The sequence below is a fragment of the Gasterosteus aculeatus genome, chromosome 15 (genome assembly GCF_964276395.1).
Source record: "Gasterosteus aculeatus chromosome 15, fGasAcu3.hap1.1, whole genome shotgun sequence".
Lineage (NCBI taxonomy): Eukaryota > Metazoa > Chordata > Actinopteri > Perciformes > Gasterosteidae > Gasterosteus > Gasterosteus aculeatus.
In genome coordinates, this window is record NC_135703.1 from 2922943 (window position 1) to 3030102 (window position 107160).

The 107160-nt window shown below is 45.3% G+C and overlaps 7 protein-coding genes across 8 annotated transcripts; 4 read left to right on the forward strand and 3 right to left on the reverse strand.

Annotated features, from left to right (window-relative positions):
* Positions 1-4526: 4526 nt before the first annotated feature.
* Positions 4527-43898, forward strand: sntg2 (syntrophin, gamma 2). Its single transcript, XM_040198908.2, has 17 exons — positions 4527-4931; positions 16188-16325; positions 16445-16501; positions 16623-16680; positions 17394-17437; positions 18720-18761; positions 19542-19629; positions 20638-20726; positions 28293-28417; positions 31615-31744; positions 33368-33406; positions 33918-34034; positions 36282-36353; positions 36501-36710; positions 42684-42776; positions 42892-43002; positions 43139-43898. The coding sequence occupies exons 1-17, from the start codon at positions 4863-4865 to the stop codon at positions 43256-43258; spliced, it is 1602 nt and encodes a 533-aa protein (XP_040054842.2). The 5' UTR covers positions 4527-4862; the 3' UTR covers positions 43259-43898.
* Positions 43899-44726: 828 nt separating this feature from the next.
* On the forward strand, positions 44727-53616 carry tpo (thyroid peroxidase). Its single transcript, XM_078089379.1, has 13 exons — positions 44727-44951; positions 45520-45607; positions 45694-45839; positions 46066-46195; positions 46422-46551; positions 47265-47465; positions 48079-48570; positions 50746-51004; positions 51627-51797; positions 51986-52223; positions 52300-52508; positions 52615-52788; positions 53307-53616. Exons 1-13 carry the CDS (start codon positions 44861-44863, stop codon positions 53318-53320), a joined length of 2343 nt encoding a protein of 780 aa, XP_077945505.1. The 5' UTR covers positions 44727-44860; the 3' UTR covers positions 53321-53616.
* Positions 53617-54243: 627 nt separating this feature from the next.
* On the reverse strand, positions 54244-62330 carry LOC120832531 (calpain-1 catalytic subunit). 2 transcript variants are annotated; one of them, XM_078089380.1, is made up of 22 exons: positions 62197-62330; positions 61586-61844; positions 61418-61487; positions 61092-61210; positions 60872-61005; positions 60607-60781; positions 60281-60355; positions 60084-60169; positions 58816-58890; positions 58231-58391; positions 57269-57435; positions 57124-57135; positions 56836-57044; positions 56560-56605; positions 56415-56483; positions 56271-56328; positions 56121-56182; positions 55877-55945; positions 55620-55698; positions 55306-55422; positions 55124-55176; positions 54244-54995 (listed from the first exon to the last, which is right to left on the reverse strand). In XM_078089380.1, exons 2-22 carry the CDS (start codon positions 61820-61822, stop codon positions 54969-54971), a joined length of 2100 nt encoding a protein of 699 aa, XP_077945506.1. In that variant the 5' UTR covers positions 61823-61844; positions 62197-62330; the 3' UTR covers positions 54244-54968. The 2 variants fall into 2 exon arrangements, with proteins under 2 accessions (XP_077945506.1, XP_077945507.1); XM_078089381.1 differs by lacking the exon at positions 57124-57135.
* A 1823-nt stretch (positions 62331-64153) lies between these two features.
* LOC120832532 (calpain-1 catalytic subunit) lies at positions 64154-73716 on the reverse strand. Its single transcript, XM_040198888.2, has 22 exons — positions 73595-73716; positions 72698-72953; positions 72533-72602; positions 72275-72393; positions 72055-72188; positions 71790-71964; positions 71463-71537; positions 71266-71351; positions 70896-70970; positions 70595-70752; positions 68019-68176; positions 67822-67833; positions 67534-67742; positions 67262-67307; positions 67116-67169; positions 66972-67029; positions 66830-66891; positions 66586-66654; positions 66329-66407; positions 65990-66106; positions 64559-64611; positions 64154-64365 (listed from the first exon to the last, which is right to left on the reverse strand). Exons 2-22 carry the CDS (start codon positions 72932-72934, stop codon positions 64339-64341), a joined length of 2073 nt encoding a protein of 690 aa, XP_040054822.2. The 5' UTR covers positions 72935-72953; positions 73595-73716; the 3' UTR covers positions 64154-64338.
* A 321-nt stretch (positions 73717-74037) lies between these two features.
* LOC120832612 (calpain-1 catalytic subunit-like) lies at positions 74038-81040 on the reverse strand. The gene is made up of 19 exons (XM_078089522.1): positions 80804-81040; positions 80569-80638; positions 80367-80485; positions 79626-79759; positions 79370-79544; positions 79205-79279; positions 78859-78944; positions 78131-78247; positions 77653-77706; positions 76505-76729; positions 76371-76410; positions 76191-76259; positions 75987-76044; positions 75822-75883; positions 75656-75724; positions 75461-75539; positions 75117-75233; positions 74967-75019; positions 74038-74881 (listed from the first exon to the last, which is right to left on the reverse strand). Exons 1-19 carry the CDS (start codon positions 81038-81040, stop codon positions 74855-74857), a joined length of 1866 nt encoding a protein of 621 aa, XP_077945648.1. The 3' UTR covers positions 74038-74854.
* Positions 81041-84447: 3407 nt separating this feature from the next.
* cd93 (CD93 molecule) lies at positions 84448-89793 on the forward strand. The gene has a single exon (XM_040198946.2). The coding sequence runs from the start codon at positions 85575-85577 to the stop codon at positions 87207-87209; it is 1635 nt and encodes a 544-aa protein (XP_040054880.2). The 5' UTR covers positions 84448-85574; the 3' UTR covers positions 87210-89793.
* A 2059-nt stretch (positions 89794-91852) lies between these two features.
* On the forward strand, positions 91853-96531 carry gnmt (glycine N-methyltransferase). Its single transcript, XM_040198974.2, has 6 exons — positions 91853-92238; positions 94330-94457; positions 94588-94701; positions 95161-95303; positions 95956-96077; positions 96160-96531. Exons 1-6 carry the CDS (start codon positions 92030-92032, stop codon positions 96329-96331), a joined length of 888 nt encoding a protein of 295 aa, XP_040054908.1. The 5' UTR covers positions 91853-92029; the 3' UTR covers positions 96332-96531.
* Positions 96532-107160: the final 10629 nt, after the last annotated feature.

Genomic DNA, 107160 nt, shown 5'->3' on the forward strand with positions numbered 1-107160 from the left:
CTGCCAAACGATGGGGGCCAGCAGGTGAACAGAACTCTGTCCTGCGCCGCCGAGGGAAGGACGGCTGACGCGCGGCTTCATTAATCACAACGTGGGAGGAGTTCAAACCGCAGGCCGCGATGGAGAAGAGGAATATTTTATCTCCGGCATGCAGAACTTTTCCACCTGAAGGGTTTCTGGGCTTTGAAGTGAACACCAGACAGGTTCTGGCGGAGCTTTCTGACAGTTTTCTCTGTGCAGTTTTCAGCGCGTCTCTCTCTTCGTTAGTGTGACGTTCAGACCGCTGAAATCATTTGTTAACCTGATAGAAAGCGGCGGCTTACTAACCCGTCACAGAGGCTCTCAATTAAATGAAATTCTGCTTTATATTGAATGGCGATGAAAGCTTAATTAGAAGATGAAGGTGACCAATTGAGAAAAACGAATGCAGTATTTGCAAAGGAGAACTAAGTGTGTAAAGGAATTTACGATTCATTCCAAACATAGTTGTGATTTCCTTGGTAACTGTTGTCTATTCAATTTATACATGATGACATTTTTTCAGCTTGTTCATGTGAAGATTCTCCCACGCAGGAACCCGTGTTTTCTACTCCGAACCTGTGATTTCATGCAGCTTTCGTTCACTTTCATTGCAGAAAATGGCCTTTTAGGGAGGATTCTTTCATATCTTTCCCAAATGCTTTGGGACTCCTCATCAGCCTAATGATGGATAAGAGGAGCCACGGCATGACATCGCAAAGAGGGTTTGAAACCTCTTCAAAGGCGTCTTCTAGGCCTTTGCCCCCTCGGAACAATGTGCCCATCTGGGACAATAAAGACTCCGCTGCTTCAAACGCTCGCTCCATGCAAATGAGAACAGATCGAGATGCGAGCTGTTCTTTGATTGAACTTCTAATCGCTTCTTCCACTTTGTCAGCTTTACCTTGATTTAATAACTCCGGTGGAACCGCACGGCGCGAGCCGCGTGGAACGCCGCCGCCGCCGCCCCCAGAGTTGTCCTCCCGCTCGGCGGCGACCCCCCCCCCCCCCCCGACCTCCGTGTTGTCTGAAACCACCTCGCCGTTGGCCGCTGCTCTATCCTGCGGAACGTAGCGGATTCAAGCGGCTTCTCTCGCCCACCACAAAGCCCCGCGAGTCATTTCCCAGAGAGGGAGTTCGTCAACAACCACGAAAGTTTCTCGGCCTGTTGTTTTGATTCACACGAGCTGTGATGCGTTGTCACCGCTTGACACGAATGTGGATTCCGCCGTCAAAGGATCAAATCGAAAAATGAAGTGACTGGCAGAACGGCGGAGGGGGACGTTTAGCGGCTGAAAAGCGAGGCGTGTCCTCCCTCCCCCCCAGCCGGGAGTTGGTGGAGACCAAAAGCGGAGCTAACGGGAGAAGCGCGGCGCCGCGTTAACAGGCCGCTGCGTCTGCGCGATGACATCTGACCGCTTTATTGCTCCCAAGTGGCCAATAAAGGAAAGGAATGCAGCCTGGCGTGTTCTTACAAAAACTGCTTCATTCAGCGATCTGATTTCCACCACATCGATATCGGGAATTCTCAGTGGACGCGGCGAGCCGCCGAGAACAGCCCCCCCCCCCCAAAAAAAAAGACCGCCGGCCCATCTAGTTTAGACAAACCACGTCTCGCCGCCCTTCAGAAACACACAACAACAATTATCTTTGCATTATATCATGCAAGAGGCAATTTGCTCTGCTGAGGTGGTCAGTGCAGTGTATTATTTCATGTGCATCAGCAATAAAACGAGGAGGAAAACACAATAATAACTTCAATAACAGGATCTTTGCACATCGTATTCAGGTCAAACCTCCCACGAGCCTTATTTTTGGTTGATTAATTCAATTTAGAGTGTTGCTTTAGTTAAACATGAACTCTACGCCTGCTGTCCCACAATTTAATTGAACCCTCTTAGGCCTCTAGGCGTTAAATACCTTATGGGCTGATGACCACGTTTAGAAGTACAGCTCGATTCAGACTGAAGAGACGCAGGTCCCTCTTTCATTTTCCTTTTTTGGGTCATTTCACGCAAGCAATTCCGACTAAAGACCTCCGTCAGCAGAGTCCACATTTTCACCGGCTCTTTCGCCGAGGATCCGGTTGAGAACTAATATGACGGCAACGAGGGAGCAGGTCAACAAGACAGCACATTAATTCAGAGAAAATTCCTCTTAGATTTTCCATTACCGGAGATCACGACGACCCCCTCCTGGCCCGAGGACGGCTAAATGGAAGCCGCCCGTCTTACCTCTTTTTGACCTAATAGTGCAGCATTTGAGATTTGGTCATGAAATTTTAATTGACTCACTTAACCTCTGAGGCGGGTACCTGTCGTCCCAGGTCCCATCCTTCTAATGGACCTTTGTCTGTAAGGCGATTCATCTCCCGGAGGCACGAGGCTCTTAAAAAAAAGTCCCGCAGAGCTCTATTCCGGGTCTCCTCCGTTTGTTCCCGCGTGGAAGCGGCCTTCGATAAAACCACACAAAACTTCCTTGTGGAGGACGTGGACGTGGGACGAGTGAGCCACGTCTGTCTTCGTGTTTTTAAAACATAAAATAATAAAGTATAACACTTTGAGTGTGTCGGGTCCACTGTGAGGTTTGACTGGTGTGACCCGGTGAGCACAGTATAAAACACGAGGCAAAGACGAGAGAAAGGCAGAAATAAAAGGCCGTACAGTGAACTTTTGGGGAACCCTGCCCCCCCGTTACCGTCTGCAGAGGATTACGGGCGTGATGAGTTTTCAATTTGATCTGAGGAGGTTGTACAGGAGGCCACAGGAAAGAGAGGAGCTGAAGCAAATTACAGCGATGCACTTAATGCCAAGAAGAGAATTCTAAGGCACAAAGGCCGCGAAGACGCGAAAGGATTAAAACTGAGAAATGCAACGTTCTCTTCTCCTGCTTTTCCTCCAGGGCGGAGATTTAGTTTTAGTGGCATCTGCAAGATGATCCCAGTTCACCTTGAACGAGACTTTATCCAGAAGCGAGAACAACACCAGGGGAATGAGCGCGACAAGGAAGGGTCAGAAATATTAGCAAAGGTCAGCAGAGACTAACTCAGATTTATTCTGGAATGCAAAATACAACCGCAGAAAAGTGAGCATTTAAAAAATATATAATAGCAGGGAGAGAAAAGTCACTTTGAAGCTCGCGCACAAGCTTTTCAAAGCCTCGGACGAGTTAAAGATGCAGGAGAGAGATGGAGCGCCGCGATCACAAGCCCAGAGACGGGCTGGAGAACATCTGATTGATGGGCGGACGTTTGGAGGTCTATTTCATTCAACGTGGCGCAGATACCAGACGCTAGAACATCACTCGGAACATCATCTGTCCAGATAAAGGGGATCCCGAAAGAGCCGTTCGTGTTAAAACAAGTTTCAGTTGCTGAAATTTTGCCACCGATCTCAAACTGGGAAACATTTAATACAAATCCAGTGTCACAAGGGTGTAAGATGATATGTTCCCTGTGACTGGTCAGTCACGTTACTATGGTAACCATCGAGGGAATACAGATCCAAAGAGGTCCTTCTTTTGCTTTCACTGTCAAAATGAATTATATATATATAGATTCATTGCATTAGACCACTGGGTAGTTTGAGGGCTATTCGAGCTGTTGTAATGTTCCTTAGGCATCAACAGACAGTGAGTTAATAAGTGAACATTAATAGACACATGCGTTATTTAATCAATCCCTTAAGTTTTGCTCCACATATCGACGTTTCTCTTCCCTTTTGTACCTTTGTGGCTTTGCTCTGCCTTCTTGAAAGTGTTTCTTCGACTAAAACTCTGCTGCGTGGCTGAATTCCACAGGGAATCACATATTTCCCGATAATAAACTGGGTCTCAGTTTAGCCTGAAATCCATAACCGCGTCCACGCGCCACCTCATCAGATTCTTGCACAGTAGCATCGAGTTGGACGCCTGTCACTGAAGTTCGATGCGAGGAGCTTATGTAGCTGAAAATCGCACCTTCTCCAATCCTCCAATGACACCTTTTCACACGCCGCGAAGTCGGCGCCGTGGTCTAACAGCAGGCCCAGGCTGGGGGTCGTCCATCGCTGTTACCCTCCCAGATGCACGTGGCGCTCCAACCCCCTCCGATCATTTAAAAGAGAAAAAGCAGAAGTCTGTCACAGATTACAGAGTCGCAATCACACAAATAAAAACCACCTCTCAGGTGCCGGGTGCACTTGAGCGATGGAGAGGGTCTATTTATAGAACCCAGTCGGTACCACTAACAGCTAGTGTGATTCTGCCATTGGAAGGGGATGTGTGTGTGTGTGTGTGTGGGGGGGTGAGACAGCGCCCCAAACCCCCCAGGCCAAATCATCCCTCCCCTCCTTCAGGGAACTCAGACCTCCATGGAGGTTAATTGGTGCCGTGGAGGCTCGCTGGCTTTAAAACTGATTTTACATGTTGTACCGAATCAAAGACCAATCACACTGATTGTGAAACCCCCCTCCACCCCCCCCCCCCCCCCCCCCCCCCCCCCCGAACACCCGCCATGGTTTCTGCACTGAGGAGTCCAGGGCGGGAGCGCCGCTGAACGGGTTAAAGTCCCGCGCGTTGGCCGCGCGTCTGACGCAGGAACCGTGCAGAGGTGGACGGGCAGCAGGTGGAGAGAAGAAGCAGCGGCTGCCCCCCCTCCACCCCCACCCACCCCCCGTCACTTGTTTGCCCCGTGCAGCAGGCAGCGTTGCTCTACCTGCGGGATTTCAGGCAGCTTAATAAAGAGATTCGAATCGACGACGTCCTCCGCGCGCCTCCGTCGGGGACGCACGTGAGTAGCACCTCGCGGCGGCGCGCAGGCGACTTGGGGGAACTCTCGTCCAAGTGCAGCGGCGTCTCCATGGGAAATGAATGTGACCGGGAAGCAGCAACCCGAGCTGATCGAGCGACCCGCCAGCCTCCCGGTTCCAACTTCGGCAAGTAGACCCCCTTCGTGTGGACGCGACGGAACGAACTCTGGTCCCGGGGAGAGACGCAGGGAAGCGCGCACGCCGCGGTGTCCCCCGTTAAGCGGGAGGGACAACCAGACTAGCTTAAAAAAAACATGCGTTTTAGTGTTTCGTTGCTTATAAATACGTGTTGGGGGTTAGAGAGCTTTGGTTTTAAAGCCCTCCGCACTCACGTTGCAGCGTCTGCGCATTTCGGCGATCGTTTCACCGACTAAGGTGCTTCGTGCTCGTAGGAACGCTCAACTTTTGCCGTTAACGTGTCGCGGTTCCGTTGCTCCTCCACGCAAAGACCGTCCAGCGCGGGAGCGGCTTGTGCGCGCGTTAATAACGCGTTTGAAACGCAATTCGTTGAAATACGACGGCGCTTGCTTTATTATTAATATAATATCACATGCCGAATTCTCAGGAGGACTGCGCTCATTTCGCAGAGTCCATTTGTCCTCCTGTACGATACGTCTAATCCGAATGATGAGCAAGACCGCATTAAACTACATATACGTAAGCGCGGGCTGGTGTGACGTTCCTCGCGATCAATTAAGGCTCCGTAGGTTACAGCAGGCGGGCTTTACAAACACACAAACGCCGCAGGAGCTTTACTAGTAGGACTTTAGTCCTACTTTGGCCATTTAGTTGACGTTTCTTTGACGTCAATTGTGCGATATGTTTGATGACCATGGAGCCTTGTTCTCTACACGCCGGTAATCAACAGCCAGTGAATGCAGACTAATGCAGCCTGGCTGCTTCAGCATTAATTATATCACAACTGGTACCATTATGTTCTTTTGTGACCCAGAGGCGTGAATCGAGCTGAGCTTCTCTGTCTCCAGGGCTTCATATTTAATTGGGCATTGTGGTTAAGGCTACTTGAACAGGAAAACAAACTAAATTTTTTTAAACAGCTGTTCATGATTCTCTGAGTGGGGATTAAAACACTACAGCAATTTAAATATAATAATTTCTTTTTATTTCTGAACCAGTCACATGTTGTTGTTTTTTTTCTTCCATCCTCTTGTGGTTAAACATGACGCAGCGTTTTATTCGTCCAGCCGCCGGCCTGTTTGACGCCCCGTCTGCACACATGGCACCTTTCATTCCCTCCTCTCCGCGGGCGCTTTCCGGTCACCAAGCATTGGCTTTAAAAACCGGATACCTGCGTCTCGGGGGGGGGGGGGGAAGTCTGGCGGCTTAATTCTGCCGTGTGGAGCGTTCTCAATTTCCCTCACATTTCCCACTCTCCACTGACCGGTGGCTAAAACCACACAGCGAGTGGCGCTTCCCTGTCCAAACAGGCTCCTCACACACACGCTCCCCTTCTCTCTTGAATATTTCTTATCACCTGCAGTTCAGGGTGTTTTTCGTGAACTCAAGAATCTTCGAATCAAATCCAAACGTCGAATCAAATCCAGCAAAACTTAAAGCAGCTCCTTCGAAAAAAATCTGGCATTTGGCTTTTTGAAACACGCCGATGAATCCGAGGCCGATCGTCGAGCATCCGTTTGGCGTCGGCCGGCTCTCCTGATCCAAAACCAACGGGCCCGGTTGTGTGCTTGCATTGTCGGGTTGCATTAGTGCTGTGACTGACGGGGAGGGATTGCAGGATGTTTACCTGCGTCCTCGTGTGAGCTGTGTGTGCTAAAATGATGCCACTCAGTGATGATCAGCAGGGTTTCACCAGAGGCTTTTAGTTCTGCCTCCTACTGTCAGTTCAACCCGGCAACGAGCCCTTTGTTTCTCGTGCGTCTTGCATGAGCAAGTTTGCTTTTTGAAGATTAGCAGTAACCTCGGACAGGAAGTGTGCGCCGCGCTCGGCATCTCGACAACAAGCCAGCGGGACAAACGGCGCGTTTGTTTGACCTTTGCAAATGGACACGACCGGTGTTATTTTCTGTGAGAGAAATAATGAGCTGACGTTTGAGACTAAAGTACGAGCTTAAGAAAAAGGGCATCTATTGACCTATTTTGGATCATAGAACAAATCCTTAAAAGACTTTAAACCTCAGACCTGTAAACCAAAAACCCATTGAAGAGGGAACTGGACTTGCTGGCTCATTACCGGGTTTTGATGCTCATTCCCGCAGCATTTAAAAAAATGTCCAACATCCGCTTCAGAAGTAACCGTGGCAACGTCCGATGAGCAAATGTGCCAAACCACGCTGCCCCTAAAGTGCGGCGTGGTGCGGCTTTGCTATCAGGGGATCAAACCCACGTCCCTTCACTACAGGCAGGGTGAAACGAAGTGACATGCGTGTCACACAGGATTTCCTCCCCCCTTTGGTCACACGCCACACGTCTCTTGGCACACGAGGCGCGGCGGCATAATTACGCCCCAGCGGAGTGTGAAAGTCGCCGCTTTTGTGTTGGGGAAGTCAATCATATTTTAACCCAAATCACTTGGAGCACGGACACGAATTCCCTTCACAACTTTTCATTTTTTCCGCAGCGACTCAGGTAATTGGAAGTGACACACGACAATCAGACTGTATTATTGTCTAATATGTAAAGAATTCAGTTGCTTTTAAAGGTCATATTCAGTCTCTTTCAGCTCCTGAACGATATTCAATTTTCGCCCTGATCATTGGCAGGCGGCCCCTTCAAAAATGAACGGCGCGATTTAATGACGCCCGATTAAAAACACGCGATCGAATCCTCAAACGCTTTCTTCCTTTGGCTTTATTCGATGTCTGTGCACCAACCATTTGGACCTATACATGCATGTGCGTAGCTCATTCCCTCACAGCTGGCTGCACATGAAGGAACGACAGCAACTGGAGGAACCCTGGAGAGCTGTGGAACGGGCCAAAGGGCAGTTACATCATAAATTAGGCTTTGTTAAAGCTTTAAATTAGTCCCTGTGGGCGGTGCAGAGTTACATGTATAATACGGTGTCACGCACTGTCATAATCTGTAATTCAGACCGCTGCAAACACAGCCTATGATTAAAGCCGTTTTAAATTTTTAAAAGTGTCGAGCGGACGCGTCGTCGCAAATCCTGATGCATCCAAACAAGCCGCCGCCGTCACCGCTTGAAACCTTCCTTCAAATGTTTCCCCAGTAAATAAAAGGAAAGTCGTCCGCTGCATTATTAATACCCACAGCGTTTCATTAGCATTCTTATTTGGATTCAAAGCAGGGAATTTATGCATTTTAATGTCCCCATTCATTTCCAAGTGAGATTGAGAGGAATCTACCTGCCCCCGTTACCAGCCGGCCGTGGGTTTCTCACCGCTTATGATCACTGAGCCTGGGCGATGAAAGACAAACAAAGGCACACACGCTTTATTTTTCCTCCTTGAAATGGGAATACACGAATGTGGGAGATATTCACATTTCTAGATTGTTTCTTCAAAAACCAACATTCACCCCAAATAATGTGTGAAAGAAGGAGGAAAGGTTCGGCTTCAGGACTAATTTCCTCCGCCTCGCCCCTCGCGCTCACACGTGCAAACAATCTCGGATTTGGGGAATTCGCGGCTGTCATCGGGTCTGCAGAGACGAGCCTCTTCAAACGGCGAGTGCGCGGCGGAGAGGAAACGCGCCGAGTGTCTTTGATTTCCCTCAGAGACACTCGGATGGGGCGGGGAGGCACAAGCAGGATGATTCCGGGGAGCTCTGTGCACACGAGTCCCTTCTGGGCCACTGACACGCGCCGGCGATGCATTGACTAATGGGTGGGGACGTGATCCGCGGGGCAGGTGTGTAACCTGCACAGCGGGTTGATGACATTGAAGCATATGAAGGAATGAAGCAGGAGAAGGCGGATGCGTGTCGGGGGCCCGTGGGAGCGGAAGAGAGCAGATGCTCCAAAAGTGTGTTGAGCGACAAGCCGACTTCAGCGATAACTTCAGATTACCATCGGAGAGGTACGACTAAACGGACAGCTTAGTGCCGTTTAAGCTGCGTGTGCCCTTGCAGAGGAAAACCTCTGTGGCATGTTTTTAATACTTCTAGTCGATCGCCGTTTTTACCTAAACGATTAGATCTATTTTTGGTTTATGGGTGTACTTTTTAAAATGGACTTTGATTCCCAGCTTCTGATTAGGTTTTTAAATGCAGCCGTGGAAGTCTAATGATGTCATCACCCTAAGAGAAGTCCGGATTATTACTTTCTATTAAGTATTTAACCGCATGGAGCAGCGCTCTCCGTGGTGCTGAAAGGTGGATTCGGTCCTGGCGTGTCAACTCAAACGGTCTTATCATGTTCATCAACAGCCATTCGGTAAAATAAAAAGTCAATTCTGTTCCACAAATAACAAAATAACAAACACATATTTAGTTTATCCAACATTCTGCCAAAGGTGCAGGAGTTTTCTGATGGAACTTGATCAGTGAGGAGTCGCGAACCAGCGTCTGCTGCAGGTTCACCCAGCATGCCTCACTCAGAAGCTCCCGCTGGTTTACACATTAAAAACAGCTTAAATGCAGACATGCTGACGCATTGATGACTATAATCAATCACTGTCAATTTGATAACGGTTTACTTTCTCCTCATCCAACAAAAGACAAAGACAACTTCATAAGAAGCCCTGCAGGTATCTGAAGATGCAGTCAGTTTTTCACAGTTTTTCACGTTTAATTTGCCCCGTTGCTGCTTCCACTCTTCTGTAAGCGTGTGTCCTGATGGAAAGGTGCAATAAAATCCCCCCCATGTGGGTATTAGCATTGTGGTAAAGCTATATTGGCCAACTGATGGATTATGTCTATTTGTGCCGCGACATCTCTGATTTCAAAAAGTGTTTTAACCCATTTTCCAAAAATCCTTTAACCTTTTGAACTTTGAAAGCTGCCAGGCAACATCGAGCATTGGTGCACACAAGAGCTAACGGACACACACGCTTTCTGAAACATGCATATTTGTACATTTGGAAAAAACGCAGGTTGGCAAAATAAATGCAAGCTCAGTTTGCAAAATACATGTGCATGCACTTTTTTTTTGCCGTAAAGGCCGGACCTGTCTGCATATTTACTATTAGAAGTGAGAAAATGCTCCTTGTCCATCTGTTTCTAATAGTTGTGACCAACAAAGCAAATGGTTTGTGACTTAATGCGCAGTTCTAGCTCTCTGCTTGCAGTTTTAAGAAAAGAACCCTAAACCTTCTGAAAATAAATCCCTGGCTTGTTTCACCGTAAAACTGAAAACCCACAGCTGCACCACTGCTGACGCAACACTTTGCTGGTCTTTTGAATTGACTTGAAGTTCTGGGTTTTGCTTCTCGTCCGCTTCTTCGTTCTTCGTCTTAAGGACACTTAAGTTATGCCTCCAGATTTCTGATGACGATCTCCATTTAACTGAGAGTTTAAAATGAATTCAATTGATTCGGACTGTTCATACTCATTAACCTCCTCCAGCTTGACATGAATGTGCTTTTATTACACTGGGGGCCCTCTGCCAGGGACAGAAGATTGGGAGTGATGTCTTGCAATGGCCCAGAGACGGTTTCACACTGATGTAACTGATGAATCATGCCTCAAAGTTAATGCAATCCACACACGAGGGGTTCGTTAAATGGAAGCTGAACTGATGGCATCAAAGTGTGATTCTTCACTGAGGGCGGTATCAGCGATGCGACTGGCCTGCGTTTGCTGCTGTGGTCTACTCCTCAGCGGTTATGACGTTATTCCATTGATCTGGACAGGAAGGAGTGTGTGTGTGTGTGTGTGTGTGTGTGTGTGTGTGTGTGTGTGTGTGTGTGTGTGTGTGTGTGTGTGTGTGTGTGTGTGTGAGAACACTGGCTGCTGGCCATATTCGTGTAACTTGTGTGTCTTTAACTTGAGAGTTGAAGGTTATCTGGGTCCAAAAAGTTTCTCTTTCTCTGCAGTTCAGGGAGGAGGGGACAGGGAGGAGGGGACAGGGATGGAGGGACAGGGAGGAGGGGACAGGGAGGAGGGGACAGGGAGGGAGGGACAGGGAGGGAGGGACAGGGAGGAGGGGACAGGGAGGGAGGGACAGGGAGGGAGGGACAGGGAGGAGGGGACAGGGAGGAGGGGACAGGGAGGGAGGGACAGGGAGGAGGGGACAGGGAGGGAGGGACAGGGAGGAGGGAAGCAGGAATCCCCCCCCCCTCCCAACACGCTCGCTCAGCGGCCCTCGTTGGTTTTCAACACGTCATCATCGTAGTGTCCTTTCAAAATAAAAGGGTTAAGTTTAGGCGACAGGCTCAACCCTTATTCTGTAACGGTGTCGCGTGGTGAAGGACTTTAAAAGGAGCCGTTATGGTACTTTAGCGAGGCAGCTGCTCTACGTACGAGCGTGAATAATATCTTATAAAGATCTTATGTAATCAGCACTCAAAAAGTAGATGCGCGAAGTGCGAAGCAGTTAAAATAAAGAGTAACTGGCGACTCTGGTTCTTCTTGGGGGATCAGTGTGGTTATCCATCCTGAACTGGGAGGACGTGGTGTTGACAGAGTGTCGAACACGTTTAATGAACATTTAATGCTCTTTGCTGCTCATCTCATTTACAGATTGTAGCTTCACGTTGTGAACATAAATTAGACGGCCTCTAAAAAACAGCCCCCGCCTCCAAAAGCTCATTAGAGATCTAAATAAACAGTTCTACGTTTAGTTATTCATCAGCTAGCAGATGATTAATCAGATTATATAACGGATTGAGACTGAGAACAAATCTCAACTTTTATTTTTGCAAATTAGGTCATTTATCCTGGTATTAGTTATTTATATGAAATATGAATAATCCTAATTGGTAGACAATTATTGGGTAGGGCACACAATGGGTCATATCTACGAGACCAATCACTTAAATGTTTTAAAGGTTTTCAGCATAACCTCTGTGCGTTTTTTATTGTATGATAAATCAATCTAACTCTTAAACCCTTTTATGTTTTACCGTTGTAGGGTAAAAAACGGCTGAGGTTGTGCTGAAAGTAGTGCTTCATTTCCAGTGGATTTAGAAACTAACCCCCCCAACAGCATTTCTTAGCAGAATAAAACCCTGGCAAGAAGCGAACGCCGTGATTTTCTTCCTGTTCACATGCGGCAGGCGGAGTGAAATCTTCTCTGAGGCCGTTCTTTCCACCGTGCAAAGTGTTCTCCGCCGTCTCCCGGCGGAGCTTCAGACGCGGCGAGCAGTCGAGAAGACGCTCGGAGACACTTTGCAGCCGGCGTCTCGCGCGGCGCCGAGGTGTGAGCTTCTTCGTTGCAACCCGACTGAATAAAAAAAAACCCCCGAACCCAGCGATGTTCGCTCAGGCAGAGAAGCGGAGAAATGCCACGACGCGTGGTCAGCCGCACGCGATGTAAATTACACCGCGGAGGCCAGCGGCCCGTGTTTAATTACACATGGCAGACAATCTACCTGACGGGCGACCGGTCAACCTGCAGATTGCCGCAAAACAAGTTGAGCCGTAACGCGCCGTTCCGCCGCCCCGGATCGAAATGTCCTGTTTTGAAGTTACAATATTGAGAACTCATAAAAGATGCATGCGAGCACAAATCGATGCAACGGACAGCAGGGACCGAGTGAACACACGGCTGGACGGGCCTCCTGCACGGGCAGCTGATGGAAAAACACTGGACATGGTCAGAATTATTCGGCTATTTTTGAACTAAACTATTAGATTTCCTTTTTTGATCGGGGAAAAAGGATCGGTACATGAACACTGGTTTCTGCAACAATTGGAAGGCTTGTCCGTGACTGGTTTGGAAGTGACTTCCTGTCTACTTTATGACACCGGGCGGTAGAAGAAGCATCTAGGTGTCTCCTCGTTCCCCTTGAGCGGCTGGCTAGTTAGCGAGCTAACATTAGCTTGCTGATATCGCCACGTTTTCTGGCTGACTGGTTGCAGAAAAACCAGCAGAAGAGCTTTTCCCAGCGATCTGTCTACTTTGAGGCTGTTTTCCTCTGCTCTGGTAATTTGGTATGGGTAATTTTCCAGGTCTTTCGGTGGTTAATAAAGAGATGAGGCCTAACGGGTCGACCTTGATATTTGATCCGATGCATCTTCTTAACTGTATGCGCACTCTGCATGGTCATTAATCAATTAGCAACGCGAATCAAATTGCCAAATGGAAATAAGCCTCTGGTCTCCTTGACGCTGATGCGTTATTAGACCCCCTCTGGCCGGTGTGACGAATCGGCCTCATCACGGACCGTCAGGTCAAATTTGCACTCACAGAGTAAATAGAGATTTAAAAAGTGAACAAAACAGCCTGCGACCTTCTCTTGTCTTTGAGGGGAGAGCTCCGCTCAGCAGGTGAGCTACAAGTTATGTAGTTATTCAAATGACCCAGTAGCCTCTGCTGACATTTATAAGTCTTAGTATACTTCAGAAAAACACTACAATAAAGAAGAAACCTTCCAGTGATTAGTTGAACAACGCTTTTAACCTTTTTAAAAATAGATTTTCTTCCCTTGAGGGGGGGTTGTTCACCCAAAACGCAGATTTTGGGGCAGTTTCGATTGAATTAATTATTCAAAAAATACTAATTTGTTGATGGAGGAAGCTACTTGCCAAATGGATTAATGACGCTTTTGGCCGTTGTCTGTTAAAACACTTCCTGCCAGCTGGTTTCTGTGTTCAGCCAAAGATAATTCTGTCCGTGAAACTACTTTTATTTTTTTATCGGCTAACTGGTGGCGACTTTCTATCTGTACGGATCCTTCCAGTTTAAATTTCCATTATGTCATATTAATATTCAAAGCCCAACAGTTTTGAATCAGGGCCTCTAGTATTGAGAGGAACTTGTCCGTGAGCTACAGCTGTTATTTCCTGGCAATATTAAACCCTCATTCTGTGTCTTCTGTGCTCATCTGGTATTCAAGCCTCATATCAGTAATAACACAAATAAATTATAGTGCCACTCAAAACTAAAGTGCTTCTGCATCCTCCGCCAACAAAGAGATCAGATCTGAAGGACGTCTTTGGGTTTTTATTTTAAACTTTTGATACAGACGGAAGACAAATGGATTTGATAAGATAAGACAAACACGGCACAAAAACTCATGATTAAGCTTTTCAATGCAATAAAATGCATTCAGATATTCATTTTAAAAAGCATTAAACTCTATAAGACGCTGTCTATACGAGGTACTTGACTGTGAATAAGATGAGACTCACGTAGCGCTGTTGATAAATACAATATAATGTCTCGCCATGACGCTCCCGGTCTGTCGAGATCACCTGACCGTGTTTTAAATGATCGGTTATGGCAGCTGTGAAAGGTCACTGCATCACTGTTTCATAAAAGTAACAGCTCGACTTTAGCAGAAATTGTCCATCCGCATCTTACGGTCCCACATCCATCGCTCGCCAGCGGTGCCGCCAAAACTACAGACACACGTTACGTGGTTGCGTTTGGTCGTCGGCTGCTCGGTGCGTCTGTGGCGGTTTCAAGGGGAAAGAGGATGACGACGAATAAGATCTCCACCTACTTCAGCTCGGATCTTGCAAACAAGATGTGCTCCTGCAGCGGCTGTGTGATTTAAATGTTAACTGCGTGTTTGTTTGTTTTGTCATTGGATTAGAGAATACGTGACAGACTGCCTGAGCAGAACATGCACCAGCAGCGCCGCGCGTCTTAACAAGATCGCATTAGGTGCACGTGCGCCTCCTGTTTTCAATCTGCACGGACGAGATGAGGTTGCACGAAAGCACCGCCGAACGCGCTGCTGGATCCCACGTGGCCGCACGCAGTCACCCGCGAGGGGGGGGCCGGCCTGAGAAGCCCAACGGGTTCATAGAGGACGTCAGCTTGCCCGCATATTTCCATCGCTGTAGCAACCATCGCTAAATGCTACGTTCAACATATGTAACCGTCCACGGTCTCCATGGCGATCAACAACGCCTCGTGCTGCATTTAAAAGCCGGCTCTCCCCGTCCATCGCATGTGGGTTTTTGTTCCACGAGGCGGCCAGAAAAAGAAAGGTGTCTTTGTGCCGGGCTGCCGGGTGAAGATAAGGAAGTAAAAGATACGACACAAAAGACTATTGTGCATGTTTTTCTTATTAGCAGCAGCGTCTGTGTGTCACCCCCATTGGGGAGGGTTTATTCTCCACGGCAGCTGTGGCGATGTCACTGTCGAGCCCCCCCCCGCCTGAACCCGGGACCCTCTCCTGGCCCCCCCGAGTCCAGCAGCAGGAAGAGAGCCCGACCTTCATTGCAGAGTCTCTTAAAAAGAGAATTGCTTGACCTCACTCACGTACGGATTGTCACCCTTTTCCCACCAACTCGCATCATCGACGAAAAGGTCGATCTTCTGCTACACAGATCTGCAGGACAACACGCTGCTCACATTTTATTTTTCTGCCCCTGGGCTCCGTCTTATTACCGTCAGGGTTCTCTTACAACCTTACAGCTCCCCACTGGGACGCTCCGGGCAGTCGCACAATTATTCAAAGCACACAGAAAATGTATTTGTAAAGGAAGACAAGACGAGCGCGTTCAAAATAAGCCTCTTCTTGTCCAGCAGCCGTTGTTTCCTCTTCCCATGCTTATTTTTAAAGGCTTTTTTTTTTTCTCCGAATAGTCAATGATGAAAGAATAACGTTGAAGGCCCAGCAGTCTCTGAGGACGCGTGTCCACAAGTTATCTTCAGAGACAGAAAGCCCTCATTGTTCCCGTCTTCGAATGGCGAGCATTGGATTAAAGCATCGAATGAATGCTCTGAATGGTCGTTTATCCTCTTTTACAACATTTACAGGTAGCCGATGTCCTTCCTCGGGTTCCTTTTGCTTCTGTGCTCCCGCTGCATACTGAGGGACGCTTGCTCCGACTCAGAGTCAAGTCACTTCACTTCCACTGGCAATTGTTTTTCCCATCAAACATGAGCTGTTGTGCTTTTCATTTTTTCTATGCGTCACACCATCCATCAGCGGCATTGACTCCGCTGGCAGGATTGTGATGAAGCTCCGGAAAAATAATGGCGTTTCCAAAACATGAGGGAATTGAGCCTCTTCTGCCATTCTTAAAATGATGTACTGTCTTTTTCAATAACAATACTGGGGCTATTTATTATGCCCCAGAAAAATATTACAAATATCTAAATCCTTCGCGTTTGGCAAAATGTTCTTTACCGACAATCATCAAAGGAGGAAATCACATTTATCAGAATGTAGTAGTTAACTTAATAAAATCCGAGGAGCTTTTTTTACAGAACCCGGACAAAGGTAGAGCAGAAAAACGAGGGGGAACATGCGTGACGCTAACATGTTCATTGTCTACATGACTGCTCTGCAAAATGTCACTTCCTCTCCTCATTTCCAACAGACAAAATCCGGAATTGCTTTGCTGTACAACGAGGAGACCAACAACACCTACGACGTCTGCCTGAAACTGACCAAAGAGCTGCTGACCATCCAGAAGCTGGACGTGGTTTGCACGAGTGGAAGCGAGTCCCCGGCAAATGTAAGTGCGCCCGAGGGCTCCGCTCTTCGCAGTCACCATTCATGACGCACAACCCCGGGATGCTGTTTTCGGCGTTCGCGACACCTTATTGCCAATAAGAAACTCCCCCCTTTCTAAAGCACAGAACGGTTGTACTGCGAAGACAGGCGGCTGGCGGTCTGGGCCTCAGCATCAAAGTAAGCGTTTTTATTTGTTGGACCGCGGAGAGAGACGGGAGGAGAGAGACGTTTTAGCGGCAACATTTGTGCACCGGAAGTCAACAGCAGGCGAATGAATTTGTTCTCTCCTGCGTTCCAGGGCGGTGCAGAGCACAACGTGCCCGTGGTCATTTCAAAGATCTTTAAAGATCAAGTAGGTAAGAAAGTGTCTTGTTTCTCTACTTCAATGTGGATTCGGACCTGTGTTGAACAGCATTGATCGAGTGGGGGGGGATTTATACCCAAAGAGAAAGCTCAAGTGTTAAAAAGCTTTTACTCCTCTACCACTTCTGAAGCATCTTCCATTTTACTCCAGCATGAAGACTGGAAACGTGGGGAAACAATTAGCTTGGTTCTCCCCCTAAACACTCCACCAAAGGGTCTCAACCCGCACACACACACACACACAGTAATGCTTCTGATGACCAGCGAGGTGCACCAAAGATGTACGAGTCACCTGTTATCCTTCGAGATAAACCGAGCTCGTCACAACATTATCGATCCTCCCTCCGTTCTCTCAAGTTAATTTACTGTTAGACAGAAATGAGAATAAAGATTGTATGTTAAAGTGCGGAAGGGAACCGTAAAAGCAAAGAGCCACCAGCTTGGCCTGTCGGGCTGCGATATCACAGCCTCATGCGAGTGAATCCTTTCCCTGTAATTTGTCTTTTTGCGGCTGTCGCAAATGAGTTTACAGCCCGCTTAGCTTTAAATTTCACGCTTCCCCCCCCCCCCGTGTTCTTTCCCCCAGCTGACGTTGCCAGAGATTAGTCGGGCCGGGACACCGCTCGCCGTCCCCCTCCCTACGTCACCGTGTATGAAATGAGCAATTACTTGTTAATGTTTTCATTAACCTCTGACCCGCCTGCAGCGGACCGGACGGGGAAGCTGTTCGTCGGGGACGCCGTGCTGCAGGTCGGTACATCCGTCCCGCTCCATTCGCCTCGAGGTCGATCCGGGGCGACAACTTGTCGCGTCTCCATTTCAACCCCTCTTCTCCTTTGACAGAGTGTAATTTCATCTCCGAAATGGGGGGGAAGACTGTTTATTTATTTATTTGATCAAATGAGTCTTGTGATGAATCTCTGCTCTTTTGACTTCTATTTCTTTCATTCTGTGGTTTAGATTAATCACAAGCTCTAAACTCATCTGAAGCCCAAAGTATCCCGTCTTCAGTAATGCCGTTCATTTAATCTTTTAAAAAGTTCATTTGAATCTGTCCGGCATGTCGATTTGTCGAGCTGTTTATCTAGAAAACACCGATTCATCGGACAGCCGAGCAACAGCAACACTCATATTGGAAGTTATTAGGAATCGTATAAATTGAATTGCTATTGCTTCAACCTTCTCGGGTGTCATATTTATTTTGCAAAGACTTTGCATTGTCACACTGCAGACTATTGCATCTATTTGCATAAGCCTTGGCAGGGAGGAATAGAGTAGAATAAACGAAGAGAAAATAGACTTTCTATTCTAATATTATAGTATTAATAATCTTGATGCATAGCTGCTATCAGACATGTAAAGATCCCTGTGGGAAAGTCGGTTTGTGCGTCTTGGTGATTCTATGAGTGTTTGCGGTGTGGTTTTGTTCCCTCTTTGCGGCCATTGTGTTCCTCTTTGTGCTTGTTTTTGTGTCACTCCATGGTTTGATCTTGAAGCCTTTCCTCGGTTCCGTTTAGGTCACGGAATCGGTCCAAGGTCACTTCAGCCAAAAAGACCTGTGGACTGTAAGCGGGTTAACGCCACGGCCGAAACATTGAAAGTGAGCCGCGTAGCAAAGGCCGAGACGCAGTTAGCCAAAGCAAACACACACACACACACACAACCCAGCTGTTATCCCCTCACCAGATGCACCCAGCTGCTTTATTGCCTGTGAGGAGAGAGTCGGCGGGCGGTCGATGGAGGTCGATGGCGGGTCGCGGGGCGGGTAGCGGACGGTGTTTTGAGAGAAAAGCGCAGGTCACCTGAACGAGGAGAGGTCCTCCGGCCCGCATCCAGACCAAAGTAGTCTGCCGCGGGCTGCAGGTGGGGGACGGACGGGGGTTGGTAATCGCATTCCACCCCTGCCCCCCCTCCCCCCCTCCTCGCCTGGACCCGTCGCCGCGCTAAATGAGCTTAGCTTTGCTTAATTACACGCGCTCGCCACTGTGTAATTACTTGTGTGCTTTCCCACTCTCCCTGTTGGTTTCTCCAGGTCAACGGCATAAACGTGGAGCCCTGCACGCACAAGGAAGTTGTGAGTACATCTGTGATTGACCGTTGAAGGAGTTGCCCTCCTCCCCCACCGTCATCACCAACCTGCAGCGACCCGCGTTCTGCTAAAATAGAAAACGAGGCTCATTATCCAAAGCTGCTCAGGGGCTGAGGGTGCTGATATTTGGCAGCGTTTATGTACGTGGGACCTTTTTCGTTCAAACTTCTCTTTTTGTTAAACATTTCATTTCATTATGTGCCAACATGCGCACACACACACACACACACACACACACACACGTCTCTCGTCACACACACGTCTCTCGTCACACACCCGCACAGCTGTTCACTATATTCACCTGCGCAGCGTCAAAACGCGTAATGAGCAGTTTCTCCCCAGAAGAAGATCCACGGCGCTTTAACGGCGGGCCGCCTCTACTTGCAGCGCTGACAGCTGCTCGGGCTCGAGCGGCCGTGCAGTGTGAGAGAGGATAGTCGGCGATGTGATGGCGGGTGTGCGTTTTTTTTAGGGCGAGGAGCAATGACGGCGGCGGCGCTCAAGTGTCGCTTCCGCTTTTTCCCCCCGAGATGCGCGACAAAGACAGACGGCTTAAATATTTCGATCCTCCAACCGAAGCTTCTCTGAACGCCTCAAATAATCAGACCGACGCGCGGCGTCCCGCCTCTTGATGATTGACAATAACTTAACCTATGACCTCATATTCGCTGCACGTCCTGACGTGAACGTGGCTTGTTGTCACTTATTGGAGATGAAATTCGTTCCCGTCTGTCTCTCTCTCTCTCTCCGCCTCGCTCCTCTCAGGTTCACCTCCTGCGCACCGCCGGCGACGAGGTCACCGTCACCGTGCGCTACCTGCGGGAAGTTCCGTCGTTCCTGAAACTGCCTCTAGGTGAGAGGAAGCTCACCGTAAACTCCACGCCGCCGTCGGTGGGAAAAGGGAGTGTGACGCCTCGATGGGAGATTGTCTTTTTAGCGCTTCGCCGCTTAATAGCGGCTCGATAAAACGAGCGTTTATTGCAAAGCGGTGAGTCGTCCCGCTTTGCAATAAACACCCAGAATGCATGTCAGAAACACCCAGAATCCCTTGCTCCTGTGCTCACCCGCGGGCCGCTTGGAGAGTTGAGGGCGCCGGGCTGTAGAAATCCTCCGGTAGAAAGGTGGAGAGCAGCTCGGCGGCTGAGAGGTGAGAGAAGCAGCTCTGAGAACAAAACGCAAATTGGAAAGTTTGGCGATTTAATGGGCTGTTTTAAAGATAGATGGGACTGCTTTGCCCTTTTTTTAATATCACGTAGGAGATGGATGAAGATATTGCGTCCTAGTTCATCATGTATTATAACGCATAATGGAAACGACGGATAGGATCAGTGTGGCCGCCGACCCAGTCACTCATTCGTCTCTATGGCAACTGAGTGACAGGTGCAGTTTAATTGATTGTTTTTTGGTCACTCAAAATTGATTAACTAGATTTTTAGCCAGTCTTAAATTCACTTATTCACGTTTGATCTGAAGCTCTGAATCCTACATATGGATGAATATGTAAACATAAATGTGGAGATACGGCTCAATGTAAAGAATGAAATGATCAGCAATTCATGACAGAAAAGAGGATCAACACTAACAGACATGAATATTTATAGCGTACTTAGTGACCACACGTCACTCTCTCCCGCGTTGAGCGTCGTGCTAAGCTAACGTCCCGTCAGCAGAGATGCCCGTGAGACGCTCCTCTTTCCACACCGTGACGTTTGAGGTTTAGGGGCGATCCTGGACTCATCTTTTGTCTTCCGACTATATTGGATAATAAAGCGGATGTGAAGATGGATTAAATGCTTTGCGGGGGGATTGTCCATTAGCCTGTTTTGCAGAGAAGATAAATCCTCGTCTTTTTGCTTCTCAGGCTCTCCGGGGCCGTCCACCGATCACAGCCGAGTGTCCTCGCCGCTCTTCGACAGCGGCGTACATCTCAATGGAAACGGAAACAACACAGTAAGAAAAGTCTTTTTGATGCCTCGGGTACTTGACTCTGTCTCAGCGGCGTGTCGTTAAAAAGAATTAAGAATCCACTCCGCCTTTGCAGTGCATCACTCAAATGCAAGACTGAGTCCATTAGGAGTCCATTAAGGCTGCCTGTGCCTTTCATTTGACCAACCGTCCTTTGTAGCAGAATGCATCGCGTGTGTGTGTGTGTGTGTGTGTGTGTGTGAGGCGTCCGCCGGTGGAGCCCTCAGGCCTACATGTATGACCACGTCACGTGTGGTTTGAAAGAGCTCAAGTGAGACCAGTGTCCCCGTTTGGCCGGGGAGCAGCTGCACACGCAGGTCAGCCGAGGCTGCACAGTCGTGTGAATCCCACCTGGAGTGTTTCATCTGCAGCTGGACACACACGCACACGCACACACACACACACAGCAGTCATCCAGGCTCATTAGACAGCCAGTGTGGGTGGAGCAGCACTGGGACTCAAGTCAAAGTCACAATATATCAATATTGTGATATGAGACTAGATGACTTGTTAGATTTTGGATATTGGGATTTCATCTTATCGGGTAAATGTTGGCTTTCCCCCATTTCCTTTAGCGACTCTGTTGTTTGCCTCCAGAGTCTTTTAGGCATATTTATGTTCACATTACTGATGATTATTTATGAAAATGCAATTGGCTTTTTGTGAGGAAAACCAGTGGGCGGCTATATTCTGTTCCAAGTAATACAGGTAATTACTTTATAATCAGATTAATTAGCAAAATAATGCAATTGATTTCTCACCGGGAAAATATTTGCATGAGTCCACCTTTTATCTGGTAACTTTCCACAATGAAGGAAGGATGTTCGTGGCCTCTTAAGGACAGGAAACTGTCGCCAGCAGTCCTCTTGTTCATTAAACATTCATGGTTTCTATTTTGGTTTATCCGTGAAGAAAGTTTGAAAGGATAAAAACCATCCGCCTACAACGAGCATCACGGCGTCACTGACGACCACTTAACATCGGGGGGGGGCAGCAGGATGAAGAGATACAACCAATCAACCGTGTCTGGCTACAGAGACTCGGTTTCAATCGTTGCAGCTCGGCAGGGCTAACCGCTAGCGGCGCTACCTGCTGCAGCCGGAGTCTTTATGGACTGCGGCTGCTACAAATCAGCTTTGTCTTTGACATGTTATTATATATGAAAGTAATCCACAACGCCCTCTGCGCACATGCGCCAAGGAAGAGTGGCCCCAAAAGCCGACTGCTGTGGACCTGATCTCTGCTCAGAGGACATTAAACTTATCTCAGTCGAACTGTCTGTGTTGATAAGTCAGGGTTTATCTTGTTTCCCCCCCCAGCATTGATTCTGTGAGAGCTGCGGCTACAAAGCGGCCCCTTCTTTTTATAGCGTTTTATAAGCTAACAGAAAGTGACAAAGTGAATGAATTTGCTTTGATCATTACAAGCTGAATGTGGGGAATTCCACCTCGTTGTTCATTCTCCCGTCATGTCCGCAGCCTCGCGGTCGATGCGCCACAGAAAAACGCTGCACAGTCCAATCGGCGGGCTGGGATTAAAAGCGAGGAGTCCAAAGGGTTCATTTTGTTCCGCGTTCTCCTGCAAACATGTCATTAGCTCCCTGACCTTGGTGCGATGGCGGAGGGGTCAGTGATTACGCCGCGTGCTGCTGTGACGACGAGGCGGTCTGATTCCACAGAGGGATGTTTCCATCTTCACTGAACACGCACGCGGCAGCTCGTTATCCAAATAGCCAAACGCTCGTGACGTCTGCATGGGTACGAATACCCGGCGGTGGAGAATTAAAAGGTAAACGTTAGCCTTCTTTCCCGCGAGCACATTTTTTTGCAGTTTTAATTGTCTTGAGAAGACTGCACATTATAACGGTTATCTATAATGAAAAGAGTAGCCAGCATCTCTCCGCTGTCATTTCCCATGAATAATTCAGAAAAGGCGTGTAGGACAGCAGGGGGCCACTTTAACCTTTTATGGATAATCTAGATTTCAAGTGTTTCTATTTAAAGTCCTTTGCAGGAGCCCGGAGGGCAGCTGTCACGGTGCACCACGGGCCTTTCTGCACATGCACATGCTTTAGCACATGCTAAAAATAAAAAAAAAGTAACAAAATAGGCCGTGACACATGCCTTGCTATGCGAAAAAAAAGCAAGCGATGACTCAGCGCGACATTTCGGGTCAGCAGGCAGCAGGGATCTTTACAATTAATTCTCCGGTTGAAGTCGGAGACTCGGTGGCTGACAAAAACAATTAACCAGGCGGTTTCCTCTCAACAGAAATAGGATTCAAGCAGCGAGAAAGCAGAAAATAGCAAGAGCCGGCCTCCAGTTAAAGTCAAGCGAGATTCTCCTTGCCTCATAAATAAGGCCGTTATGTCAGTGGTTGTTTTTGTTCTTAGAGTAATTGCTTGTTGTGTCATTTCTTTTTCTCCCCAGTGCACTATGAGCCCTGAATCCACTTTAATGTTTAGACTATAATGATAGGAAGCCTCCAGACTCTCACAAAAGTAGGGCAACCTCTTTTCTTTTTCCCCAGCAAAAGAAGAAAATTGCATACTATTAAAAATTCCTACAAACAGTCATGTTATAGAAAGGGTCACGGAGCCGGAGGTTGACCAATGGTTGGACGGTAAATGACCCGAAACGCACATTCTGCATCGTGAAAGAGACGGACGCGGCGCTCCTAATTATTTCCCCGGCTGCTGACTCTTGCTTTAAGCAACGGCTATAATTTCCTCATTTGAGAATTTTCCTCATGAAAGGTTTGAAAATTTGTCGGACTAATTTAAAGTTGCGCTACTAACAACTGTGCAAAGCGGTGCATTATGGGAAAGGTTTCTCCGGCTCTAATGAGCCCGCTCAGAGCTCACACCAAAACCGAGCTCCATGTGGCGCTTTCAGCTGGTGCCACGATTCTAAGGCCTGGAACTCTCCCCAACGCTTCGCGCTCACACGGGATACGTAGCGTGACGATTCACACACGTGGAAACAAAGTTAACGAGCACGAGATCCGCCTGCAAAACCTTCAGCCGGTTGCTGAATATTTGCTGAGGCCAGCGAGACGCGTTTGTCATAGAGCACTGAGACAATATTGAGATATTTTTGCTCAGCACCACGCCGAGATTATTTTAAATCTCCACACGCAATGCGTGCTGTTTCAATGCCAAACGTCACCACTATTTATTCGTTTTCTCAACTCAGTAAATGCATTTAGTTTGATGTCCTTCGGGAGGACAGACTCCTCATAGACGCACTATTTTTTCATTAAGACTCGACAATCACACGGAGAGAGAGAGACAGCGATTTCTCCACCGGCAGCTGGCCCAATAAACACAGATTGGGCGCAGCCGCTGGGGGGGTGGGGGGGCAGCGGGGGGGTGTGATGCCCCCATTTTCCTAACAGAAAAATTAATTTATTTTGGGAGGTTCATATCGCTCTCTGTGCCTGTGCATTAAACCGCTGGATGCTGCAAGGCCAGCTGAGTTTATCCATGGGGAGGGGGGGGGGGGGGGGGGGGGGGGTATTGAAGGTCAACAAAGAAACGTTGACATTAACAATCATTTTAAAATGCTGTGAATCGTGCAAATCTGAGACCAAACAAAACCAAATGTACTTTTCTTAATAATTTGTCCTAACGAGGCTCAGAGGAACGTTAAGTAAAAGTGCATATCCATGGTTTACCCGTGCTGCAAACATCACGTCGTCTTAAAGGGCTTCTTTTCATTCCCACCTGCAGCTCACAGCGGCCCGTCTGCTGTGGTTGAAGAGCGTTTTCTGTAAATCGCCTCGGAGGTCCGACCTTGACAGATAACAGAGAGATGGTGGTTGGTTGGAGGGCTCAAGGGTTTGCACATTAAGTAACTCTCCATCATATAATTCACTACAACTCGGCGGAATTTGTTTGTACGTCACATGGTTGCTTTTCACACACTAGCGGAATGATCAATAATGTTCAATTATCACCTGAGAATCTTTGTCCAGCCATTTGGCTTTTGAATAAACATAAATATCAACTTTTACCATCCACCTCGTTTGTTTTTAGGGCCAACTAGCAAATATTAGCAGGCTAATGCGCTAAAAAAAAGACTCCCTGAGGACAATGTGTCGTGGTTGTTGTTACAATACGAGAACACGTCGTGGTTGATTTTTTTTCTTCACTCATGAGATTGAAGCATCTTCCTCCTCTGCAGGTGATTAGAATCCACTCCGCTTTGTCCTCCGCAGGCTCTCGACACCGAAATAACTGATGCGATGCTCCTATCTCTGTGATTCATTTACATGCGTTTTCAGATAACGACGCTTCACCGATGAAGTATCGGTATTCGCGGTGGACTGTTTGAATGACGTGAAGAGCAGCACTCTGTCCTCCTCAGGAGGAGCACGTGTTTTGTCGGTGTAATCCACTCAAACAGCCCGATGGTTTTCAATTTCCTGCCCCCTCGCCGGCTCCACTTGAGGCTCAACTGAAGAGTTTTGTTCTGGCTTGACACAAACGGGACAAAGGGTGATCATTTCTTCAGAAATGTAATAATTAGGAGTTGACGGGAGTCGCGTGCCGCGCGTTGTACTTCAGATATGATGTGCAATTCATTTCAGGAAGGTCGGCTGTTTTCCTCTTTTCAGTATTCCACTCGAGGCTTTTTTATGTGGCGTCCTTGTGAAGTGGAGGGAGGTGATTGGGTCGTTCCCGCGTGAACACACCTACCTGTGTACATTGCTGCTGAGGCTGCGTCAGTTGTTTGGACACGGTTTGGGATTTTGTGACATCTTTAGCTGCAGGAATGATTCACTGTTTGATGCTGCTTAAGCTCCACTGATTTGATTCCGTAAGCTCGTAACTCATTAGATAATATTCTACAATGCATCCATTCTTCATTTAAATGTGACACACTCCCGGCTTTCAAAGCTTTTGGCAACGCGTTCTGCTTCGGGATCTTTGGAAAGGAAGCTTTTAGATGCACTGCCCAAAGTCTTTATTAAACTTGACTATTTAGAACCATTTTAAAGAGGCCTCTGAAATATAATGTGTTGTTTCTTGCTATAAAGCCACAATTCCGACTTTGATACAAGTAGTAATACCAATTGCCCAAGATTAAAAGATTGCTCAATGGGTATTGCAAACTTCAGGAAGTAGCCATGGCCGGGCATTAACACATTTGTGATTGCTTTAAGCCAGGTACATTTACGCTGTGATTATAGATTTTTTTAATGCTCATTTATTGCAGATGAAAAGCCTAAATGCACCTGTGAGTTCGCCAGGGTCGGACGCTCGTACTGCAGGCCCACGGTTTTCAAAAATCCATTAACGCTCGCAGGGACAAAATTCTGGCAAGATTAATGTAATCCATCAATTTACAAAAACAGTATATTTTTCCCTGTTAATGAGCAAATGGCGTGAGGAGACATTGGGCCTCGTTCTCACGATGCTTAAACCGCGCAGCATTCGTCGCTATTTCCTTATCTGAATTTGTTCTCACTTTGTTGCCTCTACACACACACACACACACACTTTTTAAACGAGCCGTATTCACTGTTCCACACTCTGTATAAAATAACACTGTATTTAACATTCTTGAACAGAAATATAGCAACAAAGGATTGTTACCTATGCAAAGATACCCAGAGTAAAGCTCTACCCGAACAGCGAATGAAGTCTGCGTCTCTTCACATGTTATCTCGGGCTGCGCACGACGTGAGTGCATGTGGGTGCATGTGGGTGCATGTGGGTGCATGTGGGTGCATGTTGGTGCATGTTAGTGCACGTGGATGCCTGTGGGTGTATGTTAGTCCATGTGGGTGCATGTCTGTGCATGTTAGTGCACGTGGCTGCATGTTAGTGCACGTGGCTGCATGTTAGTGCATGTGGGTGCATGTTGGTGCATGTTAGTGCATGTGGGTGCATGTAAGTGCATGTTGGTACACGTGGGTGCATGTTGGTGCATCTTAGTCTATGTGGGTGCATGTTAGTCCATGTTGGTGCATGTGGGTGCATGTTAGTCCATGTGGGTGCTGTTGGTGCATGTTAGTGTACGTGGCTGCCTGTTAGTGCATGTTGGTACACGTGGGTGCACGTGGGTGCATATTGGTACACGTGGGTGCATGTTAGTGCATGTTGGTACACGTGGGTGCATGTTAGTGCACGTGGATGCCTGTGGGTGTATGTTAGTCCATGTGGGTGCATGTCTGTGCATGTTAGTGCACGTGGCTGCATGTTAGTGCATGTGGGTGCATGTTGGTGCATGTTAGTGCATGTGGGTGCATGTAAGTGCATGTTGGTACACGTGGGTGCATGTTGGTGCATCTTAGTCTATGTGGGTGCATGTTAGTCCATGTTGGTGCATGTGGGTGCATGTTAGTCCATGTGGGTGCTGTTGGTGCATGTTAGTGTACGTGGCTGCCTGTTAGTGCATGTTGGTACACGTGGGTGCACGTGGGTGCATATTGGTACACGTGGGTGCATGTTAGTGCATGTTGGTACACGTGGGTGCATGTTAGTGCATGTTGGTAGACGTGGGTGCATGTTAGTGCATGTGGGTGCATGTTGGTACACGTGGGTGCATGTGGGTGCATGTTGGTACACGTGGGTGCATGTGGGTGCATGTTGGTACACGTGGGTGCATGTTAGTGCATGTGGTTGTGCACACTCACAGCTGCTGCTCTGAAGGTGGCAGAGTAACAGATGTTGGATTGTCTCCCAGCATCCATTTCCCTCTCAGACAAACAAGTTAACTCCCTCTGTACTTATTTGTATTTATTTATACTTATTTAGTCTTTGCCAAAGTCTTTCTACTTCCCACCTCAAAGACAATATACATTTCTTCAATTTTCTTTTTCCTCTTTACTACTTTATTTACGATAAACTTTGAGTCCAGCTCATTTCCAGAGTAATCGGAACGTGGCTGATTGTAAAAAAACAGCATGTGATTGTAAGCAAACGTAGTAATTCTGATTTGACAATCACGTATACTGTTAGTATTACTAACAACTATGGTAAATTGGTCTTCATGATTGTATTTTTACTTGATTGATTGTTGTTTGAAAAATTACTTAATCCCTTATAGCTCAACATAGTTTGTCACTTTGATGTGTTTGGGGACAATAGTACACATGGTGGGAAAGCATGCAGCAGCATATCAAAACCCTTCACGCTTTGCTCTTAAATGGAGAATATCAGAAGCATTCATGTGTATCATTTTATTACAGGATGGTGAGATACACAGCATCTCCTATGCTGGGGGGGATTCCTCGTTTACTCTTGATGGTTTTTAACAATATTCCCTCCCAAAAACGGCTGCTTTATAAAGGCTTCCTTAGCGGTCAAAACATAAGTGAGGGACATTGAACATAACGGACAAATATCTGCAAACAATGTGGTGAATTCTAAGTTGATTCTTTAACCTCAGATGAGACGAGCGCAAAGTGAAAACAACGGCCAAAAGGTGCCGGTTTGACCCTCGCCGTAATTCTCTGCATGTCGTCTGCGTGCTGCTGCGTGACTACTGATGAGCAGACCCGATCGCCGGGAGCTCATCGGCATTGTCGGTGTGTCCCACGCAGGCTCCGTCGCCCCCTCCGCCGCCGGCCGATAAGCCCAGGTACGAGAAGCGCTGGCTGGATGCCGTCCCGCTGCCCTTGCTGATGGCCAGAGTCTCCAGATGCAAAGCTGCCACAGATCAATTAAGGTGAGGGTAATCCAGCATGATATAATTCACCTCCGAGCCGCTCGGCTCCGCCGGGCGCAGCTGTTGGCTTAGCGAGCACTTTTCATTTAAGCGAAGGGACGTTAATGCCAATATCTATGCGCAGGCATAAACAGCTTAAAAGGTCACCGCAGCTGTGAGGCCGGCGCTCGGGAGGTGTGACGGCGAGAACACCGGGCGAGCTCGCATTGGATTATCACGCCTGTCCTCTTTTGTATTGATTTCCACGTGTACAGTAGTTTCACTGTGCTCTTTTTTTCTTTTCTTTCGGAGCTTTTTCCATCAGCGCGTTCTCTTTCTTTCTAATGCGAGGGACAACGAGGTGGTTTTACACGAATGACAAATCTGCGCAAAGTAGAAAATAATGGTTAAATATCTTCTTGACCTGAAAGGTTGCAGCAGATAGCGGAGCAGCGCTGTCGTTAGCTTTGAATAACAACACAAGTCCGGTCTTCCTGCAGATCATTGATGATTATAGTAGTTATTGCAGTGGCTGTACTGGAACTTATCATCATGAACAACGAGGCAGACAATCATTACAAGCAACAATAAACTCACTCCACTGGCCGCTGAAACCAGGTTCTTATAAGAAACACGCTGGGCAAACTCCCAGCGCAGAGGCGAGGAGAAGAAAAAGGAAGGAGCCTTCTGAAGGACACAGGAACAACACCCGACCAAGGTCGCCCGGTTGACAGAACTGCCTCTGGCGATGAGAACGGATGAAATGGAGCAGCTTTCCATCTGTAATGTTGTCCACATGGCCGAGGAGTTGCTCCGATACCTCGGGGCTTATTTGGATAAAGCAACAATCCTGTAATGCTAAATCCTCCAAATGTGACGTCCAATCAACAGTTCAACGACTCAGTGGAATATTGAAGGACTGTATTGATGAGATTCGGAGCTTAAGTCGCTCTAAAGCCTGACAAACCCCAGTGCTGAATCCGGAATAGCACAAGTTGAGTCAATAAAAAGCCCTGGAGGCAGTGAGCGTGTCCGTTTTTAAGAGTTTGCTCCACGGGTCAATCAGAATGCGCCAATACAGATCACATCGGGGTCGATGTTGCTTTGTCAAGATGATGTCAGAGCAACGTCATGTCACTTGCTCACACTTACTTGTTTGCATGTTCAGCTTCTTCCGAATCATTGAGACTTTTTCCCCTTCCCGGCGTGTCCAAACGGGCTTCAGGTTTCCTTAAAGTGCCTCAAAGCCACCAATCATCAGCCCCCCTCCTCCACGCCCCCCCCCCACCGCAGTGTGGATGCAATCGCGTTTGTTGATGTGGACCCTGCAGACCGTTTCACCTCATGCAACGGTCTGCTGGTGCTCGCTCGTACCAATGCAGCCTTTCCCAACTCTTTTACCCCCCCCCCCACCCACCCCGTCTTAACTGGGGAACCGCCTCGTGAGTCAGAACTCAAAGCCGCGTGACCGGCTGGACGCCAAGAGGGCGGCGCTTCGTTTCCTTCGCTCGCACCGCCGAGACGTCAGCGCGGCCCGCCGACGGAGATGTAATCTCGGCTTTTTGTTTCAGCCGTCCAAAGCGATTCGTCTAAAAGGTTACAGAAGCACAGAATAACAGCACGCAGCGATTGGCAAATGTTAACCAGTTACTATCAGGGGAGGGAGCGATGCTGGACTTGTGTCTTGTTATCACTTCAGCTGTGTGTGTGTGTGTGTGTGTGTGTGTGTGTGTGTGTGTTCCCTCCGTCACAAATCGGTAAACGTGGCGCATCTCCACTCTGGTTACCGTTACAACCCAAACCCCCACCAGCCCCCATTATATTTTTCAGCCGCGTTGACCGCGGTCCATCTCAATGGGTTTATTACGGCCTCGCTGTGTCACCGGGGACGCAATGTAAAAAAAAAAAATCCCAGTGCCACCAGATCCCATCTCAAAAGGGAGGATTTTGGCGGCGTGCCCCCGTGACATTGATCCGCCAGCTGTCTGTCACTTTGATTCATTTCAGCCCGGCGGAGCCGCTCGCCGCGCGTCCGCTCGCCCTCGAAGGGGCTCGTGTTATTTGATACGCTGTAAGATTCTGTTTAAGTGCCGTTCATCACTCGCCCGCTTCGTCATCGGCGCCGCGGTTCTCGCCTCGCAAGACACATCGCAGAAAAGGAGAAGCTTAAAGCTAATTTGGGTCGCAGAGAGAATTTGCGGCCGTGTTTAATCGAAAAAAAAAAAACACACAAAAAAAACTCGATTTTGAAGTCCAGTGGAAAACGCCCCCGGAGAGCCGCCGGCTCAGAACACACGATTTTAACAAGCCGACCGCTGCATACGGAATGAAACTGGTGCTCGCAGGAGGATTTAAAATGCTGACTTTGTGACATCCAATGTGAGGAGAGTGTGTGCGCGCGTCCTTTTCAAACTTCTGTTTTATCAGCTCTTCACCTCCTGCGCTTTCAATCGTCATCTCCCCTCTTCTCGTGTGCACAAGCCGACGTTCCTGTCGGCCTTTACGCAAGCGGCCCAATGTGTCAGCCCGTCCAATGGGATCGCTTACCGCTCACACAAAGAGCCCGGAAATGAAATGTCACAAACGATCCCATTTTGCCGATGAGTGAGATTTCTCTCTCCTCCGCTGTCCTCATCAACGCCGCATCTGCTGAAGAATACAGAGGAGGACACGCGCATAACCTTGAGATGGAGACGACGGAAGACTTTTCCCCCAATGAATGCCGAATAACAGAATATTATACACAGTGAAAGATTAAAATCTGTGGAGGGTCGCTTTCTCTACCGCTGCTCCCAGGTTTATTCTTTTGATCGAATGCTCTCGAGTGTATTTCCCCGATATGCTGAACTATTTCTTTAAGCTTTCCACTTTAGCTGCAACTTCACGGCACATTCATGGTCTCTCGTTTACCGTTAAACTGTTATTTTACCTTTTTCAATTGGAGCCAGTAGCATTGGATCCTAAAAACAGTGACAGAAAGGAAGTGGTCAGACGAGTACTATCTCCCGTATACAAACGTATATATATATATATATATATATATATATATATATATATATATATATATAAAGGACTCGTGGAGTCATGGAGGCCCCGTGGAGGCGTTTCCATAACCAGCTCCTATCCGACGCTTTTCGGCGCGTCGAGCTGCACTTTTTGCGCGCGTGTCTTTCAATCTTCGCCGCGCCCGTCTAATCTTGACCTCTCGCCTCCTCCAGGTCCAACTGTTTAGACGTCTTCGCCTTGGACGGAGCCTCCACCAATATTCTCCAATTTTGCACGGCTGCAGAGAGCACCGACTGGCTCCAAGCAATATCGACCAACATCAACGAGTTGACACAGGAGAACGTAAGTGCACTGAACATTAGACACTCGCCTCGATCTTCCCGCAGGTCTTCATTGAGAGTGGGGGGGTGAAAAGGAAATGGGAGAAAAAAACAAATTTTTCCATATTTCTGAGCAATTTAGATATATACGAGAAGCGGATTCAACTTTTATAACTTGACAACACTCACTGCTATAACATTGTATAGTGCATTCTTTCATTTGTGCTTAATAAGAAAAGTAAGAAGCTGGTATAATATATTATTTGATTGGGTTTATGCAATAAAAACCATTAAAATAGTACAATTTATAGTATAATCCACTTCTTAATAAAAGGAAAAATGAAATATGTTTCGCACACATTTGCTGCATGTATTTAAGCTCTTTTGGTTTCCCTCCGGCGCGGCAGCGGCAGCGGCTTGCACAGACCCTTCCTGCACTCGTGGAGTCACAGTGGCATCTCTCCCCCAACCGCTGACAAAAAAAAGAGTTTCTATCATCTCTAATTAATGACTGCAAAGTAGTCCTTCCTTCTCTCTCTCCCTCTCATTTCCTCCCGTTTCACTTTGATTATCACCCTGATGATGTGACGCATTTTCGTCGAGGACGCAGACGCACTGTAAGCAGCCGATCGCACAGCTGCCTTTAAAAAAAAAAAAAAAAAAAAAGGTTGATTAATTCGTGGCTGCATCACCTAATTACGGACGTGGCGTGTGATTGCTAAATGGCCAATCAGGAAGTAATTGTGCGCCGCCTTCGGAGGGGCGGGGCGGGCGAGAGCGGAACTTTTGTTTTAATGACCCACGACCTTAAAATAGACCCGGCGGACCCCCCCCCCCCCCCTGCCGCTTGACGTCCCCTTGGAGAGACCAAAGCAGAGAGAATCACGGAGCTTGTTAGTGACTAATTACACGAGGACTTGAAGTGACAACTTACCTTCACTTTGTAAGTGGGTGCGGGCGAGAGGGGGGAGCCGTCCCCATGCTGAGTGCAATATGCTGACACAGCGGGGGGCCGCTCCGTCTGGAAATGTGTTGCACTGGTTCGACAACATTTCATCTCATCGTCACCTCCGAGACACTTTGGAAGAGGTAAACAATCTTTTCTGGGACTTCACCTTTATACTCGAGTCTCGAGTCTGTTTTCCCCTGTGAGCATTTTTTATACATGCAAGCTGTTTGTGCTCTGCATGTGTGTTTAGCCCTGTGTTTACCTCTTATTCTGAGATTGTCAGTGATAAATCTACACAGCTTTTACTGGGTGGGTATAATTCGCTGCCAGCTAATTAGCTCTTATTTAAACCGCTAATCCTGACAAAAAAATGTTAATGAATCACTTAAATGTTCAAACTTGAGATTGAAATAATCATAATATTTTATAGATTTAAAGTCGGTCATCATCTTGAGCTCTCAAGTACATTAATTAAACCAGGGAAAAATCCTAGATAAAAAATCATGCAAAATGATTTGATCAGCAGATTTTTATCAAGGAGCAGCAAAAGTATGTAAACAGTTTGTGATGATATATGTGTGTTACGACCATCTCAACCATTTCCCCCCATGTGTGTTTCCGGTCGTAAGGAAGCCTTTCTTATAACACGGCATTCAACCGCTGTTTGTAATCACTGCCTGTTGTTCTCCCTCACAGATAAAGATGATCAACAAATACTGCCCTTCAGACGATCAGGTGAGCTGAGGCCGACACACCGGTCCAACCGATCCGTTTCCAACCAGATAGTTAATTACAGCACCGCGGGAGGTCCCTCGTTGCGGGCCAGCGTTACACAGTAACGGGCGGGTGGCATCGTGTCATCGGCGAGCGCCCGCGCGCTCACCCACAGGCCAGCAAATGGCCCCTTCAGTCAGCAGATGGTCAGGAAGGAGTCGAGCGCAGCGTGTAAAGATACACGTGCATTATTCATCACGAGGTCCGGTGTAGACGGAGTGTAGCTGAGGGCAGATGTGCTGCTCGGAGCAAAGCAGCAGCAGCAGAAGAAGGAAAATCGTTGCACTGCAGCGGAGACTGCAGCACCGCTCTGCAGTTTGTTCCAAATGCAGCCCCGTCGAGGCAGCGGCGTTGTAGTTCCTCTAACCCCCGGCCGCGCGCAGCGACCCCGGCGCGCTCGGCTCGCTGAGCCGGTGTGAATACTCCCGTTTGTGTGTGTGTGTGTGTGTGTGTGTTGTCATCGTGTCCACAGACCGTTCACATGGGCTGGACACGTGGGAGCCCCGAGGGCGGCGCCGCTGGAAGAGCTTCGGCCTTCAAGTTCCTGGCACTGAGAGGACCACATTTTTACATCTTCAGGAGCCCCCCGGTAACTGTTCTGTCACTTTGTGTTAACTAGGGGGTTCGTCCAAAACAGCTGGTCATCACAGGACTCACACACACGTGCAAATGGTTAATACCTCGGATTCAGATCAGCATCAAAAGGTGTTAAAATTTAAAATCCTGTATGCTTCAGTTCTGATTGATTAAGAGAAACAGGAAGAGCAGTAATTGGTGCGTAATGTAGATTCTTTATACTGTTGTACAATCCACTACTGTAGTTTTCATATTTATGCGCCCAAGAAATAGAGGCCAGCAGATCTGATCCCTGCTACCAGGCTCATACCCTCGGGATCAGTTATTAAAAATAAAAACTGCTATCTTTCCCAAAATTCAAAACTCGCTGGCTGCTCCACATTACATCGGATAAACTGAAGTGTGGCGGCAGCCGGAAAACGTTTTCAACAGATAAGAATGTTTGCTGAAGGTTTGAAATATGTTTCAAAGTAATTTTTATGCAACGTTTCATTTTTGTCTGAAGTATTGAACCGGACTATTAAATTAAGGATTCATTACTCCGTACCGACTGGTTTAGAAGTTTTATTAATCAGTAATAGTGTCGTTACACCGTTTAGCTGTAGATAATACTGCTGCTTTTTTAATGTGACATTTAAGTCAATTTTTGTTTGCATTATGCATTCTGCTCTTGCTGAAATCCAGAACAATGTTTCCCACTGGTGCAAGATGCAGCGCATCATCAAACTACTGACACAATCACAGTAATCAGTGCCCTCGAGGCCTCAATAATTAAATGTGGTTACAACACATGTATAATACATTTAGTATTTCCCTGCTTCATGGCAACACTTGTATTTAAGAACGACCTCCTATGATGGGTAATATTATAAAGAATATGCAGTATTCGTTGTCTTAACATTCAACTGTTGTGTGTTCTCTTGTCAGGGATGGAGAAGCTTTTCAGCCTGCAGGTTTTGCTCAATGAGATACTTGATATTATATTGATGTTAAATCTGTTTAAGGTCCGTTTGACGTTGCATCCCTGAGACACAGAATGTTACCCAAGTTACATCTTCGCTGCATTGTGAAAGGGGAACGAGCGGATCCAATGTGCATTGAAACCAGAACTCCACTGTGTCATTTAGAAAGTGTTTCCTAAATACAATTGGTCTGAGAGACGTCCAACGCGGCCGCTGGCTGATGTTTGATGCAGCTCCACTTAAAAAACGTTTCTGCCTGACTGCCAGGACCAGTGAACAAAGGAAAATGGGGCTTTTGTGCTGTGTTTTCTCCACGTGACACCAACCCCGCTCCCCCATTAGTATAAAAGACATCGCCGTCCAAAATGTGCCTCTTTCCTCCTCTTACTTCATTTGGCGAGTGTTTCCTCTGCGGGCGCTGTGATTGGCTGTGACGTCGGCCTCCACGGGGAGATCTTTCATCAGACTCCTGTCGTGGTTCACCTCCTCCGTCGCAAAGGTTCTCCACCAGCGTTCGCTAAGCTGCACATTAACGGCAGACTTTATTGGGGGACGACCGGGACGACGTGTGTGCCGGATGCGGCCCGCGCGTCCTAGTTTCACGGTGCACCAGTGGTCTCGAAGTAGCAGGAAATGTCTCCGCTGAACCGTCCCGCAGGCTAAACGGGATCATTTGAAGTCGGTGCAGTAACTACGGCCTGATGGGAGCAGTAAGACCTGTCCGATAATGCAGAGCATCGTTTCACGTGACACGGACCAAACCACACGGGAGATCGCGTTGAGTAAAGTCGTCAGCCATGAACACAACCGATTACACACGGGCGCAAAAAGCCTCATGCAGCTTGTGAAAGGCTGCACCTTTCGGCATGTTCTGTTGAAATATGGCAGCAGCCCGTATCCCCGAGGGAGAGATGGCCTGAATGCGTTAGTGCATGTGCTTTAATCGATCAGCGTAGCACGCCGCAGAACCGTCAGCACGGCCACTGAAATTAGCCTGAAGAAATAATTCCTTCTCACCAAAAACAGGGCGAGTATCCTATCAGCGTTGTTAGAGGGTAACTTGAGCAGCGTGACTACTACTACGGCACTCGATCAGTGCACAGTAATTATGACATCATCATTTAGTCGTAGCATTGATTAAGAACTAAAAGTCAGCGCACATGATTACTTAATGTAAGTCGGTCATCCGTTTTCCGCTGCCGGCTGCAGTCAGGATCGTGAAAACTAAACCCTGCAGAGCATCCTTTTAAATATTCTGCAAGCGAAATGATGCAAGTCCTCCGTGTCTCATTTCTCAGATCAGTGCGGCTGACTGGGGACAAGCTGAAACAACATACAACCTCTACGAGGTTCTTTTCAAGGTCCACAAGGTGAGCGAGGCCCAGCGTGCTGTGAGGTTGCATGGACGGCTGCTTTTTCTCTTCTATTGGATGTTTCAGGGAGCCCATTTGAGAATCTACACTGTGAACGTGGTTTTTCTTAACCCTCCATGTAATAATTAGTATCTGGTGTCCCAGCTGTGGATGGCGGAGGATTGCTGGCTGCAGGCGCGGCTCTACTTGGGGCTGGAGCATTCGCCGGAGCAGCGGGACAACGAGTCGCTGTGCTTCAGCATCCTGGTCGGCCACGGCCAGAGCCACACCTTCAGGGTGGAGCTGGCCTCGGACCTGGCCACCTGGGAGAAGTCCTTCCAGAGGGCCGTCTTCTGGGAGGTGCAGCGAATACGGGTCAGTGGACTAACGGTTTTCAGCTCAATCCTGCTTGGATTAAAGGAGTTCTCAGGTTCACCAACCTGGAATGGAGACACTGAAGTACTTTGTGTGCTTTAAAGCAATACGATATTCAGAGCTTTGATGCATCAAACCACGTAAAGATATAGTGGAACCACACACACACACACATCTGGGTCAGGGACAAATACCAGAGCGAGACGGACGAGCTGCTGAACGATTAAACTCAGCGTTTGCTGCGTGTGTGTGTGTGTGTGTCACTGAGAGACGGACCGATCTTCAGATGTTAAACCGATGAGACGGACCGTCGGTTTATTGATCGGGCTTGGAACGCACCTGCGGTGTTTTTGTCTTTGTTTTCTCACAGATATCGATCGAGCGCAGTCAGTCATCCTCAACAATTACCTGTCGGGCGCGTTCCTGCGCTCTGCGCCGTGACTTCTCCCGAGTTATGACATTAATTGATGCAAAGCTCTGTGATGGCTTTTCATTGTCGACACAAATCGGCCAATCTGGCGAATACAATTACTGCCGTCCATCACTCTCCACAAAGGGACCCTTTGTGTTTGTCGACAATGCTCGCAAACAATTTGACTCTTTTCTAAAGACAATATGGTTTCAGACGTCAGAGTAACTATGACCAACAATTTAAAACATCTTTAGTTTGCGTTAAGTTACGATTTCACTCTCTGTATTTGTATAAGAAATTACAAAAATACCTCAGAATAATAATAATCTGCTTGTGGCTTTTGATAAAATGCATGCTAAAGAATATCGATTATTATTTGTAAAAAGAAATATTTGATTATAAAATGCTCAATAGGCTCAATAGAAAGTGTTCTCTGGTTAACCTCAATAATCGTAATCCTCCCAATTTTAAGAGAAGCATAATCTGTTTCCAGGTTCTGAGCGGCTTTAAACCTTTGAGTTTAAAATTCAAAGCTGTTTTCCGTGAACGTTATTGTCCCTTCAAAAGCTAAAGAATCGTTCCCCGAGTCAATGAGCCATTAAATTACCACTTAGGCGAATATGTTCAATGTGTAAAGGCGATCAACGCGTGAGCAGAGTGCGAAGTTCAGCCGCCTCGTGTCCATCAGGAGGCTGAGACATGAAACGTGAGTCCGGCTCTTAATCTCTCGTGTTTGCTGCATTTCTGATCGATCGTGTTTAAACTTTCATTACTTAACTTTGCTTCCATTTGCTGTCTGGCTCTCGCACGCAGGGCCCCAAAAACAGCTGTGCAGTTCATTAATTCATCCCAGCTTGATACCTGTGTGCAATGTGCTATGTCTAATTTCACAGGTCGTTTAAATACAAAATACGCCTACGAGCGCGAGACAATAATAATAAATCACTGTTTCAAAGCTGCGCTATGATTCACCGGCATTATTCGTTTGTAGCCTGAGGTATTTAGTATGAAACCTCACCCATGCAATTGATTTTGCCTAAAATCATGTATTCATATATTTTTTAAACAAATGTTCTGAAGTATAAGTAGCAGACATTTTAACGCTTTAATATGCTGTGCGGCTTAATTTATCTGTTAAGATGGTTTCACCTGTTTTTAAGATAAAAAAACATAAAATAAATGTTTGGATGACCACGATGCTGCGATCGAATCCTGCACATGTTCGAATATATTCAGACACCGACAGCTTCGCCGGCCGCATCCTGCTGCACCCTTCATGTGGGTGGAGGAGCTGGAATAAGCTAAATAAGCATTTATTATGTTACTGATAGTGTGACGTGCGTGTCTCAGTAGCTGCGCAGAAATAAACTGAACAAATGTGCACATAAAAATGATCAATACCAATTGGATGTTGATTGTGAATTGATCACCGCCCTGTGTGCGAACTACGAGACAATGAAGTAAATAAAATGTAAGGATGTAAAAAACTTTACAGAATCCTAAAGAATAGTTATTTGCCCTGTTTGTGCATTGAGCAACTCTGAAGCTTCCCACTTATTACAATGAAAAAGTTAAAAACAACAAAGTGGAAATCCACTTAAGCTTAAACACTCAAGTCCTTAAGTGCATCTCTAATTGATATAGTCAATTACATGTATAAATAAATACATCGTTACACGGCTTCCATCCCACTCACACCGTTAAAAGGGTCAAATTACACAAAAGTCGATACATGGATTTCTCTTTTCGGGACGTAATTATGCAGCTTAATGTGTATCTGTAAGTTTCCTTAATGACGAGTCAACAAGTTCCAGCTGCATTATTAACAATGCACACGAACGCCTCTCAGGCAATAAGAATGACACCAACGATGCGTTAGAGGTTTTACATCTGGGAATACACTAATGAGACCAATAAAAGCTTATTTTCAGTCCTGACAAATATTAGGCATTTTTGTAATTCCCACAATAGCAGAGAAGAAAATAGACAACCTGTCAAATAATCTGCACATAATAAGACGATAACGGCACAAATATCACACGTATTCAAGAATACAGAGAACATTCCACATGTGAGCTCAGACTCTCCCTCAAATGCTCCTTTTTAATCATTTCAGCCCATTTCCACCTTCCCACCCATCAAGTGCAGCCAACCAAACATAATGGCTAAAAATGTTACAAAGCCCGGGGGGGGTGTGGGGGGGCTTTGTTACTCGGGACCCTCAAATAGGGACACTTATAAATAATACAAAGCGGAGCACCTGTCAGCTGATGTTTGAATCTGCAGCACACTGAGATCCTTTTCGGGGTCAACATGGGGAGCTGGGCCAGCGCGGCCGCGGGGTCGTCCCGCCGTCTCAGAAGCCACGTTTAATCCCTTTTAAGGTTTTGGTGAATGGGAGTCGAGTCATAATTACTACTAAAGTTAATTACATTCTCCAGTTAATTCTTCCAACTGCTAAAGCTTAAAAACAGCTTAATCCAGAGGCTTAAACACGACATTCTTATAAGTGGTTATTTTAGGTCGTCTTTTTAAAGAGGGAATGACTTCAAATTGAGCTCATGTGTCCACTAGTAAAAATCTCTTTTAGATTTTTGGTGGTCAAAGGTCAACGTCACTTTGACCTCCTGTCGGCTCCGTTCCCCTGATCTATTTTTGAAAAGTCTTGCTCAGACCAACGAAAACGTCTTTTGCCGACCTCAATAGTTCATATGAAGGTGGATTTTAGTGACGAAGATAAAGGTGGCAAAGTCTTTTCTTTGAGCATCATGAGGAACAAATCATTTCCCACTTCATAACTGTCACCGCTCAAACTCAAACACTTTCCGCATTCAATTAACATGATCGCAATCAGTGGAAACAGTGTTGCCATCAAACACTTGTGGGAACCGACTTCCAAACTGCAGTTGCTGAAGCGGGAGCTCATTGCACTTGCTGTGATTTCCCCGGACGCTGCGCTGACAAACGCAGAGAGGACGCGCCGGCCCTTTAAGAGCGGCCAGCTCGCGCTGTACGGGCGAGAAATTCCACCCTGATTTCACAAACGACGCATGCGGGACGATGTTTTGAGGAAAAACACGTCTCGCATGCGGGAGGTAAACATGCGACGTGTTGCCTACTGATGGGTTTTAGTTTTCAGTAATATAGAAATGTAATTGGCAGAGATGCTGTTATGCGCCCAGGAAGGACGAGTTAACGAGGGGGATCATTTCAGGCTTTAGAAGTCTGGAAAAATGAAGCGCTCATAAATGGAGTTTAAGTTAATTTACTTAAATGACCTGCGGATTCACTGACACCTCCGTCCCAATGCCGATGGGAAGAAGTCTGTTTGCTCTCATTGGCATCATGTGTGAATGTCAGCGGTGAAACATGTGACGTTGGGCACCGTCACGTGTAGATTAGGTCTTCTGTCTCCTCTGTGCACCCGGTGCTACATGAGGTATGGAACCAGTAGAGGAGGCTAATAAAGAAGCGCACAAGTCCGAGGGAACCGTTTGGATACGTGCCTCCATGTTCATCCCTTCACATTGTGAGCTCGTACATTAACCGGTTGAGTCTTTGTCCAGAGAGGAAACATGAATAAGTCTCAGTGCAGAACTCCTCTGCTGCTCCACACAGGCTTAGCTTCAAAGGAGAGGGGGGGGGGGGTGATATGCATCAGTGTTTAGCGGTTAGCTCATCGCCGGCTAACAGGGCCGAATCCACTCTGGATGTCAGCTTTCAGGTTGCGAGTTACAAATGGGGAATGTTTAAATTCGGTCTAAGCAGCCATATGAACACGTATTTATGTTAAATATCAATAATAAATGAAACATATATTCACCTTTATCAATTCTGAATAATGTGCCAATATTTGACTTTTGAATCCGTGATGGCAGCGATGGTTATTAACGGTGTACTCTGAATACGCAGTTTCCCCGCGCTCATCAGTATGAAAGTATGAAATATGATAATGAAGCATTTCTTCTGTCTTTAATGATGCAAATGTGGGACGCCGTCCTTTGGGAAACCGATAAAAGTGATGAAGCATTTAAATTTGCTTGTGGTTCTGTGTTCTCCAGCCAATTAGGCCGGCGTCCTGTTACTCAACCGTCCAACTCAGGATAACCGTGACTGCATGTGAGCATTACGTGAACATCCCGATGGTAGCAGGAGGTACGACGGACAAAACCGTCCTCCCTGCATCTCCCCGCCTGCTCTTTTTGTCGTATTTCCTAGAAGACCAACTTCTTGTGCTACGTGTTAAATTTGGGGTTTACTGGTAGAGATTCATCCCCCTCTCTTTGTCCTTTTAAACAACGCTGGAAAACAAGTGTTAGTGAGAATAAACGTTTTGTTATATATATATTTTTATTCATCAATCCCAACACACGCCTTACTCTCTTATTCTCCCAGAATAAAAAAAATAATCCCTTTCCAATTATGGGAGTGTAGTCGCAGCTCCCTGAGCCTCGCATGCGGCGACAGCAAGAACTTAGCGGCCGGCCTGCCGCTGCCCTCCTCCCCCCCCCCCCCCCCCCCCCATCCTCCACCCCCCGTCACAGCTGGATAACGGCGCCACTAAAGACGGGCAGGCCGAGGTCTGAGAACGGACTGCACAGTCTCCCCCCCCCCCGCGTTCACTCTGTAATTGAAATCCTCACTGTGTAAAGAAGATACGGCATAAATAACACAAACAGTAAATCTGAATGCACTTGTTGGAGAGGATGACAATAAAAATGAAGTGGTGTTGCACGAACGGCCTTTGGAGGCACATCGCCCCGCGGAGAGCCGAGCGCTCACACATCGCTGCTTTTAAAACGGCGAAAAAAAGAATTGTCAGACGGCGGGTTCTTTGTGTCGCTGCGGCAGGGTGAATATGAAGGAATGGATTTCCTCTGTCCTGCGTCTTGTCGTCCTCGGGGAGCCTCACTGGACGCTGCTTTGGCTGAAAGCTCATGCAGGGGGAAAAAAACAACAACTCAATTTGGCTTTTGTTATCAACTCTTCCAAACTAAGCCCTTTTTGATTTGCACCAACCAAACCAGAATAGGATACACAATCCTATTGGTACTCTTATTGTCATGAGCCTTTACCTTTTCGCATGAAGCGCTCGTCGGGCTAACTGCTCAGGCGCCGCCCAATGGATCCATTCATTAATGAGCCGTGGCCCATTTCCTCGCGGCACGCCACCGTTGTTTTCCAGCTTCCTGCCATCGTGTCAATCGCGCGGGAACAAACGGAACAGCGCGGTTGCCGGCGCGAAGAGGGACAAAAGTTTTTATTTGAAGGGGGAGAAAAGCGAGCTTAGCGAGCTTGTTTAAGGTCCGCTGGCCTTCGCTGACACACGCGAAGACAGCGACGAGATAGTGCATGTGAATACCAAGTGAATTATGAATCCATCCCCTATCAGCAGAGGGGGCATTCGCCGAGCTGCGAACAAGGACGTTATTTATTAATATAGTGTGCAGCGTAGTTAGTGAGTGACGGGTGACTGTGACCTTTATGTAGCACAGTGCTTCATGCACGCGTGCCGCTTCAGGAAAACTCTTCGCTGACGCTTCCCGATTCTCTCCCCACAGTCCAAGAGCTACATGTGCAGCAGCCAGGGGAGCGTGCTGAGCTTCACCGTCGACTTCGGATCGGGCTTCTCCTGCGCAGAAGGCTCCTCAAAGGTGTAGTAGTGCTCTGTTCCGCCGCCGAAACTAACGGTTCCGACTGTCGCGCGGGTCTCTGTAGTGCGACGCGCCGGTTTGAATCTCACCCGCCGTCGGATTCCCTCCTGTTTAGACGGCACTGTGGCGATACAAGTTCTCCCAACTCAAAGGCTCCTCTGATGACGGCAAAACCAGGGTGAAACTCCTTTTCAAGAACGCAGAGAGCAACCAAATAGAGATGAAGGTGATTAAAACTTTGCTTTCCACGCCACAATCGCACCCTGATGTCGGCTCATTTTACAGAACGACGAGTGAGATCTTGAGTTTGAAAGTGTTACCCAAGATGTAACCCTCTTCACCGATGCGTCCCTCTGTTTCAGGAGCTGGAGTTTGCTAATCTAACGGCCGTCCTTCACTGTATACATTCTTTTATTGCTGCCAAAGTGGCCTCCGTGGACCCTCTGTTTGTGTGCAGTCACGGCCTCCCTGGACACACATGAGCTCTTCTCCTCCTGTGCACATCGCCCCTGTTTCAGAGCCAGTTGATACGTGCATCCTGTTCTCGCTATTTTTGTACGGACTACCGAATAATAAAACATATTTGTAAAAAACTGTAAAAGTAGATAATGTTAATGAGTTGATTGATTGCAATGTATGAACAGTTTTATTCCTTTCCTTGACTTGATGTTTTTTTTGTTTGTTTTTTCTCACTCGTGACAAACTGGAATCTCCGTGGTTACGCTTTCTGTGCTGCCATATGGTGAAGAAACCGGCATACGCTCGACGCCGCGAGACGCCGAGCAAAGAAGCTGCCACTATTTTTAGCAGATAACCTCGAACGCCGAGGCCCGACCGACGTACACTTTGAACAGACGCCGTGAGTCTGGAGCCTCGCAGGGGTTCTCTTTACTCAAAACTCACAGCGGGACCGTAATGAAAAAGCTAACCTTTTTGTTTCCAGTTCCTCCGGTTTGCTCTACACTCTTTTCATGTCTGAACACAAACGCAACACAAACGCAGTCTCATAAGCCTCCAAACACCCACTGGATTTACTCAACACATCTCTGATCAACCTGTGTGATGTTTGTGCTATTGTGACCATCTCTTCTCAACCGAATAAAGGAGTTTCTGATCTCTCCAGACGAGGAGGACACTTTGTCTTCAAACTATCACTAAAGATGCACTCGCGTTACTAATACGACGCACAAAATGTACGTCTTCGGGTGAATGCATCGTTCTGTCGTCTGACTTTCTGAAGGTTTGAACTGGAGACACTAAAGGTGGTTCTCAGCTGAATGCCAATTTAGAGTATTATGGGTGTTCTGCCGGCTCCTTATGCAACAGGGAAAGTCGATAAGAAAATGCATTCATTAAGTGTCATGTTGTATCGCGTTGTGTAGGTGTCGGTTATCTTCTCCATATTACAATAATCAAGGTCTTTATATTCTCTTGTAAAATCTTGTTTTTAGAGGTCTGAGATTCTTTCCTTGAAAGTTTTGAATAAAACTGTTCTGCCTCGAAGCTCAAACACAAAGAGCCACAACTGCGACCACAGAAGTCACCGCCGGTTGCGTCATGGAGTTGCATCAGCAACACGCGAAGCGTGAACCTGCAGAGCACCGCTCGGCTGCCGGCGGGCCGCGACTCCCACGGTTCAGCCCGCCGGCGCCATCGGACCCTGAACGCTCACCGAGGTGTGCGTGGTGTGCAGAAGTTTTACTGGGAAACTTCAGGACCGCCGGGCCATTAAATAAAGTAATTGGGATCACTGCATTCGTCAGTGAAATGTGCAGATTTAACTGAAAATGTCCTGACAGATTAGAGGAATAAAATGGGCCATAATAATACAGCATAATAAACTTCGTACATAGTGTTCAAGCAACAACCAAATATCCAAGTGACTAAAATAATGGGCACAAGTTATTCTCAAACCAGTCGAGCGACGACAAGAAAAACACAGGATTTCTGAGTTATTCTAGTGGGGGCGGTTTCGCCTACTTAACCTTTGCAAAGCGCTCCCTACGCTATCTGAATATATAAGCACAGGCTGCAGTGATGATGTGAAAATCTCCCAATCTTCCATTGGAAACAGCTCACTAAAAATGGCTCGTCACTCCTTTCATTTCATTGTATTCGTGTTGCTCTGCGTTTTTCTCCCAAAGGTTTCGAATGATGAATCCAGCCCTCTGAACTGTAAGTAACTTTTTAATTTAATTTTTTGTTAAATGATGTAATAGATCGGCAAAATGTGGTCATCGCCCTCCTCTTAGATGAAGCCTTAGAAGCAGCTTCCACTGTACGTCTGTTTCACGCTGCTCGTAATGGTCGTGAACGTGTCTTTTGTAATTGTTGATTGCTAATATTTAAAATGTGACGCTCAATATGTCCCAAGTTAGCGGTGCAATTAATCATTCGAGCCTGCGCTGAAAAGTATTAACAGCTCACAAGTTCTTCATGCAACGTGCTGATATAAAAGCACAAACCGAGGATGCTCCTCTTTGTTTAAAGTAGAATTGAACCTGAGATTTATTTTGAATGACGACAGTAGAAACCTTTCATGGACTTATGACATAAAACTCCTAACAATCCATTTTCTTTAAAAAGCAATATGTTTTTAATGGAAGCAAAAATGTCTCAAAGTCTCAAAATTGTATTTTAGTCCAAGTGCTTTGGTGGATATTTACTTTCCACCTCTTTTGAAAGACGATACTTTAGTGGAAATGTTTAATGCTGTTCTGTCACCACACGCACGTCTAAGCAGCAACGAGGCCCGCGAGAGAACTGCTCGTCTCGTCCCATCGGGAAAGCCTTCGGATTGTACACGAAGCCTCGCTCCTCTCCGGACAACGGTATTTGTCCCCTGTTTCCTGTCTCTCCGCACTGTACAAACGCAGGACAAAAGACGCTAAAGCTCATCCCTGCACGCCGCGCTCAGACGCAGCGGCGCCGCGCCGACGTGGCTCCGGCAGAGCGAGCCTGAGACCCGCGAGGTTACGCAGGCCGCGGAGGTGTTTCACGCCACCCTGCAGGTCCTGGAGAGCACCGCGAGGCCGAGATACGAGAGGGACGTCACGGCACCAGGTAGAAACCCCCCCACACACACACCTTCACCTGGAGAGAAACCTTTGGAGCCACTCGGACAACAAAACAAGTCTAATTGACCCAATGGCACCATTTACGTTCTACTGGTGCATCAAAGCAACATCTAAACTACTGAATTCGTGATGTGATGAAATACTCTCGGGTTCGAATTTGCTCCAAAGGTTAAGCGGGATGAAATCCCACATCTGTGTCACCAATATGGCAGAGCCGCTCTCCTGGGAGGACGTGGAGCTGATAGCGGAGCTGTCCAAATGTCCTCCAGTGCCGCACCCGGCCGCCTGTCTGCAGAGTCCCCTCGACAAGTACCGCTCCATCTCCGGCCTGTGCAACAACAGGTAGCCGACGGGCCGCTGCCCTCAGAACCACGCAGGCCGAGGAACAATGAAGTCACATTAAAGTGCAATGGCAACTTAACTTTGACTTTAATGTTCATTGTAGAAAGGTATAAGATACTAAGTTAGACGGGAAACGTCCCACCGTGACTGTTTTCATTTCAATTCAATACATGTTGGAAAAACAAAACAATTTTTTTTGGACGTGCTTCACGATTCTTCTTCTCAGGCAAAATCCTCTGTGGGGAGCCGCCAACACCCCCTTGGTCAGGTGGCTTCCAGCTGAATACGAAGACGGAGAGAGAGAACCCAAGGGTTGGAACCGAGGCCGCCTCCATAATGGATTCCAACTCCCGCCGGTAATCCAGCCAACGCCGCTCCAACGGACACACGGGTCTGGGTGCGGGAATTAGAAAAGAAGCAAACTCACCCTGCAAAAAAAATGTAGCTTTGCATTTATGTTCCTGACCTGTTTCACAGCAGATAGAGTCCACGGCGATTCAGGGACGGCAGGCGTTGGTGTGTGAGATGACACAGATTCCGGCAGCATTCCAATTTTGTGGACAGAGATAAAACACACTGGCTTCATAGCGTGAAATGAGTTGCAGTTTGCAGACATAAACTTTTTTTTTTACAGCAAATTAAACTCTTGATATTTGCATTGACTTACAGTGTTAATTTATGCACTCGTTATGCAGAGTGAGGATGTTTGGTGGAAGCATCAGTTGTAATGTACTCGCAGTGTACCTCCTCGCGTGAGAGCTACAATCCACTTAAGTGCTTTAGATTATTAATAATCTTAATAATAAACTAATCGCCAATAAATTGTGAGTGTGAAAGATTTATAACACAACTTAATGAATTTAAGAATGAACTAATTGTCATCCAGTTTAAACCCTGACTGGGAAAGAATAGAAAATATGTTCATTTCCGTCCATGATGAGATAATAAAAACACAGGCTGATAAATGACGAGCCACCGCAGAGACAGCTGGAGGAAAATGCAATTACACTGTTAAAAGAAAAGTAGTTTTCACTGTCATCCAAAAGAACTAATCCTACTGTGCTAACAGCCATGGGAAGTCAGCCAGAAAATAATAAGGAGCTCCACCAAGGAGACAGATGGCGTCTATTCTCACTTGCTGGTGGAGTGGGGCCAGTACATCGACCACGACGTGACCTTCACCCCCCAAAGCAAAGACTACGCTGGATTCGGGACCGGGGCGGACTGTTCCAACACGTGTCAGAACGTGCACCCGTGCTTTCCCATCGAGGTGAACTGAAACAGTGTTTTTTTTTAGTTATAAAGGTGTGTTGTAAAGGAATATTCTCACATTTGGGGAAGTAGGAATAGTGGAATAATTGTTTAAGCTTAGATGAGACGATCACTGGCGTATTCGTCCGTTCATTACGAAGCTCGAGCCAGAAGCTGTTTAGTTTACATTAGAAGAAAGGGCGACTTCCCGTATTGCCCGGATGTCCCCGATGTCCCCCGCAGTCTAGAAATCCACTGCTCCCGACCGCAAATAGTCCAGTGGTGAGATTGGTCAGTACTCCTTACGTCCTCAACTGGTTTCCTTCTTCCGGTTGACCTGTTTTTACACCTTAAAAAGCGGGTTTCTGGGAAAGCAGGACGTTCCCCATTTTCACTTGTCCGTCCCCCGGGGGACAGATTGGGAGAAACCTTTGCCTCACTCATCGCTGGCATCCAATCACAAGGATTAGTCAAGTTACCAAGAAGCTACTGAATCCCCCCCTTTAAGGTTGATGAGATTAAAATGACTGGACCAGCGTCACGTTAAAGGGACATCAGGGCAAAGTGAGCAAATTTAAAAAAGGACCTTTGACCAGAACTATTTGAAGAGCGCGTGTGTTGCTTTCCCCCAGACGGGGGCCTCTGTCTCCAGGGCCCAGAGCTGCATGCCCTTCCATCGCTCCGCGCCGGCCTGCCCCGTGGGCCCCGGTCCCGACGTCCCACGGGCTCGGCGGCGGCAGCAGATGAACGCCATCACGTCGTTCATCGACGCCTCGCCGGTGTACGGCCACACCCCTCGGCGGGGGGCCCTCCTCCGCGACCTCTCGGGCCGCAGCGGGAAGCTCGCCGTCAACGATCGCTTCAGGGACCCCGGGGGGCGGGCCTACCTGCCGTTCGCGTCCGCCCTGCCGTCGGCCTGCCTGCAGACGCCGCGCGGCGAGAGGGTGGAGTGCTTCGGCGCCGGGGACGGCCGGGCCAACGAGGGCCTGCCGCTGGCCAGCCTGCACACGCTGTGGCTCCGGGAGCACAATCGCATGGCGGGGGAGCTGAGGCGCGTGAACGCCCACTGGAGCCCGGAGACCGTGTACCAAGAGGCCCGCAAGGTCGTCGGCGCGCTGCATCAGGTGCGCGAGCGGGAAACCGAAAGGGGCGCGTGTTAGCTGTTTGAACCCGAAAACCTTGATGAGAACGAAGGTCATGTGGTCAGATCCAACGCTCACACGGAAGGGATCACAAATATTACAGTTGTAGTTTTGGTTTTAATGCCGTCCGCTTGGTTGAGTTTGCTTCTCTCCGCTCCTATTTCATCATTTCCATGATAAGTTCTGTCCCTGATCTCAAGCAGCTAAAGTACACAAGTTTTGAAGTATTCTGTTCCTATGGAGACCTGTGTTAGACACTAACTTTTGCTTTTTTTTTCCCCTCAGCGTTTCGTGCCTTTGAATGATCTATTCTTCTTAGCTGATATCAATTCAGACCGTGAAGTGAAGCCCGCTTTGCTCAGTAGAAAATCTGTCATCATTTCAACAGGCTTTGTGCAAAAGGAAACACTTTGCTGTCTCTCCTCACTCTTGTCTCTGTGTGTTTGTTTCTAAGTGGGGTTTCTCCTTGCAGTTGCTGGTAGAGATGCAGTATTTATATTAGCTGGAGGCGGGGGCATTTTTCAAGGTGAAGAAAATGTTGGCTAAATTGTGCAGAAAGAAACAGTGAAGGAAAAAGCTTTTTTTTTTTAAGCGGAAGGGGTGCACTGCTTTTAGTGCAGGGGATGAGTGGGCGTCACGCTACAGGCGGTGTGTTTCTCAAGCGTCTCTGAGCACGGTTTGTAAGTTTAGATTGTGTCAGCGCTGTTTGCAGGTGACCCAGGAACGAGGCCAGAGGAGATTTACAGTATTGGGAAGAGAACGGGTTCTTAAAACATTTGGTGAAGATGGAGCGTAACAGGCGGGGAGAGGATTTACATGCTGGAGCTGAAATGTGAGGTTCTGTCTGTGCCTGCTGACCCGCAGACTGTAATCTAAAATAAAGAGGAGATGCAGAATCAAAGGAGCACTTCAACACTTCTCACTCTTTTCCACATCTTCCTCTTTTATATCTCTATGTTTCTCCTCTTCTCAGTGGCTTAGGGACACAGTCAGACCCCGTGGCCGTGCGTGGCTCCTGCAAATTACACAGTATTACTGTCACGCAGGAAGAAAAACGCTGGAGAACCAGATTCTCCATTGAGGTTACTGTAAAATTCAGTTGATTTAGAAAATGAATTCTCCTTTTTTCAAACCATTAGGTCATGATAACGTGATTCAATTATGTTTTATTAAACTAATAACATGCTATTTCTTTTAGCTTTTTGTCCACTTTTTGTCTTATGCCTCATCCTTCCCAACATTGTGGGAAGTACATGATTATTTTACAAGAACTGTGTGTAGATATATTGGCAGAAATGAAATATAACAAGGACTACTTCTGCTCTCTTGGCACAGATGTTTCTGTTGACTGCAATCGGCCACCTCGCTGCTTGTGGCCAAAACCTGCTGCAGCTTTTAGAACAAAAGTGATATGAAATGTGGTGTAGTTTTAACTTCAATTAAGTAAGTGCATAGAACCATGTGCCAAAAATCTGCACATTGTGTCCCCTCATCGGATAACCAGGTGGCTTCACCAGTAGAACAGCTGTATTTCTGGGTCACCCATTAGCAGCATTAACAGTTTATTCCATCTCCCATTGGTAATGTTTGCCGATGATGAAGCCACCTCCCGCTGTGCCACTACGGTTCATTCTAAACGTGTTATATCGTTAAGACATGAATCGATGCTTAATGTATTAACATTAATGTTGCCACTCATCCAATCCCACTTAAAGAAAAGAAAAAAAGAGCCAATCCAACTCTGCAGCTTCCAGCTCACTGTTGTGTTGTGTTGGTCCATATGGTTGAATCCCAACAGCTCCGACCAAGCGCCCAGACAGATGTTTCCTGCAAACAATCTCACAGGGCAAATGCAGGATGCTGTGTTCACACGGCATTATTCTCACCAAGTCACTGGGAAAACGCTTTTTTTAATGCATCAAAATAGGCTCAGTAATTAATGAAATAATTAGGATTAGTGTGTAATTAGGCGGACTTAACTCTTCCAATTGTTTGCAGAGGCAGTTTTTAGTGGACGTATTTGATTCAGTTAAGGAACATCTTGTGTGTATTTACTGTACGTCTACGTTATCATCCCCGTCTCCTTCTTCCATGGCCGCGTAAAAGATGATTGTTGCTTCTTTGCGGACCGCTCTCCTTCTCTGTCATGACTTCCAGATCATAACCATGAGAGACTATGTCCCGAAAATCATCGGCCAGGCGGCTTTTGATTCCTACATTGGACCCTATCGGGGATACGATCCAGCTACGGACCCCTCTGCCTCCAATGTGTTTGCCACCGCCGCGTTCAGGTTTGGCCACGCCACCATCCCCCCCGTCCTCAGGAGGCTGAACGAGAGCTTCCAGACGCACGAGCACTTCGGCGACTTGAGGCTGCACCAAACTTTTTTCAGTCCGTGGAGAATAGTCAAAGAAGGTCAGTGCGCTCTCATGAAGCCGCCCGAACAAATAAAGTATCCCGTAAGCACATGGAGCGATACTCTATATAGGTCAGCTTGAGCATGACTGTCTGTGGAATTACTTGTATTAGAATTATGTCTATTATCTGTCATAAAGCACCGTAAAAGGCCTGTTTTTAGCAAACAATTACGCAGCAAATTATTCTATTTTTTAACCTCATTTCTTGTCCATGTGACCCTTTTGTTTATTAGCCTTTGCTAACTTGATGCAGCGAAACAACTCATCGGCGTGTACGTGCTAGTTTGTATCTGCGGGGTTTATTTTACTGCAATGTTTCCCTTCCTGGAATGAGGAATGTGTTAAATAGTCAAGCTGTCCCTTGTTGTTGTTATAATAAAGTATTTATCCCCGAGCCCGCTCATCCTGGTTGCTCACATGAAATTGGACGCCAGTGAGCCCGGGGGAAGCAGAAAATCCAAGCTTAGGACGGGGAGAGCAACCGTCTACTTTCTGTTGTTTCTTGTATGTGTGGGATGGGGGACAACAAGCAAGTAAAAGTGAGCATGCTGTTTGCAGCTTAGTGACGTCAAATCCCGCATGAGAAAAAAAGCAATAGCTCGTGATGGAATTGTCTCCAGGTGGAATCGAACCGATCCTGAGAGGTGCATTCGGAACTGCAGCATCAGCTGGCAGCGCTGACATGCTGCTGACGGAGGAGATCACCGAGAGGCTGGTGGTGTTGAACTTGCCACGGCCCATGGATCTGGCCTCGCTGAACCTGCAGAGAGGACGGGACCACGCCCTCCCAGGTGACTATTCACCACACGCGCCCGTCAAGTCACAGAGACGATACGCGGGAGGCCGCCGCGAGTCACTGTGGTGAATTAGCCCGGCACATAATCCGCCGTGATAATGTTTTCCATCTTCTGCTCTCAGCTGGCTGCTCACAGACGGCTCAGCTAACTCTCCAGTGACTTGTGCCGGAATGACTTTTCAGGATACAACGACTGGAGATCGTTCTGTGGACTGGAGCGCATTAAGGAAATGGAGGGATTGAAAGGGGTAGTGAGGGACCACGCGGTCGCAGAGAAGATGGCGCGAATATACAAACACCCCGACAACGTGGACGTGTGGCTCGGGGGGCTTGTTGAGCACATGCCGCCGGGCTCAAGAACCGGGCCTCTCTTCGCTTGCCTGATTGGAAAGCAGATGAAAGCACTCCGTGACGGCGATAGGTACATTAGCCTTTAAATAAATCAATATTAATATTATAGGCCAAAGTGCTTTCATTTATGGTTTATGTTTTTTCAGGTTTTGGTGGGAGGCCGAAGGCGTCTTCAGCCAGCGGCAGAGAGCCCAGCTCTTAAAAGCTTCTCTTTCTCGGATTATCTGCGACAACAGCGACATAAGGGAGGTCCCTCCTGACTCCTTCAGGTTTGGGAGGTACCCCTATGATTACATCCCCTGTGATCGTGTGCCCTCGATTGATTTGGAAGCTTGGCAGGAGGAGACTGACCACGGTGGGCTTTAAAACTTGTCCTGTCAGTCCTATATTCCCCATACAGGAAAAAATCATATATTCCTTTGAATATTTAACACGAAAAACCTTCTATCTCTCAATTCCAGACATGGAACAGTGTGGCATTCCCAGAATGATAAAGAACGGGGATTTTATTCTGTCTTCCACAAATGGCAAACTGGTCGCTCTGTACTCCTGTTACCATGGTTTCAAGTTAAAGGGGGCCGCTGCAGTAGTTTGCCAAGGAAATCAATGGAGTGATCAACCCCCACAATGCACAGGTACATGAACTATTTTTGCCATGGATTCTTACTCTGCAACACTTGTTTGTGATGACTGTCACGATGCCTGCGCGGAGTAGTTTAAAGCGAATGGGAGATCAGCCTGTAAATATCATATCATCATTAGTATAAACGTCTGCATATTGACGATTGTACTGATGGGCTTTGGAGGGAGTCGGTTATAAAACACACTCATTATTTAGTATACGTCTGTCGTTGGACATGCATGGGTATTGCTCTTGTTCTGACTGGAGCTCTACTGCTCTCTGCTGGTCGTACTGGGAAAGGGGAAACGTTCCAATGGGAAATATTAAAGGAGCAGTGCTGGTTTGTGATTGGAGCAGCTAATGTCCCGATGCAGACGACCCAGTGTCGATAGGTCATTAGATCGGACTGGGTCGGACTGGGATCATTTATGTGTCTCTGCAAATGAAATGCACCGAAATGTTTTATTCAGTACGTAAACATCCCTCTCGTGTTGCTAGAAGGACTCTGATGTCTTGTTTTTGTTTTTGCAGGGAATCACCGCTGACTTGTTAACAGTGCAGCATGTAGAGATGCTTCATAGTTTCATAATTACAGTCAGGGAGACGTGGCCTTGTTGTCTTTATCTATATAGATCTTGATCTTGTTGTTTTACCGTAATGATAATGATTAATCTTTGTTTAAAATGGAATTGAGTTATTTAATCAAACTTCATTAAATTTAGATGATGGTTTTGACAGATGGTGACATTTCAAAATCTGTTTTACATTTATTAGTCTATTACTGTTTATAATTTTCTGCTGCAAAGACCATTTTGTTCAATAAAATATACATTAAGCCCTTTTTCACCATCAGCTCATCCTGTAACTAGAACCCTTTTTCCGTCTATTTATCTTGCTTTTGCAGTAAACATATCACACCTGTTTCTGCGTGCACCAGAAAAACACTTTTGATCCTTCTACAGTAGTAAAAGGATCATGTTACGTCCGTATTTTACACATGGTCCATGGTCAGAATTGGAGGATTTGGGAGGGTTGTTGATGTGATTTACTTACACTGCTCCCAACAGTCACACAGTGCGCTTGTTGTTATTAATTAGTGCCATAACCAAATTGAAATTGGCTGAATAATTAGACGGAGAGACAGAAAAAAGACAGGGAAGTAAAGATCTGCTCGATGTCTCGCACTTACAAAAGACGGGCAGTTGTTCATTCTTTACCCTTGTAGTGTACAAAAATGAGAACACCACCTAGAACGCTGAGGTACCTGAGGTGTGACTGCGCCTTCAGGAGCAACTCGATCAGAACAGCAGCTGCAGTTCTCTTTGGATGTCTTCGTATCGATAGTACGCCGCTGTGCACTCAGAAAAATAGGAATATTTTCCAACAATCCGTGAACTTGTATCCCAACATACGGGAGCCATTATAAAAGCTGGCAGTTGTTCGCATAAAACATTAGTGAAGTGCAAGATAATGTAAAACAGTTTATTCTCGTAAACCTAAAAGCTAATTGTAGTATAGATGATTGCTTGACATTACTCATCATTTTGTGTTTAAATGTGACTTTTGGGTTTATTGAAATTTACAGAAATTGACCGTATTTTTTGTCAGTACACACAATCAATAATTTAAGGTTTTTTGTTGATTCGCTCGGCTTGTACCCACATTTGATCGTCTTGAAGGCAGAATTCCACAATTAAACTAGTGAATCTTCCTGTTGTCCTCGTTTCCTCCTCTCCATCATTTGACGGCTGTGTTTGAAACGCCAACAAACTCCCGACAGCATGGGGATAACTCAACACAGAGAGGCCGTTGGGTTCAGGGTATAAGCGCAAATACAGAAATATATTGTAATATATAAAAATATTTAAAAAAAATTGTCTGCCTTTTGTGATCTTTCTAAAGCCAACATGTCTTTTCTGTATTACAGTCAATTGTGCATCACTGAGAGGAGTGGTTGAATAACTCATTCCAAGTAAACTTGTAAGTTTAGATATATACAGATATATATAGACATATACAACAGGTATTTATTTTGTAAAGTACGAAGTGATTTGCTTATTTCAACACGTCCAACTGAAATCTTATAGACTTAATAACACGTAAAATATATTTTCCAGAAGAACACCCTTGGTATTCATTTTCTTTTACATCATCGGCGGCAGTTTTCCAAACAAACCCTGCAGTTCATCTTCTCTAGGTGTACATCGAAAGGTACAGCCACTGCAAATTAAGGAGGGATGGATTATTATGGTGGGGTATGAAACACAGTTGGCTTTGGTCCAGTGAAATATTTTAGCTCAGCACATTTGGACGCTTAAAATAACAAATGAAAAGAAATTTAACCGCACCTCTGGTTCACGAAGAGTCATGTCCTTTCCATTAGACAAATGTCTGAAGATTTCTATTGAGAAAGACACAAATGTTTATGACGCCAAAAACAAATACACGCACTTGAGAGTCTCGATCACGCGTCCTGTCCTCTGGTGGTTTATGCACCAGGAGATCTATTTGTTTCACAAGGTTGACTTACGGTTCACGCGGTCGAAGCGAAGGATGAGACTGATGAAGCTCTCCAGCGTGATGTGTCCAGAGGAGGCGCCATAGCGCAACGCCATCAGGTTCAGAATCTCATCGTTGATCGTGTTTCCTGACCAGCATACGCAAAACTTGATTTAGGATTTATATTTTAGCAATAAACTGTGGTTCTTGCAAACGTTGTTATCCTTCCTTTAAGGGTTTGCTTCTACACACACAGGACACACGTCCATTATCGAGTCACATGATTCTGATCAACTTTATCGTAACGTTTCTATTCTTGGTCCCTGTGGTGTCTTGTGTGCACACCTGAGGCCGTGATTGCGTTCCTCAGCTCAATCAGGGAAAGTGTTCCTGTTTGTGAAACATCAGAGCGGAAGAAAACATCCTAGAAAGGAGAAGACAGTTGGCTTAAAGTCTGAGCTTGACAGCAATAAAACAAAACACTATAGACTTTATAGCAGGTTGCACCCTAACACTGAATAACTCATACAGCCATGCGATCTCCAGTTAGTCCCCAATGTCTTTTGTTATGGGATGTTTATTGCTTCCCTTGTCTCTCATACCTTGTACCCGACGACCTTGTTCCACAGATGAACAAACTCCTCATCATTCAGTTTTCCGGTGATGGATGTCTAAACATTAAGGTCAGAGCTGTGCAGGTAGTTTCAGGATTCAAGAGGAGCTTTTCCACCCATTCATGTGTGTGAGAACACCAAAAGGTCAGGCAGGCTTTGGCATGTGCGGCTGCTTACTTGTCTCATGCAAACTACGCTAAACGCTGTAACACCCCTTCACCAAATAGGATACGTCCATCAGAGCAACCATGCTGCGACAGGCGTCAATGCTGAAGCCTCCAGATTTCATGTCTCCTAAATGAACACAAAAATGTCAGTGTGCTTCATTTGCTCAATAAATACATATATATATATATATATGTATATATACATAAATTCCAACCTTTCAGGACGTGTTCATTCAGAAGCCTCTGGAGCTTCTCGGCATCCACCTCCTCATACTGGAAATAAAAGGGTAAACTTGCAACAAATCAACATGCACACCTTTCAAAATGTTTTAACTATTGCATTAAGACACCACAATTACCATGTCAGAGTACTGACGGAACATGGTTCTCTTTTTCTCGTCCTCCTCTCCATTCTTGATGGGGTTGGGCTGCAAAAGAAGGAATTACCCAATTCACGAATTGGTCAGTATGTTTGTGTCGATATATTTAAGAAATCTCACAAACCTCTCGGATATCGTGCTGCACGTCACCGTGGCCACCGGAGTTCTCCCTGAGAGGAAAGAGGGGGAGACGTCAGCACATGATTTGTAACGCAGTAGTTAGGAACACGTTACAGCCATTTGACTTTCAGCAATGACATTACAGTTTGTTTCTACGTTTAGGGATCAGCTTGTTCCCAGGTGCTGCTGACTAATTAATAAAATACCGTGGCTAAACTCCTTGTTTTAAATAGATTCATTCAACAAGTGTTTTGAACAGATTGATTCGTGAGTGACTGACTGGACGTGGGTCTCTCCCTTGGAGACGATGGTCAGGATGAAGGAGGCCGTCTCATTTGGACTGAAGGTCGACGGCACTATCAGGTATTCGCCGGGCTTCAGTGCAAAGAACGCCATCACCTCACGCGCGTTCTTGTAGCTTTTACTTTGGGCAACAGGTCGGTTCCTTCTGAAGAAAGCGGCTGGGAACTTCCCCCTCTGTGCCTTGAACTGTAATGAATGCATATTTCAGTTGATATCATAGCTGCTAAATGTAATTGATCAGGATTCAACTGAAAATGTTACTTACTTCTCCAGTCACCTGAGAAGAAATTGGAGGAAAATTACGTTTTTTGTCAGGGTTGTTGTTTTGTTTTTTTTGTTAATCAGCTCATATCTCATATATCCATAGTGGGCGTCGCAGTGAGAGAAGAACAATGGAGGGTAATATTTACCTCAAACACAGAGAATCCAATGTGGAGATTTTGGACCAGGCGTCTGTTTCTCTTGTCGGGCTTTTGCATGAGAGACACCAGCATGTTTTTCTCACCCTGTTCCGTAGAACATTTACTCAGCAATTCATCAATCTTGAAACAATATTGTGGGTTAGTCCAGAAACTGTCTGCAATGCAAAGAGGGAGACAATTCATTATTATTACATTTTTCTGTTCATCTGTCAATGAAGAAAAAAAAACAAGTTTCATGTAGGGGAATATTCTTTTCAATGTTTTTTTTCTTCGGACTTATTTTTTCAATATTTATTTTGGTGACTACCTATTACCCTAATGGTTCCCTCAAAACACAATATTTCATATTACCTTGGATTATTGAAGCAATTAAGATATGTGGCAAACACAATTTTCTGCCTTCCCATGGCTTTTTTATTTTATTATTTTAAAATTATTTTCATTTTTTGTATATTTGCTTCATTTCTTTTAATTTATTTTTTGGAAGATTTGGGTTTTTTGTGATGCTTATTATCCCTGGATCCCTGTTTCCTAGGATTATCAATTGTTTCTTCCCGTAACATTTTCTTTAAATAATTATATATATTTTTTTCTAAAAGAGATTTTATTCTATTATTATTATATTATTGTCAGAATTTTTCCCCTCAAAACACATTTTCTTTTATTTTTCCTTTTATTATTGGAGCAATTAACATATGTCGCAAACACAGTTTCTGCCTTCTCTTGTTTAATTTATTTTTTCTTCATTTCTTTTTGTATTATTTTAATTTTATTTTTTTGAATATTTAATCGTTAATATTTAATAGTTAATCTATTAATATTCTTTTAAAATATTTTTTTAATTATTACTTTTGGAGATTTTTTAGATTTTATTTTTTTATTTCCGTTTCTTATTTTTATCGTTTAAAAAAATATATTGACTGCTTTTGCACCACATATCTGAGAAGTACCAAAGTTGTTCATGGATCCTCCAGCAGTTGTTCCTGCAACCCATCGTCCTTCATAGAAGGCGGTCTTCCAATGACATGAAGAGTTTCCATCCAGGAAATCGGGACACAGGGAGCAGATGTCCAGTGATGAGTAGAATTTACAGAAGTCCTTCAGGTTCATCCTGTTTTTGGGGATTGACATTGAGGATTATTTTAGATACCTCACTGTAGTGTTTCACTTCAATCCACGAATCAAATAATCTATTATTATCTAACTAAGTTATTAAGTTATTAAATGTCTTAGTTACATTTAATAACTTAATAACTTAGTTAGATAATAATAGATTTGGATTAAATTGCAATGCAAAATAGATTGCAGATATAGTGAGCATATTGTACCTACTCACACTGTACTTTTTGTAGGTAAAACTATGTTTTCAATTTCCTTTTGGGTCAAGAATACGGGTTGTATTCAAAGACATTTATATGAGAAAGGTTCTTTAAAAAACAAATGAATAATGTGGCAGTTGCTGATTTCTATTTAGTAAGTATGTCACCAAAAATAATTTCATGTCTGTTACCAAATGTTGATTTTTGCAAACTTACCAAAACTCACCATCATCCCCCTTTGAAAGGCACATCTCACGATTTTGAGGACTCACAGTTTGCCACAAAGACGACCTTTGATAATATTTGTCAGAAAAGAAAGAGGTGATTACTTTTACGTCTTGGGCTTGAACACTGGACTTTTTTTAAAATTTACCTGGGCAGATTCATTTTTTCCATTAAATTGAACAAATGAAAATAATCAAGAAAATAATCTTAAGGCCAAATGTCAATAAGCTGCATTTGCAGTCAAACAAAACTTGTGTTGTGTTGCAAAGACCGTAAACTTAAACCAGTAAAACTAGTCATGTGAAAACAAAGACGAGAAAAGGGAAGGTCTCTGATTTCTCATGGCACTGATCCAAACATTGTCAGTGTGCTTAGCACTGTCACGCAAACCTGACACAACACAAAACTAAGGGGATTAGAGTTAAAAATGTACACAGCAATCATCTAGCATAACTTGGCTGGTTTTAGCTTATCCCCTGCAAATGTTTATGGGGCGCAGTTTGTAAAATGGCGCACATTCTAAAATCCTGCGCAGTTTTGCTGCATTTAGCATAATCATATGAACAAAAAACCACAACAATATTCATATGTCACTTTTTCAGACAAATTCATGCAATAACTTCCATGGATAGTGTTTGGCATACAAAGTTGTTAAATAATATAAATGTAAATGTTAAATGTTATATCTAAATGTTAAATGTAAAAACATTTACATTTAACATTTAGATTTATATTTAACATTTACATTTAACATTTATATTATTTAACAACTTTGTGTTACTGCCAACATTGTCCTTGGAAAAGTTATTGCATTCATTTATATGAATTTCTCTCTAAATGTTTGAAAAGGTGTCGTGCTTTTTTGTTCATATGATAATGCTAAATGTAGCAAAACTGCGCAGGATTTTAGAACGTGCAACATTTTACAAACGTGCCTCATAAATGTTGGCTTGTGATTGGTCTAACAAGAATTTGGTCACGGTTAGAAAACTTAACTAACTAAAGACTTTGTTGATTTAGCTTATGCTAAAATATATGCCATTTTACTAAATTATTGTAGAAAACCTGTCAGAACTGGACTTCCCTGCTCAGGCATGACTTTCAACTGGCACAACCATGAAAGTTATAACAAGACATCCACAGATGTGCTTTTCGAGACTCGGTGCAAAATGTCCTCAACCCCTCCAGACAGGAATTACACAAACATTGTGTACGTGAAGTGGTTCTAATCAAGAAAAAGACCTCCGGGTGGTTCTTACTCATCACTCCAGGCTCCGTTCCACTCTGTTGCGCCCCAGGGGTTCCACAGACGTACCAGCTGTACTGGTGTCCCATTACTCATCATCTTACCAGCAATTACAAGAAAGAAAACAATAATTATTTCCCAATATAAAGTAGAGAACAATTTAAGGCCTTTATTAAACGTATGTATTTAGTTCCTTTAAAACAAATTCACCTGCTTGACCCCTGTGACAGCGTAGGCGTGGCCTTGGACCAATCCATTCGGTAACACGGCGTTGCCGGCTGTGTCCTGTAAGATGAGGAGGCTCTTTGTGTTATCATGCAGATAGTCTTGGCCGAGACACTTTTACCATGAACCAAAGAAGGTTTTTATTTCTTCACCATTCATGAAAGAAGCACAAACTATTATGAAATAATGCCGGTGTTCACCAGGTTACACAGGACTAGTGAGATTCTGCAGAGCCATTTAGTTTGGATGATTCAAATGAATTAAAATCCTGAAGAAGCATGTGTTGTTTTGGGCAGAAGCTTCATGCTTACCCCCTGCGGTGTACCACAGCCCATCAGGGACTTGGACTGGCCAGCTCTACACATCAGTTCCCAAAGGTCTCCGGGAGGGTCTTGCAGTTCAATGCACATGTGAACACCTCCGGTGAAGTCCACCAAAGCCTCATCAGGGGTTCCTGAATTCATGTCTGAGTAAGAGCCACACACTCTGAAACGATCAGTTAGGACGTTACTTTCAGTAATACTCCAAAAAAAAGGCAGATATCTGTAAAACAGCATTCTAGTTTTCTTGTCATACTTGGCATAGGCCTTCTCGAGCAGAGCAGGCCAGAACTCAGTCCGGTCACTGGACTGAACGAAGATCAGTTGGCCATTAATCGTTGGTAACTTATCGTCAATAACGACGTCCACCCATTTCCCAAATCTCCAAAACTGGGTAGTTGAGAAAAGAGAGAATATGAGGAGATTTATATAGGATGTTTACTACCTAACAGAACCCACTCCTGACGGTTATTTACCCTGAAGTGGAACAGCCCGCAGTATTTCTCATCAAACCTTTGCTCAAGAGGAACAACTTGCTGAAAGATTTGTTGCTGGAACGTCAGAGATCCGATAGACGCGAGAAACCAGCAGTTTCCTGTGTGAACAACTCTCGTTGAGTTTGAAATAAGGTGAGAGTTGTTTTCAGATTACATTGAACATTGATTATACCACAACAGTCCAGAGGGGAAGAAATACATTGGTGCAATGTCCGCTCTGGCCAGGTTCAGTTTTTTCTGCACTAGCTTCTCACATTACCGGAACAACAATTTACAAATCATTAGGAATTTAGCAATTTGCTTACCAACGATTCCTTGACCAAAGTCAAACCTGGAGATCCCGTCAACTTCAAAAGATGGCTTTGGAACCAGTTTCTTAAACAGACGGTTGTTGAAGGTTTAATATATATAACACACTTCATACATGTTGACTCTAAGCATCTTTCAGCAACGGGTTCAAATGAAACCCTCACCGCGGGTCTGAGCCACTCCACTCGGCTCAAGTCAGCAGGTTTGAGTACGTCTCCTCCGATGGACCTTTGGTCGGGGGGGAACATTTTGTCGATGAACCTCACCCCTTGGATGAGACAATACTGTTTCAGCTGCTCGTAGTCTTGGTTGAGAAACGGCTCGGGTTTGGCGAAGGTCCCGTAGCCGTTTTTCGTGTTACGGGCGTTAAGGATGCTCATGCACACGCCGGGCAAAGCCATCGCTGCAGTCTGTCAGTCTCCTCTGCAGCAGAGGGAGATCCAGAGGAAAAGATTTTGAAGTGTGCTTTTAAGATTCTATAGTAGTAGTATAACTATTACACCCCAAACAGTTTTGTGTTAGAAAAAGACCTAAACATAACATAAACACTATCATGAGAACGTTCACGCATGAAATACTGCATGCTGCAGGAATAACTCCACTTACTGCAGGTATAGTCAAATAAATATGACAGTGAAATGTGACTTTATCCTTCATCCTGGACCACAAAATATAAAAGTAAACCATTAAAAGTAAAACAGAAGCAGCCCTTCATACAGTTCTTAGTGCTACTAAAGTAAGAACATAAGTCAAGCAATAGGACCTTGGATCTTACCTCTCCGGTCAGAAAGGGGACGTGATGATGGTCTGTGGAAGAGCGAGTTTAAAAGAAGAGAAACTCCGGTACTTATATGATACTTGCAAACGCCTGAGGCCACTGCTGTCAGCGAGAGGCGTTCCTTTAACAAGAAAACTCTAATCGGGGCAACGAGTAACCTGCCACATCTTTTCCAGGTATGCAGGCAGATACTATGCAAATCTAACTCTTTTATTTTGTTTGCGTATTCGTGCTGCCTTAGTGTTGAAATGTATTGATGCAGACATTTACTTGCTCAGCAACTTGTCTGGTTAGTGCACAAGTTCCAACTCGGCTAATCCGCATGACTTTAGAGGATCAAACCTTCATGCGAATTGTCTCACAAGGACATCCATATGATATGACTGACATTGAGGTAAACAGAGTTTTACTTTTTCAATCCACACTGCTGCTGTTGTCTTAGTATTTAAAAGTGTGCATTTGTTGTACAAATGTAACATGTGTTAAATTTATTGCATGTAATATGTTAAATCTTAAAATCAGTTTTCTTGTATTTATTTAAAACATTTGTTGGATCTACGATGTACTCCTTTTGAAAATAATACCAGGTAATCATATTTCAGATACTCTTCTAATAATTATTACGTTTCTTAGATTCATGTTACTTTAAAATGTCTGCTTGTGTTATTGTATTATTTTGTCTTATTATGCTGCACAAAAAAGATTTCTACACATGTGATATCTGATATCTGTGATGATGATGACAACTCAGATTGTAATAACATATTTTATAGTTTTTAATACTATATAATCTCATCTAATATAACATCATTTTTAACTACCAATATGAATCTAAGCATGCAGTATATGCTGTCACATCCATCCACCTCATTTAAACAAAGCCACATGTTGCAGTAATCATTTGTTCCGGTACTCTTTGCAGTCAATACTTGGCCAACGAAGCTGATTCAGATTCTGTCAATTCCGTCATTGATTTTTTTACTGTTTCAAGCCACAAGAGAGTAACAAAAATCTTTCAGTGTCTTAATGAAAACTTGGATTAAACACGATGGTCTTAAAGTCTGCTTTTTAAAGTCATTTGATCAATTTAAATGTTGTAATATTGTACCATCACTAATTGACTAAGATAGATTTTGACGATTTGTCATGTTTAATGTTTTTTCATGGTAATTGAAAAAACAACAACAACAACAACAACCACCACAAGGAGTGCATCACCGGTTAACACGAGATTTAAAGTGGTGCTTTTGTGTGATTTCTTTTGGAGAAACTCTGTTTAATAGATCTGTCGATTAAAGCTTCTAGATGGTTGGTCAACAATAACGTTGAGGACAGCCCTGATATTTAACGGGGTACTGAGACAAACAGTCTGGTCTTTGTCCCTTGATGATGTCCATTGAGGGGAAATCAGTCTTTCCTGGTCGATCAAATGGCTGGTAGACTCATTTGTACAGAGTAACTCTGTTGGATCGGAAAGTATAGTTGTGACATAATTTAAGTGGGCCAAAGAACATAAATGTTGACCAACTGAGCACAGACATGTTGCTTGAACAACTAACTTCTCGCCTGGAAAAAGTCCTAAAATTTAATCCTGTGACTAATAACAATAGTAGTATCTATAAAATACGGCTTGCAGTTGTCTTTATCTTCATTTGCCATTGATGCTTGTTGCTGAGGTAAAATGACTTCTTGCCTGCGTCATCAGCTTTACCTCCGCTGCTCCCATTGCCTAGCAACCTGGTGCTTCAGATAAATAAAAAAGTACAGATACAGGAGGTACTCTCCTTATATGTATCAAATCCAACAGTATATCTTGAATATTGAAAGAGAAATCTGTTTTACTTCTTATTTGACGTTAATGTGGAATGTGTGGAAAATTAACAACACGTCTCCAATACTGTGTGCATAAGTAGCTATAGGGGAAATATTTATTAGACATATATACAACAGGTTTGTATATGGTATTTATTTTGTAAAGCACAAAGTGATTTGCTTATTTCAACACATCCAACTAAAATCTTATAGACTTAATAACACGTAAAAGCTCTTTTGCAGAAGAACACCTTTGTATTCATTTTCTTTCACATTATCGGCTGCAGATTTCCAAATGAATCCTGCAGTTTCATCTTCTCAGTCAGATCAGGTGTACATCGAAAGGGACAGCCACTGCAAATTAGGGAGGGATAGATTATTATTGGGCTCAAGTGTAGGCGTACATTTTTTTCTAGTTCAACACACTGTGACAGTGGTATGAAACACAGATGGCTTTGCTCCAGTAAAATATTTCCCTTTGTATCAAATCAACAGCTCAGCACATTTTGGATGCCTAAAATAACAAGTGAAAAGAAATTTAACCGACCTCTGGTTCACGAAGAGTCATGTCCTTTCCATTAGACAAATGTCTGAAGATTTCTATTGAGAAAGACACAAATGTTTATAAAACTGTAGTCCCCTGGTGAACTTAGGACTTATAGTCGTACTTTCAAAACTAGGTGCCTGCCTATTAAATAAAGTAAATGTTTATTTTACATTAAATAAATAAATAAATAATAGGGGACACCTGATTTCTAAGTGGGGAGATGTTTATTTGTCGTGCATGGAGTAATGTTTGTCATAGTGATGAATACTAATGTCAGGTTCATATTATTTAGTTAAATAAAATCTACAGAGGTTTTAGGCCGTTAGCCTTTTATTACTTACTGTTTGATGTTACAGTATTATTGGTCAGTTGTACAGCCAATGGTGATTGGTTTGGAAAACAACGGGGAAGACACGTGACTGGAAAGTGCTGGAAGTTTTGGGGTTCTTCAGAAAAAAACGAGGGGTCGTGAAGGGGACGGGACGCCGGCGTTTTTGGGGAAGAGGGAAAAGACGCTAGCAGGGAGATAAGACGGCGGAATAAACCGGCGCGGGAGGCTGGAAGGAGTGGACCGCGGACTCGGTGTGTTTGTGAGCCCGGAAACGGAGGAAAACCCGAAGCCGAAACCCCGTCGGACGGAGCGGGGGAGAAGCAGCGGAGGTCGCCATCGAGGGAGCCGAGCTTGCTAGCCGCGGCGCGCGAGGCCGGCCGGAAGTGTCGGTGACTCGCATCGCGGACCCGAGTTTCCACGCGCTCAATGTGTTGACAGTGATTTCAGCGAACTCAATGTGTTGACAGTGATTTCAGCGAACTCAATGTGTTGCCAGACCAAACAGGCCTGCAGCGGGTTTTTCCCCCCCGTACATATCGTTGCCGTAAGTAAGTGTAACATGTGTGGCTGTGTGTGTGATTGGGCCCAACACCGCATCGGCTAATACCTGTTTCAAGACACTTAAAGGGGGGAGTTCTTATTGTTATTGTTGAGAACTCTGGTATTCTCCGAGTTAAGGAACAGGAACATTTCGACCATTTATTTTGATGTAACGTCATTGATACTATTGGGGTGTATCACTGAATTTAGAGTTTATTATTTACGTTTTGGGGAAGTTCTGGTTATTTATTTTTGTCTATTTGGTAATATTGGGGGAAAGTAATTATTGTATTTAAATAAACAAGGGCGTTACCCTATTTATTTTACTTTTGTTAAAAGAACAACCATCTCTGGGTCTCATTATTTTTTAAATAGCTTCTTGTTAAAAGGTTTTACGATTCATCGAACCCAAGCACCCCCCATTCTCACGTGAGTGACTCGCAGGGTGGTGATACGGGTGCTACAAAACAAATACACGCACTTGAAAGTCTCGATGACGCGTCCTGTCCTCCGGTGGTTTATGCACCAGGAGATCTATTTGTTTCACAAGGTTGACTTACGGTTCACGCGGTCGAAGCGAAGGATGAGACTGATGAAGCTCTCCAGCGTGATGTGTCCAGAGGAGGCGCCATAGCGCAACGCCATCAGGTTCAGAATCTCATCGTTGATCGTGTTTCCTGACCAGCATACGCAAAACTTGACTTAGGATTTATATTTTCGCAAACGTTCCCTTTAGGGTTTGCTTCTATATACACAGGAAAAACACAAAATGCAGCTGAACAAAAGCAGGTGTTTTTGTTTGTGCACAGCGAGGGCTCACACGTCCATTATCGAGTCACATTGATCAACTTTATCGTAACGTTTCTATTCTTGGTCCCTGTGGTGTCTTGTGTGCACACCTGAGGCCGTGATTGCGTTCCTCAGCTCAATCAGGGAAAGTGTTCCTGTTCGTGAAACATCAGAGCGGAAGAAAACATCCTAGAAAGGAGAAGACAGTTGGCTTAAAGTCTGAGCTTGACAGCAATAAAACAAAACACTATAGACTTTATAGCAGGTTGCACCCTAACACTGAATAACTCATACAGCCATGCGATCTCCAGTTAGTCCCCAATGTCTTTTGTTATGGGATGTTTATTGCTTCCCTTGTCCCTCATACCTTGTACCCGACGACCTTGTTCCACAGATGAACAAACTCCTCATCATTCAGTTTTCCGGTGATGGATGTCTAAACATTAAGGTCAGAGCTGTGCAGGTAGTTTCAGGATTCAAGAGGAGCTTTTCCACCCATTCATGTGTGTGAGAACACCAAAAGGTCAGGCAGGCTTTGGCATGTGCGGCTGCTTACTTGTCTCATGCAAACTACGCTAAACGCTGTAACACCCCTTCACCAAATAGGATACGTCCATCAGAGCAACCATGCTGCGACAGGCGTCAATGCTGAAGCCTCCAGATTTCATGTCTCCTAAATGAACACAAAAATGTCAGGGTGCTTTATTTGCTTAATAAATACATATATCCATATGTATATATATAAATTCCAACCTTTCAGGATGTGTTCATTCAGAAGCCTCTGGAGCTTCTCGGCATCCACCTCCTCATACTGGAAATAAAAGGGTAAACTTGCAACAAATCAACATGCACACCTTTCAAAATGTTTTAACTATTGCATTAAGACACCACAATTACCATGTCAGAGTACTGACGGGACATGGTTCTCTTTTTCTCGTCCTCCTCTCCATTCTCGATGGGGTTGGGCAGCAAAAGAAGGAATTACACAAATTGATGCGTTGATCAGTATGTTTGTGTCGATATATTTAAGAAATCTCACAAACCTCTTGGATATCGTGCTGCACGTCACCATGGCCACCGGAGTTCTCCCTGAGAGGAAAGAGGGGGAGACGTCAGTACATGATTTGTAACGCAGTAGTTAGGAACACGTTACAGCCATTTGACTTTCAGCAATGATATTACAGTTTGTTTCTACGTTTAGGGATGTTGTTTAAACGCACCTTTTATTCACCACTTTTGCTGTAATTAGCAGAATTCATGTTTTATAGATTCATTCTATGAGCGTTTTTAACAGATTGATTTGTGAGTGACTTACTGGACATGAGTCTCTCCCTTGGAGACGATGGTCAGGATGAAGGAGGCCGACTCAGTTGGAGTGGGGTTCAACGGCACTATCAGGTATTCGCCGGACTTTAGTGCAAAGAACGCCATCACCTCACGCGCGTTCTTGTAGCCTTTACTTTGGGCAACAGGTCGGTTCCTTCTGAAGAAAGCGGCTGGGAACTTCCCCCTCTGTGCCTTGAACTGTAATGAATGCATATTTCAGTTGATATTATAGCTGCTAAATGTAATTGATTAGGATTCAACAGAAAATAATACTTACTTCTCCAGTCACCTGAGTAGAAATGAGAAGAAAATTATTTTGTCTGGGGTTTAGAACACCCTTTTTACATAAATTATTTCATGAGACATGACTTTTATTCAAAGTGAATACTTTAAACAGCTACCTCCCTTTTCTATGCATGATATATCCACAGTGGGCATCGCACTGTGAGAAGAACAATGGAGGGTAACATTTACCTCAAACACAATGAATCCAATATAAAGATTTTGGACCATGCGTCTGTTTCTCTTGTCAGGCTTTTGCATGAGAGACACCAGCAGGTTCTTCTCGTCATCTCTCCCGGAATATTCCCCAGCAATCTGGATCCGATATTGTGGATTACTCCAGAAACTGGCTGGAATGCAAAGAGGGAGAAATTTGATCATTTTTTCCTTTTATTTTGGCGAATTTGTTCATTTGAGATGTAAAGCCCTGATTTTGTATCAATGGAAAAAACAGACATTTATTATTGATACATATGTTTATATAGCGGAATATTCTTTTTAATATATCATTTTTTTATATCAAATTTTATTTTATTTTCGTGGCAAGCAATTTTTTCTCCCAGTTTTTAATTTCATTATTAACGTTGACTTTCATTTTTTAAAATAATATATCATTTTCAGTCACAGATTGTCCATAACAAACACCATGTTCGAACATAAGGATGTTTACAAGTGTACGTGGTACCACCTTAGGCCAAAGTTCGATTTTGTAATCGTATCGTCTGAGGCCCCATGTTCTGGACACTCGGGTAAAGAGAGGGGCAGAGCTCTCAACTTATCACCATCTGGTGGTGTCCTGGGTCAGAGGATGGGGAAGACTCAGGACAGACCTCATAAACTGAATCATGTAGTGCGGGTGAATTCAACTCACACCTCCGGTGGAGTTTTGCTCACATTCCTGTGGAGGTAGGGGACATTGAACCACAGTGGTGTATGTTCAAAACTTCCATTGCTGAAGCTGCGGCAGTGAGTCGTATCAAGGGGGAGTAACCCTTGAACCCCATGGTGGACACCGGTGGTCAGGGAAGCCATCCGACTGAAGAAGGAGGCCTTCCGGGTTATGATATCCGATGGGACTCTGGAGGCATTTGCAGTGTACCGACAGGCTCGAAGGGCGGTAGCCTCTGCCGTGATGGAGGCAAAGCAGCGAGTATGGGAGGAGTTCAGAGTAACTATGGAGAAGGACTATCGGTCGGCACCAAAGTGCTTCTGAAAGACCATCCGGCACCTCGGGAGGGAGAACCTTGGAACAAGCTGTGTACAGTAAAGATGGGACCCTTTGACACTTTGAGGAAACTCCTGAATCCAACTAGCACGCCCTGTTTGGTAGAGGCGGAGCTGGAGGCGGAGGAGGGATCATCGTCAATTTGCCTGGTGGGGGTCACTGAGGTAGTCAAACAACTCCGCAGTGGCAAAGCCCCGGGGATTGATGAGATCCGTCCAGAGATGCTAAAAGCAATGGGTGTTGGGGGGCTGTCTCGGATGACACGCCTCTTCAACATTGCGTTGAAGTCTGGGACGAAAAGGGGGAACAGAGAGTGTGTGCAAACTACAGGTGTATCACATTACTTAGCCTCCCTGGTAAAGTCTACTCCAAGGTGCTGGAAAGGAGGGTTTGACCGATAGTCGATCCAATGATTGAAGAGGAACAATGTGGTTTTTGGCCTGGTCGTGGACACGACGGACCAGCTCTGTACTCTTTCACAAATCATGGAGGGGGCCGGGGAGTATGCTCATCTAGTCTACATGTGTTTTGTGGACCTGGAGAAGGCGTATGACCAGGTCCCCGGAGAGATAGACATTTTGGGGGCTGCGGATTTCATCACTTTTTGCAGATGATGTAGTCCTGATGGCATCTTCTGTCTGTGACCTCCAACTCTCACTGGAGCGGTTGGCAGTGAAGCGGTTGGGATGAGGATCAGCACCTCTAAATCTGAGGCCATGGTTCTCAGCAGGAAACCGATGGATTGCCTACTCCAGGTAGGGAATGTGTCCTTACCCCAAGTGAAGGAGTTCAAGTACCTCGGAGTCTTGTTCACAAGTGAGGGGAAGATGGAGTGTGAGTTTGGCCGGAGAATCGGAGCAGCGGGGGCGGTATTGCACTCGCTTTACCGCACCGTTGTGACGAAAAGAGAGCTGAGCCGGAAGGCAAAGCTCTCGATCTACCGGTCAATCTTCGTTCCTACCCTCACCTATGGTCATGAAGTATGGGTCATGACCGAAAGAACTAGGTCACGGGTACAAGCGGCCGAAATGGGTTACCTCAGGAGAGTGGCTGGCGTCTCCCTTAGGGATAGGGTGAGAAGCTCAGCCATTCACGAGGAGCTCGGAGTAGAGCCGCTGCTCCTTTGCGTCGAAAGGAGCCAGTTGAGGTGGTTTGGGAATCTGGTGAGGATGCCCCCTGGGCGCCTCCCTAGGGAGGTGTTTCAGGCACGGCCAGCTGGGAAGAGGCCCCGGGGAAGACCCAGGACTAGGTGGAGAGATTATATCTCTGCACTGGCCTGGGAACGGCGTGGGATCCCCCAGTCAGAGCTGGTAGATGTGGCCCGGGAAAGGGAGTTTTGGGGCCCCCTGCTGGAGCGTTTGCCCCCACGACCCGACCCCGGATAAGTGGTTGAAGATGGATGGATGGATATATCTTTTTCGAATATTTAATTTAATTTATTTTTTAAATATTTTAAATATTTATTTCTATTAATTATTATTATTATTTTATATTCTTGTTTTTTAAATATTGACTGCTTTTGCACCACGTATCTGAGAAGTACAGTTGTTCATGGATCCTCCAGCAGTTGTTCCTGCAACCCATCGTCCTTCATAGAAGGTGGTCTTCCAATGGCAAGAAGAGTCTCCATCCAGGAAATTGGGATACAGGCAGCAGATGTCCAGTAATAAGTAGAATTTACAGAAGTCCTCCAGGGTCATCCTGTTTTTGGGGATTGACATTGGGGATTATTTTAAGATACCTCACTGTAGTGTTGGATTCACTTCAATCCACCAATCAAAGAATCTATTAAAGTTCTACTTTAAAAAATGTCAGTTACCAAATGTTGATTTTTCTAAACTTACCAAAACTCGCCATCATCACGCATTGCAAGGCAGCTCTCACGGTCTTCAGGACTCACAGTTTGCCACAAACGCGACCTTAATATTTGTCATATTTCGTCATGGGCTTGAACACTAGACATTTTTGGAAGTTTTGTCATTACTAACAATAGTCAGGAAATGAAATTGAAAAAATAAACAATATTTTGACCAAATGTCAATAAGCTGCATTTGCAGTCCAACAAAGCTTGTGTTGCAAAGACCACAGATTAGCTTCTCAAGACTCGGTGCCAAATGTCCTCAACCCCTCCAGACAGGAATTACACAAACATTGTGTCCTGTGAAGGGTCCAAATCAAGAAAAACACCTTCACTGTACTCCCGGCGGTTCTTACTCATCACTCCAGGCTCCGTTCCACTCTGTTGCGCCCCAGGGGTTCCACAGACGTACCAGCTGTACTGGTGTCCCATTACTCATCATCTTACCAGCAATAGCAAGAAAGAAAACAATCATTATTTCCCAATATAAAGTAGAGACCATTTTAAGGCCTTTGTTAAACCTATGTTCTTAGTTCCTTTAAAACAAATTCACCTGCTTGACCCCTGTGACAGCGTAGGCGTGGCCTTGGACCAATCCATTCGGTAACACGGCGTTGCCGGCTGAGTCCTGTAAGATGAGGAGGCTCTTTGTGTTATCATGCAGATAGTCTTGGTCGAGACACTTTTACCATGAACTAAAGAAGGTTTTTATTTCTTCACCATTCATGAAAGAAGCACAAACTATTATGAAATAATGCCGGTGTTAACCAGGTCACACTTAGACTAGTGAGATTCTGCAGAGCCATTTAGTTTGGATGATTCAAATGAATTAAAATCCTGAAGAAGCATGTGTTGTTTTGGGCAGAAGCTTCATGCTTACCCCCTGCGTTGTACCACAGCCCATCAGGCACTTGAACTGGCCAGCTCTACACATCTGTTCCCAAAGGTCTCCGGGAGGGTCTTGCAGTTCAATGCACATGTGAACACCTCCGGTGAAGTCCACCAAAGCCTCATCAGGGGTTCCTGAATTCATGTCTGAGTAAGAGCCACACACTCTGAAACGATCAGTTAGGACGTTACTTTCAGTAATACTCCAAAAAAAAGGCAGATATCTGTAAAACAGCATTCTAGTTTTCTTGTCATACTTGGCATAGGCCTTCTCGAGCAGAGCAGGCCAGAACACAGTCGGGTCACTGGAATGAACGAAGATCAGTTGGCCATTAATCGTTGGTAACTTATCGTCAATAACGACGTCCACCCATTTCCCAAATCTCCAAAACTGGGTAGTTGAGAAAAGAGAGAATATGAAAAGATTTATATAGGATATTTACTACCTAACAGAATCCACTGCTGACGGTTATTTACCCTGAAGTGGAACAGCCCGCAGTATTTCTTATCAAACCTTTGCTCAAGAGGAACAACTTGCTGAAAGATTTGTTTCTGGAACGTCAGAGATCCGATAGACGCGAGAAACCAGCAGTTTCCTGTGTAAACAACGCTCGTTGAGATGTTATCAGATTACAGAAGATTGATTATACTGAAATCTTTTCTGCACTCGCTCGTCAAAATGACATTTCTGGACCAACAATTTACAAATAATTAGGAATTTAGCAATTTGCTTACCAACAATTCCTTGACCAAAGTCAAACCTGGAGATCTCGCCAGCTTCAAAAGATGGATTTGGAACCAGTTTCTTGAACAGGTTGTTGAAGGTTGAATATATATAACACACTTCATACATGTTGACTCTAAGCATCTTTCAGCAACGGGTTCAAATGAAAGCCTCACCGCGGGTCTGAGCCACTCCACTCGGCTCAAGTCAGCAGGTTCGAGTACGTCTCCTCCGATGGACGTTTTGTCGGGGGGGAACATTTTGTCGATGAACCTCACCCCTTGGATGAGACAATACTGTTTCAGCCGCTCATAGTCTTGGTTGAGAAACGGCTCGGGTTTGGCGAAGGTCCCGTAGCCGTTTTTCGTGTTACGGGCGTTAAGGATGCTCATGCACACGCCGGGCAAAGCCATCGCTGCAGTCTGTCAGTCTCTGTGCAGCAGAGGGAGATCCAGAGGGAAAGATTTTGAAGTGTGCTTTTAAGATTCTATGAATACTACGGAGTGCATTAACACATCAATCGGTAGTAATACCTGTTTTATTTTCCTGTTTTACTTTACTTTACAAACAGCAAAATAAATGATGGTGCTATAGCCAAGAGACGAAAAGGAAAAATGTAATCTATGGAATCCATTGAAAGTAAAACATTCATGACCATTCCAGAGTAAATGGACTATAAAATAGGGAGAATGACAAATTTTGTTGCAAACAAGTTGCTTTGTATTTTTGGGAGACAGTTATATCGGATCTTTTCAAATAAACTCATATTTGCACGACTGTAGTTAAAACAACTGTTTTACACATTCATTTACCATTAACAGTAATTTAATTATTACACCACAAAAATTAAATCTTGCTTTGGAAAAAGACCTAAACCACAACATAAACACTGTCATGAGGAAGTATATACATGAGATACTGCATGTTGCAGGAATAACAAGGAATAACCTCTTTAACAAGTTCAAGAGGAGGGGAATTCCATCCACTGCAGGTAAAGTGAAATTAATATGACACAGACAAACACATTTGACTTAATCCTGGACCGCAACATGTAATAGGACCTTGGATCTTACCTTTCCAGCCAGAAAAGGGACGTGACGTGAGCGTCTGTGGGAGAGCGACTCCAAATAAGAAGCTCCAGTTCTTAAATTAGTTTTACAAACGCCCGAGGCGCTGCTGTCAGCGAGATGCATTCCTTTGATAAACGAAACGAAAACTCTCAAACAGGTGACCTGCCACAGCTTACACAGGAATGTGGGCCAACATGCAAATTGTCTCACTAGGATATTCAAATGGTATGACTGATACTGAGGAGTTTTTATTTTTTAAATCCAAACTGCTGCTCTTGTCTTAGTATTTAGAATTGTGCATTTATTGCACAGATGTAACATCTGCAAAATGATCGCATGCTATATTTTAAATCTTGAAGTATGTTTTGTTGTGTTTATTCATGTGCTATGATGTGCTACTTTTTATAATAATACCAGACAATAATATTTCAGATGTCAGATTCACGTAAGTTTAAAATGTCTTTTATTATTTCGTCTTATTATTAAGCTGCACAAAAAAGATTTATTTCCACATCCGATGTCTGATCTAACAACAGATTGTAGTAATATATTTGATAGTTTTAATAGACAGTTTTTTAACTATATGAATCTAAGCATGCAGTATGTGCTGTAACACCCATCCACCTCATTCAAACAAAACCACCTGTTGCATTAATCATTTACTCCGGAACTTTTTGCAATTAATAATTGATTCTTTTCAAGCCACAAGAGAGCAACAAAACCTTTAAACACATCAGTGTCTTAATAGAAAACTGGAAATAACATGACGATCTTAAACAGGCTGGCTTCCTTTTTACAGCAGTGTGTCATTAAAGGTGCATTCGATCAAATATAAATGTGAGTAATATTGTACCATTACTAACTGATGTGATAGTTGTCCTGTTCTAAAATCTGAAATGTGTTTGTACAAAGTCTTCATTCAGTCGACTGAACATATGCTATTAATGTAAAAAACAAAGTCACATGACGAGATTCCATCTGTATTGTTGTAAAGTCTCCAGGCGCTTTGGCCTTATGTTACAGGACCGGTTCAGATATTTTTTCACATTATTGTGTAATGCCCTTTGGTTCCAATACTGTGTAATGGCTCATATGTAAGAATACATCTTTTATCATGTGGTAAACAAGACTAGTAATGGGTTGTAAGAGTACATTCATAGGGCCCATTTACCATTACCATACATCCAGCAACTTAGCAAATAAAAGAAAACCCTCTCTCCAAACATCTCCGGGTGAATTGTGCCGTCCATCCTCCAAGTTGAGTTAAGTGTACATCGAAATGTACATCCACTGAAAGGGACGGAGACACAGACAATAAATTTAGTGAAGGGTGTGTTCTCACTTGTCGTCACTGTTGAACTGAATGTTTTGTCACCTCTGACTCTTGAAGATTCATGTTTTTTCCATCAGACAGTTGTTTGAAGATCTCTGTTGAGAAACACGCCGATTGCGAATTAACTGTACGTGTCACAAAACGTCGGGAACTTTAATATGAAGTTACTCTGTCTGCGGCGACGTCACTTACTGCTCATGCAGTCCAAGCGGAGGATGAGGCCGATGAAGCTCTCCAGGGTGATGTGTCCAGAGGAGGCGCCGTAGCGCAGCGCCATCAGACTGAGCATGTCGTCCTTCATCCTCATTCCTGTTCAACGTAACGACGGAAGTGGGACTTAAAATCTTGGTTTCTAGCCATTTTTTCCTTCCAAGTGTGGATCGATTATGAACTTTGTTTGAATATGCATCGGACTTATTCTGTCTGTCAGTTCTGTATTCTTTTCATGCTCCAAATCATCAGATTGAACACGTTCACAAGCCAAAGTCGAATACAAATCAGATCATAGATTGTAATGAAGGGAATCGGTGGTTCACCTGAAGCTGCGAAAGCGTTCCGCAGCTCGCTCAGTGACAGCGTTCCAGTTCGCGAGACATCAGTGAGGAAGAAAATGTCCTGTTTTGAACGGAGACAACACTGACAATTATCAGGTGGATCCTCCATATCCATCTAAATATATACAGAGATATTAAATTCAGTTCAGTTTGAAGTGTTGAACCCTGAGTTCTCACCCTGTATGTGACGACCTTCTTCCACAGACGAACAAACTCCCCACCGTTCAGTTTGCCTGAGATGGACGTCTGAGGCAGCGTTAAGGCATCACAGCTGTCCATGTGTGCTTACGGGGGGAATGAATCTATATACATAAATGATACAACATCCACCCCAAGAGGATACGTCCATCAGAGCCACCATGCTGCGACAGGCCTCGATGCTGAAGCCTCCTGATTTCAAGTCGCCTAATAAAAGAAGACATATTTAAGATTTTTCATTCACAATTTTAAATTCATGTAGCTGTTATGCGCTTAGTCAACCCTGTGGATGTTATTTTGCACTCCTAACCTTTCAGGATTTTTTCATTTAGTAGCATCTGCAGCGTTTCAGCATCCACTTCTTCATACTGGAAATGAAAGGAGAACAAGATGCAGAACACTGTCATTGTTATTATGTTGTTACAAATACTGTACTTAGTTATTTGACCCAAACAGTATGAATAAGCTCCGTCTCTTTAAAATGTTGAGTAGTAGTATGAAACTCAATATTTACTATGTCGGAGTTCTGGTGGAAAAGTGTTTTCCTCTTCTTTTCTTCTTCCACATTTGCAGTCGGTGTGAGCTACGAATTAAAAAAAGGAAGAGAAAACACATGTAATCCCAGATTAAAGGGGCCAGAAAATCTCACATTAAGAACGCCGAGGATACTTGGACATCACCAAAGCTTTCCCACCATTCCAACCGGCTCCTCTCCTTGGTCGCCTGAGTTCTCGCTGAGGAAGCGACAAAGACACGAGATCAGCGAGATTCCAACGGCAAAACTCTTCACAACAGCGTGGAACGCCGCGCGGGACGGAGCGAGCTTACTAGCCGTCGGTCTTCTCCTTGGTGATGATGGTCAGCAGGAAGGAGGCCGCCTCGTTGGGTCTGAAGGTGGACGGTACGATCAGGTACTCTGCGGGCTTCAGCGTGAGGTACTCCACCACCTCGCGGGCGTTCCGGTAGGTTTTGGTCTGGCCGGCTGGCGCCTGGTTGAAGAACGATGGAGGAAACTTCCCCTTCTGTGCCTTGTGCTGTAGGGATTCACATACACTGTATATTTATATTTCAGTTCCTTCCCTGTCTTTCACCAGAGCTGCGTAGTATCGACTTGAAAGGGCTACAAGGTCGTTTCTTACGTGTTCCTTCAGCTTGAGGGAAACCAGCGGAAGACGAGTTCATGTTGGGGACAGAAGGCACAGTCAATAAATGACGGTTATCTTTTCAGTTCCAACGAAGTCTTATTACAAACACGCGTGCCGTCACTGACTCTTTCTTTTCTTTGATACAACGTTGTAAAACCAACAATTAGGTCACGTGGACTTTGTGCAGTCGTGCATTCACCGCGTTGAAATTTGATTTACTGCAGCCTTCCAAGACTCTCATTCTCTCTAAATTCCAATTCCATGTTATCCTTGTCTACTGGCTCACAGACAATCAGTTATACAAGCAGCATGCATGGCAATTGTTTTACTCTGTATACTCTGACATCTTCTGTGTGTTGCTGGGATTTCAGAGAGATTCGTATCTCTTTGATCGAATGCACCTTTACTGTGACACATGGCCTCAGGCTGGTAAAGAGGGCCTCTCATTTTCCGACTTAACTAATATGCAAATATTGAGCCGGAGGGGAATTGAACTTTGCATTGCATCACTGAGAACTGGAAAAACCGGGTCGTTGCCCTTGTCGGAGGAAAACGTTTTTATTGGCGTCTATTATTTTCCTCTTTGACTTGTATTTGTAACCTAAAGGAACGTATCACCACTGAGGACCACTGATGGGATTGTATTTAAAAAGAAACCCACAGCTAGCTACCTTCCACATCTATTGCTTGCATGGCTCATACTGTGACAGATGCGACAAAGAGTAATATTTACCTCAAACACAGAGATTCCAATGTGGAAGTTTTGGATCAGGTGCCTGTTCCTCTTGTCGTGCTTTTGCATGAGAGACAACAGCACGTTTTTCTCGTTACCTGAATGTTCCCCAGAAATCTTGACCCGATACTGCGGATTGGTCCAGAAACTGTCTGGAAGACAGAGAGAGGAGACCATTTATTGGCATTGTATCATTCTGCAACAGGTAGTGGGGGAGGCTAAATATGGAATTAAGTTTAAAGCAAGTTAAATATTCATCAAGTCGGAATTGTTTCAATACAGAAAGTAGTTGCATCAGTTGTGTAATAGTTTTTATCTTTCTGACTTTAACTATACAGTATTTATGGGTCTGAACAAGATAAGAGAGTGTGTGAAATAATGTCACTTTATGATAATCTGTCCATAAAGCACCCCCGTGCAGGAGCCATCTCTACAAACAGTGGCCATCGGGCTGCACAAAGCGCAGAGAAGATCGGATCGCTTCATTCTCTGTTAATAGGTATTTCGTGCGTTCCAGATATCCTGGAAGTACCTCTGTTATTAGAGCATCCCCCGGCAGTTGTTCCCGCGACCCACCGGCCCTCGTACACGGTGGTCTCCCACTGACGAGAGAAGTTTCCGTCGAGGAAGTTGGGCGACAGGGAGCAGATATCCAGATCTGTGTAGAACTTACAGAAGTCCTCCAGGGTCAACCTGGCGACATTAAAGATGGATTTTGATATTGTTGTATGAATTATTCCAGGGAGTTGCTACTGTGCGGCCATGAGTGGGACCGACAAAATGTTTAGAAAAGTTAGAAAAGGTTGAATTTGCTCACCAAAACTCTCCATTATCTGCAACTGAGAGGAGCGCGGCACGATCTTCGACACTCAGGGTTTTCCACAGAGGTGACCTTGAAGACATTTGGAAGTTGTTTTGGGGTTTCAGAGACAATTGGGGACAGGTTGTCTCAATTTTTTACTTCAACTTATATGGAAATTTAGAGGATAAAAAGACTACGGCGGCTTAATTACCTCACTGCTACTGGATGGAGGATCAAGTTGTTATCTTTTTGACTTAAAACTTATATTTGTTAGCTACAAGAACATACCACAAAGACCCTGGCTCCCATGATCCTTTTCCAGATTCAAAAGTTACCTACAGGAATCTGACGTGAAGAGTACTATAATTTGAATAGAAAAGACTCTCGGCTCTTACTGCCGCAAAAAGTAGATTTTTTAAAAACACCCTTTACAAACTAATGCTTTTCTTATCCAGTGTCATTGGAAAATAATTAATTATCACTGCACTTAAGTCCTTCTCACCGATCGCTCCAGGCTCCGGTCCACTCTCCTTTGCCCCAAGGGTTCATCAAACGCAGCAGCTTCACTGGTTTCCCTCGGCTCGCGACCTGGCCGCCAGTCATCAAGGAAGACAAACCACAAAGGAGTTCAATCATTCTATAAATCAATTTTTAAAAGTGCCTGAACAGCCAACTTTTAGCAATGTCATCTTTCTGATAACAACTAGAAAGTGGAATTTTTGTTAGCATGGTGGGTCATATACATGGGTGATACACGTTGCACCCCGTGTTTCTGCACCAATGCAACAAAAACGGGCCGCAAAGAGCAGACGACGATAATCCCACTTGGTGCACGTGCGATTCCTCACCTGCTTCATCCCCGTCACCGTGTACGCATGGCCTTGGACCAATCCATTTGCCAATATGTTGTTGTCAGGTGTCTCCTGCAGGTAAATACAATGAGTAATTAGCTAATCAAGTATCAATGAAGTAGTCTGCTTGCTCGGTGTGGTGTTTGTGCGGCGTATAATTACCCCTTGAGGTGTCCCGCACCCCATCAGCGACGAGGACTGTCCAGCGCTGCACATCAGCTGCCACAGGTTGGGGGGGGGATCCGACAGCTCCACACTTATGTGAACGCCACCCGTGAAGTCCATCATGGCCTCTGCGGGGGTCCCGGTTACCATGTCGGTGTAGGAACCACACACTCTGGCACAAGCGGAAATGATGCTGTTGTTGCAGATTCCCAAGATACAACAATTGAGAAACAAGTTCTGTGTTTTTTCATACTTGGCGTAAGCTTTTTCCATCAACGCGGGCCAGAACTCGTTTTGGTCTTTGGAGTGAGCGAAGAGGAGTCTCCCATCGATTGTCGGCAGCTTGTCATCAATGACGACATCCACCCATTTCCCAAACCTCCAGAACTGAATAGTTGATGAAGCAAGAGAAGGGAATTAAATAAAATAATAATCACATAATGGCATATATGTCACGGTTTGGGTTTGTTTCCTGTCTTATTTTGTAGTTTTCTGCCTCTTTTGTCCCCGGGTAACTTCACTTCCTGCCTTGTCCTGTCATCCCCTGTGATTGTCTGATTGTTTCCACCTGTGTCCAATCACCTGCACCTTCCCAGTGTATTTAAGTCATGTGTGTCTCTTGTCCCTTGTTGCGTCATTGTTGATTGTCCCGGAAGTCCATGTCAGAGTCTTCCTGGTTCCTGTCTATGTTTTTTGTCCTTGGCCTTTTTGATTTTTGGAATTTTTGACTATTAAAGTCCCTTTTGTTTTCTCGGAACTCTGCGTTTGAGTCCTGCCTTCCCCGGTTCTTGATAATATATTTACTACGTATTAATATAAGTACTAAATTTGACTTTTTTTGGCATTCACAAAAAAAGATTAATTTCAGCAAAGTGAAATCTACAAGAATTAGGAAAGTGACATCATGCACGCATCAGATTATGTGTAATTCAATGCCTTTTTAATAATCACAGGTCAATAACCAATAACATCAAGTTGAGCTGTTGGTTTTTACCCTGAAGTGGAACAGCCCGCAGTATTTTGCATCAAATGTCTGGTCAACGGGGACGACCTTTTCAAAGATCTGTGGCTGTAACGTCAGAGCTGCGAGAGACGCCAAAAACCAGCAGTCTCCTGCCAGGAGGAAAAATAAGGTCATTGAGCTGAAATAGGCCCAGCACACAAAAAAAAAGTACAAATGAAGAGATTTTTCCTACCAAGGACTCCTTGACCAACGTCGAACCTTGAGATTCCGTCAAGAATGAAGTTCGGAAAAGGAGACAATTTCTGAAAAGGGAGCGTAAACAAGTGTTAATATGGTATTTTGATTAGATAACATCTGAACCTATTGAAAATGTTACATGTGAACACCATAATTACCACAGCACCGTTGGGTCCGTGTGAACTCAAACCTCTGAGTTAAACGTTATTGTCAACTTGCAAAACACTCACCATCGGTCTGAGCCACTGCACGCGGCACAGGTCCGAGGGCCTTAGGATCCCTTCGCCGATGGAAACGGCGTCGGGGGGGAACATGTCGTCGACGTACATGACTCCTCGGGTGACGCAGTGCTGTTTGAGCTGCTGGTAGTCCTGGTTGAGGAACCTCTCGGGGTTGGCGAAGGTCCCGTAGCCTCTTTGCTTCTGACGGGCCTCCATGATGTTCAAGCATGCGCCGGGCGGAGGCATGGTGGTCGGCGTTCGGGCTCTGTTCAGGGCAACGAAGATCAGGAAACATTTTTCAGATAATTAAAGGGAATCAAACGGTAGCAAAGTAAAAAGGCCAGAACAGACGCAGGACTTTGTTGTGTGCATACCAGAAGCTTTACATCTATACATCGATCTCTGGGTCCCTGCTTTGCAGGATGAACTTTATGGCGTTATATTTGTGCCACAATCCTGAGCGCGTAATTTTAAGTTTTGAGCACAGAGAACTATGTTGTAGCAAAGAAAAACATTCCGTGCGCGCAGTTTACTGAGGTGCCCTCTCCACAAACTGGTTTTCTGCGCGCAGGCAGCCGTTGCTGCGCTCGCTCCACCTCTTCACGCTGCGCTCGCTCGACGGTTCACTCACGCGCTCGCTCGACTTGCAGCAGCGTTACATTTGTGCCACAAAACCAACCAATCAGAGAATTAAAGAAGGTCCATTGTGATTGGCTGTTGGTCTCCAATCACAACGCTAGTAGAACTACCTACAGCATCGCGGAAGCTCAGCGAGTTGTTGAAGTTTGCAGCATTTGTGCTAAATGCTAATGGCCTGGATTAAAACACTTGGTGTTCTCATCATTTGCTTCGGTCATGTCTGATGGTGGCTAGTCGGACTTCTAATATCACTCGTTTTCGTCTTCTTTAGGAAGCGTTGTGATTGGAGACCAACAGCCAATCAAAATGGACCTTCTTTAATTCTCTGATTGGTTGGTTTTGTGGCACAAATGTAACGCTGCTGCAAGTCGAGCGAGCGCGTGAGTGAACCGTCGAGCGAGCGCAGCCTGAAGAGGTGGAGCGAGCGCAGCAACGGCTGCCTGCGCGCAGAAAACCAGTTTGTGGCGAGGGCACCTCAGTAAACTGCGCGCACGGGGTGTTTTTCTTTGCTACAACATAGTTCTCTGTGCTCAAAACTTACAATTACGCGCTCAGGATTGTGGCACAAATATAACGCCATAGAACTTAGGATACTCGCCCACTGGGGGTCAAACGTATCGGTCCAACACGTCCCTCGGGTTGAGATGAGTCACCTAAGCATATGAAGATCTTACCTGTGGAGTTCTCGTGAGGAGATGGGAGATGGGATCACCAGGCGAGCGCCACGGAGGTCTTGTTTCTTTTAAACGCTGGTTTCAGATTGAGGTTTTCCTTATGAGTGCAAACATCCTCCCACCTGCAGATTCAAACTTGTGCCCTGAAACCTGAACTGGTCGTTTGAGTTTATTGCGTGTTTATTGCGTGTTTATTGCGTGTTCACAGCGGTTGTCAATGATTGGTTGAGACAGGAAGTTGTCACATGAACGGTGCTGGCTGCTTGGAACTTTGATTAGGGGCCTTTTTCCTGTTAATTAATAAAGTTATCATCAGCCACTACGTTAAGACGCAGCCTCCTCTTTGACTTAGATATTATTGATTTCAAAGAAATAATTAATCCTACCAGATGCGTCCTCAAATTGGTTTTTGTGTCTTCAGAAACCGAAACTGGAGGCAGTAAGAGCTTTTATCATTTACAACTTAGACCTGTTTACTTAAGGCCCAAAGGGATTTTATATGAGCTTTGAACATCCGCTCAGCTTTAAAAGCTGATGACAAAAAGGTTATTATTTTTTAAAAAAATCAAAAATCTATTTGTTGTGCATCTGAATTGGGCTAAATTGAGAAACGGAAGGGAAAATGTTCAGGTGGAGCATCTGAAATCATTGATCCCTGTAGTTAGATTCTGTAAACAAAGACACTCTATCTCAGTATTAAGTTTAATCCATGTGATGAAATCCAGAGAGGTAAATTGCATTACCAGAAAGGCACTGATTTTTGTAACTTAATATTCTCGATGAGGTGGTTAGTTTTGTGGTTAAAAGTTGAGCAACCACAACCACAGAACGCGTCCTGTGTCTTCTACACATAAATGAAGCAGATCGGGGCCTCGACACTATTGAGGAACTGTAAACGTCAGGTGACCTGTAGATAAGCGGCCTGCAGCTGTTAAGTGAGAAACTGTGTGTAGAGAGTCTATACAAGATCATCGGGCATCCAGGAAGGCAGAACTCCTCTCAGCCTCCTCTTATCTCGTTTAGATCAAATGGCTTCATGGTTTAAGCAAACCAATTTGTTGTATTACACATTTAGTAAAATATCATTTTTATATATGCGTTGGTATAGTTTAATGTCTGGCAATGGAGGCAGTTGTAATTTTATGTTTCAGTAAAAAGAAGAAAGAAGTATAAACAATCGCACAGCTGTTGTGTCAGGACCAAGGACAGCGCTGTGTGATGTGAGCGGTGCAGAGGACTGAAAGCACATCCGAGCACCTGTTAACGCCGACGTGTGGTTTGCAGTTGCAGTTGACGTGTGCAACAGATTGGTGTCCCTCCATCTATTGGGAAGCAGTGGTTGTATTTACTTTAAATAGAATACTTGAACGTATGCCTGTACACGACGTTATAGCGACCCAATAGTTGGAATATTTAGGTCTGCATGGCTAGACTCAGACTCATCAGATTAAAAATAGCCTGTTGCAAGAGAAAGTCCTGCAAACTGGACTGGTTTCTAGTGCTGTGCTGATTTCTTAGTAACTGCCTGTGTGAGCTCGGTGGGTGGAGGAGCCTCTTGCTCCATTTCCTGTGATTGTTGTCAGAACACTTCCTGAGTTTAAACAAACAGGAAAGGTTGTCTGGATTCAGATAAACGCCCCTGGCATCTACCACCCAAACGGCTACTTTTCCACGCTTATATGATTATAAACCATTTGTGGCACAATATATAATACTATGAATAATAATATGAATAAAGTGTAGGTGCAATGTTGCACTTACATTTCAAAGTCGAGAGTCAAAGTGACTAACTGGCTCATAGTCCCTGTAGAGTATTGGAAATAAATTGATAAATTCATATATTTAAATAAATAATAATAAATAAATAAATTCATAAATTAGACCAATTAATAAAATGCATTTAGTGTACATCAGAATATAGTCATTATTCTGGAACTATGTAATCAATAAAGTAATGAGAATATTATAAAACCACTGTAATTTTGAAACTGTAATCAATAGAATAACACAATGCACAACTATGATTATATTCAATATAATGTGATCAACCGAAATGCATGGATGTAATACTTTATGCACCACAACTGGTATTGAACTCACCACTGGTCACTGACTTTGACACCTTTACTGATCTGTATAATGACCCGTAGGCACCAATTGTTCTAGAGTTCGCTGGTGGAGGCAACAGACAGTCACTATGGGGGGTCAATGTGCTTCCCCTGGGACCTGTTTTTTAACTCTTCAATCCAAGATGCTTTCTGTCCGTCCGGAGTTTCTCCATTTTTTGAAACACAACACCCCTCCTTATATACAAAAAGGACCGCCCACAAAGGATAAGAGTCAATGATTTTATTGGTTACACCTGAAAAGATAAAACTACAATCAATAAAGATAACGAGACAATTCCGCGGAAATGTTAAGAGGTTGAGTGAACAGATTTTATCTAGAACCCACAACTCAAACAAGATCTTGTAACCGCAAAACTATTGTGCCAACCAAAAAATAAGTAGACCCAAGACTCAAACGCGTACATGTTATTGATATTTCTGTTCGTATTATAAATACGGCTCTATAAATTTCAAAACGTGTACCTTCTGGTTTCTTTGAGAAATATGTCAGCAGATTTAAAGCAGCATTCCAAAAATAACTAGAAAACGCATTTCCTGCAGAAAATGCGTTGGAATGCCGAAAGATTAAAGCTGAAATCAATATCAAAGAATTGCTCAAAATGCAGAAATGAGAAAAGCTGAAATACATTTTTTAAATTGTTGAAAATACGGACATGATACTATTAATCGTAGTAGTAGAAGTGTAGTAAAATTAGTGGTAGTATTAATAGCATCACAAATACTAGAGCCAGAATAAACTGGAGCCAGTGACTATTTATTAAATGCTTAGGCAGCATTTCAACAATAAGTATGTGAGATAACAAGGAGTCGCAGGCCACGCTCAACTAATACACACCCAATGAACTGGCAAAACGGTTACATTTTAAGCACAATTGCGATTCTTGTGGCAGCAGGGTGGCAACGTTTGTGGTTTTATTACATCCAGCAGCTGTTGAGCAGAGCATTGATTTACAATGTCAAAGTCATCTGACACTCTGACCCCTGCATGTTCATGTATTGTGTGACGGCACAATCAAGGAAGTCAGCTCAAACCGCCTGGAGCCTACGCAGGCCGGAGACATCTGGAGAAGCAGTCAAAACACTGGGGAGCCTGCCATTGTTTTTTCTTCCAAAACGGAACTGGTCAGCGGGGCAGAGAAAAAGAACCTATGACTGCCGCTAAACATGGTTTCCGTCTTTAGTTTTCTTCCCAAACAGGATGCAAGAGCATGAACGTTAGTCTACGAACGGCAACACTTCTTTTTGGCTCCGAATGGACAACCACATATTGGTCGCATTTCACACTAAAAGCTCCCGGGCACCTTGTGGATATAAACATATTTATTGATCTTTTTGGAAATGACGTCGTGGCTTTTTCTGCTGCAGCTCATCGTTAGCTTTGAGGGTTTCTTCGGAGCTGAACATGAGACGCTGTGCACCTCCAACGCCTGCTTTACTCTGCATATGGACAAGGTGCGCTTTAATGAGGCCAGTGAATACTGTTCGGACAACGGAGGTTATCTAATGACGGTCAGAAACCAAGAAGAAGAAGGTGTACTGCGCTCGCTTCTCTCACAGATCCAAACACATCCTCTGGACGAAGCACTTTGGATTGGATTAAAGCTGCACAGTGGGAACTGCGTGTTGGCTGACCAGAGTCTCAGGGGGTTTAAATGGGAATCCGGAGACCAAGATTCCAACTATTCCAACTGGGAGAAAGAGCCTCTACCCACATGCACAGAGAGATGTGCAATGATTCATTTCACTAAATCGGGTCAGAGCCAGCTGAAATGGACTGATAAACATTGCAAACAAACTGCTTTTTATGCATGTGCGTTTTATTTTAAAGGGATGTGCAGACCTTTGGCTCTAGTGGGGCCCGGAAAAATCACCTACACGGCGCCCTTCTCAGAAGAGCCACTGAGAAGCGATATGCAACTATTTCCACTCGCAACATATGCTGTTATTTCATGTGACGACAAACCGCCTCACGACCAACCGTCTGTGTGCCTGGCGATGGACAACACCTATCGTTGGCATCGGCCTGGTCCATTTTGCAAAACAGGAAAGCGGTATTGCGAGACAAACAACGGCGGATGTGAACATTTGTGCCGGCAGGATGCAAAAGAAGTTCGATGCTTTTGCAGGGAAGGTTATGACCTAGACGAGGACGGACTGGCTTGCAGGGTGAAAGCCGTGTGCGGCGTGGAAACCTGCGAGCATCAGTGCGTGATCACGGAATCCGGGTATTCCTGCAGATGTCCGGAGGGGTTCGAACTAGAAGTGAACCAGCGTAACTGCTCTGACATCGACGAGTGCAAGTCCCAAGCCTGCGGGGATCGCCTGTGCCTGAATACGCACGGCAGCTACACGTGCGAGTGCCGAGGCGGCTACCGGATGGTCGTGGGTGAATGCGTCGATATCGACGAGTGCACGCACACCGGATGCGAGCACAGCTGCTCGAACAGCGTGGGATCCTTCTCTTGCAACTGCAACGAAGGCTTCAGTTTGTCCGCAGACGGCCACTCGTGCTCCTGCCCGCGGGGCTCCCACGTGGACGCCGACGGATCGACCTGTGCTCCGGACGTGACGGAAACGTCGACGGCTCCGGCCGACGGCCCACCGGATGAGGAAGAGAACTTTACCGAGTCCCTAACCAGGACCACGGTCGAGCTCCAACACCAGTCCCCTCACACTGACGCAACCTTTCTAGACCTGGGGAACGACACGCACGGGGATCCGGGGAGCAACACGTCCTCGGTGGCAGGTTTTGCCAACTCGGTTAACTTCAGGGTGATCGTCTGCGTCCTCGGTTCGGTAATCCCTCTGCTGCTTTTGGTGGCGGTGACTCTGACTGTCGTACTTTTCCGATGCCGTCGCTCCAAAAAGGAAGCTAAGAAAAGCAGCACCGCGGACGGTTACTGCTGGGTGCCCTCCGGGTTGGACCAGCGCTTAGAGAAACTCTATGACTCCATCTTGACTGATGACCTATGACCTGTCAGTGACGAAGAAGATGATTGTTCCTATTTATGTAATTTATGTTCTTGCAGCCTCCCTGGGTTTTTATAAAGATTGTAAAGTCCCAAAAAAAGTAAAATGGTATATGATCGGCTCTACAATGGGGGTCATTTGTTGTGGAGATCTGACAGTTTGGATTTATGATCCCAGAAAGATTTGATTTGAGTTTAACAAGTTGTCCCAAGTGAACATCTTAATGTTAAGAACAGTCGACTAAGGTTGTATTTTTTCTTGCCATAACCAGACACATTTTCTGCCATTTTACCAATAAACTTATTTCAGTAGTGTTTGCATCAGCTCCAGGCCGACATTACTATCACTCTACGGCACAATTCAGATGAGATTTTGCAGTATGTTCACATTTAACCACACGTCACTCCCCCCACGTTCTTTACTGAAAGGAGTTTTCACATCTGATGCTGGTGTAAACATAATGATAAACAGTATCAAACCAATACTGTAAGTAATATGATTTGGAAAAAAAAACTGAATAAATAATTTGCTCTAATACTGTATATCAAAAGGTTTTTGTTGCTGTTGCATTGTGAGGATACTTGCTTTCACCAACCATGGACAAACCCGGCAGTCCATATTTATCCCATTTCCTTCCTGTCTTTAACTGTGTCATTGTTCTGTTGGGCGTAGCCCCCAACTCTCTATGTACTCTATGTACACTTTATTCAGCCAACATTGTAAGACGACCCGCACAGACAACATCATGGCCTGCTTGCAAATGACTACAATTGTGCCAGAGAAGGTAACGGCAATGGCTATTTTGATGTCAGTGTTTTTTTGCTATTCTATGAAGACAGGATTTGGTGTAAAGCTGACGGGGGCTTGCAGGCCTGTTTGTACTGGCAGCGACTGCATAACGGTAAACCAGGACAGGGTGGATTTTCCATCAGCCGAGGAAGCATGCCGTCACAGCAACGGAGAACTAGTGACTTATCAGTCCCAGACAGATAAGAGCACACTTGACATTTTGAGTCAACAATTGCACGGGAGCTTCTGGATCGGACTGCATTTGCCGGGCGTCTCCTGCAGCAACCTCTCGGCCCCACTGAGAGGCTACGAGTGGACGTCTGGTAGTGTGCACAGAAGCTTCGGCACACACTTCAGCCCCTGGAAAGAAAGCGTCAAAGTCTGCTCCCCGCGCTGTGTGTCGTTTTCCAACGGCCATAAGTGGACAGAGAGGATGTGCTCGGACAGAATAGACGGCTTTCTGTGCAAGACGAAGCACAAAGATGCATGCCAGGCGCAGGAGTTATCCGATCCAAGTGGTATCCGGAGCTCTGAAGACTGCTCAGTTGGACCGTGTGAGCACACGTGCACGGATGTAAAGGGAGGTTATGAATGCTCTTGTTTCAAAGGATATGCACCGGACATCAATCACCCCGAGCAGTGCATACTGCACTGTGCACAACAGAAATGCCCAGCGGTATGTGAAAACGACCAATGCTTCTGTCCCGAGGGCTTCATACGGAGTGGACAATACTGCGAGGACATTGATGAATGTTTGAACGGCTGCGATCAGGACTGCAAAAACACATTTGGAAGTTTTGTGTGCTCCTGCCGAAATGGATTTGTCCTGAAAGATCAAGTCAGATGCATGGAAGCAGAGGGCAGTGAGAATGAGGTCGCCACAACTCCCACCGTCATCGCTTTTGTTAAACCAGCCACCAGTAATCACACAGTGAAGGGCTCCTCGGTGCCTCCTGGCAGCGTTTTCTGGATGTGGATTTTGGTCGTGGTGGCCGTGGCGGTGTCTATATTTGTGATACGGTTTTATGTTGTGAAACGTCAGAAGCGCAGAGAGCAAAACTCCAGTCAGCAATCTACTGTTCCTGTGGACAACAGTGAGTGTTAAATCGAGTCCAGAGCAACAATGTGCACCAAACTCCACTACTGAATCTGGGTAATGCATGAAAGTACTTTAATGATACTAATAAGCATAAATACATGAAATGAAGGGAGCTTTTTATGGCAGTTTGTTCAGAAGTGGATGGACTAGGCAACAGTTTTTTAATCTGCATAATTAAATGCAGATATAAAACTACTTAATTCAAAATGTATAGAATTTTACATTTGATTTTGTTTAAGGAACGTATTTATTCATAAATACAAGTAGCTAAACCATTGCAGCGTTAACATAAAGGATCTTAATTTTGTGGTTTTCCGAGGTGAAGCTGCTTTCAAGGTCGATCGTCGTAATTCTTCTCATTTTCTGAGTTGATCATGACATGTTAAAAAGGTCTTTTAAAATGTAAATCGTTTAAACGCACCTTCAGATTTGAAACTGTTGTCCTGCGTTCTCCTCAAATGTTTACATACGCATTCAACTGTTTGTAAAACGTGAGGGTTGAGTGTCTGGGAAATGATATTTGTATATGAGACACTAGATGGTGACTTTTTGGTTTCATTTTGTGTTACTTACTTACTTAGTACAATGACAAGGACACTGAATTCATTCATAAAAAAAAGTCACAGACCTCACCACTCGTGCTCAGGGTGACACCTACTGTTCTTTTGAAGAAATGCTTATAAACATGTTATATAAGAACATATACTTCTGTCAAGTGAATCTTTGTGTTGTTTGATTGTGGAATTAATGTTCCTCTGTTCAGTTTTACAACATATATTTTGGTTGTTATAGTATGAGTATATCATACTATTTTAAAAACGGAAACATCTCAAAATACAATCAGCCAAAATGTTCTCCTGTAGGCTGATGAGCTGCTACTTTTACAGTCGGCCTTCAACCAGGTCCTAATACCTCAGGGTACATTTTATTTATTTATGTTTTAGTGCAATTGTGCAGCAGTTCCCTGCAGCTGCCACTAGAGGAGCTGTTGACACACATTTAGCTGTTAGCCAAACCCCATTTAAAATGACTCACAGCTGAGAGGCTACTGCCTGTAGCTCCAGAACCATTGGGCTCTGGAACTTATACAACACGTTATGGCACATAAATATAATATAAAATGTCATTAGTGACCTCCCTGTAATGTATGCAAGCAGGAAGGAAAAGTTTGACCATTTTTGAGCGGTGGCTTTATGTCACTGGTTCGGAATGTACTTTCTCATTTCTCCCAGAAAACAGGCAAAGCTGATAAAACTGCCACTAAATAGGAAATGCCAGCATGTAATCAGTGAGAAAACACCAGGGCTGTAAATGAAAAAACATTTAATCTTGTGAAAAAATGATAAGTGGTGACAGAATTGACAATGCACATGTGAAAAAATAACAGCAGACTAAACGCCTAATTACTTAAAACAATGATAACAGCTATAGAAAACTATTCTAAATAAGGTCCGATAGCAGAGTATTAGGGCAGTGAAACATTTTTGTTGAGTTGGCTGTGAACTCCAGCATGTTGACCTAAAATAGAAAGAAAAGTACTGACTGAGTTTAAACTCAAGCGCTTCTTAAGGCCCAGGGTCAGAGGGTCATCAATGAGTCAATGTGCCACGGGTCACATGAATAGTCATTGAATTGCTGTCCTTAGTACATTAGTTGTAAAAGTTTTCAAAGACCAAAATATACTGAAAATATTTTGTGAAATCATCACATCATGAGGTTTACCTCAATAATGACATGTATAATGATATTGGCCCTTTTCTCCTCCAGTCCTCAGTCCTCTGCACTTCAGATGCAGGCTCAGTTTCCGGTCAGGTGATTAAATTGGCCAAAATGAAGACAAACAAAGACTAAAAATTGCAATGTCAGCTACGGTGCTGTGTCATCGTGCATACTCATGATTCATTCATGATTTTAAAAATGATGGCGTGACACAGCATTCTATTTGTCATCCACACCCTCAAAGGATACAAAGCTCGATTGCATAACTATTTCTTTTTATGAGTCACACATAAACATGTGTCAAACAAAACATGCCTTGAAGGATTAAGTTCCCACTTGAACTGTCCGCCCAGATTATTGTGTCCCCAACTACCATTGGTGGAACTGCAGTTGTAGGTCACTGGGTGACCAAATCCTGGGTGGACAGTTGTGTAGGACTGGGTGGGACAAACCTTACCCGGGTGGCACCGGTTGAGTCTGACACAACCTCACCTCTCCCAGTCAATACATGGTAATTTATGAATTTAGCCAGCCAATCACAATAGGAGGAGTAGCCTTTTTGACAGGGTACAAAAAAAAACACTTAGAAAAATATTTGGTTGTCCAGAGGTAAAGCTGACACACGCTAAAGTAAAAGAGCTATCTTGCTTATTTATTTTGGGTTTTACAACCTTTTTATTTAAGATATCATGTTTAATGTTTTCCAGGAATTTCCCTTTCTCTCTCTCATTTAGATGACTGCTGGCCAAACCAAGTTCATTATACTTCATGCTGCGGCATACTACTGCAAATAAAACATACATTTTTGTTATAATTTGTAAAACTCTTACCCAACCTACATCCTGTATTTCATACCTGTGTCCAGGCTGTATGACGAAATATCAGATGATGAACTTTGAGTGGGAGGAGCTACGTATTTCTCGACGTCAGCGACGTCTTAAAAAAACAAACACGGAAGTGAAGGCCGTCTCTCCGCGGCGTCAGCCAATCAGAAAGAAGGCGTCCGGTCGTAACGCGCTGTCATTGGGTTAATCTTTCCCCCGCCCCCTTTACGGCTCATACAGATAATAACAACCGGAATCCGGGCTAGCATGTGGAGACAGTCCTGTTGGACCATAACTAGCTCGTGTTAACGCACGCGTACGGCAGCTAGTTCCCCGGACACCTCGCTTCTTTGTTGGCGAAGAGAAGAAAGCCCCCCGACCAAGCAGCAGTAATGTCGGCCGACGGCGTGTTCAGGACCCGCTCTCTCGGTGTCGCCGCAGAGGGACTTCCGGACCAGTACGCCGACGGCAAAGCGGCCAAAGTCTGGGAGCTGTACATCGGGGACACTCAGAGTAGGACCCAGGAGTACAAAAGCTGGGTGGTGTCTCTGCTGAAGGAGCACGGAGTGCAGAGAATACTGGACGTTGCCTGCGGAACAGGGTAATGTCTGTTGAGGATGATTCAGCTGTTTGACGGCGGCAGGTGGAGAGGGCTTTAAATCCGAGTCTCGCCAGACTTCATTAGACGTTTGCGCAATTAAACGGAAATCCTTTTATATCATCGAAGACCGCACCTCCTTTGTAAATGTTCTGTATTTGCACAACCCAGTCTTTAATTCGGCGTTAGTTATGTAGCAAGTCTCTGTTTATTCAATATCGTGTTGGTTTTGTTTTAAAAGTAAACACGCTAAATAGCGGTTTAATTTAATTTTTAAATGTAATTTTTAATATAATTAAAAAAATATATATATGTGTGTATATATATATATATGTGTGTATATATATATATATATGTGTATATATATATATATATGTGTATATATATATATATATGTGTATATATATATATATATGTGTATATATATATATGTGTATATATATATATTTGTGTGTATATATATATATACATTTATATATATATATATATATATATATAACAATATAATACTATTTAAATCTGCATTAAACGTTTCATTGACATGATTCACATCTGAACTTAAAGTACTAAACATGTCTAAATCAACTTTCTACATTATCATGTTAGTTTGACTGGAATGTGCAACCCGCAGACTCATCTAACTGGGGACACTGTCCGGATTAGGCCGGCGAGGAGTGAATGAAAGTGCTGAGTGGCACCAGCCGCTGTTTCCTCTGTAGCTGGAAATCCCAGTTTAGTTTGTTAAAAGTGCTTTAATGTTTCAGCTGAGAAATCCTGTGTAGCCTAAACAGAAGCCTCCGGATGTTGTGATGTAAATATGTGTACATTCCCTTCATGATTACACCTGTTACCCACATTCACATTCTAATCAACACGAGGCCCCTGACTGGGAGATGTTTTAGAGGATGTTATCTGCTAAATGTGTGGGAGGTGACAGGTGACGGGTTCAGTGGTTAATAAACTGGTCGTGGTTTGCAGAATGGAGTTTTGACTGGTTCCATTCAGTCTGTTTACCTCTGCTGATAATGTATCTGTGCCCTGGAACAACAGCAAGGCCATTGGCTGAACTCAGCCAGGGGCACAATATTATTTAACCTGGTTATGTTGCCCCTCAGTTCACCTAAAGTGGCATTTGTCTCTGGTAAACGCAGTATTATTGTCATATATTTAGCAATTTAATTGTACAACGCCATTTTTGACAGTCTGCAAAATGGGCAGTATTTTTTTTTTTAATCACCCAAAAGCTGTAATTAGCTTAGTAATAGAGTTTAGTTATCGTAATCATGACCTCCTCCACCCGTGATTGACACCACATTCGCATCCCACAACTACAAGTCGTGAAACTCCCCATCTCACATGCGACCGCCGGGGGTCCGGCGAGGAGACAATCGACACGCACTCTGTAGTACACGCGTGCGTCAGTCGGGGGACGGCAAACACTCTCCGGGTGGAATGAGGTTACAAATGGCCTCCCTATTTTGGGCTGTCTAAATGCGCCTGTGATGCGAAGCTCTCCAGTTGTTGCCCTCAGATTTGGTGGCAATTTAGAGCGAAAGAAGCTGCAGAACGTCGTTAAAGATACACTCAGATCTCACAGATTAATCTTTTGCTTTAGTTCAGAACTTTGTTGAACCAAGCTCCTAAATTCTTTTAAATGTGAAGGTGATTTAACTTGTAAAATGTATTTCTATTTTGCGGTTCCTGTTGACGTTGTTGTTTAAGGTGCATCATCTTTGAGTCTGATGTTTTCTGTAGTTCTGGCGTATTGCACAAAATAAAATATTTGGAAATACTTCAGCATGACAAGTGTCCAAAAAACAAGTCAACAGCCTCGATTCAGACTTTTGTCCGGGGCTCATGTTGTCCTTTCTACTTAACTTAATATCAATAATCTATTTTATTACTGTAAATCATTAAAGTGTCCACGACGTCCCTATCGAACCGCATCGCTTTTTAAAGATGAACTGTTAGTTCTGTACTTGCTGACCGACATTATTGGACCACTTGATCTTAATACACGTTCACAATACATGAGCATTCCAGACAACATCACAGAACTTGTACTCAAAGAACGCGCGTCTCTTTGTCCTGTAGCGTTGACTCCATCATGTTGGTGGAGGAAGGCTTTAAGATGGTGAGCGTGGACGCCAGCGACAAAATGCTCAAGTACGCCCTTAAGTCCAGATGGGAGAGAAGAAAAGAGCCAGCGTTCGACCAGTGGGGTGCGTCCTTCCTCCTCCTCCCCCCCCCGGGGGAAAGTTACAAAACACGCAAACCTTTATTTATCTTTGTAGGATAAACTTCAACAGCGTAACGACGTTCTGTTCCTCTTCTCGTCCCTCCCATCCTCAGTGATCGAAGAGGCCAACTGGTTGACGTTACCGGACGATATTAAGAAGCCCGGCGCCGGCTTTGACGCCGTCATCTGCCTCGGTAACTCATTTGCCCACCTACCGGACTTTAAAGGTAAGCGAGAGGTCGAGGGACGTAAAACTCTTATTACCACTGCAACCTTTTAACATTCACCTTTTTGAAGTATTCAGCCGCTGTTGAGATTTCGGTTTGTTGGCAAAAATAAACAATTCTAAACGGGATCATTTGAACTCAAATGCCGCTTATTAAGCTCCCTCAACCGACTCCCTCGTAAAAGCAAAGTTTGTGAACACGGTGTCGTCTCACCCGATGCAACGAAGCGATGACCTCATTGGTCGCACAGCGTGTACTTGAGATGGAACACAGGGTTTCTAAATGCTGACGGTCTCCAAAGCGATATTTAAATTGTTCACTGAAAACGGCTTGAAAATGTCTTGTTCATTTCGCCCCCCCAAAAAATGTCCAACCGGGTTGAATCATTTTGAGTGCGACTGTCCACAATCTCTTATTCAAACAATATTATTTAAGATCATTTCATGTCGTTGTTCTCAGGGGACCAGAGCGACCAAAAGTTGGCCCTTCAGAATATCGCCAGCATGGTCCGACCAGGTGGGATCCTCATCATCGACCATCGTAACTACGACTTCATCCTGGAGACGGGCCAGGCGCCACAGGGCAAAAACATCTACTACAAGGTACCGAGCGTAACCTTCTCCTTACAGTGGATGTAGACTCGCCTATTTAAATTATATTTATATGAAGTTCAGCATAATACATTTTTGAGACTTTTGATGAAAGTAGTTCTAAGACAACAGAAGGAAATGTGGAGGGACTATAGTAAGGGTTTTATTTAGAAACGTTATGTTTGGTGTGTTTGTACCATTTATTATGTTTAACGTGTATTTTGTAGGTAAAACACACATGTATTCTCTTGGAGTTTAGTGCTATGACATCACATGTCTGGGTTTAAACATCTAAAATTGAATCGAAACAACCAATCCGTCAATTTATTATCTAATCTGGCAAAAGTGGGGAAAAAAGTAAAATGAAGATACGACAGAAGGTGCCAACAGCAATTAAGCATATTTGAATTTTTCCATATTCTTTAATCCGGCCAAAGTAAGAACCAACCAGCTGGGAGGCCTAAACAGGAATACAGAGTCAACAGTCGTGTGCGAGAGCAGAATCCCCTTCTGATACCTCGGTCTGCTCTCACGCTCCGACAACAGCAGGAGCCTCCGTGTTGAGAAGCTCTGAGTAAGTATCTTGATGCAATGAGCCCCACCGTGCTTTTACAAAGGTGTGTGTGTGTGTGTGTGTCTTTGTGTGTGTGTGTCTGTGCTGCAGAGTGACCTGACTCAGGACATCTCCACCTCGGTGCTGTGGGTCAACAACAAGGCCCACATGATCACTCTGGACTACACCATCCACGTGCCGAAGGCCGCCGTCCAGAATCTGCCCGAAGTCAGGTAGCCCAACGCTCGCCGCCACGCCGCCGCGAAGCCGCAGAGAGATTCTAACCCCCTCCCTCCCCCGCTCGCTCCTCCCCAGTAAGTTCCGGTTGTCCTACTACCCTCACTGCCTGGAGAGCTTCAAAGGCCTACTGAGGGGGGCCTTCGGCGGCAAAATGAAGCACAGCGTGTACGGAGACTTCCAGACGTACGTGGCGGGCCAGTCCAAGGCGCCGTGCTACTTCATCCACGTCTGCAAGAAGGACGCCTGAGAGTCGGACCCGGGCCGCCCCGCAGCCCGCCAGACGGCAGCGCTCGCTCTGCTGCTACGGCGAAGTGGTATCGGAAGTATTGTTTAAGAAAAAAATGTTTTATCTTTTGTAAAAAAAATATATATAAATATATATCATTATATAAAAACACACAACAGTTTGAAGTTGTTAAAATTAAAATTAAAAGTGGTTGATTCTGATCGTTCTCGCTAAACTAAAAACCTGCTCAAGGCTCAAATAGTAACGACGCTCGCCTCGTTGGTTCGCGTGCTCGTGTGCTGACCGGCTGCAGGTGATCACGACCAAAAGTCCAACCACGTTAAGCGACTGGTTTGGCCGCAGAATAAAGATGGCCGCAGCGTTGCCTGGTTCGGTGAGCCTGCGGCACAAAGAGGTCAAAGTTCCAAAAGAAGTATTCAGAATGTGTTGGACCAGTGTTCTCCCCGCATGTGGTGCTGCTTTGTGCCGGAAAAGTGAACAAAATGATCCCATGTCACCCCACTGCGAGTCTGCTACTGCATGATGGCAGTTTACATTCATTACTTAACTTTTATCGGACCCCCCCCCCCCACGTCCTTCTTGACGTCACCAGATAGTCAGCTGGAGATTGTGAATCACGTGACACCTTAAAAAGGTCCTTTTATGCACACGCTGAACACTCTGAAGGGCTCTTGGGTCCCCTCAGGCCACAGTGCGGAATGACCTCTGACCTCTGAAAGGTACAAAAATAAACAAACAAATAATCATTTTAAGTAAGACTTGTCATCTTTGAAGGCGTCTCTAGTTTTCCTGACTTTATGGTACAATTAAAAGTGTCTCTTTGAGCCCTAAACGGCTACAACATTCGGGTTAGTGCACTAAGCTGGTCCAACAAATGCATTTAATCAAAAATCAGTCTTAAATAGTTCTCAACCAAAGATTTTTGAAAAGCGTTATTTCCTGCTCAATGTTGGAATGTTTTAAAATGTAAATGTTATACAATCGTGCTGCACAGCGTCTCAAAGAATTGAGCTTACACAAATAATAAGAGGAGCACGATGAAAGAATCATTTATTTTCTGTATAATTCATGTTCAGATACATTTGCTTTGACGCCAAATAGAACACGTGTGTGCGAGTGCTGCTGTTTGCCTAAACCGGAGCGCCGCGGTGTCGCGGCCTGTGCCTCTCGTGGAACCGCCTGCCGGTCTCACAAGGTGGCAACAAAGGGTCCGATGTGCGAGTGGCTCCGACGTCGATGTACAGGTGGTCGTATTTCACAGAAGTCTTATGTGTTGCCAAAAAAATTGCAAAACATTTTGTAATGAATATATTGATGGATTGGAATACTTTTGCATGGAATAAAAGTTTTTGAAGTAAGTAAACCTGCTGATGAAATTCTCATTTTACTGTGATGTAACTAAATGAATTATGCATCATCGGAATCGTGATGATCACGACAACGTTGTAAAGGCAGCTGTTCCAAACTGTAACTTCTAGTCTCGATCATCTCCAGACACTATGTAACCGCCATGTTAATCCGTCTAAATTAGATCCTAACACTGACATGAAGAGACTTCAGCCAGTGTCCTCGGAGTGCAGGACGCCGGTGGGACACAAGAGGCCGCTGTTACATCACACGTATTAAGAAGCAGCCAGAACCCCTCAGATGAGGAGCAAACTCCATTAGTGAACTTCTGTCTTTCTGCACGAGGACACGCTGAAAGCCTCCGGTCAGGTGTTAATGTACATCCTGATCGACCCGACCTTATTTTACGTTGGGTTGTTATGAGAACTTAACCTATAAAGACTGCTGCAACTAATCGGAATCCAAAGAGAGCAGCAGAAAGTCGATTAAAACCAAGCGCTTCTTCCCCGTTTGGCGTCTCGTCAGCCAGCGACCTTTCGGTCTGACCTCTGAGCATAAACCCGCCCGGCGTCCCCGGACCGGAGCGTCTGCAGCTCATCTCGTCTCGTGTCTCGGAGGCATGCGACCGGCCTCTGTGTGGTAGACGGGCCCGTGCGGGAGGGGGAGCCCGATACACAAACCAGATGTGAGAGCCGCGTGCCAGATGTGGCCGCTTTGCTCCAGTTAGGGTAGTCAAAACGGTCAGCCGCGGGCCGGGGGCCTTCACGGGGAGGATTGCTTTCACGGCACGCCATTGGCCAACTCAAACAAAAACACGAGAGAGCCGACTGGAAAAGAAGGAGATGAGTAATTATCATTAATAATGGTTCTGCTGAAGAGCTTTCAGAAGGGGAGGAGATGTTGCATGTGAAGTATGTACGCCGCACGGTGTGTCCTTCTAGGCACTTTAACATTAAATTCATTACACAGATTGTCCGGCCACAGCATTTAAAGACGAGGTGACGACATCCAGAAAGACAGACGGCTGCAGTTTGAACACGGCGTCTCTTCTGAATCCAAGCGGCGCTCTTTCACTTGTTCCCGGAGAACAGGAGAGCGGCCGTTTGTTCGGAGGTAATCTTCTGTGACCGGACCACAGGTCTGGAAAAATTCACGCTTGTTGGCTCCGAGAACACAAGGGCCCGTTGTAACACTCGGGATGCTGGAAACGACACCGGCAGGGGAGACGTTTAAATACCTGCCGCAGGATTTCCTTCATCAGCCGGATTCCGCCTGAAAAAGACCCACCAGTATGAGCGAGATCACCACAGCGAGCCCAGTCAACTGACCAACAACCGGCCGCTAGTTGTCTTGGTTTTACAGGCCTCTCTCACTCAAAATGTAAACTAACGACAAACAATAGATGGAGAAAAATGAGCAAATATGCTAAAGTTTAGTAACTTATCGGCTGTCGCTGTGTGGCATTTTTTTAAATTTTAAAATAAATTGTACATTATAGGAGATTTGTGTTTTCAAAGAAACTCATTAACTCATCAGCCCTTATGCTAAGCTAAGACGTGACAGCGGTGCCGATTAGCGAGCATGCTAATGACCCAAAATGATATTGAAGCCTATCCTTTTGAGTATTACCGTTATTTTACAGTGGAATTCACCAGGCGAGCCTGAGCAGGTGAGACAGACACAAGAGGACGTCTTTGGTGACAAAAGACAAGTAACACGAGCGACAGTGAGAGTGGAAAAAGGTGCTGCAGAAATCCCAAAGTGTTGAAAGAGAGAAGGCTGATGGGGGAGGGGGGGGGGGCAGAGATTATCTTACTGGCTTCAGTTGCTTCCACTGCACGCTGCCAGATGAGTGGGTGGAGGGGAAAGAAGGATCTCTATTTGTCTTCCTGGGAGTTTCCGAGGCGGCTCAGAGCTCGTGTAGGTGAGTGGCTGCAGACCCCTCCGCCCGCCCCCCCCCATCCCCACATCCTCTATCGTCCTCAAGGGTCCTCGCAGGGACAATCAATGTGGGCAGGAGAAAAGGTTTACGTCTTGCTTTAAACTCACTGAACTGCGTTGCGTCCCTGTCACCCCGCTGCACAGGAGAGATTCAGTTTTTATGTGCATCTCCTGTGAATCCATCGCACTAAAAGCCCGGCTCTCATTGTTAAAACCCTCCGTGTGTGTGTGTGTCTGTGTGTGTGTGTGTGTGTGTGTGTGTGTGTGTGTGTGTGTGTGTGTGTGTGTGTGTGTGTGTGTGCGCTCTGAGGTGGAGGATCAGGACTAAGGAGTCTCAGACGTCTCTTTGGCCACCTCCTGACCCCTGGCTGCAAAAGTGGAAAGAAACGGATCATTTGCAGGGTGTGGGGGGGGGGGGGGGGTCTTTGTCGTATCTTCGTCTCGGTGCCTCGCTGCCAGGTTTGCATGGAGTGTTTGTGTGCCGGGACTTCGTTGGGCCGGGTCAAGGGCCCGTGAGGCCTTCTAATAAAAGGAGGAACGTTGGCAGCAGCTCTGGGGAGATATTGAACATCTTGTCACGCAGGGGAACCGCCTCATCCAGACCGGGGCCCGTTCTCTACCCCCGGTGTGTAGCTGGGGGGGGCGGGGCATACGAGAATCAAGAAGCAGCCAACACCCCCCCTGCTGCGCCGAGAAGGCCGTCAGAACAATAAAAGCCGGCAGAGCAGAGGAAGCGTCCCGGCCGGAGGCCCCGCGGGCCGGACAACGCTCGGCCTGTTCAGGGTGAAACAAATAAACGCCTCTCAGTTACACACACACACACACAGACACACACACACGCAGAGGGAAGGAATGAGGAAACAGATATGGAGTGAACAAGGACAAAGCAAATCCAAGCTGTAGTTAATCTACAAGATTTATCTTTTGCTCAGAGCAGTAATGCGTATTAAAGAGCCAAAATGTGACGGTGAGACACTTTGTTCAGGCACCAAAGGATGACTCGCTCCTCCAAGGTCATATATATGTCCTATGAATCGCTTTGTGCACCGGCTAATGTGATCATTATGAATATGAATACTTTCTTATGACACTTTTATGACATACTTGCTGTGACTAATATATGACAATATGACTATTGACAAACTGTACATGTGTGACTTTCTTGCGAAATCAAATGATATGGAATAATATTGTACATATATATATATACATATATAACTTTATTACTTAAGATATGGCTTTAATATGACTTTATTTCAACAAACTGTATTTTTTACCACTAATGCCACACACTTTCACCTTTTTTGGCACAAAATGCATTTACTTTTCTTTATGAATAAATTGTTTAATGACTTACATGATTTATTTTGGCATACTGTGTCCCCATATCACCAATGTATCCTGATAAGTGTGAATTAGTTCCCAGTCATATCTCATATTAAAGCTACTACCAGACTTATTAGTAGCTGTAGTATATCCAGTATAACCTATTTCCTTACAACCAATTAAAATAGATCCTTTTTTACAGTAAACTGTGGCGGTTTTTCTACGCCAAGACCCCAGCCTTGGCATTAATTTGAAATAGAAAAAGTACATGTACCATTTAGTTGTACCAGTGCTTTCACTCCCACTCATGGCCAGGGTTTAAATCAGAGCCATAGAGAAAACACCTCCCACGTACTAATTCACCAGTGAAAAGGCATTTAAAAAGTAATGTTAGTTGATGAAAAGAGGATAGAGATTAAAACCAGCAATAATGTAATTTCCCATTTTCGAAAAGGCAGCGACAAAGGCCGCGCAAAAAGGGGGCTTCGTTAAGACCCTCTGTTCATTTATTACCAGAGCAGTTTGGTTAAAAGCTACTGACAATACCAACAATCCCGATTCATAACTTTTCCTCTGGTAGCGTAACTACGAAGCACCAGATGGAAACATCTGTTCCGCTTAGTGCTCGTCGGGGGGGGGGGGGGGTCCATCAGTCCATCAGGAGAGGCTTTCCACTAAGAATCAAAGAGCACACGTGTTACTGTCTGCAGCCTCCTGCAATACGTGACTCCTAACGTCTTCATGTCCATGTAGGGGGGAGGGGGGGGGGGGGGGGGGGTCCACTACGTGCCATTAAGACCATGTGGCAGCAGTTAAGAGGGTTGACTGTATCTGCACTGGTGTGTAGAAATGGATCTCCGGCCCCCCCAACTCGCTCTCTCTGGACTTACAACAATAGGCGCAGTGTTCTTAGTCTGTTCTCAGTCTGTTCTCAGTCTGTTCTGTTCTCAGTCTGTTCTCGGTCTGTTCTCAGTCTGTTCTCGGTCTGTTCTCGGTCTGTTCTCGCTCTGTTCTTAGTCTGTTCTCAGTCTGTTCTCAGTCTGTTCTCAGTCTGTTCTCAGTCTGTTTTTAGTCTGTTCTTAGTCTGTTCTCAGTCTGTTCTGTTCTCAGTCTGTTCTCGGTCTGTTCTCAGTCTGTTCTCGGTCTGTTCTCGCTCTGTTCTTAGTCTGTTCTCAGTCTGTTCTCAGTCTGTTCTCAGTCTGTTTTTAGTCTGTTCTCAGTCTGTTCTGTTCTCAGTCTGTTCTCAGTCTGTTCTCAGTCTGTTCTCGGTCTGTTCTCGGTCTGTTCTCGCTCTGTTCTTAGTCTGTTCTCAGTCTGTTCTCAGTCTGTTTTTAGTCTGTTCTTAGTCTGTTCTCAGTCTGTTCTGTTCTCAGTCTGTTCTTAGTCTGTTCTCAGTCTGTTCTCAGTCTGTTCTCGGTCTGTTCTAAGTCTGTTCTCAGTCTGTTCTAAGTCTGTTCTCAGTCTGTTCTTAGTCTGTTCTCAGTCTGTTCTTAGTCTGTTCTCAGTCTGTTCTCAGTCTGTTCTTAGTCTGTTCTCAGTCTGTTCTTAGTCTGTTCTCAGTCTGTTCTCAGTCTGTTCTTAGTCTGTTCTCAGTCTGTTCTTAGTCTGTTCTCAGTCTGTTCTTAGTCTGTTCTCAGTCTGTTCTCAGTCTGTTCTTAGTCTGTTCTCAGTCTGTTCTTAGTCTGTTCTCAGTCTGTTCTCAGTCTGTTCTGTTCTCAGTCTGTTCTTAGTCTGTTCTCAGTCTGTTCTCAGTCTGTTCTCGGTCTGTTCTAAGTCTGTTCTAAGTCTGTTCTCAGTCTGTTCTCAGTCTGTTCTCAGTCTGTTCTTAGTCTGTTCTCAGGACCGTCTTTGAAAACCACCGACCTTGCGTGTCTCCTCAGAGGTCACACCTCCCGGCACGTGTCCGCTTTCGAAAACGAACATCCAGACGTTTACTTCGACAAGGCCGCAGGCTTGTTTGGAGGCGGGTGTGCGTGCGGAGGCCGCGCCCTCTCCTCTCCCCGGAGAACTGGAGGCGCATTCTTCGGGCGGCCCGGGGGGGGAAGCACAGGGCCTTCTCAGACGGTCCGACTAGGTCGCTGTTTGACTTGGAGAGCCCGGCTGTTATTTCTGTCTCACCTGTGGCGAGCTGGCGGCGCTTTGTGAACCAAGCGGAGGGCATGAAGGGGGGAGGAGGGTGGGGGGCGGTGTGGGCGGAAGCGACGGAGGAGGAGACCTCATTCACCGAACATTTTTAGAGGCTAAGTGAAGAAAAAAAACAGACCAGGCCGAGTGTGAAGAGTCGTCACTGTCGCGACCCCCGTGACGCCCCGAAGAAGCGTCCCGTCGACGGGCCTTCGGGGTTCCACAGTGTGACCACAGAGCGGTTCATTGAGCTACAGCTGGAGACGTGCCAAGCTACAGTAGAGAGGTTTGGCTGACACACACACACACACACACACACACACACACAGTCGTCCCGTAGAAGTTGTTGTCCACAGGAAACCATGGGCGCTCTTTTTGAAATCAACGACAAAATACGACAACGTGGACGTGCATAAACGAGGAGGAGGCCACGGTGCAACGCGTTGGCTCTCGGTTGTGATCCGGGGAGCTCAGGGAGCTCGATGCACCTCTCTGAAGTTCTGCTCAGGCTGCGCTGGGTTCTCAAAAGCACAATACTGCCGGGACTCTCTGGCTCCTGACATGAAAGACGTTTGCAGCTGAATGACGGCTTTGTGGTAAAAAAAAAAAAAAAAGGGTTTTTTGCGTTATGCGGTATTATAATTCACTATGAAAATGCATAATAAAGGTGGCCGTCATACAAAGGGATTTAGGAATTTACCTGTTTGTAGTTTTTGCACTTCTGCTGAAGTGTAAATCAAACGAGATAGTGAGCTTCAGAGGTGATAGCTGGATAATTGGCAAACGTTTCCCTCTGTTACCAATTAAAGGTTAGTTAAGCTACAAAGGATTCTGCCAGCGTACGGACACAAGAGCATCGATCCTCTCTGCACAATTACCTACATTTTGGACTAAAATGTTTACACGCTGTCGAAGCTCAAAGAAGCATATTACGCCATGACAGTAACAGGGGCAAAGGTGAGCTGCTGGTGATTTGATCACTAAAAACAGTATTGTAGTTACTCTTGTGTGTCGGTGATGAATTATTTCTCTCCGCACCACACGTGCGCTTCAAAACACAACCGCTGCAGTTGGAGACAAACCGCGCTTTGGTCCGGAGACGAGGGCCCAGAGGGGCCGGCAGAGTGGCATTAATCAGACACAGATGACCCGGCTCGCAATAAATGCAGCCAAAAGAGAGAGAGAGAGAGAGAAAGAAAGGGTTGGTATTTGAAAGCCAGACGTGATGAAATGAGGAAAGGGCTCGTTAGGACGGGGAATCGCTCGAGCCTTAAAGGGCTAAAGGTTAAATCGAGGGATGCCAGGTCTTCACATTTCCATTACTCCATCCAATCCTTCCTGATTGCCCGTCTATTTTCAAGGCTGCAGAGCAGCAGAGGACGTGACTTGACGAAATAGGACAGCGGGCCAAAGGGGGGAGGAGGCGTGCAGCTTATCAGCTGATCCCAGGGGGCTGTACAGTTGGTGGGGAGGAAAAAACGAGGATGCGGCAGGACGGATATAGAACAAGGTTGAAGGAGGACATTTTGTGGATGCTCTCGGGCTGTTTGTTCCCCTCCTCCCAATGTTTAACCTCATTCTCCCGCTCGGGTGAGTCCGGCCTCGAGACAAGGGGCCCGATTCAGGGCCTCAACAGGGAAACCGTCTGTTGGAAGTGAGACGCGTCGCTCTTCAAACGGGGCTTTTCGCTTTGCCGGGTTCCCCTTCGCGCTGCCGCTCAGCTGGATGCTTCACCGCTCGCTCGCAGAGGAAGACTTCACTCTCTGCGAGGCGTCACGCACACCACAAGTTACTGCTGCTAATGAACCTCTGTTTAACACCGAGAACACGGGCTCACATGACCGCTGAGATTCAAAAGTGATACATGTAGCATGTTTAGCTGTATATATGTGTATTTATATATATTTATTACACCAATCATGCTTAAGAGTAGTTAATCACGTTGGTGAAAATAACTCAAAGCAGATCTGCTGTTCTCTTGACCCCCGTCCTGTAGTTCGATCATGTAATAGTGGACACACACACACACACACACACACACACACCTGGGTTTAAACATCCAGCATTTAACAGGAGTTGTGTTTCTGATCAGCTGATCCGGTGACTCTGTTTTGGTCGCCACCACACATTTCTAGTTGAAGACGCCTCAAACTCAGGTGTCAGTGACAATAAAAGGCCTCTTTTTCATCTTCAGTCCCAATTGAAACCTTCGCACCGTGACGGACCCGCTGGCGGTGAAAGGGAGTCGGTATCAAACACCAACAGCCTCCTTCTGCACGGAGACCAAGAAACATCAACAACAGCCACACAGCCGGGCCTGTTATGTAAGCCAAATCAAACTGATCCTATGGGGATCAACTTGTTGGGCTTTAGCTGCCGTGACATGGATGAAAATTCAGGCATAATAATGTGCAAGCACTCGCAGAGGGGAAATCATTGCAGTGGTCCTCGTAGGCGGAGCCTCACCTGTCATCATGAAGAGTAAAAAACAAATGATAAAATTAATAATATTCTTCTACTGAGCCGTGCTATAAATGTCTAATCCAAATTGCCAAATTTGTTCAAACAGAGGAAACACGCAAGGCGATAAACGTACGCGGGCAATAAGGCTGATTCTGATATTCTGATATGTGCACTCGCGCTCTCAGAGGAGTAGTAGCTGTGAAAGATACCAACACGATATGCGTGTAAATCTGACGTTTATTTACCCGTCTCTAAAGACACAGAGGAATACGAAGGCAGCAGTACCGCAGCATCCGTCTCTCCATCCACCCGTCACGCGTGAGCCCAACAGCCTGTGCAAGTCCCACCGCTAATGAGAAGACCTGACGGGATGAAACAGAGGAATTCTGTCTCTGAGGTGGAAGGGAGGAAAATAAAAGCCCGGGGCGGGGGGGGCAAGGGGGCGGGGGGGAGAAGAAAAGAAAATCCTGACAATATGTTTGAAGCTGTGAGAGACAGAGGTGAGGCGGGTGGAGGAGGGGTGGGACCTCCGAGGCTTTGGAGCCAATTCGAGGACCTTGTGATGCAAAACCGGTCCTCGGCAACAGACAGTTCCCATGGCAACGGCGAGCTGCCAAAGTTCCTTGTTGACAAATGACAGCTCCCCTCTCTCAGCACTCGGCCGTGATGTGCGTGTGTTATTGGGCAAGTCTGCGTCTTCGCCTTGGGCGCGGGGTGTGGGAGGGGCGGCGGGGGGGAGGAGGGGGAGGGGGGGAGAGCATTGTGTTTTGTATGCAGACATGCATACACTATACACAACAACACGATGATGGTGCACTACAGAGATCGCCATCCAGGGTGAGGAGGAGTTCTTCTGCAGTTGTCAGGGGGGTAAAAAAACGTCATTCATCCATCAAAATAGTGAAAGAATATCAAACATGAATTAAGAGGAAAAAAAGGATGAACAGTTGGCTTAAAAGTCAAATATAAATGGTTGAAATAACTGGAGAAGACAGTGTTCCATTGTTATTTTAATATAATCGATAAATAGTTGAAACATCCTGCGGTATTAAGTGGCAGCAGACCGTACCTGCCTGAACATTGTAGCAGCGTTTTATTCACCTTTTTAAAATGACAGGTGGTGCTACATCTGGCTTTCTTTATTTTATGTTGAGGACCACTGCCGCAGCACCCGCATAATAACACCTCAAATGAAAGGCCACGTCAAGTACCCATTCAAACGTCGAGAACCTGAGACGTCCGGCCCCTCGGGCGAACGTGAAGCCGGGCGGAGAAAGACGGGCGGAGGCTGAGCGCCGGGACGCACACACACCCACACCCCCCGCCCCCCCGCGGCAGAAGTGTCACGAAGAGATGATCCTCCATCCTCACCTCCCAAGAGAGCCGTCAAGACGTTCAGCAGCGTGATTTCACCTCTCCACACACACACACACACACACACACACACACAACAATGGCTCAGCCGCTTCCAAAGCAAACCGCAGCGAAGTCACACAAAAACCTGCTGAGCATTAGAAATAATCCCGTAATTAGGGTGCACATGGTGAACACTATTACTGGATCAAAGGAACATTCAACCTAAAGCCCAGTAATGCCAGCGGATGACACGCGCACACACACACACACAC

Excerpts from the sequence above, each read along its gene's own strand:
- sntg2 (XM_040198908.2), top strand. The coding sequence starts at position 4,863 with ATGAATGTGACCGGGAAGCAGCAACCCGAGCTGATCGAGCGACCCGCC. Across the intron at positions 16,326-16,444 it reads GAAGCGAGTCCCCGGCAAAT|CACAGAACGGTTGTACTGCG; the intron begins GTAAGTGCGCCC and ends CCCTTTCTAAAG. Across the intron at positions 16,502-16,622 it reads GTCTGGGCCTCAGCATCAAA|GGCGGTGCAGAGCACAACGT; the intron begins GTAAGCGTTTTT and ends CCTGCGTTCCAG.
- tpo (XM_078089379.1), top strand. The coding sequence starts at position 44,861 with ATGGCTCGTCACTCCTTTCATTTCATTGTATTCGTGTTGCTCTGCGTT. Across the intron at positions 51,005-51,626 it reads GTGGAGAATAGTCAAAGAAG|GTGGAATCGAACCGATCCTG; the intron begins GTCAGTGCGCTC and ends AATTGTCTCCAG. Across the intron at positions 52,224-52,299 it reads GCACTCCGTGACGGCGATAG|GTTTTGGTGGGAGGCCGAAG; the intron begins GTACATTAGCCT and ends ATGTTTTTTCAG.
- LOC120832531 (XM_078089380.1), bottom strand. The coding sequence starts at position 61,822 with ATGGCTTTGCCCGGCGTGTGCATGAGCATCCTTAACGCCCGTAACACG. Across the intron at positions 61,006-61,091 it reads GCGGGCTGTTCCACTTCAGG|TTTTGGAGATTTGGGAAATG; the intron begins GTAAATAACCGT and ends TCAACTACCCAG. Across the intron at positions 58,891-60,083 it reads AACGGAGCCTGGAGTGATGA|GTCGTCTTTGTGGCAAACTG; the intron begins GTAAGAACCACC and ends ATATTATCAAAG.
- LOC120832532 (XM_040198888.2), bottom strand. The coding sequence starts at position 72,934 with ATGGCTTTGCCCGGCGTGTGCATGAGCATCCTTAACGCCCGTAACACG. Across the intron at positions 70,753-70,895 it reads CGTGATGATGGCGAGTTTTG|GATGACCCTGGAGGACTTCT; the intron begins GTAAGTTTAGAA and ends CCCCAAAAACAG. Across the intron at positions 66,408-66,585 it reads ACAAGGTCGTCGGGTACAAG|GATGTTTTCTTCCGCTCTGA; the intron begins GTATGAGGGACA and ends TCTCCTTTCTAG.
- LOC120832612 (XM_078089522.1), bottom strand. The coding sequence starts at position 81,040 with ATGCCTCCGCCCGGCGCATGCTTGAACATCATGGAGGCCCGTCAGAAG. Across the intron at positions 80,486-80,568 it reads CGTTGGTCAAGGAGTCCTTG|GAGACTGCTGGTTTTTGGCG; the intron begins GTAGGAAAAATC and ends TCCTCCTGGCAG. Across the intron at positions 79,760-80,366 it reads GCGGGCTGTTCCACTTCAGG|TTCTGGAGGTTTGGGAAATG; the intron begins GTAAAAACCAAC and ends TCAACTATTCAG.
- cd93 (XM_040198946.2), top strand. The coding sequence starts at position 85,575 with ATGACGTCGTGGCTTTTTCTGCTGCAGCTCATCGTTAGCTTTGAGGGT.
- gnmt (XM_040198974.2), top strand. The coding sequence starts at position 92,030 with ATGTCGGCCGACGGCGTGTTCAGGACCCGCTCTCTCGGTGTCGCCGCA. Across the intron at positions 92,239-94,329 it reads GACGTTGCCTGCGGAACAGG|CGTTGACTCCATCATGTTGG; the intron begins GTAATGTCTGTT and ends TTTGTCCTGTAG. Across the intron at positions 94,458-94,587 it reads GCCAGCGTTCGACCAGTGGG|TGATCGAAGAGGCCAACTGG; the intron begins GTGCGTCCTTCC and ends TCCCATCCTCAG.